This window comes from Staurois parvus, unplaced genomic scaffold (assembly GCF_062004578.1).
Source record: "Staurois parvus isolate SC_StPar_1 unplaced genomic scaffold, SC_StPar_1.0 ptg000243l, whole genome shotgun sequence".
Classification (NCBI taxonomy): Eukaryota; Metazoa; Chordata; class Amphibia; order Anura; family Ranidae; genus Staurois; species Staurois parvus.
The window spans coordinates 16,063,776-16,201,773 of NW_028318039.1; the positions used below are offsets into that span (position 1 = coordinate 16,063,776).

The 137,998-nt window shown below is 41.2% G+C and overlaps 1 protein-coding gene across 1 annotated transcript; it reads right to left on the bottom strand.

The window, feature by feature from the left end:
* Positions 1–11,905: 11,905 nt before the first annotated feature.
* Positions 11,906–99,475, bottom strand: DZIP1 (DAZ interacting zinc finger protein 1). The gene is made up of 17 exons (XM_089680484.1): positions 99,254–99,475; positions 86,041–86,601; positions 80,067–80,151; positions 74,206–74,339; positions 71,417–71,584; positions 68,517–68,660; positions 67,073–67,279; positions 65,707–65,755; positions 61,171–61,239; positions 36,029–36,165; positions 35,477–35,672; positions 32,238–32,379; positions 30,447–30,500; positions 25,037–25,251; positions 19,883–19,998; positions 16,670–16,835; positions 11,906–15,902 (listed from the first exon to the last, which is right to left on the bottom strand). The coding sequence occupies exons 1-17, from the start codon at positions 99,254–99,256 to the stop codon at positions 15,823–15,825; spliced, it is 2,526 nt and encodes an 841-aa protein (XP_089536610.1). The 5' UTR covers positions 99,257–99,475; the 3' UTR covers positions 11,906–15,822.
* Between the last annotated feature and the right edge of the window lie 38,523 nt (positions 99,476–137,998).

The window sequence follows — 137,998 nt, forward strand, 5'->3', positions numbered from 1 at the left end:
AACCTACTTCCACAGAAACCAGAGGTGGTATACAGAAGAGCACCAACCATAAGGGATAAAATAGCCCCAAATGTGGTAGATCCCCCTAAACTAATTACATTCTTTGGGGAATTTAAAGGTTTTTATCCCTGTAATCGTTGCCCTATTTGTGTTCTGAGCGGCAACAGACACCCAAAAATAACATCTTTCAGCTCTAATACCAAAAACAACACTTATCAAATAGAAAAATTTATATCATGCAAAAGCAAATATGTTGTGTACCTACTGGAATGCTCATGCGGCAAACAATATGTGGGTAGGACAACGAAGCATATGAGATTTCACATGAAGGAACATGTCTATACCATCAAAAGGGGCTATAAGGAACATTTCCTGTCTAAACACTTCAGGGAAGTCCACCATAGAAACCCCAGAGAAATTAAATTTGTGGGAATAGACATATTAAACCCACATTGGAGGGGGTGCAATAAAAAACGAGCCATATCCCAACTCAAAACGAAGTGGATCTATGAAATACAATAATTTTCACCCCAAGGGCTCAACATAGAAATAGATATCAATTGTTTTATAGACAAAAGTTAGCTAGCATTGAGTACCTGTTTCCCCACACCCTATAATATATATCCTGAATAAGGTTTAACAATTCTGGGCCTAATTAATGGATAGAATCATTTTAACAACCATGAGTTTTGTTTTTACTAATTTTATATGTGGACATCTCTTAAGATAATTAATTCCAGGATTCATATTATTTTTTACGATTATATACCCAATTATTCTCATAAATTTCTCCTATTTTTTTCACGATTTTATATTTAATATTTATAACAATTTTTATATGGACTTTATATGATGTTGAATTTTACATATTCATAAAATACTTTTTAATAAATTTGTAATAATGTATTACCATGCGTTTATTGTCATACTATAATTTATAATAATTTTTAACTATATATGATATACAGCCATGCAGACCAATTTGATGCAGTGTGCGGCGTATGGTCTGAGTACTGACAGGCTGACCCCCCACCCCTTCAACCTCTGCAGCAATGCTGGCAGCACTCATACGTCTATTTCCCAAAGACAACCTCTGGATATGACACTGAGCATGTGCACTCAACCCCTTTGGTCGACCATGACGAGAACTGTTCTGAGTGGAACCTGTCCTGTTATGGTCTTGGACACCATGCTGCAGCTCAGTTTCAGGGTCTTGCAATCTTCTTATAGCCTAGGCCATTTTTAGTAGAGCAACAATTCTTTTTTCAGATCCTCAGAGAGTTCTTTGCCATGAGGTGCCATGTTGAACTTCCAGTGACCAGTATGAGAGAGTGAGAGCGATAACACCAAATTTAACACACCTACTCCCCATTCACACCTGGGACCTTGTAACACTAACGAGTCACATGACACCGGGGAGGGAAAATGGCTAATTGGACCCAAATTGGACATTTTCACTTAGTGGTGTACTCACTTTTGTTGCCAGCGGGTTACACATTAGTGGCTGTGTGTTGAGTTATTTTGAGGGGACAGCAAATTTACACTGTTATACAAGCTGTACAGTCACTACTTTACAGGGGTGTACTCACTTCTGTGAGATACTGTATCTCTCTCTTCCATTCAGAGACAGAAAATACGGGTGGCAGGCTTCACAGTGACTGAACACTGTGATAGCCAATCGGAGGCCATCACAGCAATCAGGTGACCTGGAATCGGAGTTCCGGGTCCCGATTGTTAGAACGGGACCCGGGGCTCTCAGTGACACACCAGTCTTTGTGCTGGGAGCGCGCCATGCTTACTGACCAGATCACCAGGTGAAAATAATGTAAAATAACTAAAAAAAGAAAACTAATACAGCCACCACATAAAAGAACTGCTAATCTGTAATTTAAACATTTGTTGTTTTTTGGTTTAATACTGCCTTAAGTACTATGTTGTGAAATGCATCAAAGTGCTCCACTATCACAGCTTTTCTTCAATTGAACAGAGTATTAGCTTGACATCAATCTGATTGCCCTGATGTGGGACTCCTATAATTAAAGTGGATTAGGCAAGAAACCAAATCTAGTTCTAATGGACTGTCCAGACACAGATGGGCCCTGTAGTTATTATACTTTAGTTTGGGGATTTCACATTTATGGAGTGGATTTGACATGTCTGCCTTATCACCTCTCTTTACTGATCCTTGAGAATTATCTATTGTGAGAAAATGTGTCCTAATTTGTCTCCTAAATCTGGAAACATTTACCATAAAGCAGATCTGGTGATGGAAAACTTTGTACTTTAACCACTTGCCTACCGAGCACTTATACCCCCTTCTTTACCAGGCCAATTTTCAGCTTTCAGAGCTGTCGCACTTTGATTGACAATTGGGCGGTCATGCAAGATTGTACCCATATGCAATTTTTATAATTTTTTTCTCACAAATAGAGCTTTCTTTTGGTGGTATTTAATCGCCGCTGTGCACTTTACTTTTTGCGCTATAGACAAAAAAAATGCAAAAAATTTGAAAAAAAAAAAAAGTTTCTTTGTTTCTATTATAAAATTTTTCAAACAGGTAATTTTTCTCCTTCACTGATGTGCGTTGATGAGGCAGCACTGATGGGCACTGATAGGTGGCACTGAAGGGCACTGATAGGCTTCACTGATAGGCAGCACTAATGAGGTGGCACGGATAGGCGGCACTGATAGGCAGCACTAATGAGGTGTCATGGATAGGTGGCACTGATAGGCGACACTGATGATGGGTACAGATAGACAGCACTGATAGGTGGCACTGACTGGCATCACTGTTGGGCACTGACTGGCAGCACTGCTGGGCACTGACTGGCACAACCGCTGGGCACTGACTGGCAGCACTGCTGGGCTGCACTGATGGGCACAGGTGGGTGGCACTGGTGGGTGGCACTGGTGGGCACAGGTGGGTGGGCACAGGTAGGTGGCACTGCTGGGCACAGGTAGGTGGTACTTCTGGGCACAGGTGTGTGACACTGCTGGGTGGCACAGGTGGTTGCACTGCTGGGCACAGGTGGGTGCACTGCTGGGCACAGGTGGGCGGAGCTAGTGGGCGCACAGCTGGGCAGAAGTGGGCGGAACAGGTGGGTGGCACTGCTGGGCACTGATCATCAGTGCCCTGATGATCGGTGCCAGTCCCTGCTCTAACAACTGCCGGTTCTCGGCTGCACTTTCCTCACGCTGTCAGATCATGAGGAAAGTACTGCCGAGAACCGGCAATTGCATTTCCCGGTGATCAGCATGTCTTTGGACACGGCTGATCACGTGGTAAAAGGCCGCTGTGATTGGCCTTTTACCACATCACGTGATCACGGAGATCGCCAGGTGCGCGCTCCCGAGCGTGTTCTGGGAGGAAGTCATATGAGGCCCACCCAGAACTGGCCAGCCGCAGTGTAGCCATCATTCGGCTATCTGTGGTCGGCAAGTAGTTAAATGACTAACTACACCAAATAGGCCAAATAAATTTTAACCACTTGCCTACTGGGCTCTTTTACGCTCTTTCTGCCCAGGCCAATTTTCAGCGTTCTGCACTGTCGCACTTTGAATGACAATTCCGCGGTCATTCAGCACTGTACCCATATGACATTTTTTCTCATTTTTATCAAATAGAGCTTTCTTTTGATGGTATTTAATCACCACTGGGTGTTTTTTTATTTTGCACTATAAATGAAAATTTTGGGGAAAAAAAGTTTTTCTTTGTTTCTATTATAAAACATTGCAAACAGGTAATTTTTCTCATTCACTGATGTGCGTTGATGAGGCAGCACTGATGGACACTGATATGCAGCACTGATGGGCACTGATAGGCAGCACTGATGGGCACTGATAAGCTGCACTGATGAGGCACTGATATGCGGAACTGATGGGCATCTATACTGCGGCAATGATGGGCACTGATAGGCAGCACTGATGGGCACTAATAGGCAGCACTGAAGGCACTGATTAGTGTCACTGATAGGCGGCACTGATGGGCAGCACTGTTGAGCAATTTTGGGTCTGCACTGATAATCAGGGCATTGCTAATCAGTGCCCTGAATATCAGTGCAGATGTCTCCTTTGACAGGTGGCAGTTGCCAAGAGTACTTTCCTCATGCTGTGACAACGTGAGGAAAGCACTGTCAATAACTGGCAAGTGTATTTACATGGTGATCAGCTGTGATTGGACACAATAATATAAAAAGCAGGTGCAGCGCTGAGATCAAAATATCAAATGTCAGATAAAGTGCAATAAGCCAAAACGTGCAGAGGTAATTATAAAATGCATATAAACCAGCAAAAATTATTGGTAATAAACATATCACTGTATCAAAGTAGTATGTAAAGTGATATAAGTGCATATAAAGTGACCATAAATCATGACATATATGAGTCCATAAAGTGACAAAGTGATAGTTATATATACTGTCACTCAAGGTGACTATTAGTGCTAAGTATAGGTGACAATGCCCAAAAGGAAAGTGAAGATCCAGTAATATGAGTATGGTGATCGACTTTCTATATCCAATCATATGGTGATGTGCCAGGTAATAGAAGAATTGCGCACTCATCAGATGCGCAATATAATCACACATTATTTATTTATTAATTTTTTTTATTGTTGGAGAGCATTTTAGAATTATTTTCCTGCATGTTATATTATACATTACATTTATAAAAAATGTTTCAGTTTTTTAGCAATTCATTGGTTTTTAATGTAACATAGTTCACATTTATTCACAGTGGTTTTTGTAGTTGGCTCACTTACAGTAATTTCATTGTTTTCATATATTTATGTTGGTCATTCTTCACCAAGAATGGCAATCAAGAAAGGAAATCTTCAGAGTGGCAATCAATATTTAACCTCCCAGACTTTGGCATAATTTCTTGGTGAAAATAGGATCATACTCCATAACATCCTGCCTCACATGTAAAAGCTCATTAGGAAGCCTCAGTCTGATAGCATGTTGCCATCTGCACAAACCGCATGTGTCTGCCTTGTGTCCTGACCTACCCTGGGTCAGCAACAGAAAGATGCTCCCTTTCATCATGTCTCAGGGTTTTACTGCACTTTAAAACTACAATTCCAGCTTAACCACCCACAGAGCTCTATAAGGAGGAAGATAGAGGTACTGCTGTCCACTGATGGTTCAGAGAGGGAACTCCAGACCAGGCTGTGCATACCTTTAAAAGGATTTCGGGCTGACCTATTGAGAGTTTATGTTCTCTAATGCATGATTAGATTGCGCATCTGGTGAGTGCGCAATTCTATTACCTGGCACATCACCATATGATTGGATATAGAAAGTTGATCACCATACTCTGAGATCATATTACTGGTTCTTCACTTTCCTTTTGGACATTGTCACCTATACCTAGCACTATTAGGAGTAATAGTACACATTTAACTACGTAAGTGCTGCGCTAATCGAGATATCACCTCACTTAAATTAAACAAAATGCTATGTGCCAACATAAATATATAAAAACAATTAAAGTATTACAAGTGAATACATTTAACAGATTTAAATATAAAACGTGCAACTTGAAAAAACCTATAAATTAATATTAAACTCAAAGTTTAGGAAATATACAAAGTGCCACATACCAACATAAATATATGAAAACAATGAAATTACTGTAAGTGAGCCAACTACAAAAACCACTGTGAATAAATGTGAACTATGTTACATTAAAAACCAATGAATTGCTAAAAAACTGAAACATTTTTTATAAATGTAATGTATAACATAACATGCAGGAAAATAATTCTAAAATGCTCTCCAACAATAAAAAAATTAAAAATCCTCCACAGATGTCATCCCATGCTTGGGAATATGATAGCTAAAAATGGTGCATAAAATACATTCTTTTCATGTGATCCAAGACCATGCCAGTGCTCCACCACAATACTGCACATGAAGAGGCTTAACGGAACATTATAACCCTCTGTTATAAAGATTTCATATAACACTTGTTAGCCAGATACTGGTAATGGGAATAGATCTACCTCCCTTTCTGATAACTAATCCTCTTGGGCCATCCAATACATATCAAAGAAAATAAAAAAGAGCTACACACTCCACATAGCTTAAAACCACTTTTAAACATTTAATAAAGTAAGGTAAACCACTCACATAATAAAAGAATAACAGTGCTGTACTAGAAAAAGACCTTCTGGGACATGGTAATCCACTTCCTCATATGTGGTGAGGTCATGGTATTCAGCTCCGCTCCACGTGTTTCATCAGTGGGGAAGGTAATTATTTGATCCCCTGTAGATTTTGTAAGTTTTCCCACTTACAAAGAGATGAAGGGTTTATAATTTTTTATCATAGGTGTATTTTAAATGATAGGGACAAATAACCAAAAAATTCAGAAAAAACACAGATAAAAATGTTATAAATTGAGTTGCAGTTTAGTTAGTAAAATAATCATTTGATCCCCTACCAATCAACAATAATTCTGGCTCCCACAGACTTGCTATGTGCTCATGTGGTACACAGATTAGTCCTGTCAATTTAGGAAGGTGCTCCTAATGACAACTCATTATGTGTATAAAAGACACCTGTCCAAATAATCTTTCTTCCATTCAAACCTCACCATCATGGACAAAGAGCTGTCAAAAGACATCAGAGACAAGACTGTAGACCTGCACAATAATGCAAAGGAGACAACTGATTATTTGCAAATGGAAGTACAAAATAACCATCAATCACCCTCGGTCGGGAGCTCCATGCAAGATTTTGCCTCATGGGGTAAGGACGATCTTGAGAAAAGTGGGGGATCAGCCCAGAACTACACAGGAGGAGCTTGTGAATGATCTCAAGGCAGTTGGGACTACAGTCACCAAACAAACCATTGGTAACACAATACGCTGCCATGGATTGAAGTCCTGCAGAACCCGCAAGGTCCCCCTTCTCAAGAAGGCACATTTACAGGTCTGCATGAAGTTTGCCAATGAACATCTAAATGATTCAGAGAAGGATTGGGAGAAAGTACTGCGGTCAGATGGGACTGACATTGAGCTCTTTGGCATTAACTTGACTCACCGCGTTTGGAGGAAGAAAAATGCTGACTATGACCCTAAAAACTCCATCCCTACAGTCAAGCATGCAGGTGGAAACATTATGCTTTAGGGCTGTTTCTCTGCTAAAGGTACAGACCGACTTTGCAGCATTGAGGAGCCAATGGAAGCGGCCACGTATTGTAAAATCTTGGATGAGAACCTACTTCTCTCAACCAGAACACTGAAGATGGATCATGGATGCATCTTTCAGCATGAGAATGACCCAAAACATACCTCCAAGGCAACATAGGAGTGGCTGAAGAAGGAGGACATTTAGGTTATGGAATGGCCTAGCCAGTCTTCAGACCTTAATCCTATAGAAAAATTATGGAGGGAGCTGAAACTTCAAGTTGCCAAGCAACTGCCAAAAAATGAAGAATTTAGAGAAGATCTGTAAAGAAGAGTGGACCAAAATCCCTCCTGAGATGTGTGCAAACCTGGTAACCAACTGCAAGAAACATCTTACCCCTGTGCTTGCCAAAAAGGGTTTCTCCACCAAGTACTAAGTCATGTTTTGCTTGGAGATCAAATACTTATTTTACTCACTGAACTGCAACTCATTTTATAACATTTGTATCGTGTTATTTCTGGATATTTATTTGATATTTTGTCTGTCATTTAAAATACAACTGTGATAATAATTATCTCCAATTCCTGCACCCTTATGGGTGATATCTCCCCAAAACCTTCACACTTATGATTACCTAATTCATGCACTTTCACACCTCAGCCCACACCAGTTACTGCACTTTCACACCCCAGAGCAGCCACAATATCTGCTCCTTCAGACTTCAGATCAGCCCCAATTCCTGCACCTTCTGGCATAAATGGTCCAAACCGTTTTCCCATAAATGCTCCAGAAATGAACGCCAGCCAATGCTCCAGTCAAGACAGCACCGCCTATACCATGCAGTAGAATTGGAGAATTGAGTGTTAGCTCCTGCAGTTCCTAATTGCTTTTTCTAAGGTTGTAGTTACCAATAATGTATCTGTTCTGAAGTTGTAGTTCCCAATAGAAGTTCTAAAGTAGTATTTACCAAACCTTGTTTTACAGCCATAGTTCCTTCTATTTGGATGCCATGGTGAATGGCAGCAGCAGGAATCTGCTGTTTTTGACACCTGTGGTCATCACTGCTGAATGCCCACAAAGTGTGTGTTCAGCAGCCATCGCCATGGGTAATCACTGACAGTGTGAACAGTCAGGAATAGCTGCAGGAATAGCTGCATTCCCCAGTAACTTGTCATTGTAGTGTACTGTATAGGCTTGGAGGCTGCAGCTAACTGCTCAATGGTGTCAAAAACAGCAGACTCTTCATTTCTTTGTAAATGGTCAAACTTACAAAATCTGCTGGGGATCAAATATTTGTTTTCCCCACTGTAACTGACATCATTGGGGGTTAGGATGCCGCACGCCAGCTCCCCATGTATTACATACCATCGTATACTGGAGAATGCGTGAGTAATCAACAAAGAACAATCAACAACTGTAGACCATATTGCAATCTGGTTTATCACACTTTATTGAATGTATCTTAATTATGTGCTACAAAGGTTGTGGATTTCCTTACTTGATTTTGGACCCTGTGTGATGTTACTTAGCTGACTTAAGATTTGTTATTTACTTGTTTCCATTATTTGGATTTTTCTCATTCTGTTTTTTTTTTGTATACCTGTTTTGCTGTAATACCTGCAACATTCTCAATAAATACTGAATGCAAAATAAATAAATATAGAGCTCCCTTCACAACCAAGTTAACAAGCAGACACCTACAGCTCAAATATCCACTAAAGGACAAGAAAAGAGAAAAAAGAAGGAAAAGAGGAGTGGGAAACTGAATATTGTTGATAAATGCATTAAACATCCCACTCCACGTTTAACCAACGTCAGCCAAGCATAGCTAAGCATAGATTGCATTTCATTTTCATTCCACATTGGATGAACATGTCTGGACAGTAATGGCTGGACTGTTGGTGGCTTCACATTCAGCATAGAAAGTAGAATCTGGTTCAGTATTTTTACCTTATAGAAGCATCTATTTACATCTATGGTCAAGGCCCACTCCGATGAGTTTGGAAATGACTGAGATATAGTCTTTGACAGTCACTCTAATCCTAAGACTTAACCCCTAACTAAAGCCCTCTATATATTTCATCTCCCCCACAAACTTAACCAACCCCCGAGAACTGGATGTACACCCTCTAGTCACTGAGCCTAAATGAAACTCAACATAACCACTGAGGTAATCTGACACTAAACTAACCCTCTTATGAAGCCCACACCAATCAAGCCATAGTAACATACTTGATGAGGCTAAAAAAAGACACAGGTCCATCCAAGTTCAATTTTAGTATGTGTGTGTGTTAATTTATGTTGCTATAAATTTCTATACTCCTTGTGATGTTCAGGGGGTATTGTTCAATGGTGTTAAGCCTTCAGTGAGTTCAGGCCAATCAAAAAGAGCATTTCGTTTCAGGGCTTGCTGACCCACTTTTATTGAAAACAAAACAGTCGAATGCCTCACAAGGGTTTCCACCATCACTTCCAACATGAAAGCAAATAACATTCAGCCTCCTGGCTCTCTAGCAGCCACTGCTCTGGCCTCATGATTAGGCCTTTGGTATGGTCCCTTAGACCACTCCACAGCACACCTGTGCTCATGTGCAACCTTTGCACTCTCAGCTTTCTCTCTTGCAAGCTCCCTGCTGCTCTGGTCCTCAGGCCTAGAGCTTCTGTCTGTTCCATCACAAACTTCCCTTGTATTATGCACAGATGCAGCCGTACGGTCTCCTGGGGAGAGCGGAGCCCTGAATTATGGCTAAACCCTTCATTATAATGGATGTGCAGCCTGCTGGTCACTGGCTAGACTGGAGTGTTAAAATCCTTGCAATGTACATACATCATCCAGAGGGAATGTTTTTTTCTCAAAAATGAAGTTACTACAAATGTACTAAATGTACTTCTGTGTCTGACAAAAATCTGGATTCAAAGCAGATGGCTTACACCCATGAGTCTTCAGAGAGCTTAGTTCTGTTATAGTCAAGCCACTATTCCTAATTTCTAAGCCTGTCTTTTTTGTTTGTCTAAACTGAAGAGAAAAATGTATTTGAATTTAATACATCTGCCTTCTCCCTGTCATTTGTGGCCAACTTTCCATGTCCGTTAACTTTTTATTACGACAAAATTTGAATGTTAGAATATACATGTGCAGAGTTTTGACACAGTCTTTCCCTACAGTAGAGCCAGTAACTCATAGAAAAGTCAGCCCAGTTTTCAAGGAACCCAAACCCTCCTTCTTACACAAATCTTTCAGCCACGTATCAGCTCCCTCAGCTCCTACTGCCTTTCTTGTGTGTCTCAAAGCACAATGAGTATTTCTGAAAGACCTTGGATGTCCGTTTCTTTAGCTTTGAACCTAAGTCCTTCAAATATTTTTTAGGATGCTCCATCTTTCCTCTTTGTAATTTTTACCAACGTGTATGGGTGTCCTCCGCAGCCCCTCCCAACAATCTGTCAGCCCAATCCCTAATGCGTAGAACCCATACAGCATGCAAACAGAGGAATGTGCCTTGGTGACAGATAACCCTTGGTGACAGATAACCCTGTCAATCCTTCTAATAATTGAGTCATCTACAACCAGTATCTATCTTTTTTATACGCCTGCTCCCATCCTTACTTATTAGGATGTGCACTGGGTTGCATTACCATACATGGTTGCCTCTAGCTTCATGGCGATACTCAAATTAAATTTTTACAGACCCTGCTCCAATTTACAGTACTGTTGTAGAGTAGATGCGGACCTCAATCCTGGTCTTCTCCTGCTCATTTGGTATACTATGTTACCTATAAACTTATCACCTATATGCACAGCAAACCATCTCACAGGAACTCCCCAAACCAGCCCTCTCACAGAGCTCTCTCACAACTCCCTCCTGTTACCCACAAGTTCTTTACACACCCACTAGACTTCTCTGTGCAGAAACCGTCTCTCCCACAGTGCCCAACAGATATCCAGCAACAGACATGGGATACTCCACTACTCTTCTATGCCTCCAGAGGTCCCCCATTAGACCCTATCATTGCACCAACCTCTATGTGATGCGCTCTCTGCTATCCACCTCCAGAATGCTGAACAATACTGTACCCTTCTGCAGGCACAAAGGATGAAAGATTTGAGATTCTACATATGTTAAAAGGTGAAGCAAGATATCCATAGGGTGCATAGTTATGACAAAGGTCTTGATATTGTCTGTTTCACTCCTTTGCTTTGGTAAGAATGGTAAGAATATTTATTAACTTTTTCACCTACAGCTATTTTTTTTATTTCACGCTTATTATGGTGGAGGTTATTAAGTCAACCTGTTTTTTTACAGCACTTTAAAGCAGGTGGACCTTTCAGTGATTTTTTTTTAATTTAGACACATGTGGAAATAATTTATGACTTTAGCAATTGAATGAATGATCCTATTGACAAACATATATTTAGAGTTCCGCATGGCAGTACTAGGGTCGCTGGTTCGAATCCCAACCACAGCACCACCTGCCTGGAGTTTGAAAGTTTTCCCTGTGTCTGTGTGGGTTTCATCTGGGTACTCCAGTTTCCTCCCACACTCCAAATAAATGCTGGTAGGTTAACTGGATCCTGTCTAAATTGGCCCTAGTATGTGTATGTTTGAATGTGAATTAGGAACATTAGATTGTATGCTCCTTATGGGTTAGGGACTGATGTGAATGTACAATATATGTGTAAAGTGCTGCTTAAATTGACAGCGCTATATAAGTATCTGAAATAAATAATAATAAATAATAGAGTAACACTATCATAAGGAATAATGAATCAACAACCATTCAATGTATGTTAACTTTAATGTAATTTTTGATATAAATAAATGTACTGTATAACACATTGCCATGTTTTCAAAAATACTTTAAAACCAAAAGTTCAGATATGGGTAAGAACCAGGTATAACACTGTTTTTGTGTGCTACATACAACACTGACTTAAGTTCCTGATGGAAAAAAAAATGTGAGACTCAAAATACCAACACATAGTAAGCTTCACAGAGTTTCTTCAATGTTTAAGAACAAAACATGTATTATTTATAGAGATTTTAGTTATTATTTACATTTCTTTTTTACATTTATTCTTAATATTACATTGATTATTTACAAATAAAATCTCTATAAATATGTACTATAAATAGAGCATGGGTTATATGCAAGCTAACTTGGGCACTGGCAAAAACTGTCCATCTCTAGAGCATACTTGGCCCACTTTGTGAGACTCCATTTTTTTAGCAAGCAAAAAGGAGTAATCAAGACACAGAGGGGAGAGACCTGTGTCCTGTGCTCTACACCAAGATAAGGAATGTACAGGCAAGTCAAAATTCCTATTATCTTAATGATACAGTGCAGGACTTTATCTATAGAACATGGGAAGTACCCAGGCAATATATTGGGAGGGCAACAGAACTGCCAACAGGCCCACAATAAATCAAAGCTTAAAGAACCCTTCTTTTCTTGTGGGCCTGTTGGTAGTTCTGTTGCCAACAGAACACTCAGACAACAGCTTGTGGAACCCTGAAGTTAGCATCAGCCGAAGCTTGAACATCCACTTGTTAAAACCCAGTGAACATATGAACAGAGGACAAAAGCAAAAAAGGAACCCTTGCCTTGAGGGCCTGGTCTGTTTGGAAGAGGCCAAGTCTTGACTGCTAGTGAGTATGTCTATGTACCAGGTCCTTCCGGGTGAATCTGGTGCAATAAGGATCACTGGAACCTTTTCTATCTCTATTCATGCATATATCAGTATCAATGGAGTACAATGACTGGAAGCCCTTTTTAAATCTCTGTTCTTTCTTGCAGGCCCTGTAGGGTAACCTGCTGTTGCCACCATGTCCATCTGATAATCTGTGCCTCTCTGGTCGAAAGCCATGTTTTCGGGATCCTTCTGTGTTTCAACATCTGGAGCTCCTACCTCTAGCCCTGCACTTTTGTGTCAACAGCTAGTCAATACAATTTGACAAATATCCAGACAGGGCATTGTTTAATTTCATATGCAAAGGATATTGGTTTGCAAAGCTTCAGTCATGGAAGCATCTCGAGGATGTTTTTCACTGGGGAACGCCTTTTCCATGAATGCTTAATACTTCTATCAAGAAAATAATGAAGGAGAATTGTACCACTTTGCCCTTGCAAAAGAAGGCAAAAACTGAGGCAGCTAAATGCCCACACAAAAAAAAGTTCTTTTTTTTCAGGCATCCAAGGCCAAGCCTGATACCCAGTTCAGCTGTATAACTTGGATCCCCAAAGTCTGGAGGCAAGTCCTCTTCACAATGAGAGGGTGCCTCCAATTGTGAGGATCTTTTGTTCTTACCAGCCATCTGGCCAGTTTGCGCTAGAGGATCCTAGTGGAGACAACATATTTAGGAATCGTTCTCCTATGAAACCTAGAAAGCACAGTAGAAGCAAGTCAGTAGAAAAATGAGAAATATCAGCTGATAACAGCAACTTTATTAACACTGCACCTTAACCTGCATGACAAGTGCAGCCAGTGCAGCAGTTAGCAAAGTAACAAGTTCACTTATTAGCAAGTGTGGCAGTTCTGGGCACTGTTACTGTGAGAATCAAGGTTATATCCCAGGATTCTCAACTAAACAGGTTGAGGGGCTCCAGAGGGTTTATTTTATGCAGCGTTCAGTTTCCTCAGTTGTTTGTAAAGTCCGTTTTGGGATCTGGAGCCCGAAGATTTCAAAGTGAACTGGGAGGGATGAAATATCCAATCCTGGGTCCATGTTTTCTTAACCCCCCCCCTGCACACTAATTGTACAGGTGTGTGAAGGGCTTTAAATAATAACCTGACTAGGGTTCTGGGCTCCACCCCGGCAGACAGGAGGTCGTTTCCCAGGAGTCAGGAGGGCTCCACCTAGGAGAGGTGGGAGCCAGAGCAGCAAGGGGCTGCAAGCTGTATACCTGAGAGAGCCAGGAGGCTGAATCTTTGTTTTATTTTTATTGATGGTGGATACCCCTGCATGGGAAACCTGTATTGTGTGGAACTTTCTTTTAAATAAAATTGGGCAAAAACCAGCCCTTAAAAAGAAGAAAAGCGAGTGGATGTGTGCTTCAAAAGCTCTACCCGTGATGGTAGTTCCCACACAAGTAATTCAGCATTTTGTACAAGCACGCTTTCCCCACCTGCTACAGTCCACAGCATGCCTAGTGCTTGCAGGTATGGCAAAAAACATAACACTCTCCCTTCCTCCTCACATTTAGTGTTTGATGTCTAAATGGTCAGTCACTAACCCTAAGCACTGTCATGAGTAGGTGGTTGAAGCATGCAGTACGTTGCTCAGTACACATGAGATTCTGAAGGTTTGGGCAGCAGATTGGTGAGAAGTAAAGTGCAATGAAGGAAGGTACAGCATGTTTACTGTGAATGCAATTACATGAACCTGCTAATTTACTTACTATGGGCAAAGAAAAGATTCACTTAAAATACTGGGTTTTTTGTTCAAAATAGACTGCATGAAGCAGCTATTCATGAGGCATATTCCTAAACCAGATGAGTGCAAGATGGATTTTAACTGGCTGTTGTTGGCGCTTTACTTCTTTCATATTGATTTGGTAAATAATTATTTTGTAAAAGTTTTTCATGTTCATTTTACTTATTCATTTAGTTTACTCTAAGGACTGTAGTTTTAATTAGTTTACTCTAAGGACTCTGTGTCTAGATGGAGAAATAAGGGCAGCTTCTCACTGCCCTGGTGTGGTCCCACTTTGTGCAGGTTAGCTGCCCTTTCTCATAGACTTCTATGATATCCCACATTTTGGTGCAGTTTCAGAAAGTGCACCAAAGATTCAGCAAGCAGGAGTTTTGGTGTGTTTTCTGAAACCACACCAAAACTGCAGGACCTCATAGAAGTCTATGGGAGAGCGCAGATAACCTGCACAAAAACTGTGGGTTTGCTGAGCTTTAGAAAAAGTGCAGTGGGCAGTGTGAAACCGCCCTTAAAGGGTAACTCCACTTTCATGGGAAAAAAATAAAAAATGATATAGCTTATACAGTTGTTACACAAGTCATGGTGTAATTGAATGTTATAAAAAATCCCTTTTTTTCACTCTGCAGTGCTGTAATTTTCTGTAATATGCAGTGCAATATGGCTACCTGGAGACATTCTGTACACAGATGGTGTACAGAATGCCCTCCAGAAATTTCCTGCTTGTGAGATTGGCTGCACTAAGACATAGGTCTGTAGTTAAGGATTGCTACAATAATCATAAACAGTAGAATTAAAACACTAGGTGGATATATTAATTCTGAATGCCTGAAAACTGTAGTTATTATTAACTATACAGCAGAATAAATGTACATGTATTACATAAAAGTATCCATTTTAGAATATCTGCTCTGTGCTGGTACATGTTGTGGTATTTCCCTCACAGGTTTAATGTAAATAACTTGCTAAAGACAAAATAAATTGCAGCTGGAAACAAAATTATTAAGTGCTTGTAGGAATACTTTGTACCGTAGAAAAAAATAATTGTAAACATCATAGAATAAAAATGTCATATAAAAGACATACACATTAGGCAATATCTCCTTCCACTGGTTAGGCCAAATGGTACAAACAGAATCTTGTCAGTATAAAATACCATACAAACATACAAAAAAATACAAATGCAGACCTTGAAGACTTTCGAGGCAGTGCAAACTCTCAAGGCACTTGAAGTATTATAATATATATTGCTGATAAATAAGACATTACTAGATATCAGAGGTGTCACTGATGTCGCTCACAGTCACTAAACTAACAACAGTGCTGGATGTATCAGCTTCACGAGCATCTGGAGAAGAGAAGGAAGTGACAGAAAATAATGTTACTGATCAGACAAAACTAAGCATAATACTGATGCTTTAACATAAATGACTGACAAAAAAAACAGACCCAGATATTACAGAAATGTGCCACAAACAGTAGATATACTGTATGTGGAAGGACTGTTGTTGATCCTATGTTTCCTGACCATCTTATTGTACCATTTGTGCCATTTGCCAGTTCTTCTTTCACTGCACAGTTTTGGGCATAATTCATGCCAAGCGTCTATCACCTGTTATTTTCTGATTCATGTCACTTTAACCCTGTTTAGGGACATGTGTGTTTTTTTGCACTAATGCTTCTTTTTTATATGCATTCACATATGTATTTCTTTTATGTGGGTGTAGACTTTGTATATGACTGCACAATATTGTGATTAATAGATGTATATACATCTCCTAGATTGTAAGCTCCAAGGAGCAGGGCCCTCCTATCCCTTTTGTATTGAACTGTATTGTTGCTGTATTGTCTCCCATTATATTGTAAAGCGCTGAGCAAACTGTTGGCGCTATATAAATCCTGTATTATAATATTAATAATCATCTCATATAGTGGATTATTTAAGAGGATTATTTATTTATTTAATAATTTCTGAGTATGTATAATATATAGGTTATTGTGTGGGAGAGCAACACCATTTTCTTTCTTTTTACACACAAAATATAATGCCAATATCTTTATGAGTAAACTACAATATATCTGAGAAAAAGTAAGCTAATTTATTTAAACAAATACCTGCTTTGAAAGGTTTTGTAACACCACTAGTATTCTTAGCAAAAACTGTTTGAACCTCCTTCCTGTGGACTGTGGCCTCCTGGCGTCTTTGTACAGACCGTGGTACTTCATAAGGTTCCTCCTCCAAAGATGAACTGTCTAATTCAGTGTCATCAAAGTCAGTAAGCTAACAAGAAAAGATATTCATTAAAAAAAAAATCATTTTCAGACCTGTCAAAGACAGAAAACAGTGAATGTGACTTTCACCAAACATACACTGCAGGTAATTCTTTCTGGAGCACGTTTTTCAAATGACAATGATTCACCTGAAGTGAATTTTAGGTGAATCACATGAATTGCTTTATAAAATGTAAATATCCCCCATAGAAATCACTCTTACAACCAATACTTTGACTATTATATCTGTGTCAATTGTTGTGCCTCACCACACAAGTATTAAATGTGTTCTTTGCAATATTACTCCACTCCATAATGAAGATTGTAGAATACTGAATGAGAGATTAAAGATAAAACCAAAGCAAAACTGACATTCCTATTTCAGTTACTAGCAGATTTCCTAGATTTTTTATAACTCTCCTGAACATAAAATAATAATCAAGAATATTAGCTTCCCAACTGCCCTATAGTAGAAATACTGCTACAGGGCATCACAGGTGCGCAAAATCATATATATATATATATATATATATATATATATATATATATATATATATATGATTTTGCATTTCCGGGTAGGGCTAGTCGTAGCCGCAGCTGTCAATCACCAGGTCCCAGGCGGTGATTACTGCCCGGTGCCTGCTGAGAATCTCCAATGAGAAGGTGAACTGTTTGTAAACAAACCAGTTCTGCTCCCTGTAAGCTTGTGCACACTGCTTTGAATGGCTGTGTACATTACAGTGAAGCACACGGACACAGCTTATAGTGAAACAGCACACAGTTAACCCTTTGATCGCCCTCATGTTAACCCCTTCCTGCCCAGTGCCATTAGTACAGTGTCAGTGTTTTTTTATCACTGATCACTGTATTGGTGTCACTGGGGATGTCAGTGACACCAAGTCAGTTTCCCCCCAGTGTCAGAATGCCTGCCTCAGTCACGCTATAAGTCGTTGATCGCCGCCATTACTAGTAAAAATTAAAAAATAATCACAGTATATATACCGCCATTTGTAAACGCTATAACTTTCACGTAAATCAATTAACCTCCCTAGCGGTATGATTATTTCAGATTTTTGGTGCTGAAAGCGGTACCATTTTTTTGCATGGAAATATGTATTTTTTTTATTGTAGGCTGTAATTTTTAGGAAAAACTCACTGAAATCTGTCCGAACAAGAGTCTAGTAAACATCCCGGGTATGATAAAATTTGAAACACAAAATCATAAATTATAATTTAATAAATAATCATAAAAATATAAAAATAATAAAAAATTTAATTCAATATTATAATCAAACCAAAAACACTGAAATGTGAAATAGAGCGCCAAGTTCGCACATTGCTGAGCTCAGTCGCAAAATCGTTTTCAGTGTCTGATGACGAATTTCCCCCACGAATCATTATCACTCAATTCTGTAAGTGGTTCTGATTTACTATCGCTGTTCTCTAGCTGATCTAAACCGCTGTTGACCTAAAGGGACACTTTTTGGACGCCATGGACGTTTCTCAGTTTCCAGGCAGAAAGAACAGACAAAATGCAGGCAGGGCGCAGGACAAAGCACTAGGGACAATATGTATGTGAAATAAGTTGAAACAGCAATGTTTTACTGTGTAAAATGAAAAAAAAAAAAAAATGACATTTTTTAAAATTTTTAAATTTCCCGCCGCCGGCGGCGCCCGTACGTCCCGACGTCACAGGGACAGGACACAGAAGCCGGATGCCGGCATCAGCCGTAGGAGATGGCCGGGGACTCTGCAGGGGACACATCGTGGGAGCGCAGGGTAAGGTAAGTGAAGAACACATGCCGGAGCAGCGCCGTATGGTATTCCCGAGTGTAGCTCGGGGTTACCGCTTTTGGTACTGAAATGTTACCCCGAGCTACACTCGGGAATACCGCCAGGGAGGTTAATTTACACGTATTGGGATTTTTTTTTAGCAAAGACATGTAGTAGAATAAATTTTGGCCTAACTTTATGATGAAATTTGATTTTTTTTATTTTTTTACTGGACATGTTTAATAGCAAAAAGTCAAAAATATTGTTTTTTTTCTCAAAATTGTCAGTCTTTTTTTTTTATAGCCCAAAAAATTAAAAGTGCACAGACAATCAAATACTACCGAAAAAAAGCTCAATTCGTGGGGAAAAAAAGGATGTACATTTCATTTGGGTGCAGCGTTGCATGACTGCGCAATTGTCAGTTAAAGTAATGCAGCGATGTAAAGCAAAAAATGGCCTGGTCAAGAAGGAGGGTAAATCCTCTGGAGAGCAAGTGGTTAAGAATTATTTGATCGAATAAACAAAATGTATGCTTGCTAGATAAATGTAATACACACACTCACACACGAAATACCCTGACAGAACAGAGTTAAATTTATATTCCTGCTAAGGCTGCTTTCACACTGATCAGTTTTTCTTTCACTTTTGCGTTGAATAAAGTGGAACAAAAACCTGTGACCATTTAATCCTATGGAACTCTTCACACTGATCCATTGCGGGTCTGCTGCGTTTTTAAAATCCTGCTTGCTGTATTTTTGGTGCACAACCAAAAACAAACATCCCCATTGAAATTAATGAAAAACACACACCTGTTGCATTTTTGGTGCGGTTTGAGTTACATGTCCTGTAAAAAATGCACTGCAAATGTGGTATAAACCTATGTGCATTTTACCACATTTTGCTATGGATCAGTGTACAAGTAGCCTAACCAAAATTAAGCACGTATCTCTTTTTCACTGACTTCTGTCTGGGGGTAGAGCAGTTATCACATGACCAAGAACAAGGCAGACTGGCCATTGCTGCATGATCTAATGACACCATAATTACAGGGCTTATGGGTACACACTTACATGCACTTACACGTCACTAATTCCAAACATATAATGTCTCTTATCAGAGGTATGGATATTTTTTCCAAACATATATCTTGGTAGTCAGTGGTACAAAATATTTTTTATTTCCACAATAAACTACCTCTAAAAACTAATTATATTTGCTTTGTTCTGTCAATAGTCTGTATTTAAAATGAATAGTCAGATGTTTAAATGCTACTTAATTGCCTACCTTTAGTTCCATAACTGGATCTTTTTTCACAAATGCCTGGGGTACATCACAACTACCACGTGGCTTTACATTATTCAAACCTGTTGATTGCTGACCTAGTTCTTTTACTTGTGTTGCTAAAAGATATTAGAATTAGTTTTAGGTTTAAGTGAAGATTAATAAATATATACAAATAAACAAGTAAAGATCTTAACAGCAAAAACTAATTTACTGACAGACATATCAGTTTGGATATCACACTACTTCCTCAAACTCAATCTATCCAAAATTGTCAAGATCAATGGCACAACTATCAGCATGTCCCCGCAAGCCAGGGTACTAAGGGTAACCCTGGACTCTGAACTCTCCTTTTGGCCCCACAGCCAATCACTGTCTTAATCTTGCTGCCTCAACCTCCGCAACATCTTCAAAATACACCCCTTCCCAACCAATGACACAACAAAGCTTCTAATTTACTTCCTGGTTATCTCTTGCCTCGACTATTGCAACTACCTCCTCATTGGATTACCTTTACATCTATCATGGACACTGTTGCCAACACATCCAGGACTTCACCAGAGCCTCTCCATCGTCTAGAACTCCCTACCCCAATCTGTCCTTCTCCCACTCAGTCTACTTTTAGGCGATTCCTGAAAACCCCTCTCTTAGAGAAGCCTATCCTACCTCCACCTAACAACTGTACTTTTATTTTCTCCATCAGCTCATCCCTCACAGTTATTATCTTTTGTATCGCTTGACCCTCCCTTCTAGATTCTAAGCTCTAATGAGTGGGGCCCTCTGATTCCTTGAATTGAATTGTATTGTAACTGTACTGTCTGCCCTCATGTTGTAAAGCACTAAGCAAACTGTTGGTGCTATATACTCTACTGTGCAAAAATTTTAGGTAGGTGTAACAATGCTGTATATTAAGAATGCTTTCATAATTAGAAATGTTAATAGTTTATTTTTATCAATTAACAACATGGAAAGTATATGAATAGAAGAGAAAATCAAATCAACATTTGGTGTGACAACCCTTTACCTTCAAAACAGCATAAATTCTTCTAGATACACTTGCACACAGTTTTTGAAGGAACTCGGCACGAGTTGGAGTAAGCACAGATCTCCTGTGGATGTAGGCTGCCTCAAATTCTTCTGTCTCTTCATGTAATTCCAGACAGACACGATGTTGAGATAAGGCCTCTGTGGGAACCAAACCATTATTTCCAGGACTCCTTGTTCTTCTTTACGCTGAAGATAGTTCTTAATGACAATGGCTGTATGTTTGGGGTTGTTGTCCTGCTGCAGAATAGATCTGGGGCCAAGCACACACCTCCCTAACAGTATGGCATCATGGATAAGTATCTGCGTGTACTTCTCAGAATTGAGGACACCAATGATTCTGACCAAATTTCCAACTCTATTTGTGTCATTGTTGCCTGCAGACACTCACTATTGTACCACTCTCCAGCCCTTCTGCGAACAAATATTTCACATTTTGACAAATCAGTTCAGAGCACTTGCTGCCATTTTTATGCACCCCAGTTCCTATGTTTTTGTGCATAGTTGAGTCCCTGAGCCTTGTTTCCAAGTTGGAGGTATGGCTTTTTAGCCGAAATTCTTCCATAAAGAACACTTCTAGCCAGACTTCTCTGGAAAGTAGATGAGTGTACCTGAGTACCACTAGTTTCCACCTGTTCTCTTCTGATGGCACTGCTGGACATCTTCTGATGTCAAAGGGAAGTAAACAGGATGTGTCTTTCATCTGCTGTATTAGGTTTCCTTGGCTGACCACTGCGTCTACTGTCCTCAACATTGCCCATTTCTTTATGCTTCTTCAAAAGAGCTCAAACAGCACATCTTGAAAACCGCAGTATGCTTTGAAATCTTTGCCTGGGAGAGACCTTGCTAAAGCAGTATAACTACCTTGTCTTGTTGCTATACTTAGCCTTGCCATGGTGTATGTCCTGTGACATGAAGCCTCACCTTAGTAGCAGAGTTTGGCTGTTCCTCATCCAGTTTTAAGCCTTCTCTAGAGCGGTTTCCATTTCAGTTAATGACTGTTTCAACCTACATATGGAATTGATGATCATTTGCATCTGCTTGATATATTTGGTTAAATATACACCTATCTTTAATCCTACAAAATTCCTGACTCTGTGCAAGTGTACAAAGTGTGCAAGTGTAAGAACTGATGCTGGTTTGAAGCCAAATGGTAGTCACACCAAATATTGATTTGATTTAGCTTTTTCTTCTGTTCGCTGACTTTGCATTTTGTAAATTGATAAAATAAAACAATTAAAATATATCTTTTTGAAAGCATTCTTACGTTACAGCATTTTTTCACACCTGCCTAAAACATTTGTACAGTACTGTAAATCCTGCATAGTAATATTCATAAAAGTACTTATTGTATTGTTATTAAAAATAACAAAAATTAACTGTTAAAAGATTATGGCGCCCAAAATAAAAATTAACTGCTGAGTGCTCTTGGCATTAATGAAGGTTAAAGGATTTTAAACATTTAACCCATTTTAAATACCACTGGGAATGTGTGTGTGTTACAAATTGATTGTCGTCTTTCCCCTGGAAGAGAGGAAAGCACCAAAATCGAACACCCTCTCCAGCACGATTTCGCTGCCATTTATCCATGGCTCCTCTAAGGGCCTGAGACCAGCATGGTGAGTATGGCTGGCTATGGAAGAGGGAGCTCAGTGAACATCGGGTCTCTGATCCTCCCTATGGTGAATGAACCAAGAAGCAACCTGTATTATGTCACTAGGGAGCTTAGAGGCATTAGAACTGTCTTTCCGAACTGTGCATGTGGGGTTAGCAGCTAAAGAAGAATGATTTGTGATCTTTCAAGGAAAATAACACTTATAAAACATAGTAGCTTCATCAAAATATCTACAAAAATGAAACAAGCTTACAAATAGCACATTTTCTCTATCTTCTGGGAGCAGGGGAGCAGTCATCTTGGGTTACCAAATCAACATTACTTTCGCTTTAACATCAAAGCATACCTTGAGATTTACTTTTTTCTATAAATATCCCTGTATATGTGCATACTTCTCAAATTTTGTTCGCAATTTAATGGCAGAGATCACCAGTGGTGAGCTAAAAGTGTCTCTGGTAATGACAGCAGATTACAGCTTGCTTTCTTTTTTTGCTCTCTGTACATTTTAAGGCACAGAATGAAATGCATGTACTGTACAGTCATTATTATTATAATTGAGTACTGTCCATGATACTTTTTTTATTTGCAATAGCATCCAAATTTTCAGGAAAAACGTTTGGAGTTTACCCCATTCTTCTACATCCAAGCAATACTAATACACAGCTGTAACAGGATGTTAATAAGACAAACTCTCAGGCAGGGGCGGACTGACCATTTGGAAACTCAGGCACTGCCCGAGGGCCCAGGGTCAGGAGGGGGCCCCATGAGATGCCCCTGGTACCTTTTTCATAGGCTTTTTTGAGCTTGGGCAAGGACACAGGGGCCCCATGATCCCCTATTGCTCGGGGGCCCCATGAGTGTTCAGTTCGCCCCTGCTCTCAGGGACAAAACACACAAACATACACAGCAATGGCAATTCAACTTGAATAGTTAGAGAGACAGGGCAGAGTGCTTTGGGGTGGGAAGGGAGAAGTCACTATCCAACATTTCTATGACCACTCTCACCTCTCTGACTCTTCTCCTCTCTTCTTCCATAGCCCTCTCCTGCTCTCACTAACTATTCAAGTTTAATTACCATTACTCTGTATGTTTGTGTTTTTTATTTCCCTCAGAGATTGTCATTTTAACATTCTGCTAAAACTTTATGTTTTATGCACTGCTTGGACTTTGAAGAAGTGTGTACACCCTGAAAGCTTGTCCTGAAAATTAAGATATTAGTGCAAATAAAAAAGTATCATGAACAGTACTCAGTTTTTTTTTGTTACAAGTGCACTAATATGGCTACAATCACCTCAAGCTTCATTGTATCAACACATCTGTTCTCTGGTGCTGGCAGTTTTTATCAAAGGGCTCCTAGCGACAAAAATAAGTGGCAAAAACTGCAGCTACCTAAACTGTAACCATAAATGTTCCCTCTAACGCTTTACTGTACACTCCATGAATATTTAAAGTGGTTCTAAAGTATACAAGTTTTTTTTTACCTTAATATATTCTATGTGTGTGTCTATAGTCGCACACAGCCTGACTTGGGAGCACGCCTGTACAGGTGCCCCCTCAGCACAGGGCTTGCAGAGGCACCACCATCAGGAAAAGAAGAGGAGACAGCACTGACAGGGGACTCAAGAAGAGAAGGTATGGGACTGGTCGCTGGTAGGTATAGCATCTTTTTTATTTTATTTAAAAAACATTTTTGCCTTTACAAATACTTTAACATTTGTCCCAACTCATTAAGCAGGCCTTTTACATTTAGGCCCCCTCAACACAACACACCTTTAGCCTGTCCCTGAACAATGAGCACCCCCAGCCTTTCATTTAACCCCTAGAGTAAATACTTGACAATTAACCTCTCCATCAACACTTAACTTATAAAACTCTAAATACTGAGCCTAACCTAATCCTTCAGCTATGTTCTAATTCAGATTAACCTCCATTGCTGCTCCATTTCCCATCTTATGGGAAATGGCAACGACAGCCTCTGACTTGAAAAGCATTAGATCCTATGCAGAAAGCATGCAGCAACGATATCCATGTGCCTGGATAAACTGATTTGTCATTTTTACGCTCTTAGTACTTAATCAACCATACAAGAGTAACACAACACCAGAAAGATACTGTTATTTTTTAACAGTGGTTTTAAATGTTCCACAACTATAAATACAATGGCACCATGAAAATAAAGTAGATGCTGCCCAAAGAAGAGTAAGGTCCCCATAGACAACGTGCCATTTTATACTGATTTACATGGTATCTTTTAGAAGCTTTGAAAGGAAAAATGGTCATAAGCTCTGCTAAAATAACAATCCAACAAGTTATTATTAAGACCATACAAGTGCAATACTGTGAATGAAAAAAGCCTAAAGTTATGATGATATGTGTTTCATCATCTAATGTCCATGACTTTTAATAACAATTCAAGGTATTTATTAACGATGTACATCCAGTGCGGAATTTACAGTGTCAGCTGGATAACCTGCCACTATTGGTACTGTATTTCTTACCTCTAGCTGGTTTTGGTGGAGCTTGGGATAGGCCATTGCTTCTACAGGCTGGCTTAGGTTTAACTTCTTCCAATAAACTCCCATCTGATTCACTTTCATTGGCCACAAACTCAATATTACTTTTACTATTAGTTCTCAAAGAGTCCAGATTTTTGTAAGATGGCAAAGGTATGTCGTTAGATTCAGACTCATCATCAGAACTGAATGGAGATGTTCTGAAATTACATATTATATGATAATGTTAAAATAGAAGCATGTGCTAGACTAAGGGAAAGTAATAATGTTATTTCAAAATCTTGCCCAATTGAACTTTCAGTTTAAATCAGCTAAATATATTGTAGATGCATCAAAACAAAATAGGATTTTTGTACTCACCATAAATTGATTATCTGGAAGTTTTCACCTTCAGATTATGCTGCCGCCTAAAAAAGGTTGATTGGACACTGGCAAAAAAAAAGTCTGTAGGCTATCTCAGGACAAACCCTCCTATTACCAGCATGCCTAGATTTTGTAGCAAGCAGTACTGAAAAAATAAACACAGATGAATAGGACCTGTTTCCCTCAATGGACTCCAAGAAAATAATTTTAAGGTGAGTACAAAAATCCAATTTTCTTTTTTATACATTGAGGGACACAGAAAGTCTTTACCTTTGGGGGCTTCCAAAAGCAGTCCAACTGCAGGGCGAGCAACACAGCAAACAAAAAAAACTAACAGACCCACTAGAAACAGAACAAAGCCACCTGAAGGATCTTATACTTAAAGCTGGTATCATAAGAGGCCTGAATATCCACCTGGTAGATACTGGAAAACGTGAACAAAAAAAAAAAAAAACAATTGGCAGCCATGTAAACATGGGAAACAGTGGTCCAAGGCCAAAGAGCCCACGCTAGTAGGAGAGGGGAGGGAAAACTTCTTCCTTAAGATCACAGGCTTGAATAATGGTCCGGTACTCAGAATTGGTGGAACAAGAAGCCAGTCTTTCTGAAAAAATCAGCGATTGAGAGATAAACTTTCACAACCTGAACTACATCCAGTCAATGGAGACATATCTCCTTTTGATGAATTGCAGCTGACAGAAGGAGAGCAATGTCCTAGTTGAGGTGAAAGGCCAAACTATCTTAGACATGAAGTAAGTTCCTTGCCTCAGCACCTTTAGGTATTAAGCATTTTAACAGGATAAGGCTGCCAGCTCAGACACTACCCTTGCAAAGGTGATGGCTACAAGAAGCATCATCTTATGTAAAGAGTGGTGATCAAAATATCTCTAATAGGGTCAAAGGACAGCTTTTTACAAAAAAAAACAAACAAAAACAAATGCAAGTCCAATGGAGTCACAGGACAGCCAACAGGTGAAACCACATGGGAGACACCCAGAACACAGTTGTTGATCAAGGAATGGAATGCTAATGGTGTTTGGAGTGGGAAGGAATCAGAAGATACTGGGCTCTTGAAGTGATGAGGGACAAAAGCTGGTCCAAGCCCAATTGCAGAAAGGCAGGAATCTGTCCCATTGAAAATTTCATCGGTTGAAATCCTTGTGCCTCACACCAAGTTAAATATGCCTTTTCATGTACAGTGATAGATCTTTTGAGAAGCAGACTTCCTAGCTTTTAGTATCTGAGGAATAGCTGATTCAGAGATGCTCATCTCTCAAAACTAGGGCTTCCTCAATGATGTCGTTAAAACCAGGGTCTGAGAATCAAGATTGTAAATTGGTCTTTGAAACAAAATGTCCGAATAAGCTGAAAGAGCTCCACAGGAGTCTGATCAGGTTGGTGTATCACATCTGCCTAGGCCATTCCAGAGCATTAAGGATCACGAAAAAGTCAACCATCTTGATTTTAAGAAGAAGACAAGGAATATATTTTAGGGGAGGAAAGGCATAGATCAGGGTGTACTGATCTCATGGAGTCACCAGAATATCCACTGCTGTCGCAAGAGGATCCCAGTACCTGGAGACAAATTTGTCAAGTTTTGTCCTCCTGGAAGCAAGGAGATCCACTTCTGGTTTCCCCCACCTGCGATACAACTTCTAGAATACCTCTGGGTATAGGGATGCCTCCCCCAGATCCAGATTCTGCCAGCTGAGGAAGTTTGCCTGCCAATTGTCCATGTCTGGGATGTAAACAATGGGAAAGGCTGGAATGTGAGGTTCTGCCCAAGACAAAATTCCAGGTTTCCCCACGTCCAGATGAACTGATAGTTGCTGCATGCCCCTACTGTGGTATTGTCCAAATGAATCCAGATTGGATGACCCTCCAGCTGGATGGTTCACCACTGCTGTAGGGATGGCCAAACTGCCTGAAGTTCCAGAATGTTGATCGGGAAATGGTATTGCTATGACGATCAAGTAACCTGAATCAACAGGGTGCCCAGGACTCCACCCTACCCTAACAGACTGCCATCTAGTGTGAGGATTTCTTAAAAATATTTGTCTGTCCTGGACTCCTCCCCAGCCTAATAGACAGGGGAAATCCACCTTGAGGATTTCCCCTGAGTCACCAAGCCAGAAACAACCTGGTACTTGGTGCCAGATGGTGTGTCCAGGTACTGGACTGACTTGTCCCACATTGACAGAATTTTGCTTTGTTGAAACTGTGCAAATAGGTCTGCCTCAAAGTACAGCACTGGAGTGGAGAGTTGGGCGACTCTTGGACCGAACAGTATGACTAGATCCAGAAATTCCAACTGATATGTTAGTTCCAGAGTTGATTTCTGAAGGTTCTGAATACACACGGACCTCTGCAAGATCTGGACAGTCAGGTCTATATTGTCCTCCAGAAACTGTATGCCTAGGTTGGCCTTAGTTTGGTGGTAAATGTTAAAGTATATTTACACTAACAATAGATTTATCTTATTTTCTCCCTTTTGATCAGTTAAATATACCATTGAAAACGTTTTACATATGTTTGACAAGTGAAAATAAAATATAGCTGTTCATCTAGCTAGAAATAGTTTCAACTAATAACATACTTTGCTCTGTGTGTTTGTATTGCTATCAGTTAGCATTGTTGCCTGCTATCTCAGAGGACTATAAAACACCTCCTCCTGTAATGAAGAAGAAATGGGGTTGTTTTGTAGTACTAACACACTCTTCTTGTCCTAGGGTAACAATGCTGCTCAGTCCAGTTGTCACCCCAGGACAGGAAGTGTATTAATGGCAGGATTATCAGGTTAAAATACATGAAAAAGGAGTGAAAAAAAACACATCTAAGAGCTGGTAAACTGCAATACTATCAATTTATGTTCTTGGGTTTAGATATGCTTTAATAGATATCTCCTGAGTTGTTTTTTTCATCAAAGGAAACCTGCCCAAAATAGTAAAAAGAAAAAAAGATTTTTAATTTACTTGTAAAAATCTTTTTTTTCTGAAATACATCACAGGATGCAGAGGACTTCATAAGAATACTTGAATTATGCTACCACCTTCAAGCGAAAGGACACTGGCCAAAAATCACGCCCAGACATAACCCCTCCCAGCTAAGCCTCACTTTTGCAACAAGCAATGTGGAACAGACAAGAGGAGGCCTACAGCACCTTCAAGAACTTAACTCCCCTTCCTAGGGATCACCACTCTGGATCTGTAAAGCAACCTGCCAGCAAGGTCACTGGATATCCTGTAACCCTGGGATAGCTGCCCGCAGGATCCAGTGGTGACTGGACATTACAGGCCATCTCCGCTCTTGCATGCAGGGTCTAGGTACAGTCCCTTTTGGCCAAACTGTAGTAACCAATCTGTACAAAGCCCACCTCTAACCCAATCAGGAGTGTTAAAAACAGGCCAGAGATAATCATCAGAGTTAATAAAACTGCATATCATCACAACTACTTCCTGAATTCAGGTGAAATATACCTTGTTTTTTTTTTCAGGACAATTTGTTTGGTACATGGTAATGGATATCTTTAGATTTTTTGTTATCAGAAGAAAACTGCTACAAATTAGTAAAAAAAAACTAATGTTTTAACATGTAGCTATATATTTCTTTCCATTACCATAACCTACCCCCAAAGAACAACACAAAATAAGTTATTCTGCTCCTGACGATTGCAGCTATACCACATATGTGTAACCTTGATCCTAACTCTAACCCTGAAATATCTTCCTTCCTTTCCATTTTTCTCCTCTAGCAAGGACAATAAGATACAATGTATCTTTTTATCCATTCAAGAGAAGAAAACAACACAGGTGGACTGTTCTGTGACTGATCACAATCAAAGCCAGAAGCTATTACATCGATCAAGTGAACTGGGCTTGTAAGCAGGATCTTTAGACGCACACTGACTGAACATGCTTTTTGTCAGTAAATAGGCTATTTGCAAATCCAACAACTCTCACCATTATTTATATATACCGCAGTATGACAGTTTAACCGCTTCCCCTCCGCCCTATAGCAGAAATACTGCTACAGGGCAACAGGGGTGCGCATTTCTGGGTAGGGGGCATGTGTGCACCCTACCTACACCGCCATTCGCGGCCTCGGTTGTCAATCACCGGCTTCCAGCCAGTGATTCCTCGCCGGCACCCGGTGATCACCGAGTATCTCCAACAGGGGAGAGACCTGTGTATAAACAAGACAGATCTCTCCCCTGTCAACTCCTTCACACTGCTTTGTATGGCTCTGCATAGCGGAGCCATACAAGGCAGTAAGTTTACAGTGAAACACAGACACAGCCCACATAGTAAAATAGCACACAGCACACAGTTAACCCTTTGATCATCCCACATGTTAACCCCTCCCTGCCCAGTGCCATTAGTACATTGTCAATGCTTTTTATTAGCACTGATCACTGTATTGGTGTAACTGGGGATGTCAGTTCCCTCCGTGTCAGAATGCCCACCGCAGGCCCTCAATAAGTCGTTGATTGCCGCCATTACTAGCAAAAAAAAAACCAAAACATTTCAGTATATATACCGCCATTTGAAAATGCTATAACTTTCACATAAACCAATTAATTTACATGCATTTGGATTTTTTTTAGCAAAGAAATGTAGCAGAATACATTTTGGCCTAAATTTGTGGCAAAAGTTGATTTTTTTAATTGTTTTACTGGACATTTTTAATAGCAAAAAGTCAAAAAACATTGTTTTTTTCTGAAAATTGTCAGTCCTTTTTTGTTTATAGCGCAACACATAAAAAACGCACAGGCAATGAAATACCAATGAAAGAAAGCTCTATTTGTGGGAAAAAAAAGGATGTAAATTTCATTTGGGTGCAGCTTTGCATGAATGCGCAATTGTCAGTTAAAGCTACGTAGCGCTGTATCACAAAAAATGGCCTGGTCAAGAAAGGGGGTAAATCCTCTGGAGGGCAAGTGGTTAATTCACATTCGGTTGCATGCTTTTCTCTAGGCCCAGTATTACACGGTAAAAAAAACACAAATACAGAAATAGACAAAATGGTTCCTTACGTAATGCTTGATGGTTTGGTAACAGATATGTCTTTTGAGGATACCAACTTAAACCTAAAGGAACAAAAAGTAAAAAAGATTCAAACAATGAACCAATACACCAACGAACTGTGTCCATTTCAGGCAGCCACATTAAAAGTCTCAATATAACTTTACAGACTGCTGGTTCCACATAATACATAGTCATTTAATAAGTTCCATTTACTCCTTTTCATTCCTATACATACTTCCATTCATATACAGTATGGGGGAGATTTACTAAAAATGGTGCACTCAGAATCTGATGCAGCTGTCCATGGCAATCAGCTTTCAACTTCTGCTTGTTCAATTAAGCTTTGATAATAAAACCTGGAAGGATTGGTTTCTATACAGAGCTGTACCAGATTTTGCACTCTCCAGTTTTAGTAAATAACCCCTATATGTCTTTTGCGAAAAAAATTATGATGGCAAAATTACAAAAATAAAAAGTGTAGAATGATCTTTGTTAATAGCACTGACACTGCGGTTTTTGTTTTTCTAAATTCCCTATGTAACAGTTTTATTATTTGTTGATTCTGCCAGTAGATTCTCAAATTCTTCACTTTAACATGGTGACAACACGGTGAAATTCCACAGCAGTGTTGTCACCATGTGGACAGAATAAACGTAGATGGACGTGCAGTAAGCCACAAATTAAAGCCCAACTCCATCTAACGCTTTTTAATAAGATATATCAAGATTTAAAAAAAAACATAGGAATATGTTGACAGTTGAAAGCACCCCTGTCAGTGTTATATGGTTTTCCCCAACCCCTGTATCCACTTTTTCTGGACAACTATAGAGATAATACAAAGAAATGCATATTGTAACATACTAAAAAATATCCTTACAGGTATTAACCAGATGTATTATTCAGAATACTATAAATATAATATATATATATATATATATATAATATTTTTTTTTTCTGCCAAAGTGGGCCCTTAATGTACACTGCAGCTGCTGGCTGGCATGACCCAGAAAAACCCAACAGCAGATTTTTGATTTAAAGTACACTTGTCAAGAGAGAAATATGTTCACCTTTTGGACAAAAATAATAACTACATATTTGTTTGCAGGTAAAAAAATGTGCAGTTATTATTTTTGTCCAAAGGAGCCTGTAAAGCATTGCATCAGCGATCCGTAGACCGCTGATGTCATGCAGGTCTCCTGCAAACCTGTCACAATATCTGCTAGCCGTACGGGATGTACGGCCAAGCAGATATTCTGAAAGGATGCTTGAATGAAATACCACGGCACTCCACATCGTACAGAAATAATTAATTCTGACACTTTTCTGTCACTAAAGCAATGCAAACTTGTTCTGGGTCCAGGCAGTCAGCCAACTAGCATTGTTAGAACAAGTGTCTAAAAGTTAAGACTTTTCTTCGTATGCACATTTTATACTAATAAAGTACCGTTTATCATGTTCCAGTTGTGTCACAATTAGTTGTGACCTTCAGTTTGTTATGCTGTGCTAAAGCTGGGGTGTTTCCAGGTGCCCTACCAAAAGACAACATGATATCACTACATAGTCCCATTGACAGAATACCTGGTAACATCCAATTGGTTATAACACTCACAGTGGAAAATCAAAGACATTACATCTGTCATATGTCCAATGACTATGTCAGAAATAAGGATGGCTAGCATGATCTCCATTCATCCTACACAGGACTAATGTTAATAAATCTTTCCCATTGCTTCAGAAACTTTTGCTGTAGTCTGTTGTTTCTAAACCATCCCGTTTTTCCTTCAAACAATGTATCTTACTTTGGGGTAGAACTAGTTTTAGGCACCAGATATCTTGGTTCAGCTTTTGATTCTTCTTCAGAAGATTTTACTGTTGATGTTTTTGGTTTCCTCTGTCTAGGTGGTGAAAAAGATGATGTGCTTCCCCAAGTTAAAGATTTCGCTGTTAAGACAAGAAATCCTTCAATACAAGTTTTTAGGTTAAACATTTCAATTTGTATTATATGATTGGAAAGTTTGTGGTGTGCGAATTAAAAACCTACAATTCTCCTTAAAGTTATAAGCCCTTTGATGACCAGAGGTTATTGAGGTGCTGGTATCCAGATCAAATTTAACAGTGCCAGAATGATTCTCTTAAAAGTGAAGTATAGGTTTCACAAAAAAAACAATTGTACTCACCTAGGTGGATGCAGCATCTATCCCCCACTGGCTCTAAGACCAATAACTGAGCGATTAAACACTGCTGATCACTCAGTTCTAGGTCTTCAGGCTGTAGAGAGCTTGTGAGTTTCAGTCACTGGCTCTCTGGTCTGCCCATCCAACAGTCAATGGGCTGCAGAAAGGGCAGGAGCAGTTGACTTAGGCCAGGGGTGTCCAAACTTTTTTCAAAGAGGGCCAGATTGGATGAAGTGAACATGGTGGAGGGCCGAACATTTTTCCGAACATTCTTTGAACCATTAAAATTAAATGCAAATAAATTATTTTATGCAAAGTTAATTGCAAACGACATACTTTTCATTTCATAACATTAAGATCAACTGACAGCTGAGTTTTCACAATGTATTGAAAATACATTTCAAAAAAAACTTACCTGCACTAATGTGAAGGGTGAAAAAGGTAGCTGGAGCTGAAGTCTCTGCTCGGCAGCCGGGGGGGGGAAGAGAAACACACTTCACGCTGGAAGCCCGGCCCTGACGTCACCGCCCTCTGTCGTCCCAGCACGGCGCAGTCACGCATGCGCACTGCTCTCAAGCAGAAGACTGTCTGCCACAAAAAGGAGGGCCGTGCGACAGCCACATTTACACAGACCAGGGAGAACGCGCTGCAGTCAGGCATGCGCACTGCCCTCTGCTCTCAAGCAGAAGACTGTCTGCCATAGAAGGGAGGGCCGTGGGAGGGCCACATTACACAGAGCAGGGAGGGCTGTTGGAGGGCCGTATTAATCCGACCCCCGGGCCGTAAATGGCCCGCGGGCCGGACTTTGGACATGCCTGACTTAGGCTCTAAGAGGCCTCCTGACAGGCTGAGCCAACTGCCAGTCCAGCATCTGGGTGGATCTTGACCATATGGTCAGGATCTTTTCAGAGCCTGGACCAGCTCCGTGACGTCAGCAGACAATGAAAACAGGTCACAGCAATGCAGAATGAACTGCTATCCTGTGATCCACAGGAGAAGTACAGCCAAAAGAGATTTGGCTATACTTCTCCTTTAACTTGACTATAGCTCAATATATATTTTACCTACCTAAATTATTTTTACAATTTTTAAGGACATATACAACTTTTATTTTGTACAAAGTTTACCAAATACCTTCCTCAGATTTTCCCATTATCCAGGGTTTAAATTTTAATGAAAATAGTTCTGTGCAGAGCGCTTACATTAACTGCTTCCTATCCGCACTACAGCATAAATACTGCTACAGGGCGGCACAGGTGTGCAAAATCACATGTGTATATACGTGATTTTGCATTTCCGGGTTGGGGGTATGCGCCCTACCCGTGCTGCCATTCGCGGCTGTCAATCACTGGGTCCCAGCCGTTAATTTCTCGCCAGCGCTCGGTGATTTACGAAGATCTTCGATGGGGAGGAGGACTGTTTTGTTTACTAACAGTTCTCCTCCCTGTCAGCTTGGGCACACTGCTCTGGATGACAGTGCACAGCACACCCATCCACAGCAGTGTGATTCCAGTGAAGCACACTGACACCGCCCCCTAAGTAGCATTCCCTGCACACAGTTAACCCTTTGATTTGTCCCTCATGTTAACCCCTTCCTGCCCAGTGCCATTAGTACAGTGTCAGTGCTATTTTTTTTAGCAATGATCACTGTATTGGTGTCACTGGGGATGTAACAGAATACATTTTGGTGTAAATTTATGACGAAATTTGAGTTTTAAAATTTCTTTACTGGACATTTTAATAGCAAAAGTCAAAAATATTTTTTTTTCTCAAAATTGTCTGTCTTTTTTTTTTTTAATAGCGCAAAGAATAAAAACTGCACAGGCAATCATTTACCACTTAAAGAAAGAACAATTTGTGGAGAAAAAAGGACGTAAATTTAATTTGGGTGTAGCATTGTATGACCACGAAATTGTCAATTATAGTTATGCAGCGCCGTAACGCAAAAAAAGCCCTGGTCAGGAGGACAAGTGGGTAAGAAATACAGCTACAGTCTTCAAATTTTGTGTACTAACAAACTTCACACTTTGTCATAGCTGACAAAGATGATTTGTTTCTGACCATTAGTGGAAACTGGAAGCGGTCAGTGATTGTGTGGCATCAGAGGAGCATGCACAACTACTTTCCTAGCTGTGAAAGGGAATGTAGATTAACCATCTCCTGGTATAGGCATCGTGCTGAGCAACATTAACCTACAGATTGTGGTCAAAAACTGGTAACAAAAATGATGCCCTTAAAATTAAGCCACCCCTAAAATGTAACCTCATCTACCTGAACATGTAACACTTCACCTAACCCCAAGATTAGCGCCCTAACTTTTAAATTTCCCCAACAATGAACCTGTAACCCGTCCTTAAACATTTAACCTCACCATAAATATTTTTTATAGCACCTATCACACTTTCATTATCTATGAGCATAATAAATGCCGTGAATAAGGTTTACTTTTGCACTGAAATTGGAGTAAAATATAGAAATATCTGAAAATTTTACATGAGATCCACTTTTCATTTGTTGTTGAATCCTGTACTGAATTTTCTCCGCAGACCGCCTAGTGATTCCATAACTTCTTATTGTAATATATTAAAGTGACCCTGTCAGTACTTCCCAGTGTGTGGATGCACATCATGTGGCAGGTGGAACACACATGCAGCAGCCATGCAGCAGCAAAGCAGCTGTTAAATGTGTTCACGCTTTTAGCAGGTATGCTTTAATATAAAAATGATCCTGTGCTGACATGGTCATCTTACGCTTTCTCTGATGTATTATTTTCAAATAATTTTGTTAATAAACTGCATTAACACAGAGCATACATCAATGGTTTCACACCACCATGTTGAGATAAAATAAGCTCCTTATCGTACCATCAGTAAAAAGCTGATTTGTTGAAATGCATTTGAAAGATGTTGATAATTGCTCCTCTGCTTTTTGAGTTACGTGCTTTGCGAGCTTTTCATAAATTTTCTGGATCCCCGGAAATGTTTTCTCCCTCATGTGTCTGTTATTTTGCCTTACATCCATTAATTTTTGGAACTTGTCACTGGGGATCCCATGGACACCCTGCCAAGAACAAAATGTGTTATTCATCTCTACAACAATACAAATATGAACAGCAGTAAAGTGAACTTGTCACATGCAAAAAGGCTCTTGGACATGCAGCAGTCTGCTCATTACATGAAGTAACATTTCCACCGAGTCTGTCAATGTCATCTTTTTACATACATGATAGCTTTTTCTACTGTTGATTATTCAGCAATGACAGCATGCATTAAAATAGTAAATAATAATCTGCATTATAACACCAGGATTCTATCTTGCCTGTCAAAAATTCATTTTTAATGCTGATAACCAAACTCTGTGTTATACTAGCTAGGTGTAGAAATTGTCAATTTAATAATTCTGTGATGCAAGCTTACAGCTTTAAATCCTAGGACTTCCAACCTCTCTTCTAGATCTTGTTCAATGACATTCCTAATTGTCTTCCTTAACAAATGATCATTCTTCACCTCATGTCTCACATGGTACTTGATGGTGCCGTCTTCATTGTCCCAGTCTGTAATCATTTGAGAAAATAAAATCTTTTTATACTGTACTAAACCGGTAAAAGTCAAACTACAATCACGTAATGCTGCATCTGTGCACTCTGCACTACAGTAAAGTATAGCTATGGGTAAAATAAAGATGACACATATGATGCAGTCTGTCACTAGAATTAACACAACAGTTTTTGTTTTTATGAGTTCTCCCATAATACAGTTTTATTACTTGTTGGTCAGTAGAAGTTTCCCCTTCTTGTCACATAGGGGGTTATTTACTACAACTGGAGAGTGCAAAATCTGGTACAACTCTGCACGGTAACCAATTATCTTCCAGGTTTTATTGCCAAAGCTTAGCTGAACAAGCTGAAGTTAGAAGCTGATTGGCTACCATGCACAGCTGCACCAGATTTTGGGAGCACCAGTTTTAGTGCTCAATAAGCCCAATGGTTATAAATTCTTGTGCTTCCACTGATAAACAGTGCTCCACACCAAAATTGAATTCAGTGTCCTTCCACCTGAAAAAGGATGGCTACTCACCTCAAGTTGTGGACCTATATATGCCAGTTTTAGTAAATCTCTCCATAGTGACAATGCTGTGCATGCTGCAGTGAAATCATACAGCAGCATTTTTACCCAGAGGGAAAGAGTATTCTTAGATGGACAAGATGGCAAGGGATCAGCTCACAGAACGGAATCTGTGTGAAAGGGGACTAACTCAGGCAAATATAGAGACAAGTTAATGAATCATTAATGTATCATTGAAATTGATTTTATTTTTTTTTAAATGCAAGCAGAGTAAGTATCTACATGAGAGATGACAGACAGATGAGTGCATACAGTCATGGCCAAAAATATTGGCACCCCTGCACTTCTGTCAAATAATGCACCACTTCGAGCCCAGAATATTGTTGCAATTACAAATGTTTAGGCATTCTCATGTTTATTTTTGTTTTTATTGGTATGACACAAAAAAAGTGAAGAAACAAAAAGCCAAATCTGACACATTCCATACAAAACTCCAAAAATGGACAGGATAAAATTATTGGCACCCTCAATTTAATATTTGGTAGCACACCCTTTGGAAAAAATAACTGAAATCAATTGCTTCCTGTAACCATCAATGAGTTTCTTACAACTCTGTAATGGAATTTTGGACCATGCTTCTTTCACCAACTGCTTCAGGTCTCTCAGACTGGAAGGGTTCCTTTTCTCAATGGTTGTTTTGAGATCTCTCTACGGGTGCTCTATGGGATTAAGATTTGGTCTCATTACTGGCCAGTTCAGTACACTTCAGTGCTTTGTCTGAAACAATTTCTGGGTGCTTTTTGACGTGTGCTTTTGGTCATTGTCCTGCTGGAAGACCAATGACCTCTGACGGAGACCCAACTTTCTGACATTGGGCCCTACATTGCATCCCAGAATTCTTTGGTAGTCTTCAGATTTCATAATGCAATGCACACAGTCAAGACATCAAGTGCCTGAAGCAGCAAAGTAACCTCAAAACATCAGTGAACTTCCACCATGCTTGACTGTAGGGACTGTATTCTTTTCTTTAAAGGCCTCATTGCTTTTTCTGAAAACAGTAGAAAGATGGGCTTTACCAAAAAGCTGTTATTTTGTTTTGTCTGCACATTCTTCCAATAGGATTTTGGCTTCCTCAGGTAAGCTTAGCAAACTCCAGCCTTGCTTTTTTGTTTCTGTGTCAGCAGTGGGGTCCTCCTGGGTCTCCTACAATAGCGTCCCTTTTCATTCAGATTGTTACGTATAGTGCGAGCTGACACAGTTGTACCCTGCCTGTACCTGAAGGTCAGCTTAAATTTGTCTGGAAGTTGATAGAGGTTCTTTAGCCACCATTTGAACAATCCTTCATTGCAATCTTTGATCAAATGTTTCTCTTTCGTCCACATCCAGGGAGATTAGCTACAGCGCCATGGGCTGTAAACTTCTTGACAATGTTGCACACAGTGGACACAGGAACATTAAGATCTCTGAAGATGGACATGTAAACTTGAGATTGTCCATGCTTTTCCACAATTTCTGTTCTCAAATCCTCAGACAATTATTTGCTGCTCTTTCTCTTCTCCGTGTTCCTTGTGGAACACAGAGACACACAACAGAAAGGTTGAGTAAATTTTTCACCATTTTAAGTAGTTGCCGGTGGGATTTCTATATTGTCAGCACCTGTTAATTGATATAGGGGCGTTTGACTACAAATTACAGGAGCATCAAAAACTTGAAATTAAATTGTTTTTTTTACAATTTTGAGAAGGTGCCAACAATTTTGTCCAGTCCACGTTTGGGGATTACATGGAATTTGTTAGATATGGCTTTTTGTTTCTCCACTTTTTTTGTGTCATACCAATAAAGACAAAAATAAATAAACATGAGAATGCCTAAGCATTTGTAATTTTAACAATTTCTTTCATTGTTCAGGCACAGGATAAAAATGGTGGGGACCTGTAAGTAAAAAGGATCTGCAGCAGAGAAAAAACAGCTGTCTCCATGCATATATCATCTGAGTACTTACCTGTTTGCTTAGAGTTCAACTTAAGTAAGGGACAAACAAATTAAAGCCCCAACTCCAGCTAACATTTTTTAGCAGTAACAGCAACTGGTTTTGTTTTTTTGGGAAAAAAGATTTAAACTATATGAATAAAGGCTGAACCTTGTAAGCACCCATTATTGTAAATGGTTTGTTCTAACTTCTTTGATCAACAGGTAATAAATACAATGTTTTGGGAGGACTCAAATATACAAAAATGCTGTGGTAATTCTGCTTACAGAATTCTATTTGTCATTTTTTATTTTTAATAGTTACACTTTCAGTTTAGTAGAAACTAAAACCAACCATTATACTGCGTTTATTTTCAGTCTGAATAATATCACAATATCAACATCACCTGGTGAAAACTGAATGACCAAAGAATACACAACAGAGCACCTTAAATATACTGAATGCATGCATATAACAACACAGTAAAACAGATCATGCTTCTACTCGTGCAGTTCAAAGTTTACCTAATACTGTACCAAAGTATTTCATCCTACTTGTGTGTAATTAGATAAAATCTAGACCGGATCTCTGAAATCATGGTGCCTACTCTGTCTCAGGACCTGTACTCATCTGGCTTTAACCCACTACCTGTACAGATTCCCCAAAACTATGAAACTACTAATCTGTCTTGACAGAAAGTCAGAAGGAATCAGATTAGTCCTTCTAAGTATGAACCCATTGATGACAGCATAAATCAAGAGGTAACAGCATGAAGGTTCTAAAGAAAAACCAAAATGCTAAAAGTGAATGCTACTTGACATACAGTATGTAGTTGTCAAAATTCATATAAATACGAAATTAAAAAAAATTAATACTGTTACTTGACTATATACAGTTGTGTTCAAAATAATAGCAGTGTGTTGAAAAACGTGAATAAAGCTCAAAATCCTTCTAATAGCTTTTATCTCCATACACACAAATGCATTGGGAATACTACACATTCTATTCCAAATCAAAACATGAAGAAAAATATATCAAATTTGTGTTGTTCCTCTAAAAAAATTTAAGAAAAGTGAATATTAGACTGTTCAAAAAAATAGCAGTGTTTGTATTCTTCTTTACAAACTCAAACATTCACTATATAAACTGAAAAATGTTTGAAGATTTTGCTTTCCTTTGAATCACTTAATGAATATTTAGTTGTATAAGCACTGTTTCTGAGAACTGCTGTACATCTGTGTTGTATGGAGTCAACCAACTTCTGGCACCTGTGAACAGGTATTCCAGCCCAGGATGATTGGACTACATTCCACAGTTCTTCTCTATTTCTTGGTTTTGCCTCAGAAACTGCATTTTTGATGTCACACCACAAGTTTTCTATGGATTAAGATCCGGGGATTGGGCTGGCCACTCCATAGCGTCAATCTTGTTGGTCTGGAACCAAGATGTTGCACGTTTACTGGTGTGTTTGGGGTCGTTGTCTTGTTGGAACACCCATTTCAAGGGCATTTCCTCTTCAGCATAAGGCAGCATGACCTCTTGCGCCATTTCTCTTTAGGCCAGTCAATGTGCTCTTTGGCAAATTGTAACCTCTTCAGCACATGTCTTTTTTTCAACAGTGGGACTTTGCGGGGGCTTCTTGCAGATAGCTTGGCTTCACATAGGCGTCTTCTAATTGTAACAGTACTCACAGGTAACTTTACACCTTCTTTGATCTTCCTGGAGCTGATTGTTGGCTGACTCCTTGCCATTTTGGCTATTCTTCTATCCATTCGAATGGTAGTTTTTCGCTTTCTTCCACGTCTTTCAGGTTTTGGTTACCATTTTAAAGCATTTGCGATCATTTTAGCTGAGCAGCCTATCATTTTCTGCACTTCTTTATATGTTTTCCCCTCTCCAATCAACTTTTTAATCAATGTACGCTGTTCTTCTGAACAATGTCTGGAACGACCCATTTTCCTCAGAATTTCAGAGAGAAATGCACTGTAACCAGCATGTACAACATTTGCTGCCTTCCTTCCTTAAATAAGGGCAATAATTGCCACCTGTTTTTCAAAGAATAAATGACCTCACTAATAGAACTCCAAACTGCTATTATTTTGAACATGCCCCTTTCAATGAGTGATTCAATTACACAGAATCATGCATGTCATGACTGTTGGGTCTGTTGAATTTCTATTACTCTGCTACACCTGCTAGTAAATTATTTGCCATGTAGAAATATCATTTCTACCAAAAACAGTGATTGATCAGGTTAGTGATGTCTGACTGCTATTATTTTGAACACAACTGTATATAAGCCCCCCCCCCCCCAAAAAAAAAAAAAATGTTTAATATACAATACAAAATCAAACCACTTACATGAAATATTTAAATAAAGTCACTTCAACTATATGGTGAAATAAGAATATATTTTTATTGGTATGGGACAATACAAGCTGTCTATTGTAACCAAAACACTGTGCACCATAGAGCACACTAAATTAGGCAATCCATTTGAAATGAATGGTCTGTAATTTACCACAATACATGAGAAAAAGGGACTGCTTAACTTTTTTTTCCAGGTGTGTGTTGGGGTGCCATGCAATGCATGCTCAGTGTGCTTAGTGAGAGGACCCAAACAGTTGTTTCAAACACTTTCATAAAGGAGTCCAATGACTTGGACCATGCTGTTTACATTCTCCGTATAGTAAGGTTGATTAAAGAAGTAGACGCTGCTCACATGTGAATGTTCACCAAGATTGGTTAATAAGGAGAAGCTATATAAACTGAAATCATCCATTCATGCAAAAGAAAAAATCCTATTTTTAAATTTCCTTGCAGATGACTACTTGACAGTCAAAGTGAACACAGCTTGACCTTATTTACCAAGTTCAATGAAGAGACACTAAGTTAATGTTTACTATTTTATTATTATTATGCAGGATTTATATAGCGCCAGCAGTTTATGCAACGCTTTACAACATAATGGCAGACAGTAAATTACAATACAAATTAATACATGAGGGATCACTATGCAAAGTGAATAGCCACTACTCTTTTAGTAAATCAACCCCAAACTGTGCAACAATTTTTTTACATTAATGTGAATGCAGCTGACAAAACAAAATTTTAAAAAAACAGGCATTACAGCTCTTGCCCTATAAATGTTTATGAAACAAATGTAAACTCTCATAAACACTGCTAAAGCAATCTGGAGCATCAGTGTTGTTAGGCTTCAGAGATGGAATGATATGTACAATGCTTTGATTGTGCTGCCATCTACAGGTCAAACAAAGCAACAATCGGGCAAGGAGCCTGATATATCTACAGTGAGGAACAGAAGTATTTGAACACCCTGCGAGATCTTGCATGGAGCCCCAGTCCGAGGGAAACTGACAGTCGTCTTTAGCCTCATCCATTTTCTAACAATTGCTGCAACAGTTGATCTATTTTCACCAAGCTGCTTGGCAATTGCCCCATAGCCCTTTCCAGCCTTTTGGAGGTTCAAAAATATTGTCTCTGGTCTCTTGACAGCTCTTTGACATGGTCTTGCCCATGGTAGTAATTGGCGTCTGACTGACTGTGGGGTGGACAGGTGTCTTTAAAGATCTCAGACAGGTGCTACTAAATTAGATTAATGAGTGGAGTAGAGGTGGACTTTAAAGGCACAGTAACAGGTCTTTGAGAGACAGAATTCTTGCTGTTTCTTAGGTGTTCAAATACTTATGTTCAGCAGTGCAAGACAAATACATTTTTTAAAAATCATACAATGTGATTTCCTGAATTTTTTTTTAAATTCTGTCTCTCAGAGTGGGAATGCACCTACAATGTGAATTTCAGACCCCTCCATGATTTCTAAGTGGGAGAACTTGCAAAATCGCAGGGTGTTCAAATACTTCTGTTCCTCACTGTATATATATATATATATATATACATACATACATACATACATACACACACACACACACACACACACACACACACACACATATATACATATATATACTGGAGACAATATTGTCACTGTGTATGGTCCACTAAACTGCAAAACTGTGAAGTAGAATATACTGAAAACAACACTGAACACTCCAACCTAAACTCAGCTTATTTAAAAAGCTAAAAGCTGCCTTTAGATAAATATTTTTTCATTAAGGCCTCACATTTTTGATAAATAACGAGTTAGTAACTCATAACAGATCAGCATCATTTTTTCCTGGACGCTGTAAAAAGAGGGAAAACTAAAAATGATTATTGCTATGTAACACTGCCTTATGCACATCAACAATACTCTTGGTCTTAATAAACAGGTTTATCTAAAGGCGGTATGTTTTACAAAGAGTGACATGCACAATTTAAGCCACAGATTTTGCAGACATCAGGCTCCTTAACCCCACTCCCCCTTTTTGGTAGATTTCTCTAAAGCAGCCTTTTTCAAATGGGGTGCCACCAGAGGTCGCCAGAGGTGCTGTCACATGAGACCGCACTCCCTGATCCCCAGCTGGACTGTAAATCGCAACTGGGAGAGCTTGGTCAGACTGTAGTTACGCCTAGGAAAGTGAAAGCAAGAGAGAGCTGTCTTGCAAGTGTGAGCTCTGCTCTCTGCCTCCAACAGTGCAGTACCTGGCAGAAAGAAAAAAAGGTACATAACTGCTGATTTTAAAAGGATATTTCTGTGTGTGGTGTGTGTTTATATGTGTATGTGGTGTGTATGTACTGTATGTGTGTGTTTATAGATACATGTGTGTGTGTGTATGTACTGTGTGTGTGTGTGTGTATACAGTATACTGTATGTGTTTATATGTGTATGTGGTGTGTATGTACTGTATGTGTGTGTTTATAGATACATGTGTGTGTGTGTATGTACTGTGTGTGTATACAGTATACTGTATGTGTTTATATGTGTATGTGGTGTGTATGTACTGTATGTGTGTGTTTATATATACATGTGTGTGCGTATATACTGTGTGTATATCCTGTGTGTGTGTTTATATGTGTATGTGGTGTGTATGTACGTGTTTATATATACATGTGTGTGTATATACTGTGTGTATATACTGTATGTGTGTGTTTATATGTGTATGTGGTGTGTGTATATATATATAACTTGTGTGTGTATGTACTGTGTGCGTGTATTACTGTATGTGTGTGTATTGTATGTGAGTGTGTTTATATATGTGTGTGTATTTACTGTACGTGTGTGTTTCTATGTGTGTGTGTATGTACTGTATGTGTGTGCTTATTTATGTGTAGGTACTGTGTGTGTGCGCGTGTATGCACTGTATGTGTATGCACTCTATATGTGTGTGTTTTATGTGTGTGTATGTACTGTATGTGTGTGTTTATCTCCACATATGTGTGTTTATCTCCACTCCACACATCACCATGCCAAAGCCACATGCAATGCACACAGTTGCAGAGTGGTTGCAGCGCAGCCCCATTCACCTGGGGGTATACTACCAGTCGCAGCCACAGCATGTGTACACTCCTAGCTGCTGCCTCTACAAAGCGGGAGAACTTGGGGATGGTAAAAATGCATCTGAAGCGTGTGGTTTTACCACTCTCCAATCTCACATGTGAACAAGCCCTTGGTTCACATCTGTGTGGCTGTGTGTAGGGCAGCTCATTCATATCAATGGGCTGCCCTGCAGAAACACAGGGAAATAATTCCCTGACCCTTTCTATTTAAATCATGCTGCAAACCAGGGACGGACTGACCATTTGAGCACACGGGCACTGCCCAAGGGCCCGAGGTCAGTAGGGGGCCCCATGAGATGTCCCTGGTACCTTTCATTGGCTTTTTCATAGGCTTTTTTGGGTGTGGGCAAGGACACAGGGGCCCCATGATTCCCTATTGCCGGGGGCCCCATGAGTTGTCAGTCCTCCCCTGCTGCAAACTCAACACATTTGCCAATAAATGGGGGTACCATTAAGAATTAATGATATCCTTGCATGTCTGCTAAAGAGCAATAGGTTTGTCTATGTGTCAGAAACGTGCATGCTTTTTTGTGCATTCTGCAGTTCGCAGTGATGTGAAGCAAGCCTTAGACTGGGGTTCCTCAGGACTGAAAATATACTGCTCAAAAAAATTAAAGGAACACTTTTTAAAATCAGAGTATAATATCAAGTCAGTTAAACTCCTGGCATAATAATCTGGACAGTTAAGTAGCAGAGGGGGTTGTTAATCGGTTTCTGCTGCTTTGGTGTTAATGAAATTAACAACAGATGCACTAGATAGGAAACAATGAGATGACCCCCAAAACAGGAATGATTTTACAGGTGGAGGCCACCAACATTTTTTTCCCCACTCCTCTTTTCTGACTGTTTTTCACTAGTTTTGCTTTTGGCTAGGGTCAGTGTCACTAACGGTAGCATGAGGCGATACCTGGAACCTACAGAGGTTGCACAGGCAGTCCCACTCCTCCAGGATGGCACATCAATATGTGCCATTGCCAGAAAGTTTGTTGTGTCTCCGAGCATAGTCTCAAGAGCATGGAGGAGATTCCTGGAGACAGGCAGTTACTCTAGGAGAGCTGGACAGGGCCGTAGAAGGTCCTTAACCCATCAGCACGACCGGTATCTGCTCCTTTTTTGCAAGAAGGAACAGGATGAGAACTACCAGAGCCCTACAAAATGACCTCCAGCAGGCCACTGGTGTGAATGTCTCTGACCAAACAATTAGAAACAGACTTCATGAGGGTGGCCTGAGGGCCCAGCGTCCTCTAGTGTGCCCTGTTCTCATTGCCTAGCACCATAGAGCTTGATTGCCATTTGCCATTGAATACCAGAATTGGCAGGTCCGCCACTGGTGCCCTGTGCTTTTTACAGATGAGTGCAGGTTCACACTGAGCACGTGACAGACTTGACAGGGTCTGGAGAAGCCGTGGAGAACGTTATGCTGCCTGTAACATTGTTCAGCATGACCGTTTTGGTGTTGGGTCAGTGAAAGTCTGGGGAGGCATATCCATGGAGGGACACACAGACCTCTACAGGCTAGACAATGGCACCCTGACTGCCATTAGGTATCGGAATGAAATCGTTAGACCCATTGTCAGACCCTACGCTGGTGCAGTGAGTCCTGGGTGTCTCCTGGTGCACGGCAATGCCCGGCCTCATGTGGCGAGAGTATGCACGCAGTTTCTTGAGGATGAAGGAATTGATAATATTGAATGTTTCGGTCCATCCAACACCGCCAGGTTGTACCTCAGACTGTCCAGGAGCTCAGCTGTGCCCTGGTCCAGATCTGGGAGGAAATACCCCAGGACACCATCCGTCGTCTCCTTAGGAGCATGCCTCGACATTGTCAGGTACGCATACAAGGACGTGGGGGCCATACAAACTACTGAGTACCATTTTGAGTTGCTGCAATGAAATTTCAGCAAAATGGACTAGCTTGCTGCATCATTTTTTCACTTTGATTTTCGGGGTGTCTTTGAATTCAGTCCTCTGTAGGTTGATAATTTTAATTTCCATCAAACGATGGGACATCCTTATGTTCCTAATACACTACCCAGTCCATATCAGTATAGATATCCAACATGATATTTGTCTCCATTGAGATCAGATGTGTCTTCAAATTGTTCCTTTAATTTTTTTGAGCAGTGTACTTTTCAAGGGCTTCCTGACTGGAAAAAGGTTGAAAAACACTGCTCTAAAGGATACTTTACTGAGAAATTATGAAAACTGCCATTGCTTTCCTCTCCTTCAGAAAATGCTGGTTATCTGGATGCCATGCTGATCCAGAATAATCCAGATCTGAATGCTTGTCTGAGTCAGTGGCTTAGACAGCACCGAAGCCAGAGACAGTCAGGCATCTGGTTTTCTCAGAAGGTCAGCAATGGCGGCCCCTGCATTTCTCTCAGTTATAATCATCTTCAAAGCCTTAATTTAACAGATTTCTGCAAAACAGCTATGCAAAAAAAAAACCTAGCTAGTATGCAAATCAAAAAGAAGTATGACAGTACAGCACATAATCAGTGAAAGATGAGGTACATTATCATGGGTCATGTGTTTACCTTTATCTTCTGCAAGCTCCTGAATAGTCTCCAATACATGTGCCTGCTCTGACACTGATCACAAGGGAACATTAACAGCCAGAGAACAGTGTTTCAAAAGGGAGAGCTTTAGAGTAGCAAGCATTATAATTTTGTTCTTAAAACAACCTGCAGTCCTTAGCATTATCTTTAATACACTAGTCTGAATCATACCTAGCAATCCTTTAAAATACTGAAAAGATAAAGAAAATATTCTTAAAGCCTTCAAAGGCATTTAGCAGGTTTTATGCAGAAGCTTAGCAAACGTTAAAACTTTCAAAATACCTGCTAAATATTGGTTTAATGCTACAGCCAGCATTCCCATTAGGACCTTTATACAGACTATATCTAAGGTTGGAGCTGAAGGGTGCTAAAAAAATCCATAATCATCCTAATATGGGAATTGTTGTTGCTTACTTCTTACTTTTCTCCACTACTAAGCGAGTTATTGACCTGAAACAAGTGTGTACAGAGCTAGGGGAGGGGGTGGAGCCTGACCATGGAGGCGCGGGAGAGCGGAGATTAGACGCTCTCCGATCACCTTCCCCTCCTAACCTCCCTAATGTGTCCGTAACCGCTGAGCTACCGAAGACTCACCGAGAAAGGTGAGGGATCCTGGCGGCGGTGCGGTGGCTTGTCGGGGAGTAGGAAGCCGAGGCGACTATTCGCTGGAGGATTGCCTGAGGTGATCCCGGAGAGAGAGTGGGGTTGCCAGGAGACGGGGAGAGCGGAGTAATCACGTGGGCTGCCGCGGGGGACTGCTGGGAGAAGAGGAAGCCGGCTGGCGTCCTAAGAGACTGGGGGAAAAAAAACGTTGCCTGTGTCCTGCCACCAAGCAGACCCCAGGAGAGGCTGTACGACACACGGAGAAAAGCAAAAAAGGGACCCACTAGGAACCCCCACCAAGAACATGGCCGCAGGAGATTAAACAACCCAGAACGGCAAACTCTGAAGCAGCTTCATTGAAGTGGGTGAGTGAGAACTGTTAATCTGCCTAAATGATTACTATTTGGCTACTGCTATAGCCCATTTGATAAGCACCTTGAGAAGTAAGGAGGGGGTTCCCAGAGAGGGTCTGAAGATTAGAGAAGAAGAAGAAGAGAAAGAAGTAATAGCTTAAATATAGACTAAAGAGCCTTAAAAAACCTTTAAAAACTTTACAGGTGACATGAAAGGGAAAAATAGCAAAGGAAATATGCCCAAGAATTCCCAAATTCAAACTGCAACGATAAAAAAATATACATCGCAGGGGAAATTGACTCCTATAAGATCCCAGGAAATAAGTGAAAGGAGTGACCTGGAAACAAGCTTAGATAATAGCTCAAGATCCTCCCTGGGAGCAGCTAACAATAGTCAACAAATAATTGAAGGGATAGAGCTGGGAGAAACTTAAAAAGACTTGCAAATACCGAATAAAAAGGAAATGGCGGAGATGTTTAAAAACCTGGAAAAATCTATAAAGCAAGAGATGGGGATAATGCGGAAAGAAATGGGACAACTGCTAATTAGGGTGGAAGAAACCGAGGAGACAGTCAAATACCATACTCAAATTATCCCAAAAATAGAGAAATTGATAGTGGATACCCGGAAGGAACAAAAAAGACTGCTTTATATGATGGAGGACCAAGAAAATAGAGAAAGGAGAAAAAACATTAGAATAAGAGGAGGCCCAGAGTTGCTACAGGGGGAAGATTTAAAGGAGACCACATGCAAAATTTTGAACTCCATAATGGATAGACCTGGTGCGGAGACGTATAAATTGGATGGAGCTTATAGGATAGGAAAATTCCAACAAGAAAAAGGCCCAGAAAAATCAAGAGATATAATTGTCCAATTTCATAATTATGGAGATAAGGATGAGATATGGAAGAAGATTAAGGGAAGATCGAATATTAAATATGGAGGAAAAAATATTCAAATTTTTGAAGATATAGCACCTGGGACATTGAGAAGAAAAAGATCACTGAAACCATTGTTGGAACTGTTGAAAAGACATAATGTGCAGTATAGATGGGGTCGATCAGCATGTTTAATCGGCTGGAGAGATGGAGTCACTGCATTATTGAGAACCCCTGAAGATATGAAAGAATTTTGTAACAAATTTGAACTGCAGAGAATAGAGATCCCGGAATGGGAAGAGGAGGAGGGAGAATCATATATGTTGGGAAAAGAGGAATGGCAGCTAATTAGGAGAGAAAACAGAGCTTTTTGTTCGCGGGGCGGGGCCTGAACATGGCGGCAGGAGAGAGCTCAATGTAGGAGCTCGTGGACGGAGCTCCGCTGTCTGACCTCCCCAAGCCTCCAAGCCTAGCCCCTGAGACATGTTAGAGCCCAGCGGTGTGGGACTTACCCGGCCTGGCGCCTCCCGTTGGAGGAGAGTTTGACGCGGGCGAGGGGAGTGAGAGGAGCGTCTGGAGACTGACAGAGAGAGAGTCCCTGGACGCTGGGAGACGAAGGGGGCCGGTGCGATCACGTGACCGGCCGCAAAGCATTACTGGGAGATCGGGAAGCCGGCCGGCCGGCGTTTTGCAGTGAGAGAGCAACGCCGACCTCTTTGCCGCTGACAGATTCATTCTCCCCCTATCCCACTAGTACCCCTTGAGCCCAAAAGAAATTATAAGAAGATCTACAGAGAACTGGACAAGCAGGCCGAAGAGACCCTGGGGAGTCCCCCCCCCATGAATGGACCCTCAGAGGAACTGAGCGAGAAGGCACTCACTGGAAGAGGATACAGGAGGAGGGTGAGTGATTATGAATGAACTGTGATTTGCTTTGGAGGAACTAGTGTGTTGATCTCCAAGAAACAGAGTGTAAGTGAAAGGGGGGACCCCTGGAGAATGTTCAAAAGGTGGAAGACGCCCCCAGAGAGAAGAAGAGAGGCTTAAGGGGAAGGAGGGGGTGAGAGGAGAAGGAAGAAGAGGAAAAAAAAGGAGAAAAAGGAAAACCAGCAAGGGGACAGGGCAGAAACTTGAAAAGTTTAAAGAACTATTTCCCCTCCTCACCCACGAATTTATACAGGACTATAAGAAGGAAAAGCGCCATAGAGAAAAATGAAAAATAAAAACGTAAAAGGAAGTGGGCTTAAAGGGTCCCAGGCTGCTACAATTAAAAAATATACATTCCAAGGAAACGTAACCCCAGAAAGACCCCAGAGCAGGACTGAAAGAGGAGAAGCAGACCTCAGTTCGGAAAGCAGTCCTAGAGTATCATTAGGCCTTGATACTAGTAATCAGCAAATACCAGGCAATACAGCGATGGAAAAAGATCTACAAATACCTAATAAAAAAGAAATGGCAGAAATGTTTAAAGAACTGGAGAAAACAATAAAACAAGAAATGGTAAATATTCGTAGTGATCTGGGACACCTGTTGGAGAGAGTTGAGGAAACGGAGGAGAAAGTTAAAGGTCAGGCCCAGGCTATCTCTGAACTGGAAAAAAAACTAACCAATATAGGGAGAGCCCAAGAGAAACTGCTGTATAAGGTTGAGTTACAAGAAAATAAAGATAGGAAGAGGAACATCTTGATACGTGGGGTCCCAGAAAACTCAAAGGGAGAAAATCTGCAAGAGGTGGTTTGTAAAATATTTAACACTATAACAGACAGCTCAGAAATGGAAGGGTCTAAAATAGAAGGAACCTTTAGAAAAGGAAAATCTCTGAGAAACCTGGGGGAAGAAAGGCCGAGAGATATAATAGCTAAATTCTATGAACTTCGGGATAAAGAAAAAATCTGGAAGAAGTCCAAGGGAAAATCAGTAATTAAGTATGAAGGAGGAGATATACAGATATATGCGGATCTGGCTCCAGAGACTCTGTGGAGAAGGAGAATTTTGAGACCCCTATTGGAAAGGTTGAAAGAACAAAATGTGCAATATAGATGGGGGACTCCCGAGTGCCTAATAGGATGGAAAAATGGGACTACAGCATACCTCAGGTTTCCAGAAGATTTGAAAAATTTCTGTGATAGTTTAAAAATCCAAAGAATGGAAATCCCTGGTTGGGAAGAAGAACAATGGGAAAATAGAATGAAGAGAAAAGAGGACTGGCAATATGTGGGTGGGAGGAGATGGAGGGCAGGGGATAGGGGGAGAGGGATGGAGGAAGAGAAATAGGTTTCCATTATCTTTTTCTGTTCCCCCCCTATCACCCTCGTTATTCTTTTCGGTGCCTATGATAAATATGGGAGGGGCTTGGGGGGTAATGGGGAGGTTAGATAAGGGGAAAGTCGTCCATGGACGGAGTCTTAGCCCAAGGAATAAATCAAAAGTGGACTTTGTAATCCATAAATGATTAGTAGGCAAATGTTAGGCCTAAAAAGAGGGGGGGGGGAGGGGGTTGGAGGGGGGGAGGGAGGGGGGTGGGTTGGGAGAAAAGGAGGGTGGGGGGAGGGGATGGGAGTTGGCTGGGGGAGGGAGGGGTGGAGGTATTGGGTTAACACTCTGCATGACAGATGGGATAAAGAGGAAGAGGCAATCTGGAAGAGAGATGGCGTTAATTGGGAAAGATGGAAGATATACAGTTTATAACCTATAATGTGAATGGGCTGAGTTGTCCAGGGAAGAGATTTAGGTTGTTTAATGAGTTACATCATAGGGCTGCGTCAGTGGTGTTTTTGCAGGAGACGCATTTTGAGATAGAGGCAAATGTGAAATTGAAATCCAAATATTTTCCAACATGGTATTATGCAGATTCTCCAATTAAAAGAGCAAAAGGGGTTGCAATAGGCTTAGCAAAGAATATGAGATTTGAGCTGGAGGATAGAAGAACCGACCCGGAGGGGAGGTTTTTATTCTTAAAAGGTAGACTTCAGGGGATTGAGTGTACTTTAGCCAATATATACTGCCCTAATAAAAACCCGGAGACGTATATGAAGGGTCTGTTGAGAAAATTAATGGAGTTTAAAAAGGGGCGCTTGATAGTAGCAGGAGATCTAAATTTCTGTATGGACCCACAAAAGGATAATACCTCTTCCGTGCAAAGAGAGGGGAGTAGGTCTCTGAGAGCCTTGAAAAAAGTGATGCATGAATATCAACTGGTGGACATCTGGAGAATAATGCATATGAAAGACAGAGACTATACCTTCTTCTCTAATGCACATGAGATATACTCGAGATTGGATTACATCTTAATAGACCATCAACTTATAGACCACCTGGTTAAAATTGACATAGAGACGAGGACGTTCTCGGATCATGCCCCGGTCGTAATGAAAATGGGATGGGGAAGCAGGTGGACTGGAGGATTGGGATGGAGGTTGAATGAGGCTCTTCTTCTGGATGAGGATTTAGCTCAGAAAATCGAGAAAGAGATTAAGGTATACTTTAGGGAGAACGAGACAGAGGAAGTGTCGATCGCTACAATCTGGGAAAGCCACAAGGTATTTATAAGAGGAATCTTGATTGCGGCAGGAGCAAGGAAAAAAAAGGAAAGAAGAGAGAGGGTCAGTGGGCTTTTAAAAGAAATATTGGACTTGGAGCAGGTCCATAAGAAGAAAATAACAAAAGATACGAGACAGAAGTTATTGGACAAGAAAAATGAGCTTGAGAGGTTGATGGATGAGGAGAAGAGAAGAGTATACAACAGGGTTTTGAACGAGAGATATAGATGGGGAGACAGGCCAGGAAGATATCTAATGAGAGCTTTGAATAAAAAGAAAAATAGGAACTATATAGAAAAGATAAAAAGTTCAAAGGGGGAGTTGGTCCACTCAACTAAAGAGATTATTAAAGTGTTTACGGAGTATTACCAAAAGTTATATAATATTAGTCCCCATGCTCCGATAAAAGAAGCTCAAGAGGGAAGTAATGAAAAAAAGATGATATACTTAAAAAATGCGGGATTACCAAAACTAAGTGAAGTACAGTTGAACTCCTTAGACGCAGAAATTTCCCAGGAAGAAATTAAAACAGCGTTAAGAAGCACAGGGGGGGGAAAAAGCCCAGGCCCGGATGGCTATACAGTTAGGTACTATAAGAAATTTAGTGAAGTACTGCTACCCAAGTTGGAGAAATATATGAATGCTCTGGGAGGTGGGATGGAGGTGAGGAGAGAATCCCTACAGGCCCATGTGGTACTTATTCACAAGGAGGGAAAAGATCCATCTCAGTGCTCCAGCTATAGACCTATCTCATTATTGAACACAGATACTAAACTGTATGCAAAGGTGTTAGCAAACAGGTTGAAAGATCTAATGCCTGAATGGATCCATGGAGACCAGGTGGGCTTTGTTCCAGGGAGAGAAGGTAGAGATAACGGCTTGAGAACCCTGATGCTTATTCAGAAAAGTAGAAAAGGGAAAGCCCCGGTGGTGCTCTTGTCAATTGATGCAGAGAAGGCATTTGATAGAGTGGACTGGGGCTTTATGATGGACAACTTAAAAGTGCTGGGGATAGGTGATAGAATGCGTGAATGGATAAGTAAACTTTATAGAGAGCCCACTGCAATTATCACGGTAAATGGGGAGAGATCAGAACCCATTGGAATGACTAATGGTACAAGACAGGGCTGCCCACTGTCCCCTTTACTATATGTGTTGTCACTCGAACCTCTGTTGTCAACAATAAGGAACAGTGGATCAGTGAAGGGAATTCAGATAGAAACCATAGAACATAGAGTAGCGGCCTTTGCGGACGACTTATTGTTCTATGTGGGGAATCCCCGAATAACTCTCCCAAATATAATGAAGATCCTGAAGGAGTACGGTGAACTATCAAATCTAAAAATTAATCCAACGAAAACAGAGAACCTGAATATTAATATATCAAAGAATGAAAAAGAAAAATTACAAAAAGAATTCCCCTTTATATGGAGAGAAAAGGAGATAAAATACCTAGGAATAAAACTCACTGCCTCATATAAGCATCTGTATAGATTAAACTATATCTCTTTGATAAACGAGATCAGGGAAGATTTAAAAAGACTAGAAGGAGGAAACCCATCCTGGATAGGACGTATAAACCTAGTTAAAATGGTAATTATGCCTAAAATACTGTATAGATTTCAAATGGTACCAATTAAAATTCCAGAGGCCTTCTTTAAGATAATGAAAAAAATGTTAACAAGATACATATGGAAGAATAAAAAACCTAGAATTGCATATGAAACATTGAGTAGGACTAAAGAGAAAGGGGGATTGGCTCTACCAGATGTCAAGAGATACTACAAGGCAGTGGTTTTAGCAAGAATATATGACTGGACATTTAACCATAAGGGGAAAAGTTGGGCAACAATAGAAAATGATCTTAGTGGCATCAGATTGAGTCAGGTGATATGGGTTCCACCACAGTTTAGAGGAATTAAAGAAAGCACAAGTATCTACACTTTAAATGTTTTAAGGATATGGGACAATTTACACAAAAATATGAAATGGGAATTTAACTCTATATTAATGCCTCTCACAAACACTGAGTTCTTTCCCCCGGGAAAGAATAAGATATCAGGGAGATGGTTTAGAAAGGAGGATACCCAACTGAGAGACGTTTTGGTGGAGGGGGAATTGAGATCACTTAAAGATTTAATAGAGAAGAAGGGAGACATTTTTATTAGAATAGATGAGTGGAAATATCATCAATTGAAATGTTTTATTGGAAATCTACCGAAACCCCTGAGATTAAAACAGGAGTGGAACATGTTTGAAAGGTTGTTGGAGACACGAAGGGATGGGAAGCACGGTATATCAAAAGTGTACAGAATACTCACAGAATTAGACACAAACACAAAGTTAATTTTTATAACTAAATGGGAAAGGGATATGGGAGTTGGGTTTGATGAGGATAAACAGAGAAAAATGTTTAGATTGATACACGATAATGTTAGTATGAGAGAGGTTGAGATTAATTATAAGTGTGTGACACGATGGCACATTACTCCGAGTGTAGAGCACAAGATGAATGGGGAAAACTCAAATATGTGTTGGAGAGGATGTGGAGAGATAGGCACGGTGTTCCACATATGGTGGGAATGTCCAAGAATTCAGATTTTTTGGAAGAGAATAGTCAAATTGATTGAAGAAATAACTGAAATCGACATAGGGCTAGACCCAACGACGTGCCTCCTACACAATGTGGAGACATCGGTAAATAAATATAAAGACTCAGGTATATGGTATTTCTTGAATGCGGCGAAAGGGCTGATACCCAAGTTTTGGCGGAAATCTGAGGTTCCGAGGGAGGAGGACTGGATAAAAAGAGTGAACCAGATAGGTAGAATGGAAAGATCATACCATATGCAGGAAGATAGGATGAGAGTCTACTACAGGAGATGGGAAAAGTGGGAAAGAGCAGGATTGAAAGAGAAATATAGGGAAATATAAACTAGGATGTTAGCAAAAAATCATTAAGCCTCGAGAGACTAGAATGGGCCAGAGTCTGCAGAGGGGGGGGAGGGGGACGGGGGGTGGGATGGGGGGGTGGTGGGATGGGAAAGAAAAGAGTTTTTAGCGGGGGAAAGGGAGAAATGTTATAAATGTTTATCTATATGAGAAGTATTTCCCCTTTTTGGGTATTTGTATTGCTATGAAAAATTTAATAAATATTTAAATTAAAAAAAAAAAAAAAAGGAGAGAAAACAGAGAGCAGATAAATAGAGGGACACCGGGGAGGAGGGGGGGAAGGTGAGCGCCACATGGACAGAGCCGAACTCCCAGGTAGGAATCAAAAGTGGGACCTTTTCCACAAATGATTCATAGGCAAATAAAAAGCCTAATGGGGGGGGGGGAGAGGAGGGAGGAGTATCTGAGGGAGGAGGGGTAAGGGGAGGGAGGAGGGGGGGATTGAGGGGGGGGAGAGAGGTGGGGATGGGGTGGGGGGGAGGGGGGGGGTGGAGGGGGGGAGGTTGGAGGGGAGGGAGAGAATTAGGGAGGGACAGGGATTTTTAAAACTGACATCTTGTATGAAAGGAGAGGTCTTGGGAGGAGGAAGAGGAGGGGAAAGGGTAAAAAAAAAAAAAAGGAAGAAGACAAATAAAATATGGAGGAAATACGCTTGGTAACCCATAATGTAAATGGATTAAATTGCCCAGGTAAAAGATTTAGACTATACAGGGAACTACAACATAGAGAGGCCTCAGTTGTCTTTTTGCAGGAAACACACCTAGAGTTAAAAAAAAATATTAAGCTAAGCTCTAGACAACACCCGACATGGTATTATGCAGATTCCCCAGTTAAGAGAGCTAAAGGGGTAGCTATAGGATTTGCAAAAAACATTAGGTTTGAACTAGAAGATAGAAAGACGGACCCAGAGGGGAGGTTTCTGTTCTTGAAAGGTAAACTACAGGACATAGAATGTACGCTTGTAAACATATATTGCCCTAATAGAAAGCCAGAGAAGTTTTTGAAAGAAGTTATGAGAAGATTGATGGACTTTGGAAAAAGATATCTAATAGTGGCGGGAGACTTTAACATTTGTATGGATCCACAAATAGATACAACATCCAGAGTACAGAGAGGGGAAAACAGGTCCATGGGATTATTGAAAAGGGTGATGAAAGAGTGTCAATTGGTGGATAGTTGGAGAGTTGTTAACATGAGAGATAGAGATTACACCTTTTTCTCTAGTGTACATAGGACATACTCTAGATTGGACTATATTATGGTAGACCATCGACTCGTTGAGGATTTGGTTAAAGTTAAAATAGAAGCAATAACTTTCTCGGACCATGCACCTGTAGTATCGGAATTAAGATGGGGAGGGAAGGTATCAGGAGGCTTATCATGGAGATTGAATGAGACACTCCTCATGGATCCAGATACTGACCGGAAGATCAGAGAGGAAATAGAGAGGTTCTTTGAGGAAAATGAAACAGGGGATGTATCACTAGCTACAGTTTGGGAGGCACATAAAGTATATATAAGAGGTATCCTTATTGCGACTGGGGCAAAGAAAAAAAGGGAAAGACGAGAGAAGATCAGTGGGCTATTGAAGGAAATAGCTGAGATGGAACGCCTACATAAAAATAATATAAGGAAAGAGATAGAGCAAAGAGTGATAAAAAAGAGGGAAGAACTAGAGAAAGTAATGGAGGAAGAAAAAATGAGAACTTTTAATAAGATCAGTGGAGAAAGATATAGATGGGGAGATAGATCAGGAAAATACTTGATGAGAGCCTTGAGGAGAAAGAAGAATAGGAACTACATAGATAAAATAAAAAACTCCAAAGGAGAGTTAGTCCATTCAACCAAAGACATTGCAAAGGTATTTAAAGATTACTATAGTAAATTATACAATATTGCCCCCAAGGATGATATAAATAAAGATAAAGTAATAAATATTGAAAAAAGAAGAGATTATTTAAGGAAGGCAGGATTACCAAAATTAAATGCAGAGTTATTAAACTCCTTAGAATCTGATATCACACAAGAAGAACTACAAATAGCATTAAAAAGCTTTAAGACGGGAAAAAGCCCAGGTCCAGACGGGTATACAGTGAGGTATTATAAAAAATATGCTGATATACTGATACCTAAGTTAAAGAGATATATGGAGGCGTTGGGGGGAGAGATGGAGATAAGACAGGAATCCCTTCTGGCACAGGTGGTTTTGATACATAAGGAAGGTAAAGACATTACCAACTGTTCAAGTTATAGACCGATATCATTATTAAACGTAGATACGAAGTTGTATGCAAAAGTATTGGCGAATAGGTTAGGAGATCTGATGCCAGATTGGATACATGGAGATCAGGTGGGTTTTGTTAGAGGAAGAGAGGGTCGAGATAATGGGTTGAGGTCCCTGATGCTTATACAGAAAAGTAAATTGGAAAAAAAACCAGTAGTGCTGCTCTCGATTGATGCGGAGAAGGCGTTCGACAGGGTTAACTGGAGTTTTATGATAGACACACTGGAGATCTTGGGACTGGGTAGTAGGATGAGAAAGTGGATTGGAAAGTTGTATGAAGGACCGTCCGCGATGGTAATGGTAAACGGAGAGAGATCAGAGACCTTTTCTATGTCAAATGGAACCAGACAGGGATGCCCACTTTCCCCACTGTTGTTTGTTCTATCATTAGAACCCCTGTTATCAACAATTAGGAAAAATATAGATATAAGGGGAATAAATGTTGGAAAGACAGAACATAAGATAGCTGCTTTTGCGGATAATTTATTATTCTATGTTGGAAACCCGAGAATAACACTTCCTAACCTAATGAAAACACTGAAAGAATATGGGGAAATGTCAAATCTAAAAATCAACCCGAGCAAAACAGAGATATTAAATATAAATCTTCCAAAGAGTGAAAAAGAAAGTATACAGAGAGAGTTTCCCTTTATATGGAAAGATAGAGAAATAAAGTACCTGGGAGTAAAACTTACTTCCTCACAGAAAAATCTTTACAAAGCTAATTATATCCCAATGTTAAACGAAATCAGAGAGGAATTGAGGAAAATGGGTAGTGGGAATCCTTCCTGGCTGGGTCGTATTAACCTGATAAAAATGGTAATTCTCCCGAAAATACTGTATAAATTCCAGATGATTCCCATTAATCTCCCAGAGTTGTATTTTAAGACAATTAAGCGAATGGTAACTAAATATATATGGAAAAATAAAAAACCTAGGATATCATATGATGTGTTAAGCAGAAATAAAGAAAAAGGGGGGCTGGGATTACCGGACTTTAAAAGATACCATAGGGCAGTCATTCTAGCAAGAATTTTTGACTGGACACATAACTCAAAGAGTAAACATTGGGTCACGATTGAAAACACACTTAGTAGAAAGGATCTGGGTAGGAGTGTATGGGTGTCACCACAGTTTAGAGAATTAGAGGAGAGCACGAGTATATACACGAGGATTGTAATAAGGGAGTGGGATAAAATGCACAAACAGAGGAAATGGGACTTCAATTCACTGCTGATGTCACTAAGAAATTCAGAGTTTTTCCCCCCAGGTAAAAAGGAGATTTCAGGTAGATGGATTATGAAGGAAGACACTCAGCTGAGAGATGTAATGAAAGGGGTACACTTAAGAACACTGGAGGATTTGAAAAGGGAAGAGGGAAGGATTTTCACTAGGTTAGATATATGGAGATACAATCAATTGAAACAATTTGTGGAGAAATTGACGAAGCCCCTCAGAACTAGGAAAGAGTGGAATGAATTTGAGAAATACTTAGAAGATAGAGGTGATGGGAAACACAGCAGTGCTAAAGCATATAAAGCTCTCACAGACTTAGATAGTAAGTTTAAATTAAAATATATAGAAAAATGGGAAAAGGATCTAGGAGTGGAGTGGGAAGAGCACACACAGAGGAAAATATTTAGAATGGTACACGAAAATATTAGCATGCGTGAGGTAGAAATGAATTTTAAATGCTTGACAAGGTGGTATCTAACACCGGTGATAGAGCACAAGATGAGTGAGGAGAAGCAACCTTGGTGTTGGCGAGGGTGTGGAGGGTTGGGCACGATGTATCACATATGGTGGGAATGCTCAAAAATACAAGTATATTGGGAAAAAATTATAAATCAAATCACGAATATCACTGGAATGGAGATAGGACTGGATCCTGAAACCTGTCTTTTTCATAACTCAAAATTACCTGGAAATAAATATAGAGAACTGAGTATATTGTGCTACTTAAATGCAGCAAAAAGTCTGATTCCTAAGTTCTGGGGTAAAGTTGAAGCACCGAGGGAAGAGGACTGGATAAATAGAGTGGACCAGATTGCTAGACTGGAAAAACTTTATTATATACAGGAAGATAGGATGGTGACATATCATATGAAATGGGAGAAATGGGAGGAGTTCAAAGGGAAGGTAAAGGAAGGTACTGAGTAAGTAAGCATAAAGAAAAGGGAAAGAGAGGACAAGAAGAAAGGAAGGAAAAAGAGGAAGTGATAGGGAGAGAGAGAAAATATAGGAATTGGCCTTCCTTTCTTTCCTTTTCCTTTTTCCAGGCCTCGGTCTCCAGAGGATATGAGATACAAGTAGATCAGATAGATGTCAGGGGTATGTTGAAGCGGGGTGGGAGGTGGGAGGGAAAAAAGGAAGGGTGTCATGGGGAGAAAATGATTTGAAATTAGTGTTTTATGAGATTTTGTAATGTTATATTTTACACTATGGAAATGTGTATTGTCTTATTTGAAAAATGAATAAATATTTAAATTAAAAAAAAAAAGAAACAAGTGTGTACATATCAAACTCAAGCATGTCTCGGGTCATTGGTGAAGAAAACAAAATGATCACTGCCCTGAAACAAGCCATTGGTCACCAGTCAAAAAGAATCTTTAAAATGTAATTAATCACCCTCTGTCTGGGAAGAAGACAATACTCCCTCACAACTGTAATCTGCTAGAACAGCCTTTCTCAACCTTTTTCATCCAGGGGGAATCTTTGAATGTTCTTAGGTGTCGGAGAACCCTTCTTAAGAATACATAGATCGACAGCTCGTAGTAGCATAATCAGTAAGTTGTAGATATTATCATTAAGGGCTCGTTCACACTAGGCTGTTTTGCCAACGCTTGCCAAACGCCCCTATAGCGTTTGGCAAGCGTTGGTCCGGCGTTTGCAGAGCGTTATTAACGCTCGGCAAACGCTCCGTAAACGCCGCATGCGCGGTTTAGCGGCGGTTGCTAGGCGTTTGCCGAGCGTTAATAACGCCCCACAAACGCCTATAATGCAGTTTGAGTGGTGTTACCACTCCGCAAACGCCCCGCAACCGCGTCACAACCGCACCGCAAACGCCGGCCGGGCGTTTGCGGAGCGGCACCATAGACAAGAATAGGAGGCTTCAAAGCCTCCTGACTCGTCCAGAGGCGTCCGTTTTGCCGCGACGCAACGCGACGCAAACGCTCCCGTTAGAACAGCACCATGTGCTGTAATGTGCAGAATTGGCAGAGGCGTTTGGGAAGCGGTAAAAACGCTTTCCAAACGCCTCTCTGCCGCCTGCACACAAGGCTAGTGTGAACGTAGCCTAAAGATTGAATAATGCATTTGCTGTACTTAGCATAGTTGGTGTGGATCAAATTTGACACCCCTATGTTCTTTATAATTGTGCATTTATATTAACACAGCACAAATTATTCAATGTAAGGAATGTACAGATGTTGCCCCTTACATTGGTGGTCAGTAGAAAACGGTCTTCTGTACTGATGGACAAATGAGAAAAGGGTTTTATACATGTATGGACAGTGGAACAAGTACCCACTTAAATTGTTGGATAGTTGGAGGAAGAATGTCCTGTTGTTACATTTGTGGTTAGTCAAGGAACCCCTAGAAACCTCCAGAGAAAGCCTAGCATGCCACAGAAACCTGACTGAGAAAGGATTTGCTAGATAATCAATTAGGCAGAGTGGTAAATCCAACAGCACAATTACCCCATCTGCATTCAGCATAAATGCTGAACAGTTCCACGCTATAAAGATCTGTCTACCTGGCCAAATCGACAAATGTGTGACCAACATTGGGTTGTGTTGGGCTACAATGCACAGCCACTTATTTTGTCACAGTAAGATGAATATGTATCTGCACAAGGCAAAGCTTGTTAATGCAATGTCACACAAATAAGTAATCTCATACCTCTAGTGGAGAAGGCAGTTGCAGAATGTTTTCTTTCAACATTGTGTAATGATTGCACAGTTGTTGGATCTACAGAATAATAGAAAAAAAAACAAATATTTGTTTTTTAAAATTTTTTTTTTAACAAAAATATGTTTGAAACAGAAAGTGACTGGGAAATGAGACAGGCAGGAACATCCCTAACATGCATGGGGAAGCTGGGTTGCCAAGTGCTTACTAGTCTTACAACACCAATATCATGGGTTCAAATACTACTACATGTAAGAGCATGTTAAGCTAAGAAAGTACACCTTTGCACTGTGCCAGTGAATATGTACAGTATATGTTTAATAATGCAAAAGAGGGGTGATATATATATAAATGCTTCCTATAATTTCATGGGCGCTTTGAGTAAAAACAGTTCAGCTAACTTAAAACCTATAATCTAAGTTCCAGTTATCAAACTTACATGCCTAAAAGATTATTTTACTGGTAAATTAAACTAAACTAAGCTAAATAACTAACTAACAGCACTGGCTTGTGCTTTTGACTCCTTCTTCTATTGAGAGCAAGCGTTGCAGTTTCAAAGCCCATCTGCAGTGCCACCTCCAGGTGCAGAACAGTCAGTTATGAGAATGTAGTCTACAGGTCTAGTAATAAGTGGCACATCAAAGTCCACAAAACAAATGTATGCGCCAACAAGATAAATGTCTATCTGTTCCTTATGAGGATTGTGGATGAATAGGGATTACTCCTTCTATAAAACATACTGCTGCATAATGGCCCAGATGGAAAAAAAATGGCCGAGTGGGAGCTATGGGTCCAGTGTTCTGATGGTCACATTAGAGGTAAGCCCTCGAAGGACCAGACCACTATAAGGATGTTTATTTCAGGAGTGCAGAATTGGACCAATGCTTTTAAAAAGGATATTGTCACAGGTCTAAGTGCCTACATACACTAGTACCTACATAAACTGAAAAATAGGATTTTTTACTTACCTGTAAAATCCCTTTCCTGGAGTATATTGTAGGACACTGGATCTTTAATGGATACAGCTACATTCAGCTGACTGGACACTGGCAAACAAAACTGTAAGGATAGCCCTAACACATACCCTCCCGCTCCGGGCAAACCTAAGTTTAGTAGCAAGCACTGGAAAGTTAATCATAGGAAGAGAGAGGAGGTATTTGTGTCCTGTAATGTACTCTAAGAGAGAATCTTACAGGTAAATAAAAAAATCTATTTTCTTACTCATACATTACAGAGCACATGATCTTAAACATATGGCAACAAAGAAAACAAATGCCAGCAGGTTCAACAACAAATGGGCAAAACACGGGGCTTTAAAACTCAAAGAACTAGACCACCTTGTACCTGAAACTGGCATCAGAGGAGGCCTAAACATCCACCTGGTAAAACTTAAAAATGTGCAAACAGAAGACAGTGGTTGTCTTGTAAATATGGGAAAGAGATGCGGGATGCTGAAAAGTCCATGAAGCACTGACTGATCTGGTAGAATTTGCTTTAACCGAAAATGGAGAAACAATGGATGTCCCCTATGGGGACCCTCAAGAATGACAAAGAGTAAATCAAACTAAAGAAAAATGTAGCTGAGAGTTAGGCTCACACATCGCATACCACATCCAGAAAGTGCAGAGAAGACTCCTTTTGAAGCAAGACATTAGGACAGAAGCACAATGTCCTGGTTAAGGCGGTAGGAGGAAACCACCTTGGGAAGAAAAGAGGCCTCAGGTCGCAAGACAATCTTACCCCCATGTAATATTAAAAAAGCTAGCTGCAAGGTAAGGCTGCTAACTCAGAGACATGGCTTGCAGCGTTGATAGCAACAAGGAAAACAGCCTTAAGAGTAACTGTAGCCTGTGGAATATCCTTGACGGGTTCAAAGAGCAGCTGCCAAAAAACAAACCAAACCAGGCTGCAATCCCACAGTGTAACTGGTGCGCAAACAGAGGAGATAATGTGAGTAACATTCTGCACAAAGGCTTTCACTATGGAGTGAGAGGCAAGTGGACATTAGAAAAAGGATATGTAAGGGCTGAGATCTGACCCTTGATGGTACTCAAGACCAATATCCAGACTTGAATGGACAAGACAGGATTCATCCCTAGCCTCGCACTACAACAGATAGGCCTCCCAGGTGCGATGTTAAGTCTTTGCAAGAAGTCAACTTCCTAGCTTTCAAAAGCACAGGGATGAGTGAATCCACTAGGCTTCTGTTTTTCACTACCTGTGTTTCAAAAGTCAAGCCACTAAAGCCAGCAACTGAAAATCGGGATGGTGAACGGATCCCTGGAAGGGGCCACAGAGACTGCCAGAAATCTGAGCATATCTAAGTACCACAACGTCCAGTGCAACTGACCCAGTGCAATTAGTATCACCAGAGTGCACTCCATCTCATGGAGCAGACAAGGAAGGAGCTTCAGAGGGGGAAAGGCATAGATCAGGTTGAACTTATCCGAACAGTTACCAGAACATCCCCTGAGAAGGTTTGAGAATCCCTGGTCCTGGCTACAAACCTGTCCAGTTTATTTAAAACTGGATTCTATAGGACATCCATGTCTGGAATCCCCCTCCTGTGACAGAGCTCAAAACACCCCCTGCTAAAGAGAACAATCTTTGGGATCCAGATGTTTGTGACAGAGAAAGTCTGTATAGTCAGTTTTCATGCCTGGAATGTTCACAGTGCTCAGAAGCGGGACGTGCAGTTCTGCCCAAGGCAGAATCAGGTCTGCTCCTTTTTGAACTCTGCCACTACTGGTGCCTCCCTATATTTGATGTAGCCCACTGCCACAACACTGTCCAACTGAGTAATGGTAGTGTAACCCTGCAGTCAAGAGGTTCATTGTCCAAATTAATTCTGGTGACCCTGCAAAAAGGAGATCCAGTGAAGGAGGAACAACCTGATTGTCCTGAGTTCGACAAGTCACAAAATAATCGGAAGCTGAGCTCTCTCTTACAACCAAGTTCCATATACCCAGACAGTATCCAGGGCTCCAACCCAGCCAAACAGGCTGGCATGCATAGTGAGTACCTTCCAGGTCAACAGGAAAAAGGATCTTCTCAGTTCCAGTGCTGGATCAAAAATCCACCATGCTGGGGCAAGCCTGGTTTTGCCTGTCAGGTCCATGAAGTGATTCAATAGACTGGGTCTGTTTTTCCCATGCTGCCAGAATGTTGAGTAGCAACAGTTTGGAGAAAATTTGGACATACATTACCATCTCTACGGAGGCCACCATTAGCCACAGAAACTTCATGCAAAAGCAAATGATTGGGTTGCTCCTGGATCTCAGGGTCCACACATAGGAACAGAGAGTTAGGAGCTTTTCTGGAGGGAGGAAGACCCTGGACAGGGCTGTATCCAAGATCAGGTCCAGATACTACAAATGATGAGTCAGACCCAGCTCTGATTTCTAAGATTTTAGATCAAACCATATGTCTGCAGGGTCTGCACTGTCAATTACCAGGAGATCATCTGGATAACCCACAACTGAATACCCTAAAAGCAAAGCTAGGACAGGTGCTAACACTTTGGAGAAAATATAACGTGCTGCAGACAGAATAAAAGCAAGGGTAGGTGATTGATAAAGTTGTACATCCACAGTCAAACTCAGGTAGCACTGATGTGGTGGGAAAATAGGGATATCCTTGGAGATCAAATGATCCCCTAGCTGAATAGAAGCAATGCCTGATCTGGAAAATTCATGCTGGAATTTGCACATGACGGAACCTGTTGAGAATTTTTAGATCCAAAATTGGGTAAATGCCTCAATTTGCCTTGGGGTTGGTGAATTGGTTTAGGTAGAAACCCTGGAACCTATCTCTTTTGGAACAGGAACTATTACCCCTTGAGAGAGGACCTTTGTGGAAAGGCTGGCAAATTCAACAGTGTGAAGTGGGGTGGAGGCAGAAACCGAAACTCGAGTTTTAAGCCTCTGAACACAATGTTTTAGACCCAGGTGTTTGAAATGTCCTGGGACCAGGTGGCTGTGAAGGCTGATAGGTGTCCCCCCAACTCTGACAATTGGGAGTGCCCACTCATAATGGGAAGAGCTTGCTCTTCGACATAGACAAATTTTGTCTCTGCCCCCTCATGTGGTTTTCTGCAGGTAGCCTGTAGTGGATGGAGCTTGCTGGATCACTCCCAAAGATCTGCTCTCTGCAAAGGTCATGATGATGTCACTTCTAATTTTAAAATGTAGCATTTGGGTTTGTAAAAACATTTGGTGAGGAAAATAATTAAAGGACCGTTTTTGTGCCTGGCGTTCAGCTTTAAATGTCCAAAATGCCAAAAATATATATATAGTCATATAGGAAACAAAAAAGTGACAGGGTTTTAACCATTTGCCATGCTATTCAAGAAAAAAAAACCTTTTGGATAAAGATATACTTTAAATATTAGGAATATGATGTTGTTTGAGAAGATACAAATATACTGGTTTAACAGGAGTATCCTGTAACATTTTCATGAACCTGATGACATTAATAAGTATCATATCACTATCAACACTTACAAACAGGCTGACAAACACATCTTACCAGAATTTTTTTTAACAGCTGGGGGTGGTTTGGTCAATAATTCTTTAATCTGAAGGAAGATAAGCAACAATTAGGTACTTATGGCAAATCAGCACTTAGAGCTGTACTGCGTTCACTGAATATTTTTTAAAGGGTTCCTGTACACAGGTGCCCTGATTGACTTCATTTTTATATACAGTACATCCTAATCTAACACCCTGGTCACACTGGGTGTGACATGGCATGCGATTTGCATGCCGTGCGATTTGCAAATCGTATGCCATATTGCACCCTATTGTCCGCAATTACAGTGGTCAAATCAGTGTGGTTCCGACTTGGTTGGAGCCACACGAATTTCTAAAGTAGTACATGTACTACATTTGGTGCAATTTGCATAGACATCAGTGTCAGATCTCTTACAAATTGCACCTGAAATCGGCATGTCCCCCAGTGTAAGTCACACGATTTCAAAGTCGGGCTTGATGTGACTGGTGTGTTAAACACTAAAAGAAAGTGCCAGTAGTATTGAAATTTGTGCTTCCCACACAGCAACTGTGTATATTTATGGAGCAGTAAATACAGCAGTAAACACAAATAAGTTGAACATTGGTGCATTACCTGCCTGTGTGGTTATGAATAATAAGTTCTCCACCTAAACTTAAGGAGGGAAACTCAGTGATACAAGTTAAGCTGGCCAAACATGAATTGAAATTCGGAAGGTTCAGCAGGGATCGACTGAATTTCAATCCATGTATGGGCTACCAGCCCATTGGGTTTTTCCTGAACGATCAGTGCCGTCAGCTATAGGCGGCAACACTAATCATTGTATTCTGCTGGCGGGGAAGGCTTTCCCGCCAGCAGAACACAATAGTGCTTCGGGAAGGATTCCCCCATCTCCACCGAGTGTGTTGATGGGGGAATCTGCACAATTTTTTCCATTCAACACACTGGTTATGTATTATATGGGGCCTGCCTTCTTTCTCTTCTATATACAGCTAGGATAAACATAAACTAAATAAACTTGGAGAGATAAAATAACATCTGCCAATCAGTTGTTGTATTTTTAGACTGTATTCAGTCCTTTTTGAAGCGTTGTGTTGTGTTACCACATGCATCTTAGTGTGCGATAATTTCAAACATTAACACACATGCAACATTTGCAGGACAATGCACAGATGGTACATGTCTATGTGTTGGAGGATTAAAAAATACATTATGCTAAAAAGGTATTAGCTATTTGAAAAGGATAAAAGATATTTTAAAAAACGGTCCTATCCCAATGGTCTCAACCCAAAACATTTGAATGTAGCTCTCATTTAAATAAAAACAGAAAAATGCCCAACTTGCTCTCATCACAATTATGCTCTTGATGAAGCTGAAGTATGACCTGGTTCTTCTCACTCTTTTCCCTATCACGCTCTTGCTGAAGATGATGTACAATTTGGTTCTTTTCCCGATCAAAATCTTGCCGAAGCAACTGTATAACTTGGTTCTTTTCCAGATCATGTTCCTGTCGAAGTAGCTGGATGCTACGGTTCTTATCCCGGTCATATTCTTGTTTAAGTTCTTCAATGTGATTTCTCCACTTTTCTTCCTTTAGAGAAATGAACGGGTTAAGATATTTTATACCGTTCATCAGCTCATTTTACATGAGTTGAACAATTTACTCTGTAAAATGTAGTGCATTGAACCTCCAAAGGCCAATCTATCCAAAACATACTTCACTGTCCTATAGCTGTGGTACAGTATCCCTCAGTTGTCTAATCTCTGACCCCTGCACTATGCATTACATACTACTGACCACCCATGCACATTACTTACTCCTGACCCCTGCACTTTGTGTTACATACTACTGACCTCTGAACTACTTACTCCTGACCGAAAGCTCAGCACAGCCTGCTAGGACAGAATTCAAAACAAATAGCCAGTCAGCCAAAACAAATAAAGGTGAAACCGACTGGACTACTGCATCAGCCTTGGGGTGAAGAATTACTCTCCAGACATGAAAAAAATTGTCAATGAAAATGAATACCAGGTTTTTCAGTGAAGCTGAAAAGGGAGGATATGTTTGTATTTTTACAGTCATTTTTGTGTTAGTATATTTTTCATCTATATGTTTGCTTTACATTGTCCTTACATTTTTATTGCGGCCTTGCTAGGTTGTCTAAGAAAAGGTTGCCTACCCCTGAGGTATGGTGGTCATACAAGCATAAACAAAAGATCAATTTCCTTTTTGAATTATCCATCCAATAGGAATATTCTACCTTTAGTCGATAACCTATTTAAACAATGTGTCACACATGGGAAAGTGGGTTTTGTAAGTTATTGACCACATCTCTGTTTCCACCAGGTAATGTGAAAATGCTGATTGATACAAACCGCTCAATAGCATTCCGCAATGGCTGATCGACTTTGTGTGATTGATGTTTAGTGTAAATTTCTTATAAAGGAAGCTACAGCTATTCGATTGTTTGAGGATTCAATTGTTTTGATTGAATCACACACTGATTGGATAACAAACCTTTTGTCTGAAAGCCCTCCAGACCCCAGCAGATATCTGTTCATTATATACTGTATACCTGTGCTCAGATGTATGTGCAAACATGTACATCTCCATAAATGTGTATCTTTAGACTTAGCCTTCATAAATAAATTATTGTGTTGAGGCTAGATCGTGTGATATGTATGAGATTACTCTGTATGTGAATAATATCTTTATGAATTCCTCTGACAGCAAACTGAAAATCCAAAATATATTTCCTGTCAATCGTTTGAAAACATACCAAAAATAAACATAAATTACAACTGTTAAAGTGCATTAATAACTATACCTGCTTTTTTAAAAGTTCCTTAATATTTTCAGTGTCACAGCGATATTTTGACTTTCCCTGTCCTGGGTCAGTCTGAAGTCCTTCTTCTAGAATTCCTAATCCAGACATCCTTTGCTGGCTCTGTCTCTTCACTTCAGTCAGTTCCTGCAGATAACAAACACCATAATAAGAACACAAAATATAGTGCAGTGCTATCCCCCCTTCAAAACTAAATAAATATTTGTCATTTAAACCAAACCTATGCAACTAATGATATAAGTTTATAGCACAGATAGCGAAAACATAGTACATAGCAGAAATAGATTATTTTAAAGGATAAGTTCACCTTTGGGAACATGTTTTATAGGTGGAACATGTGACATGTTCCCACTCCTGGAGCTTCCACCCACTCTGATGCATTTAGTGGCAGCTATCGGGGTATCTTTTCCCCTCATTAACTGGCACTATTTTTGAAAAAATGCGGCTGCACGGGGCTCCACTCATCCGGCCGCGTCATTTATTCACAGGATTCTGTGAATGGAAAACTACAAGTACTGACAGCCTTTGCGGCACTGTTGTAGTTCATTAATTCTTCCTGTTAGTGTGCATCTGCTTGCCTGTACGCGGTACAAGCAAACGGATACACCGACAGGCCTGCAGGAGTCCTGCATGGCACCTGCGATCTGATGATCGCAGTAACCATTCTTTCCAGGCTACTGGTAAAAAAATAAAAAAAATGCACTTTTTTTTTTTAATCTGCAAAAGATGTGCATTTTTTTTAAAAGGTGAACTTATCCTTTAGAGTAAAAACTGTTTTTATAAAGTGTTACAATTGAAAATGTATACAGGGTGCTTCATGTGCTTCACCCAACTGTACAAATAAAGTCACTCTGCAAAAAAGACTCTTTTTTGGATTGCAAATCTTAGTAGCATTCAAAGTGCAACAGTGCTCCAGTATATTGCTGCACTATATTTTTTGTTTTTTTTTTATTTTTGAAAATACCTTTGTAATAGGTGCTGGCAGCTTAGTGTGGAATAAAATTAAAGAGCATAATAATATAATAGTAATATTATTATTATTAATGATAATAATATACAGTATTTAATTCATCATAACTGACATAAAAATCACAATTAGCCTGCATTAACACATACTTGTTACTCTACCATAGCAATATTTATACAAGCAGCACACAAGAAAAATACAATCAGGTCTATCCCCATAGGGCAGTTTACTAAAACAGATTTTTACCTGCAGAGCCTACCGTGTTCCTGGCTTTGTTTCTTTGAATAAGAAAAAGTTTGTTCTTTGAGAAAATCAATGTATTAGACCAGGTTATGTATCTATTTTTAGACTATTCCTACTACATAACTATTGCTAATCTTGCTTTGCAGTGGATTTGAGGTTAGCCCAACAGCCACAGATTTTAAATAAATCAAATTTTCTTTTTATTTAAATGGATGGGTAAAACAGTTATTTGCTTTGACTAAATTAAACATTTTGTCTACAATTCTACATCATTCTGAATATATTCAAAATGACAAGAGTCCTGTAGTGACATATTTGCCAGCGGGAGGAGCCACCACATTCATTGAGGGAGCACATAATCTGCATATCCAAAAGTGTAGAATAAATGCAGGGGCTGGGGAGCAGCAAATCTGCGTCTTTTTAACACACTGGCCACACTGGTATAGTAACTATATCCCCTCTTCTTTTATAGATTGCCTTGTGTGGCTGGGTTACTTTAAGGTTGACCCAACTAGCTGGAGTGTACCACCCCGTATCACCTGCTCACCCACAGACATTATGGAAGATCTATAAAATAGTCACGCTATAGCTGTACCAGTTATAAACCCGTCACCATCAACCTTCTAAAATATTTAGCTAAGAAAAGCTCAATTGTAAATTGTATCAATCAATGTATATGTGCAACAATGAGAAACTGTCTTAGAGAGTAAAGCAGCAGGCACAATGAAAATCAGAACATACCTTTTAGTTATTAAGACTCTGACTCTATAATAATAATAAAAACAGAAAAGCAGCTACAAGTTCAAGCACCTACAGTTACATGCACATCACTGCAGCAGTTTCAAAAACCCTGCATAAATGGCTGAATGCTGGGCCATTTTGAGGCAACGGTCTGACGCTTTCTTAATGGTCAGGAGCTTGCCAACCCTTTTATGCCTTCACCATATTTTAGTGCCCAGCAAGCCAATTCATCATAACGATGAACTAATAGAAACTGAAGAGCCTACCTGCAAGCTCTGGTATTTTCCAAATGCGACAAAGTTCTGCCTGTCAGAATGGCACAGCATTCAGCCTTATCTGCAGGGCTTTTGAAACCTTAGGTGCCTTCACTTTATACTTGCAGCAGCTATTCTATTTTTCTCTTTAAAAAACGTGCACTGAGAGAAAAGCTGAAGCTGCCACAGATGATCTCCTTCTGAAAAGAAGTCACTGATCTAGAGCAAGTATGCAGATCAGAAAAAGTGAAGTCTATACTGTATATTTCCATACTGCATATTTCTTAAGTATTATTTTCATATAAAGACTTTATTATTGACAGTTTCTATACCTCCTTAGTACACATTTTTTTATTCTACCATAGTATTTTCAAAGCCTCTGATGCCAGGGTGCTTAACATGTAATAGATTCAAAGCTAAAACACCTTCTGCCCTTGCATCTAAGTAATATGCTGAGCCTCTCAAATTTAAACTGAAATATGCAATACATTATGATGCAGCTCTGACTTTGGAGCTTTAAGCTGAGGTTTGCATGCAGTATACCCTAAATACCAAGTTACACTATGATAACAAAATGTATGTGCAGGCACCTCTGGGTATTTGCTTTTTATGTCCTTGAACCATTTGTTTTTGTAAAAAAACACTTTAAAAAATATTATATTACAGTTGTCACTTACATTCTCCAAAGAGGAGTTCTTATCAGTCACGTCTTTAAGCTCCTTCATAAACATTTCCTTCACTTTTCTCATTTCATCTTCAAAGTTTTCTTTTTCTTCCGCTTTCCATTTGTCAAACTTTTTTAAAACTTCCAGCTCCATTGTTTTCCTATGCTCACTTTCCTGTAGCTGTATAAAATATAATGATATGCAAGATGGCCAAAAATATTTCACCATTTCAAGATCTATTTGTTTACTTCAGGTAGGGAGACATCAGCGAGGGATTCTCAACGCAGACAGATACATCTCTGAAGACCTTTTTACAGCCTATGTATCAGTCTACATGCCCCACTAGTATACGCACACTACACTGCTACCTCTGTTACCAGAAAACCCACATACAGTATATTCTTAAAGACATGCTACCAATCTTATCTCATTATCTCTCTCTTTCTCTATAATATATATACACTGCTCAAAAAAATTAAAGGAAAACAAAAGCCTACATCTTTGATGGTATGGGGGTGTATGAGTGCATACGGAATGGGCAGTTTGCACATCTTTAAAGGCCTCATCGATGCTGAGAGACACACTGCTCCAAAAAATTAAAGGAACACTTTTTAATCAGAGCATAGCATCAAGTCAATTAAACTCCCAGGATATTGATCTGGTCAGTTAAGTAGCAGAGGGGGTTGTTAATTAGTTTCAGCAGCTCTGGTGTTAATGAAATTAACAACAGGTGCACTAGATGGGCAACAATAAGATGAACGCCAAAACAGGAATGGTTTTACAGGTGAAAGCCACTGACATTTTTTTCCCTACTCCTCTTTTCTGACTGTTTTTCACTAGTTTTGCATTTGGCTAGGGTCAGTGTCATGTAGCATGAGGCGATACCTGGACCCTACAGAGGTTGCACAGGCAGTCCAACTCCTCCAGGATGGCATATCAAAACGTGCCATTGCCAGAAGGTTTGCTGTGTCTCCCAGCACAGTCTCAAGAGCATGGAGGAGATTCCAGGAGACAGGCAGTTACTTCAGGAAAGCTGGACAGGTCCGTAGAAGGTCCTTAACCCATCAGCAGGACCTGTATCTGCTCTTTTTGTGCAAGGAGGAACAGGATGAGCACTGCTAGAGCCCTACAAAATGACTTCCAGCAGGCCACTGGTGTGAATGTCTCTGACTAAACAATAAGAGACAGATTTTATGAGGGTGGCCAGAGAGCCCAACGTTCTCTAGTGGGCCCTGTGCTCACTGCCCAGCACCATTGAGCTCGATTGGCATTTGCTACTGAACACCAGAATTGGCGCCCTGTGCTTTTTCACAGATGAGAGAAGGTTTATCCTGAGCACATGACAGACGTGAAAGGGTCTGGAGAAGCCATGGAGAACGTTATGCTGCCTGTAACATTGTTCAGCATGACCGTTTTGGTGGTGGGACAGTGATGGTCTGGGGAGGCATATCCATGCAGAGACATACAGACCTCTACAGGCCATTAGGTATCAGAATGAAATCCTTGGACCCATTGTCAGACCCTACGCTGGTGCAGTGGGTCCTGGGTTCCTCCTGGTGCACAACAATGCCCGGCCTCATGTGGAAGGAGTATGCAGGCAGTTCCTGGAGGATGAAGGAATTGATACCATTGAATGGCCCCCACGCTCGCCTGATCTAAATCCAATAGAACACCTCTGAGCTATCATGTTTTGGTCCATCTGCCGGTGTCAGGTTGTACCTCAGACTGTCCAGGTGCACAGTGATGACCTGGCACAGATCTGGGAGGAAATACCCCAGGACTTTGATTTTTGGGGTGTCTTTGAATTCAGTCCTCTGTAGGTTGATAATTTTCATTTCCATCAAACGACGGGGCATCCTTACATTCCTAACACAATACCCAGTCCATATCAATATAGATATCCAGCATGATATTTTCCCTATTTAGATCTGATGTGTTTTCAAAGTGTTTCTTTAATTTGAGTAGTGTATATTTATATATACACATATAAACATACACATACATTTAAACAGTGTCTTTAACGTTTACATTTTAATTCATCTTGTACAGGTCTGAATTCAGTAAACCAAATTCTAATTGGCTCTGGTCTTAATGTGAAACTGACCTGGTTAACTCTTTGTGAAGGTAAAAACTGTGCAGAAGTTCAGACACTTTAAATACCTGTGTTATTCAAATCGATGCACATACAAGAAATAAAGTGCAAAGTAGAACGTTCTGACAGCTGAATGACAATGAACAGTTTTTCACTGTTCTGTCCCTGCTAGGGAGAATCTCTATTTGTCCTAGGGACCATTAATACTGAGAAAGAAAAATGTATAAATCTAAAATTTTACAGCTGTCAACAGAACAGGAGCTGAGGGGAAATTTTCTATTAAAGACAACTGTTCCAATGACAAAATTTCTTCTCGCTATATAGAAATTTCCTCTCGCTTTCTGTTGGGACTCTGGGACAGGAAATTAAATGAAATATCTTGGAAAGGAAACAGGCAGCACAAAAATAAACTGGCAGGGTTTTTAATAGTCCTGATTTGCCAAACCTAAAAACAAAAATGTTGATAGAGATAAACTTTAATCTTGGCAGTTTAGTGTCTCTCGACCTTCTGAAGGAATATAGACAGACAAGTGCAAAGGTTACTGTTGTGTTACAGTTGTCCTAAAAATCTACAAAACAGCAACAAGTTAGTTTTCTTCCAGGTTAATAATTTAATTCATATAACACTATGAGAAAAGAATGCAATTTCCAAAAGAAAGCAAAATAAAGTAACTTATTATGCAGAATTGACTGTCTACAGTCATCTCACCTGAGAGAGTTTCTCCAGATGAGCTACTTTCTCGGTCTCCAACTGCTTTTTGGTAGACTGAAGTTCTTCTTTAAGACATTTTATTTCATAGTACAGGTTATCATATTGCTGTGAACTCTGCCTTTGTTTTCCACCTTAAAGAAGAAAAAAAGGCAAAGACAAAATAATTGTGGGGAGTATTAATTGCTTGAAATACCAATAAGAACAGCTAACTTCAATGCTTATTTATTTCCTTTCATTTTTCTAAATAATTCGGATGCAGTTTATAGGAAGCACCAAGCCATTCATCTTAGTACATATCCATTCAGAATCTTACAATCTAATGTCCCCTCCCCAATCATATTCACTCACAGACTACTTCCATTTTTCAAGAAGAGCTCAATAACCTATGAGTATGCCTCATAAGAAAGTCAAAATACATTGTGAGACCATTCAAACTTCATGCAGACAGAGCCCCAGATTAAACAAGTGGTTCCCATACTGCTGGACTTCTAACAATTAAGGAGAAAGCATAAAGATCCCCACATATGAAAACATTTTAACTAATAAGACTTAACCAAAGTTGTAAACCTGCCACATTTACATAGAAGTATTTATCTCAGTCTGTATAACAAATTCTATGATTAAGCAATTTACAGTGTGAAACTCAATGAGAAAGACATCATACCATCCTGATGCACACTGATGGATTTAACTAAAACCTTTGATCGGCATATAGCAGCATATACCCATTTGTGCCCTTATCTGTTCATTCATCCATCATCCAGTTTGTGACAAGTATCAGTGGTAATGAGCTGAAGTAGCATCTGAGTTAGCTGCAGTGGGTATGTGGAAAAACCTGCAGTGGCAACCATTTTGTGAAAGCACAATATGAAACAGATAATATACAATATTTCAAAGAGTATGATCCAGAAGAAACAGTGTAAACAGAAATTCAAAGATAAAGGTTTCCTTTAGAAAACACTCTGTGCCTGTGTCATAATAAAGGATATTTAGAGGATGATGAGTTTTCTATGCTCTCTGCTACCTGTACAGCCAAATCTACCTAATCGTAGCACATTTTTCATGTCTTCTGTGCTACCAAATTGCATAATGACCTTTCAACCAAAAATGTTCTGCTTCATCAACAAGGGCATTCAGGTCTGATATGAGGCGGAGGGCCAACAGAGCAGAACTCTTCCTGAAATTACCAAACTGCAGTACTGAGCACTTGCCATACTTCCTTTTCAATGAAACATTCTTTGCTTCATTTGACTGACAGTACCTTGTTTGTGCAAAGGACAACACATTTAAAATATCTAGTTTTAGAGAAAATCCAGCACTATAGACAGACATTCTGTACACCCTTTACCAACATATTTATGTAATAACATATTATGATTACTATATTATTATCAAAATGTGTTGTAATTGTAACAGGTAAGAGAAAAACCCAGACTGTTCTTCCATTACATACTGTACTTATACTATGACATTTTGTGTGACCTGGGCAAATATTCCTAGACTTCAGATTACTAATTCACCTGGAACTAATGCTATTACTGTTGTATAAGGCAGGCAGAGTAGTTTAAATGTGCCCCATACCTTATACATTGCTGGGTAGAAGTGATTTGTGATGCTGTTTTGTTTAAATAGCACTTTATAAGACCTGCATGTGTCAGCTTTGTCAAAATTAGGTGCAAGGTTCTCCTAATAGGTGGAGTTGTGGCACTTAGGGGCCTATTAACATCTCTGCATTTCAGATGCCATATAAAGAAAACTGGTCAACAACTGCCATTTGTAGTAACCTTCAGAAGCGAATTGTTTTAACAGTGTAGTATTTTCTCCTAGACATTCCTAAAGAAGAATTCCAGGTATGGATATTTTATACTTAGTTACACTGGTCCAGCACATACCATAATGCAAAAAAACTTTTCAGAAGCATGTGTCACATGTGCTCTTTAAAATAAACATGCAACACAGTGAATGGTGTATATAGTCCTGTACCAACGTTAACATGCGTGATAGTCGGTACTATTTCTTTAAATCACATTGGCATACAACAGACTTGATTGGTGAACCTTGACAGTGATCAAAGTGAAGCACAACATTCCTTTTATGATAGTTCATATACAAACAATCGTGCTCAACTTGAATGAAAAAACATGCATGTGGCAATAATGCATGTGAAATCCAGTGATGGTGTCAGCACACTCCTCCTGAGGCTAGATTGCCCCCTCACCTTAATTTTGCAACCCAATGGGCCCTCACGCCTTTAAGATCACTATAGGATCTTTCTCCCATGGTGGATGCCTCAGCCACGCTCCTATGGACCCCTCTGTGATGCGTAGGTATTCAGGACACTCTAAGCACTGCTTACAACTGGGAAGGTTACTCATCATAACCATGATGAGTGAGAAACAAAACTTCCATAGTGCAGTAATTCTTGTAAAAATTCGATATTAAATGTAAATAGGTAATGCTCACAACAGATGATATTCCACTTCAATAGGATGAAGACCTGATGTCTGGATACACTGCATGGGTTCTGGCTTGTTTGGGTGTATAAAGATGGCCGCCGCACCGGATGTGCGCCACCGCGGGCCAAACCGGAAGCTGCGTCACGGCGTATCTACGTGTTATGTCACTGTGACTCGTGACGCGTCACAGTCACGAGTTACAGTGACGTAACGCGTAGATACGCCGTGACGCAGCTTCCGGTGACGCGTCACAGTCACGGGTCACAGTGAGTCACTCGTGACGCGTCACAGTGACGTAACGCATAGATACGCCGTGACGCAGCTTCCGGTTTGGCCTGCGGTGACGCACATCCGGTGCGGCTGCCATCTTTATACACCCAAACAAGCCAGAACCCAAGCAGTGTATCCAGGCATGAGGTCTTTATCCTATTGAAGCTCCACTTCCTTAAATTGAACCTCTCCAAAACAGAGTTTCTTGTCTTCTCCCCAGCCCGGACCCCACCCCCCATTGACTTCTCCATGATGTCCAACAACACCACCATCAAACCCGCCCCGCAGGCCAGAGTACTTGGTGTCATTCTGGACTCCAACCTATCCTTCCAGCCCAAAGTCCAATCTTTAACAAACTCGTGCAGACTCCAACTTCGCAACATCGCCAAAATCCGCACGTTCCTAACCCCAGAAACCACTAAACAGCTCATCCACTCCCTCATCATATCACGACTCGATTACTGCAACTCCCTCCTTACTGGCCTGCCTTGCCGCTGGCTATCCCCTCTTCAGTCCATCCTGAATACGGCTGCCAGACTCATTCACCTTTCTAACCGCTCCGTTTCCGCCACACCCCTCTGCCAATCCCTCCACTAGCGTCCGATTGCACAACGGATCAAATTCAAAATCCTAACACCGACGTACAAAGCCGTCCACCACACTGCCCCGAACTACATCACTGACCTAATATCCAAGTACCACCGAGCACGCACACTCTTCTCCTCACAAGACCTCCTTCTCTCTAGTTCCCTGGTCTCCTCCTCCCATGCCCGTCTCCAGGACTTCTCCAGAGTGTCACCCATCCTCTGGAACTCCCTGCCCCAACCCATCAGATTATCACCTACTCTCCTCTCCTTTAGGCGCACCCTGAAAACCACCTCTTCAGGGAAGCCTACCCCACCCCCTGGTAACTTGCCGACGACCTCCACTCTTCCTACCACTCCATCCCCCACAGCTTTCTCCTCCTGTGCCACCATCCCCTCCCTCCTAGATTGTAAGCTCGAAAGAGCAGGGCCCTCGATCCCCCCATGTTTTGCATTGTATTGTTATTGTTCTGTCACATGTTCTGTCCCCCTTTGTAATGTACAGCAGTGAGCGAACTATTGGCGCTTTATAAATACTGTATAATAATAATAATAATATCATCTATTGTGAGTGAGCATTACCTATTTACATTAAATATCAACTTTTTACAAGAATTACTGCACTATGGAAGTTTTGTTTCTCACTCATCATGGTTATGATGAGTGACCTTCCCAGTTGTAAGCAGTGCTTAGAGTGTCCTGAATACCTACGCATCACAGAGGGGTCCATAGGAGCGTGGCTGAGGCATCCACCCTGGGAGAAAGATCCTATAGTGATCTTAAAGGCGTGAGGGCCCATTGGGTCGCAGAATTAAGGTGAGGGGGCAATCTAGCCACAGGAGGAGTGTGCTGACACCATCACTGGATTTCACATGCGTTATTGCCACATGCATGTTTTTTCATTCAAGTTGAGCACAATTGTTTGTATATGAACTATCATAAAAGGAATGTTGTGCTTCACTTTGATCACTGTCGAGGTTCACCAATCAAGTCTGTTGTATGTCAATGTGATTTAAAGAAAATAGTACCGACTATCACGCATGTTAAAGTAAAGTTGGTACAGGACTATATACACCATTCACTCTGTTGCAAGTTTATTTTAAAGCGCACGTGTGACGTATGCTTTTGAAAGGTTTTTTGCATTTTTGTATTATTGTGGTACCTTAAATAGCGCTGCACCATATGATCTAATTCTTCTAGTTGCTGTTAAGGTTTCAGTATTGGGTGTCAGCTGCTTATCTATATAGGAACTTCATAAAGCGCAAGAGGAATTTCTAAATAATTTTTATGCACATACCATACCTGACCGATGCCGCTGGAAGCTGGAAATACTGAAGTAGATAACGCTACTCCAGTGATCTCTACTTGCTTCCAGGTCTCATACTTAGTTGCTGGCCTGCTACATTCTGAACACAGGCAATCGACCATTCAGAGAATGCTTTCATTTTATGAATGAATGCAAAGTGTTCTCTGATTAGACAAGGTGGAGTGATGTCATGCTCCCCACCTTGGTCGATCAGAGAAAGCTTTGCATTCATTCAAGAGATATAAAGCATTCTCTGAATGGTGTCCATGCCAAACAATCAACCTCCTGTGTCCAGAATACAGGGGGACTGAGAAAAAAAGAACAAAACAATAAAAGCACTGTAAGGCTGAGTTTGCACAGGCGTTGAATTTTAAAGCAACCTTTAACGCGCATTAATGCATCTATAACGTTAATGTGTGTTTCAAACACTTTGCACGGGCATTCAAGTCGCATCAAGTGAGCTCCTCAAACAACCTGTGAAATTTTAACTTTTTTTACATTGTTAGAACCACTTCACATGATTGCAAAGTGGAAGTAAAACTGGCCAGTTGATTTTAGTTTCAATTGCCCACTGACCACCACCTAAATGCCGACATAGCAGACAGACAGTGTCGTACACATGCCGTCCCCATGCTTCCCCTTGGAATGTAAAAAAAAAAACAAAAAAACAGGCATTCAGGAGGTGGCAGGATTGCTTTTGGAATGCCTGATAGCCCCTGCTCTACCCCCCTCTGAAAAGCGATCCATTGCGGTTTGTTTTTAAGAGAATGGTAGAGATGGTCACCCATGTGAAAGAACACTTTTAACATTTTGCAACCGTGCCTTCTGCTGTAACACTCTGTAAACACCACAAACACGCTTACGGAGCATTTTAGCAGAAGTGAATAGAGGCCACTGCAACGTATCAATGCCTGCCGAACTCGACACGCAGTGTTATCTTTGGCTTGCTGCAACACAAAGCAATGCTAATGCTGTCGTGTGTACACCTCCATCTACTCCCTATTTTAACAAGTTTGAGTGGCATTGATAGTCGGTTCGGCAGAGGTAAAAACATGACCCAACTGCCTACTTTCAATGCTTGTGTGGTGAACAAGGCCTGACACTTGGAAAAAAAAGATCTTCAAAATTTTAAGTGCAGAAGTGTGAATAGTCCCTAAAATATTGGACATTACTGGCTACAATGAAAGTCAGAACACAGTATATTGGCCTACAATATACTGTTCTTACAAGGTTATTAATTACCAAAAGAAGCTTCTTCAGTATGCCTCCTCTTTATGTGACTTTCTAAATACGAAGAGTTTACAAAAGACTTCTCACAATGTTGGCACTGAAAAGAAAAAAAAACATGTATACATACATATGTTTGTGTTTATGACAAGTCTAATATCAAGTATCACAATTACTACTGTATATACAGTACATTTAACACTAACATTGTGTTGAAGTAAAAAATAATGTTTTGGGTTTTTCTTAAAAGGGTACCTCATTCATTAATTCATTGAAAATCATAAACCTGCTGTGTGTTAAAGTGACTGCAGACCTGAAAAATATGAACCTAAAGTGTCTGTATGTTAACAGGGATTTTTGATTCCTATCGCCCGATGCCCGGGATATGTAGTTCTGGGCGTCGGACAGGTAGTCTTTTTCTACTTTTAGCCCTGCTATGGGCAAGCAGCAGGCTCACCTGTCAGGTGGAAGCATTCGGGCGGCAGCGCTGTCGCCGATTGCTTCCACACAGTGTCAGCCTACCCCCCCGTGAGGTCTCCCAGGCTCCGCTTGCCCACCTGCGAGCCCGGGCCCGGCTGATCGCTGTCCACTAAGCCGTCAATGTGTCCGCTCTCCTCCCTCCCCTACTTGTCCTGACCCGGAAGTGACGTTATGATGTCACTTCCGGGTCCCCGGGGAGAGATTCCTGGCCATGGAAGCCGGGAAAGAATGTAATGCGGTGCAATATGCATTACATTCAGTGGAGCACAGGGGAGACATGCAGGGTGTTTTAGACCCTGGATGCCTCAATAAAGAGAACCTATCACCAAAAAATTATCACATAGGGGATTTTTAAGAAAAGACCACATAGATGAGTTCTTGCTGGAAAAAAATATTTTAAGCAACAGACAGCATGGATTCATGAAAGACAGAAGTTGTCAATCAAATCTGATTTCTTTTTATGGGGAGGTGAGCAAAACCTTGGACAGAGGGGTGGTGGTGGACGTGGTATACTTGGATTTTGCAAAAGTGTTTGACACAGTTCCCCACATATGGCTAATGTGTAAGGACAGTCTACAGGCTTGGATTAATCCGTATGTAAATGGATAGAAAACTGGCTAAAAGATCGTATTCATAGAGTAGTGGTTAATGATTCATACTCTGAATGGTCTAGGGTCATCAGTGGTGTACCCCAAGGTTCAGTGTTGGGACCCTTACTTTTTAATATATTTATAAACAATATAGGGTCTGGGATTAAAAATCCCATTTCAGTCTTTGCAGATGACACCAAGCTGTGCAGTGGAATAACATCCTTACAGGATGTCTCCAATTTACAAGCCGACCTCAATGCACTGTTTAATTGGTCAACTATGTGGCAAATGAGGTTTAATGTAGATAAATGTAAGGTTATGCACTTGTGGGCTAAGAATATGCATGCATCATACATACTAGGGGGAGAACAACTGGGGGAATCAATGGTGGAGAAGGATCTGGGAGTTCTGGTAGATCACAAGCTTAATAATGGCATGCAATGCCAAGCTGCGGTTTGTAAATTGAGCAAAATCCTCTCTTGTATTAAAAGAGGTATAGACTCCAGAGAGAGAGATATCATATTACCCCTGTACAAATCATTAGTAACACCTCATCTGGAATATGCAGTTCAGTTTTAGGCACCAATTCACAAAAAGAACATTGGGGAACTGGAGAAAGTACAGAGAAGGGCAACAAAACTGATACGAGGCATGGAGGAGCTCAGCTATGAGGAAAGATTAGAGGAACTGATTATATTCTCTCTTGAGAAGATGAAGGGGGGATATGATCAACATGTATAAATACATCAGTGGATCATATAGTGAACTCGGTGTAGAGCTATTCACCATGAGGTCATCACAGAGGACAAGGGGGCACTCTTTATGTCTGGAGGAAAAGAAATGTAATCGCCAAACACGGAAAGGTTTCTCCACAGTAAGAGCTGTGAAAATGTGAAATAGACTCCCTCAAGAGTTCCGGCCAGCTGAGTGGATGGCTTTAAAAATGGCCTGGATTATTTCTTAGATGCACAGAATATAACTGGATAGAAACATTTATAGGTAAACTTGATCCAGGGAATATCCTATTGCTTCTCAGGGGATCAGGAAGGAATTTTTTTTCTCTGCAGGAGCAAATTGGATCATGCTTTGTTGGGTTTTTTTGCCTTCCTCTGGATCAACTGTGGGTGTAGGATTATAACATATTTTTTAAAAGGTTGAACTGGGTGGACTTTTGTCTTTTTTCAGCCAGACTAACTATGTAACTATGTGCTGAAAACAAAAAAAGTAAAAAAAAGGGGGGGGGGGTTTAATTGTAAAAAATAAAAGTTACACCCAAGCACATACCATCCCCCCCCAAAAAAAATTAGACCCCCCCCACCCCCTCATATATGCACGTACAAACGTAAAAGCACACACTGGGGCGCCTATGCATGAAAACATCCTTTGCGATGCACATGTCACATATCGCTGCACATGCCAGAATGAGAGCAGTCATTCCAGCACCAGACCTCCTCTGTACCACTAAACTGATGACCTATATGGAGCTTTAAAAGTGTCGACCTATAGAAAATATAGAGTACTAAAGTTCGTCGCCACTTCACGAGTGCACTCAAATTTAAGGTTTGACAAGTTGGATATCTATTTACTAGCTGCAACCTCATCTTGTATATTTTGCAATAAAATAAAGTAATTTATTGCTTTTTTGTGCCCTAAAATTAACTTACTTGTATTTTTTACTGAAATATTACGATAATATCATGCAACATAAAAAATTGGAACTACCACTATTTTATTCTCTAGGGTCTCTGCTTTCAGAAAATATATAATGTTAAGGAGTTTTCTGTAATTTTCAGGCCTAAAATGCTTTTTTAAACTTGTGCAAAAAACGCAAAAATGGCTCTGGCAGCAAAAGGGATAACGGATAAGCCCTGACCCACCCTTTCCTGAGGAGCAGCCAATCGTTCTCATTACACTGCAAGGGCTCTCTCCTCCCTGCTAGTCCCCAGGTGTGGTGCTGGAGACAGGCAGAGAGGGGAGGAGAAGATAAACAGCACAATGTTAAAAATATTACACTTTTAAGTCGCCATAAAGCCCCTTTCGTTTTTAAAAGCCCCAGACATTCCTAATATTACCTCCGATTTAAATACAGTTTTGGTTAAAATTTATTTAATGTTTTTATCTGGACAAGTAGATTGTCATGAGGGTCAAGTATATTGGGGCACCAATTTAGTCCCTGGACAAGTAGTTTTTTTCAAAAATTTCCAGATCCCTGATGTACTTTCAATATATATAGATAAAGGTGATTTTTCAAAACTGAATCAAAGAAAATTAGCACAAAATGTAAGTAATTGTCCATAGTAACCCATCAGAATTCTTGTTTAACCCCTTCACGCCAGCACTTCCCAGCCCTTTTACCACTTTCTGTCCGGCTGCTGTATATACACGGCCAGACGGTGGCAGTCCAGGGGCGGGTTGCCGTTCATAAACGGTGCCCGCCATTTTGAACTGTGTGCGCTCCCTGTGAGTGTGCAGCACCGTGATCCAGTGCCCGCTGTGTCCTTCGGACACAGTGGAACACCGATCGTCATACGGGACCTCAGTGCGAGGTCTTGATCATGTGATCACTGATTGGCCAATCAGTGATCACAGGCAGAGTAGTAAGCAAGATGTCACTTCTGACATGGTTTACTATGTGTGAAATCTGTGAATGATCACAGAGGTCACATGGTACAAGGCTATTCACAACAGCCTTGTACCATGTGACAAGCTGTGACCAATCACAGTTCACACAATAGTTCTCGATGGCAGCAAGAATGCAGCCAGAGAGAAGGAGAAATGATTGCTTTTACAGCCTTTATGGGTGTAAAAGCAATCAGCGTAAAAAAAAATAAATAAATAAATCTTCATCACCCCCCACAAGTAGTACAGTGTCACCATGGTGACACTGTACTGCTAGGGTGACAGTATGTAAAAAAAATAAAATATAACTAAAAAAAATAAAAATGTAAAAAAAAAATATAAAAAAATTATGATTTTTGGTTATAAACTAATTTGGGTTATTTATTTTTTTTACTAAAAAGATAACTGAATAAATTTTGGGCAAGATTTATGATGAAATATTATTTATTTGCAAAATTTTATAAGAAAGACACCTTTTTTTCTAAATTTTTGGACTTTTTCATTTATATAGCAAAAAAAATAAAAATCCCAGTGGTGAATAAAGACCACCAAAATAAAGCTTTATCTGTCTCAAAAAAATGCTAAAAAATTCATATGGGTACAGTGATGCATGACCGCGCAATTGTCATTCAAAGTGTGATAGCGCTGAAAGCTGAAAATTGGCCTGGACAGGAAGGGGGTAAAAGTGTCCGGACTTGAAGTGGTTAAGGGGTTTCTGACACTGGGAGGCGGGGCAGGGTTTAGGGTCATCTGACCGCTGTCAAGGCCCATATTTGCATATGGTCCGCATGAAGAGATTAATGTGTCTATAATATGAAAAACGATTAGCTAATAGCTGCTATGGCTTTTGAGCTCCGTTTCATGAATCACTGCAATAGACTTAAGCCTCGTACACACATGCCAAATACTGGCCGATTCAACAGAAACCAGCTGACATTCGGACCATGTGTGCACAAACCTCTCTGACAAAAGCCGGCTGAACAAGCTCGTCATTTTTTTTTTTGCTCGGCCTTCTGGGTTGAACAAAGAAAAAACTGATAGTGTGTACCAGGCATTAAGCTGGCCACAGATGACTTTGTTTTTTTTTTGTATCAGCCAGAGGGCTGATAGAAAAAAAATGCTGATTCCTGCATTCACACAAGAGCGGGAATTCTTCCATCTGTGCTATTGTATTCTGACAGTGGGGACCCTTCTGCACTGTGGTCAAGCAAAAATTTACCAACAGTCCCATTCAAGAGGAGTTGATCATTAGACCAGTGTTTCTCAACTCCAGTCCTCATGGACCCCCAACAGGTCATGTTTTCAGGATTCAGATGAAACAGCTGTGGTAATTACTAAGGCAGTGAAACTGATCAAATCACCTGTGCAAAATAATGGAAATCCTGAAAACATGACCTGTTGGGGGTCCATGAGGACTGGAGTTGAGAAACACTGCATTAGACTGATTCCTCTCGGACTGGAGTGAAGTTCGGCTGGTCCCCGCTAAACAAGTAAAATTTCAATCCATCTAGGGCCAGCTTAAAACTATGATGTTTATCATTAGTCATGACAAATACCGTTTTTAGTTAATGCTAATTCAGAATGACTACAGAGTAAGTGATCCTTAACTCACTACCCTCAGCACTATGTGCAGTCATACAGCTGCATCCTAATATATATGTAATTCTTAACTCCAGTATAAAACTAAAATATTATCTAAATACAAAAGGCATATATATATATATATATATATTTATTTTTAATGTTAGTGAGCTTTTGTGTTATCCTTTCAGATTTATGATGTAATCCAGCATGAAATGTTTTCCCTGTACAGGAGCTTCCTGTAATAAAGACCAGTCACTGCTGCCATTCTTTGTGAAGGGTAACTGGTCTGGTATCTGCCTCCTCTGCACAAAATCTGTAGTGCATGAAGATGCTGGGTCCCTCCCACAGCTTTGCTCTTTGTACTGGCTATGTGCAGCACTGTGATGATGTCACTGCTACTTTTACCATATAATAATTGGGTTTGCAAAGGAATATACTTCACACAAAGTGGATTTTTCTCCTTCGTGGCTACTGAAGAATATATAAATAAATGTTTTTATGCCTGGAGTTAAACTTGAATTACTTAAAAGAAAGCTTTCTGACACTGACAGCTATGCACAAATCATGTGACTGGATTTTGAAGACAGACTATGGCCAGTGGATTTGCAGGAGATATAGGTTTACACCTATGTGCAAGCATGTGTACATTAAACTGAAAATAATGCACTGGATTACCTTTCACATACTTATTCCCTGTAATTTTCTTCTCAATTTACCTTGTGGTAAGGTCCAGTGGCAGCACTGATCATCATTTGCTGTGCAGCAATCATCTTCTTCCTCAGCCTGCACTCATCTTTGAGTGACTTTGTTTCTGCAGACTGCTTGGTTATCTTTACCTGTAGCTGTTCAGACTCTTTCATGGTGGCACGAGCCTTTTCCTCCAATGTTTGTAGGTTAGAAGTTAGGTACTCCTGGGAATGCAGCAAATACTCAACGGAAAACTGAGCAAGTCTAATCAGTTTGATCAATACAGGATCCAGATTGTTGTGACAGTGTGGGCACTTCTCATTTTCTACACTGCAAAAAGTAACACCCATAATATTGTCTTGAAGAGTTTGAAAATCCAGCTCATTTGCTACTCTGTCCACATCAATACTTCCAATTCTTCTCCAGTCCACACTTTCATGGCGTGTTCGGAACTTAAAAAGTGTACCATGAGTAGAGGAAGGCATCCTGCCAGAAGAAAGGAAAGGATTGGGCATCCAAGGTGCATCTAACATAGTACAGGCTTGAGCCTCATCCTTCTCAAATGGGTAGTAAATATTGTCATGAAAAGGCTAAAACAAAAACATAAGAAATTGTTAAAAATAAAACCATGAATTTTTAAATAAATCAAACATACATAAAACATAATCAACTATGGTGATTTATGCAAATATTGATCTTAGCTTTTATTGGATAATACCTTCCTGAAAAATTGTTGAAGGTGACGATTAGTTCCCAACAAATGGCTAAGTACACAGTTCAATTTCAACACCAGAATATTTTAATTACATGCCCTGTGTCAATAATATTAATTTAAAAAAAGCAGCTCTCACTGTGAGTCTCAGTGCTCTGCGATCTTCCAGGTTAAACAACAATCATTAGGGTTCATTTGCACCATTGTTGTAATGCTCGTTAACCACAACGCATGTTGTATGCATCAGCATGTTGCAGTATCATTTATTTTTTGGTACCAAAATGAATTTTAATAATTAAATGAAGAAAGCATTACATTAAAAGTCAACACAGTGGGGTTAATTTACTAAAGCTGAAGACTGCTAAATCAGGCTCACTTCTGCATAGAAACCAATCAACTTCTAACCTCAGCTTGTTCAATTAGGCTTTGGCAATAAAATCTGGAAGCTGATTGGTCTAATGCAGAAGTGAATCTGATTTTGCACTCTCCAGCTTTAGTAAATAAACCCCACTGTGTGGATATACAGTGCAATATATCCAAATGTAAAACTGTTGCTCATACAGGAGCTAAATGTGATTAAAAAAAAAAAATACACAGTGTCAGTATTAGTGTATAAAAAAATCCATTGCAAATTAGTATGATGGTACAAGTAAATGAGCAAAAGAAAAAAGCCATTCAACCTTGTTTCTATTAGTTGCATGAATCTGTCCATTAGCTGATGTGAATTACCAGACCTGTATAGGGAAGAACAGAGCACGATAGAGAAAAGGAAACATTTGCCCCCCTTTAAGCTGTGAGGGATCCATCATGTAAAATATATAGTTGAGAAACAGACACAAAAAAAGAAATAAAAAGAAGAGAGAAAAAAAGAGAAGAAGAAAGAATATAAAAAAGGGAGGGAGCTTCAGGGGGAGAGGGCAAAACAAGAAAAGAACCAGGGAGGCTGCTCAAAAGAGACCAAAAATATGATACATTAAAGGATGGGAGCCCTCCTTTATATCAAACCTGTATGAGCCGTGCAGTCTATCAAGATGTTGGGAAGTAGCATAACCAGGGCTGACATATTGAAACAAATTTCCTGCAGGACAGAAGTCAATTTTTCACTCATAATCCTGGATTTAACCTCTTCAACATTTAGGGAAGCAGATTTCCAAGTGTGGGCTATGGTTTGTTTAGTGGCTATGAAGATGTATGTAATCAGAGTATGGCTACGTCTAGGGATATTGCTTACTAACTTGTAGAGAAGGGCCTCCCAAGGGTCCTTGTAGATCTTAACCTTTAATACCAAGCTGATCAGGGTGTCAGAGTGTAAACTGTAGCCCAGGGGTGCTCAACCTTTTGAAGAGCAAAGGCCATTTAAATGATCTGGTAACCAGTCACTGGCCACAATGAAATGAAATGGTTCAGAATTTTAAATAGCTTAATGAACATTTTCCTCCTGCAACCGCTGAATGGCGGTGGGAGGAAGAGGAGGAGAAGTCGGCTTTCAGTGGTTGCAGGAGATAAATGCAGAGAATTGGTTCCTGTATATCTCGTTCCTCCTGTCCATGTATAAAACAGAATGTGACAGAGGCCGTGTGGTCCTTGGAGCATGGGACAGGGTCACCATTGCAACCCCTCATGCTACACCAGTGGTTGGGGTGGTGTGGTAAAACACGTCTCAACTATGGGGTTTTACTGCAACCGCAAATGTAAACGAGTCCTTACTGTCCTAAGCCTCTTATAAGGCTGCTTTTACACTGATGTGCTGCGGTTTACCAGCACCGTGGGTGCAGTGCAGTGCACCTGCCGCTTTCCTTCTCTTTGCCATAGACTTCTAATATAACTTGCAGGTGTGGTGCACTCTATAAAAGCACACCAAAACTCCTGCATTCAGGAGCTTTGCAGCACTTTCAGAAAGCACACCAAACACACAGGATTTAATAGAAGTTTATAGTTCAGTGCAGCTAACCCACAGGAAAGCCGTCTGTGCACTGCACTGTACACGCAAATCAGTGAGAAAGTGGCCTAAAAGTTAACCCTTTTATAGGTGCTAATATTCCCATTGCAAAAGTGCGGTGTATGTGTTGTTTCCTTTTCCAGCTTCTGCTGCCATCTTTCTCCAGGCTGCTAGAAAAGTCCCAGGCACAGAGCACTTGGTATCACTATGCCTAGGACAGGAGCAAGCGCTTACAGAACATTGGCTTATGTTTTCCTGCTCCCTGCATGGCTCCCTGCTTTCTCCACTGCCAGCACTGGCTCAGTGAATGCACTCTGATATTCTGGAATGGCAGGTTGGCAAACCTAGATTGCAATCAATGGGTTGCTGACCTGGGCATAAGCTTCCCTGGTGGGGACACAGGTTGGGCACCCCTGCTCTAGTCTATATTTGTCAAGCCTTTGGTCAAGACCACCATATATGGAGCATATCACCCTTTTCCCGATATCCCCTTAAACACGATAAGAATACATTGAGATATATTTCGCTATTCTTGGTGTGGTAAAATACAGTGCCATTTATTTTAAATGAAACCCCAACACACTAAAGGGACACACGTGCACTGCAGTGTCCTCCAACACTCTTCTGTGTACTGTGAATGGCACCCTGATGCACCTTCAAAATGCACATACACTGCAAAGAACCACAGCACAACACATGGTGTCATAAGCATTGTGCTGAAATAAAATGCAGATATCACCTATTTACAGTAGCATCACACAGACCAAAGATAGCAGGAAAATAGTTATTAAATAGTATTAAGCTATGAAAAAGTTCAGGACTGCCCCAAGGTTGCATGGTTTTAATGAATACATAACTGCATTAACTGTTTTTTTATGTTGGGTGAAATGAGTGAAATGTTGGGTAGGAAGTGGGTGGTGAATTGCTGTAGTCTAACAAAAAAAAAAAAACACAGGCTAGTTGTACCGAAATCGATCAATAGAACAACTTCAGCAAACCAGCCTGCTTATAGATGGATCGGGTTCTGCTCTTACCCATCACTAAGGTCCTAAGGAATGGCAACCAACCCAGTCCTTATGCACAAAGTGAATTTTAGCCAGTTCCTGATTAACTGGATGAAATCTTAGCCATGGGTGGCCCTGTTCCACCGGGAAAATTGTTTGGAAGAGTGTATGGATAGCCTAAGATCTAATGCATATGGACAGTGAGAGGCTGCAAATAAGTCCAGCATAAAGTACAAGCAGGGCCATCTTTAATATTGATTGGGCCCTGGGCAAACACTTTATTGGCCCCCCCATGCAATTTTGCTCTGCACCCCAACATCCCAAAAAACAAAAATACACATAGACCTCCCACATACTACCCCCATCTTTACACAGGACCCCCTCCTCCATGCTACCCTCATGATTACACAGGACCCCCTCCCCCATACTACCCTCATCATTACACAGGACCCCTCCCCCATACTATCCCATCATTACACAGGACACCCTCCCCCATGCCACCCCCATCATTACACAGGACCCCCTCCCCCATGCCACCCCCATCATTACACAGGACCCCCTCCCCCATACTACCCCCATCATTACACAGGACCCCACTGTGAATGGATGGATTACAAATCCTGTCTTCCACTGCAGCAGACGTCTTGCAGTTCTCAATGAACTGTGGGGGTGCTGACACTTCCTACAGCTTTCAAACAGAACATCTGTACAGAGCTATGGGTAGAAAGCTGTGGCAGTGTCTGCAGGAGCCTGCTGAATGGTGGCATTAGAAGTAGGGAGAATTAGGTATTCCTGCCCTGTAAGGGAGGTCTGGGCATTGTAGCAGAGCTGTGTAAATCCCAAAACTGGATAGGCAGACAAATCCTTTGGCAGGTAAAACAACTACCTGATCTGAATTTCACCTCTGTATCTAGCATTTTGGCTTGAGTTCAACTTTATTGTGATGTAATGCAGACCCAAAAAAATGATGCGCAGCAGCATTTAACCCACATTTAGTGAAGTCAGGGCACCTGCAGGGAGGGGGGGGGGGTGTAATTTCCCTGGCCACAGTTTGCAGTACCACTGCACAAAATGGCTCTCATATGTCGCTACCTCAACCCAGAATATAGGACCACCCAATAGGAGGACAGAAGAGAGCAATACTGCTCATTACCTGACCAGCCACAAAGCAGATTGGAAAAAAGGCAGGTCTACTACAAATGTGCTGCTGATGAGACTTTTGTGAGGGAGAAATTGAGTTTTTAACAGAGAAGATGGGGAGGAGAAAATCTATAATGGGAACTATGTTCCTCAGGCAGGCTCTCTTGTTATGCTCACAGGCCACCCACCTCCTATTCCAGGCACTAAGAGACATGGAGAAATGGGAACATACTCCTACTATACTCGTACCCAGCTAGAATGCACTACAATTCCTGTAATTCCACAAAAAAAAAAGCAATGCAGAAAGAACATACACTAGAAGCCCACCAAAGTCCTATTTTATATATATATATATATATATATATATATATATATATATATATATATATATATACACACACACACACACACACACACATACAGTATCTCACAGAAGTGAGTACGCCCCTCACATTTTTGTAAATATTGAATTATATCTTTTCATGTGACAACACTGAAGAAATGACACTTTGCTACAATGTAAAGTAGTGAGTGTACAGCTTGTATAACAGTGTAAATTTGCTGTCCCCTCAAAATAACTCAACACATAGCCAATAATGTCTAAGCCGCTGGCAACAAAAGTGAGTACACCCCTAAGTTAAAATGTCCACATTTGGTCCAAGGTGTCAGTATTTTGTGTGGCCACCATTATTTTCCAGCACTGTCTTAACCCTCTTGGGCATGGAGTTCACCAGAACTTCACAGGTTGCCACTGGAGTTCTCTTCCACTCCTCCATGACGACATCATGGAGCTGGTGGATGTTAGAGACCTTGCGCTCCTCCACCTTCCGTTTGATGATGCCCCACAGATGCTCAACAGGTTTTGGGTCTGGAGACATGCTTGGCCAGTCCATCACCTTTACCCTCAGCTTCTTTAGCAAGGCATTGGTCGTCTTGGAGGTGTGTTTGGGGTCATTATGTTGGAATATTGCCCTGTGGGCTCATTCTCCAAAGGGAGGGGATCATGCTTTCCTTCAGTATGTCACAGTACATGTTGGCATTCATGGTTCCCTCAGTGAACTGTAGCTCTCCAGTGCCGGCAGCACTCGTGCAGCCCCAGACCATGACACTCCAACCACCATGCTTGATTGTAGGCAAGACACACTTGTCTTTGTAATCCTCACCTGGTTGCTGCCACATGCTTGACACCATCTGAACCAAATCAGTTTATCTTGGTTTCATCAGACCACAGGACATGGTTCCAGTAATCCATGTCCTTATTTTGCTTGTCTTCATCAAAATGTTTGCGGGCTTCCTTGTGCATCATCTTTAGAAGAGGCTTCCTTCTGGTACGACAGCCATGCAGACCAATTTGATGCAGTGTGCGGCGTATGGTCTGAGCACTGGCAGGCTGACCCCCCTCACCCCTTCAACCTCTGCAGCAATCATACGTCTATTTCCCAAAGACAACCTCTGGATATGACGCTGATCACGTGCACTCAACTTCTTTGGTCAACCATGGCGAGGCCTGTTCTGAGTGGAACCTGTCCTGTTAAACCACTGTATGGTCTTGGCCACCATGCTGCAGCTCAGTTTCAGGGTCTTGGCAATCTTCTTATAGCCTAGGCCATCATTATGTAGAGGAACAATTCTTTTTTTCAGATCCTCAGAGTTCTTTGCCATGAGGTGCCATGTTGAACTTCCAGTGATCAGTATGAGAGAGTGAGAGTGATAACACCAAATTTAACACACCTTCTCCCCATTCACATCTGTGACCTTGTAACACTAACGAGTCACAGACACTGGGGAGGAAAAATGGCTAATTGGGCCCAAGTTGGACATTTTCACTTAGGGGTGTACTCACTTTTGTTGCCAGCAGTTTAGACATTAATGGCTGGGTGTTGAGTTATTTTAGGGGACAGCAAATTTACACTGTTATACAAGCTGTACACTCACTACTTTACATTGTAGCAAAGTGTCATTTCTTCAGTGTTGTCACATGAAAAGATAGAATAAAATATTTACACAAATACACAAATGTGAGGGGTGTACTCACTTCTGTGAGATACTGTGTGTATGTATGTATATATATATATATATATATATATATATATATATATATATATATATATTAAAGTCAGTAATGGTCGTATCCACAGTGAGTAATTACATTAGACCCACATAGACTATCAAATGAAACCTGTCAGGCATGATCTGCAGCCAATCCATCCATCAGATGGATAACCTGTGTAAAGGCTCTACCCCAGCTTGCAGGATGTCAGTGACAGATGGAGTACATTGGTTAAAAGTATCTTTTATTGTAGAACACTGTATCCTTAGAAAAACAAACAACCTCACTGTATCTTTCCAAGAAACAAACGGCCAGCCATCTGAAACTGAGTGAGAAAGTCCTGGATGGTTAAAAGTCACACAGCTGTCTCTTGGTCAGAGAGGTGAAGGGGAGCTAGGGCTGACAGACAGATGAATGTTCTCTTGTAGTGAGCCACACATACCCTCAAGGGAGCCACTGGGAATACCTGCTTACCCACTGCTGGAACTGAGGGAAAGTCCAGGTGACAGATGGATGAGAAACCCACCAAGGAAGCTGAAAACAACCCACTCCACTCCTCCTGTCTGGAACCAGCCACTTGGGCAGAGGCAGAAATTGTCGCTGGAGCCCGGTGAAGTCCCAGAATTCCCTGCACCTGTTTGCTACTACACTCTGGATGTCTGGAGCCCCACCACTACCACCAATACTGAGCACCAGAAACACTGCCCTGCTACGCTCCCCTCCGCTCACCCATGTACCGCAGCAACCTGTGACCACACCTCTCCACTGTGCCTGTCTGTGTCTTTATCTGCTAGTAGCAGGGGCTGAAGGGGCAACTACTTTGGGCCCCACAACAATGACTGGGTGTGGGGCAGCTGCCCCTTTTTCCCTGCATTAAAAATTGCCCAGAATGCAAGGCATTCTCCCACGTGTGGGTAGCCGCATGTGCTGTGTCCAGCCTGCCAAACTAGTGAATCACTGTAAACAGATGTACTCATGTAAATGCCAAAGCTTTTGTGCAGGGGTCTCCAAACTTTATAAACAATTTACTGTCCTTCAGACTTTAGGGGGGCCAGACTGTGGCCATTCTGAGTAGAAAATGTCCTGGCATTAATGGGAGTAAACTATCACTGATATCAATGGAAGGAATAATGCCCCATCATTGGTGTCAGTGGGATAGTTTTCCCATCATTGGTGTCAGTGGGAGGATTCATTGTTTGTATCAGTGACAGGAATAGTGCCCCATCCTTGGGTGTCAAAGGGATGAATTTTGCCCCCTGTTGGTATCAGTGGAAGGAATGGTGCCTCATTGTTGGTGTCAATAGGAGGAACCAATGACCAGATGAATGCAAGCAAAGAGCAGCATCCTGCCCACTGGCCACAGTTTGGAGACCACTACTTTTCTGCAATGGCTTTTACCAGCATGTGCTTCTCACCGCCTGTGTGCATGAGGCCGTGGAGTAACTCTGAGGCTGCAGAAAGAATGGAAGCCGTCACCAGGGTCCCCAGCCTAGACAAACAGCCCATCATTGTACACTCTCAAGTAGCCTCTGTTGAGGTGTGAGACCAAATCCATGCCACAATGCCTGAGTTCCCCAAAACACAGCTGTCAAAGCGGAATAGTGAGATGGTGATTTCCTATACAGCCACATATAGCTATGTGCGCACAGATGACACAACATTCTTTAGTTCTCTGTGCCATAACAAAAAGCCTGAGAGAGTCCACACTGACAGCCAGGGACAAGCTGCAGCCTGAGAAGATGTGTGTGATCCTGAGACAAGTTCCCACAAGCTGCACACTCCTCCTCTGCCAGCCAGGCTCCTATATATGAGGAATAGGAGTCCCAGCCCTGTGTGTCCCCTATGTGAGTAAAAAGCTCAGGCCTTGTGGGGCCCCTAATTGAGGAATAATTCCTGTGTGACCCCTCTGTGAGGAACAGGGGCGGACTGACCATTTGGAAACTCGGGCACTGCCCGAGGGCCCGGGGTCAGTAGGGAGCCCCATAAGATGCCCCTGGTACCTTTTTCATAGGCTTTTTTGAGTTTGGGCAAGGACACAGGGGCCCCATGATCCCCTATTGCCCGGGGGCCCCATGAGTTGTCGGTCCGCCCCTGGTGAGGAATAAGAGTCCCAGCCCTGCATGGCCCCTAGGGGTGCATCATTTAGGAGATATTCGCTATTTCTGCAGCCGGTGACATCACTGACGCATGTACAGTTGTGTTCAAAATAATAGCAGTCAGACATCACTAACCTGATCAATCACTGTTTTTGTTAGAAATGATATTTTTACATGGCAAATAATTTACTAGCATGTGTAGTAGAGTAATAGAAATCCAGCAGACCCAACAGTCATGACATGCATGCTGCTGATTCTGTGTAATTGAATCACTAATTGAAAGGGGCATGTTAAAAATAATAGCAGTGTGGAGTTCTATTAGTGAGGTCGTCATTCATTCTTTGAAAAACAGGTGGCAATTATTGCCCTTATTTAAGGAAGGAAGGCAGCAAATGTTCTACATGCTGGTTACAGTGCATTTCTCTCTGAAATTCTGAGGAAAATGGGTCGTTCCAGACATTGTTCAGAAGAACAGCATACCTTGATTAAAAAGTTGATTGGAGAGGGGAAAACATATAAAGAAGTGCAGAAAATGATAGGCTGCTCAGCTAAAATGATCGCAAATGTTTTAAAATGGCAACCAAAACCTGAAAGACGTGGAAGAAAGCGAAAAACTACCATTCGAATGGATAGAAGAATAGCCAAAATGGCAAGGACTCAGCCAACAATCAGCTCCAGGAAGATCAAAGAAGGTCTAAAGTTACCTGTGAGTACTGTTACAATTAGAAGACGCCTATGTGAAGCCAAGCTATCTGCAAGAAGCCCCCGCAAAGTCCCACTGTTGAAAAAAAGACGTGCTGAAGAGGTTACAATTTGCCAAAGAGCACATTGACTGGCCTAAAGAGAAATGGCGCAACATTTTGTGGACTGATGAAAGTAAGATTGTTCTTTTTGGGTCTAGTGGCCGGAGACAGTTTGTCAGACGACCCCCAAACACTGAATTCAAGCCACAGTACACTGTGAAGACAGTGAAGCATGGTTGCGCAAGCATCATGATATGGGGATGTTTCTCATACTACGGTGGTGGGCCTATTTATCACATACCAGGGATCATGGATCAGTTTGAATACATCAGCAGAATACTTGAAGAGGTCATGCTGCCTTATGCTGAAGAAGAAATGCCCTTGAAATGGGTGTTCCAACAAGACAACAACCCCAAACACACCAGTAAATGTGAAACATCTTGGTTCCAGACCAACAAGATTGATGATATGGAGTGGCCAGCCCAATCGCCAGATCTTAATCCAATAGAAAACTTGTGGGGTGACATCAAAAATGCAGTTTCTGAGGCAAAACCAAGAAATAGAGAAGAACTGTGGAATGTAGTCCAATCATCCTGGGCTGGAATACCTGTTCACAGGTGCCAGAAGTTGGTTGACTCCATGCAACACAGATGTACAGCAGTTCTCAGAAAACTGAGGAGGAAGCTGCAGCTTTGTGTGACCCTTATGTGAGGAATAAGCTCTATGTGGCCCCTATGTGAGGAAAAAGCTACAGCTTTGTGTGACCCCTATGTGAGGAATAAGTCCCTTGTAGCCCCTATGTGAGGAAGAAGCTGCAGCTTTGTGTGACCCCTATGTGAGGAACAAGCCCTACGTGGCCCCTATGTGAGGAAGAAGCTGCAGCTTTGTGTGACCCCTATGTGAGGAAAAAGCCTTACGTGGCCCCTATGTGAGGAATAAGTCCCTTGTAGCCCCTATGTGAGGAAGAAGCTGCAGCTTTGTGTGACCCCCTATATGAGGAATAAGTCCCATGTAGCCCCTATGTGAGGAAGAAGCTGCAGCTTAGTGTGACCCCTATGTGAGGAATAAGCCCTATGTGGCCCGTATATGAGGAATAAGTCCCATGTAGCCCCTATGTGAGGAAGAAGCTGCAGATTTGTGTGACCCTTATGTGATTAATAAGCTCTATGTGGCTCCTCTGTGAGGAAGAAGCTACATCCCTGCGTGGCCCCTATGTGAGGAAGAAGCTACATCCCTGTGTGACCCCTATGAGGAAGAAGCTACAGCCCTGTGTGGCCCCTATGTGAGGAAGAAGCTACAGCCCTGTGTGACCCCTATGTAAGGAAGAAGAGGCACTCCCAGTCCTGTGTGTCCCCTATGTGAGGAGTATGTCCAAGTCGGAACATGTCCAAGCCTTGTGTGGCCCCTATGTGAGGAATATGTCCAAGCCCTGTGTGGCCCCTATGTGAGGAATACGTCCAAGCCCTGTGTGGCCCCTATGTGAGGAATAGGTCCCTTGTGGCCCCTATGTGAGCAATAAGCCTTTTGTGGCCTCTATGTGAGGAACAGGTAACTTGTGTCCCCTATGTGAGAAATAAGCCATAGGGTCCACATAGGGCTTATTCCTCACATAGGGGTCACACTAAGCTGCAGCTTCTTCCTCGCATAGGGGCTACAAGGGACTTATTCCTCACATAGGGGCCACATAGGGCTTATTCCTCACATAGGGGTCACACTAAGCTGCAGCTTCTTCCTCACACAGGGGCTACAAGGGACTTATTCCTCACATAGGGGCCACGTAGGGCTTGTTCCTCACATAGGGGTCACACACAGCTGTAGCTTCTTCCTCACATGTGAGGAAAAAGTCCCTTGTGGCCCCTTATGTGAGGCATAGGTCCCTTGTGGACCCTATGTGAAGAACAGGTCCCTTGTGGACCCTATGTGAGGAACAGGTCCCTTGTGGACCCTATGTGAGGAATGAGTACTGTGTGGCCCCTATGTGAGGAATGAGTACTGTGTGGCCCATATGTGAGGAATGAGTACTGTGTGGCTCCTATGTGAGGAATAAACCACTTCTGGCCCTTATGTGAAGAATATACCCAAGCCCCGTGTGAGCCCTATATGAGGGATAGGTCCCTTGTGGCCCCTATGTGAGGAATAAGAGTCCCAGCTCTGTGCGTGGCCCCTATGTGAGGAAGAAGCTACAGCCCTGTGTGTCCCCTGTGAGGAAGAAGTTACAGCCCTGTGTGGCCCCTATGTGAGGAAGAAGATACACGCCTGTGTGTCCCCTATGTGAAGAAGCTACAGCCCTGTGTGTCCCCAATGTGAGGAAGAAGCTACATGCCTGTGTGGCCCCTATGTGAAGAAGAGGCTACAGCCTTGTGTGGCCCCTATGTGAAGAAGAAGCTACATCCCTGTGTGGCCCCTATGTGAGGAAGAAGTCCCTCCCAGCCCTGTGTGTCCCCTACGAGGAAGAAGCTACATCCCTGTGTATCCCCTATGTGAAGAAGAAGATACAGCCCTGTGTGTCCCCTATGTGAGGAAGAAGTTACAGCCCTGTGTGGCCCCTATGTGAGGAAGAAGCTACATGCCTGTGTGGCCCCTATGTGAAGAAGAGGCTACAGCCTTGTGTGGCCCCTATGTGAGGAAGAAGCTACATCCCTGTGTGGCCCCTATGTGAGGAAGAAGTCCCTCCCAGCCCTGTGTGTCCCCTACGAGGAAGAAGCTACATCCCTGTGTATCCCCTATGTGAAGAAGAAGATACATCCCTGTGTGTCCCCTATGGGAGGAAGAAGCTACAGCCCTGTGTGGCCCCTATGTGAGGAAGAAGATACATCCCTGTGTGTCCCCTATGGGAGGAAGAAGCTACAGCCCTGTGTGGCCCCTATGTGAGGAAGAAGATACATCCCTGTGTGGCCCCTATGTGTGGAAGAAGATACATCCCTGCGTGGCCCCTATGTGAGGAAGAAAATACATCCCTGCGTGGCCCCTATGTGAGGAAGAAGCTACATCCCTGCGTGGCCCCTATGTGAGGAAGAAGCTACATCCCTGTGTGGCCCCTATGGGAGGAAGAAGCTACAGCCCTGTGTGGCCCCTATGTGAGGAAGAGGTTCCTCCCAGATCTGTGTGGCCCCTATGTGAGGAAGAAGTCCCTCCCAGCCCTGTGTGGCCCCTATGTTAGGAAGAAGTCCCTCCCACCCGTGTGGCCCCTATGTGAGGAAGAAGTCCCTCCCAGCCCTGTGTGGCCCCTATGTTAGGAAGAAGTCCCTCCCACCCGTGTGGCCCCTATGTGAGGAAGAAGTCCCTCGCAGCCCTGTGTGTCCCCTATGTGAAGAAAAGGGCCCTTGTCTCCTCTGTGTGAAGAATAAAGAGTCCCTCCCTGCCCTGTCTCCCCAGTCCGGGAGGAATCCGTGCCCCCGGGTCACACACAATACACCAGTACAACACAGTTCTCCCACTATGAAGTACATTCGGCGAGCAGGACTACACCCAGAGCCCCCGGGGCATACATAACTTCGTATCCCCCCAGTAACAGAACAGTGCACCCCTCAACTCCTCCGCCAGCCCCCATGTACTCACCATGTCCCCTCCTCCAATTCTTCATCCGGGGACTCGCACATCGCTAGGGATCAGGCTGAGGGGGGGGGGGGAGACACGGGTGGGCTGCACGGTTACCATGACAACAGGGAATCTCCGCCCCCAATCTCCGCTCAACACCCTGCACGGATTGAGATGCAGATGGCGGCCCCGCCCCCTGCTGCGTTCCTGTGTGGTAGGAGCTCGGCGGGATGGTTAGTGGGGGAGACTGAAGACGAGGAGCTAACGTGGCAGAGTTGAGGAGAGCCGGGGAGCTGGAGCCGTCTCCTCGTCTGCATGGAGCCCATGGTACCCGGTGTACAGAGGACTGTCCCTGGGTCACCTCGTTTTCTGCATGTTCCTTTGTGTTCTTTCCATTTATTCTATGAGGAGATGTTTAATGAAACAGAAACCGTACAGTGGGATCAATTCACTAAAGGTTACCGCATGCCATAACACTGTCACGTGACTCATTTGCATAAATTATCGCATGCGCTAACAAAACGTCCAATTCACATAAAAAAACCCAAAAAACTATTCTACGGTATGTAACGCAAAATCAAAAATGTGTCTGTAAATGCAAAAAAACAAGCTGTTAAAGCGGAGTTCCACCCAAAAGGGGAAGTTCCGCTTTAAGTCTTTGTCCCCGCTCCCCATTAAGGATTGGCATCCTTGGAGGGGGAGCGGGTACCCAAATTTGATAGGTGCAATCGCCTGGTGATCGGAATCGGACGTCCACTCCCCATTCCTCCCCATAGTCTTCTGGGACACATGACAGGTCACAGAAGACTACGGGGCCATTCACAAAGCGCAGCGCTTCATGCACAGTGGGCACCTGGCTGTGAAGCTGCAAGCTGTCACAGCCGGGTGTCCACATTGAAGATGCCAACGCCATGGAGTGAAGACGGCTGGTGAAACCAGAAATGGTGAGGACACTGCTGGACCGAAGGACAAGTAAGTGGCTGCATTTTAACCACTTCCCGACCGGCCGTTGTATATAAACGGCCGGACGGTGGCAGTGCAGGGTCGGGTGGCCGTTTATAAACGGCCGCCCGCATCCGAGGTTCGTGCGCGGCTCCTAGAGCGCGCACCCGCGAGCCCGGTGATCGCCGTGTCCCTCGGATACCGGCGATCACCTGACGTGGTACAGGACCGTCCTGTACCATGTGACCGACTGTGTCCAATAAGGACACAGTCTTAATGTAAATAGAAGCCGCATGGTGCGGCTTCCGCCCCCTTGACCACGCACGCGCGTGCCCAGAGATCGCCGGGTCCCTCAGATACTGGGGATCAGGTAACATGGTACAGGACCAATGAAATCGTCCTGTACCATGTGACCAACTGTGTCCAATAAGGACACAGTCTAAATGTAAACAGAAGCCGCATGGTGCGGCTTCCGGCTCCTTCTCCTCACACGGAGTTCTGTCTGTGAGAGAAGGAGCCGGATAGCCTGAGCAAGAGCAAGCCTGATCGCAAGTGTCCCTAATTGTTCCTGATCACAGTGTCCCTGATCACGTGTCCCTGACTGTCTGTCCCTGATCACAAGTGTCCCTGACTGTCCCTGACCACAAGTGTCCCTGACTGTCTGTCCCTGATCACAAGTGTCCTTGACTGTCCCTGACCACAAGTGTCCCTGATCGCCAGTGTCTCTGATCGCCAGTGTCCCTGATCGCCAGTGTCCCTGATCACAAGCGTCCCTGATCACAAGCGTTCCTGATCGTCAGTGTCTCTGATCACAAGCGTCCCTGATCACAAGCGTCCCTGATCACAAGCGTCCCTGATCGTCAGTGTCCCTGATCGTCAGTGTCCCTGATCGTCACACAGCGGCCCAGCTGTGTCCCTAATCACTGCATAGCGTCCCAGTGTCCCTGATCTCCATACCAGCAGGTCTTGATCACCTCCACACTACCAGGTCCTGATCATCATACCACCAAGTCTTGATCACCGCCACACCTGCAGGTCCCAATCACAGCTATACCAGCGGGTCCTGATCGCCGCCACACTAGCAGATCCTGATCACAGCCATACCAGCAGGTCCTGATCACCACCCCAGCAGATCCTGATCACCACCAAACTAGTGGGTCCTGATCCCCGCCATACCAGCGGGTTCTGATCGCCGCCACAACATTGGATCCTGATCGCTGCCAAACCCACGGGTCCTGATCACCACCATACCAGTCCTGATCACCTGAGAGCCATTACAGCAAACTGTGAGTATTTTTAGTCTTTGCACACAGTTTACACACACACACTCACAAAACATTGCCTGCCAGCTCACGGTATCTCTGATCACACATTTGGTATCGCCATATTCAGGAAGAGTTATAGAATGTGTTTTGGGGTGTAATTTTAAGTATGCCTATGTTGTATAATAGAAATATCTCATAGATTGACAACTTTGCGTAAAAAAAAAAACATTTTCATTTTCTTTTCACATTTTCCAAAAACTTTTGGCAAAAAATGCAGTCTTCAGAAGACTCCACATGACTCTTAAAATATATCTTGGAGTGTTTGCTTTCCAAAATGGGGTCATTTTGTGGGTAATTCCATTGTCCTGGTGCTCCAGGACCTCCAAAACGGCATTAGGTAGTCAAGAAATTAGATGTGTCATTTTTTCCCCTAGAACTCCAAAAGGTGCTTATTGGATGTGGAGCCCCCCTATGTGGCCAGACTGTGAAAAAGTCTCACACATTTGGTTTCGCCATATTCAGAAAGAGTTATAGAATGTGTTTTGGGGTGTAATTTTAAGTATGCCTATGTTGTGTAATAGATATATCTCATAGACTGGCAACTTTGCATAGAAAAAAATACATTTTCATCTTCTTTTCACATTTTCCAAAAACGTTTGGCAAAAAATGCAGTCTTCAGAAGACTCCACATGACTCTTAAAACATACCTTGGGGTGTTTACTTTCCAAAATGGGTTCATTTTGTGGGTAATTCCTTTGTCCTGGTGCTCCAGGACCTCCAAAACTGTGATAGACAGTCAAGAAATTAGATGTGTAATTTTTGCCCCTAGAACGCCTAAGGGTGCTTATTGGATGTGGGGCCCTTCTATGTGGCTAGGCTGTGAAAAAGTTTCACACATTTGGTATCACCATACTCAGGAAGAGTAGCAGAATGTGTTTTGGGGTGTAACTGCAAGTATGCCTATGCTGTGTGAGAGAAAGAACTTGTTAAAATGACAACTTTGTGAAAAAAAAATTAAAATTATTTACTTTCATCATTTCCCCTTAAAAAATTTGCAAAAAATTACAACTTCAAAAAACTCTCCTTGCCATTCATTAAATACCTCAGACTGTCTACTTTCCAAAAAGGGGTCATTTGGGGGGTATTTGTATTGTCCTGGCATTTTAGGGCCCTGAGAAACTATATAGGTAGTCAGTACATCAGGATTGATACATTTTCAAATATATCAAATATATATACCGTGGTCTGTGGACTCTATAACTTTAATACAGACTAAATAATACAAACTGATTTGGGTTATTTCTACCAAACAAAGGTAGCACAATGGATTTTGGCCTAAATTAATGAAGAAAGTATATTTATTTGCAAAATCTAGTAACAAAAACGAAGAAAAACATGTTTATTTTCAAAATTTTCAGTCTTTTTCCACTTTTCTAGAAAAAAATAAAACCCCCAGTGGTGATTAAATACCACCAAATGAAAGCTCTATTTGTGTGAAAAAAATGATAAAAATTTCATTTGGATACAGTGTCGTATGCCTGAGTAACTGGCATTCACAATGTGAGAGCGCTGAAAGCTGAAAATTAGCCTGGTCAGGAAGGGGGTAAAAGTGTCCGGTCTGGAAGTGGTTAAAAATCAGTAGCTACAGTTTTTGTAGCTGCTGACTTTTTTTTTCAGCTGGAACTCTGCTTTAGGTCCAATTCACAAACAGAACAGAAACTAAAAAAGGTGTGATATTTATCACCAGGGTTTTGCTGGCGGTATCCCACGCGGTATTTTTTCAGATGCAGCAAGGGTCCCTCCCCCAACCCCTAGAGGTCTGGTATGGATATTAAGGGGAACCTCACACCGAAATTTAAAGAAAAATGGCATTTTTTTCCCAAAAGATTTGCGTTTGAAAAATCTCTGCGCAAATACTGTGTGACGTAAAAGATTTAAACACCCACTGTTTTATTTTCTAGGGCCTCTGCTTTAAAAAATATATAATGTTTGGGGGTTCAAAGTAATTTTCTAGCAAAAAAAACTTTTTTCATGTGAACAAAAAGTGTCAGAAAAGGCTTGGTCTTCAAGAGTGGGTGATGTGTGGCATAAGCTTCTAATGTTAGCCTCTAATGTTGAAATGCCAGGATAGTAGAAGCAACCCCTCCAAATGACCCCTTTTTGGACAGTAGACACTCCAAGGCAGGGGCGTACTGACCATTTGAGCACTCAGGCACTGCCCGAGGGCCCAGGGTCAATAGGGGGCCCCATGAAATGCCCCTGGTACCTTTTTATAGGCTTTTTTGAGTGTGGGCAAGGACACAGGAGCCCCATGATCCCCTATTGCCTGGGGGCCTCATGAGTTGTCAGTCCGCCCCTGCTCCAAGGTATTTGCTAAGAGGCATGGTGAGTGTTTTGTAGATCTCATCTGTTGCCACGTTTTTGGAAAACGAAGAAAGAAAACATGTATTTTTTATTTTCTTTTTCAAAACCTATATGCCATCTATAAAATATTCACCATGCCTCTTAGCAAATTCCTTGGGGTGTCTACTTTCCAAAAAGGGGTCATTTGGGGGGGGGGGTGTTTGTACTATCCTGGCATTTTAGAGCCTCCGAAACTGTGATAGGTGGTGGGGAAGTGGTATGAGGAAATATGCCCTTTGAAAGCCTGGAGGTGGTCATTGGATTTTGGGGGCCTGTATGTAGACAGGCTGCCAAAAAGTCTCTCACATGTGTTATCTCCTTACTCAGGAGAAGTAGAAGAATGTGTTTTGGGGTGTTTTTCCACATATACCCATGGCATTCATGAGCAATATATCATTAAAGTGACAACTTTGTGTAAGAAAAATTTTTTTTGTAATTTTTGAAAAATTTGTAGCAAAAAATAAACAGTTCCAGGGATTCAGCATGCCTCTCTGCAAAATCAATGGGGTGTCTACTTTCCAAAAGGGGTAATTTGGGCAGGGAGGTGGGTTTGTACTATCCTGGTTGTGACGATCCCATGATCGCTGCCACCAATATGTGACGAACGCAGCGTCAGACCCCAGACCTTCTCACCAAACTCGTGACCGAAGGACTAGCCAATCTAAAACCGCGATGTCACGTATGTAACAATGCCACACCCAGCTGCACCCTGCACAATGATTTTCCAGCAAATTGGACTACAATCTATGTACCGGCAGCCTGAATGTGATTGTTACTGGGTCAGGTTAATTACACAATCAACCCTTCACACTGCCACCACCTCCTTTTTGTACAGAGAAAGAGGAAACTTGGTGATATCAGCTATAACACTATAATGGTTGAGATAATCGTCTGTATAAAACACGGTCACCGCAGGCTGGTTATACAGAGGGTTAAAACACACACTGTAGCGCTCTTTTAGAGGCAGGAATTTGTAAATTGCAATAAAGAGCTATAGAAACAGTTCAACACTTTCAGAAGGAAAGATTTATTACTAAAAAGGTCAAAGGGGTGCAATAAAAATATTTACAGAAAAAAAAGATGTAACCAATATATATATATAAATATACAGCGCGCAACAGCACAGCAAAGAGATAACAGAAAGAAGTTAGAGGGTTAAAGTACTTGCCAAAGTCCTGGGTTAGCCGATCAAGTTTCAGAGCAAAAGGACGGTCTCCCAAGTTGGTTCTGATATTAAACGGGAGAATTCTTCAACTTAACTCTCTTAGACCTGACAACCCATTTTGTATTTCCCCAGCAGGGGGTGTCTCTGAAGTCAAGGACCAATACCCTGTTTAGGGAGGGATTGTCTGGGCGTAGGCCTACACTAGAGCCAAAATCTCTTGTAGTTCATATTTTGGCTCATAACTTTCCATATGCACAAGTGACATTCCACCCGCGGGTAGATTATTATGCAGACACATCTGAGGACTGATTAGATATGAAATTATACACTGAACGGTTCACGAGATCTACTTTTCTGCTTTCCTATGTATTCCAGCCAAGGAGAGTGACCTATCAAACTGTTTGTCTCCTCGTGGCCAATTTGAAGATATGCCTGGTTTTTATGTAAGTCTCTCATATTCCAAGATATGAGACATAGGGGAAAAATGGATTTTAAAAGTGCTATCTGGGTTGTGCTTTGTTGGAATGTCTTTGAACGCCTGGGAAGGCTTGTGTTAGCTTTTAGGAGATGCTATATTGCACAGCTCTCTTAGACAACCAGGCACCTCGGGGCTTCCTGCTGTGCTTTGGCCTGCCTGCAACACTTCCAACACCCACACCAACCAGATGTCACTGTGGCTCTCAGGGAGGGGGAGAAATGAGGGACAACATGGAGATTTCTTAACAAAATGGAGGACTGCGTCAGTCTCTGGGTGTACGATTGCGACACTGGTATTTTAGCACCTCAAGAAATGTGATAGGCAGTCAGAAAGTAAAAGCTGTGGAAATTCCAATATACAGTCAGGTCCATAAATATTGGGAAATCAACACAATTCTAACATATTTGGCTCTATAGACCATGACAATGGATTTGAAATGAAACAAACAAGACGAGCTTAAACTGCAGACTGTCAGCTTTAATTTGAGGGTATTTACATCCAAATCAGGTGAATGGTGTAGGAATTACAACAGTTTGCATATGTGCCTCACACTTGTTAAGGGACCAAAAGTAATGGGACAATTGGCTTCTCAGCTGTTCCATGGCCAGGTGTGTGTTATTCCCTCATTATCCCAATTACAATGAGCAGATAAAAGGTCCAGAGTTAATTTCAAGTGTCCTATTTGCATTTGGAATCTGTTGCTGTCAACTCTCAAGATCAGATCCAAAGAGCTGTCACTATCAGTGAAGCAAGCCATCATTAGGCTGAAAAAACAAAACAAACCCATCAGAGAGATAGCAAAAACATTAGGCGTGGCCAAAACAACTGTTTGGAACATTCTTAAAAAGAAGGAACGCACCGGTGAGCTCAGCAACACCAAAAGAGCCGGAAGACCACGGAAAACAACTGTGGTGGATGACCGAAGAATTCTTTCCCTGGTGAAGAAAACACCTTTCACAACAGTTGGCCAGATCAAGAACACTCTCCAGGAGGTAGGTGTATGTGTGTCAAAGTCAACAATCAAGAGAAAATTTCACCAGAATGAATACAGAGGGTTCACCACAAGATGTAAATCACTGGTGAGCCAATTGGTGGGCATTGAAACGTGGATGGGTGTTCCAGCATGACAATGACCCAAAAACACATGGCCAAGGCAACAAAAGAGTGGCTCAAGAAGAAGCACATTAAGGTCCTGGAGTGGCCTAGCCAGTCTCCAGACCTTAATCTGAAAATCTGTGGAGGGAGCTGAAAGTTCGAGTAGCCAAACATCAGCCACCAAACCTTAATGACTTAGAGAGGATCTGCCAAGAGGAGTGGACCAAAATCCCTTCTGAGATGTGAGCAAACCTGGTGGCCAACTACAGGAAACGTCTGACCTCTGTGATTGCTAACAAGGGATTTGCCACCAAGTACTAAGTCATGTTTTCTGAAGGGGATCAAATCCTTATTTCCCTCATGAACATGCAAATCAGTGCATACTTTGTTAGACATGCATTTTGAATTTTTTGTTGCTATTCTGTCTCTCAGTGTTACAATACACTTACCATTCAATTTTTAGACTGATCATTTCTTTGTGAGTGGGCAAACATTCACAATCAGGAGGGGCTCAAATACTTATTTCCTTCACTGTACACCCATATTATGTAACCCTCGATCCCTCATCTGTCCAGCTAATGTATTCTGAAGCATGCAAAACTTTGTCCTTCCTGAATATGGTGATGGTCCAAAGATAATGGAAGGAAGGTAACTTTCTTGACATGTTTCTCAGAACAAGTCTGCTTCTTCAAGAGTTTGGAAATATCTACAAGGAGACATGATACATCATATTAAAAAAATTACATTGAACGTGGAATCCCACCATTGTACAAAACTTACATATCAAACATATAAATATATGTACATTAAATTAAAAAAAATGACTTACACAAAACTACAACGTAACACATAGTACAGTGTAATACAGTGCCTGTGCAATTTATGCTTTCTGGAAGACTGCAGGGAGTAAAAACATACTGTACACTACCAAACCTCAGCACCATCAACAGCAGGTTAAGAGTTAACAAGTCCTATCTAGAATCCCTGCTTATCATTGTTCTATACAGCTACAGTATTACTATCATACAGTATTTTACCTTACTGCTCACATAATGGTATACTCTCTATATGTTGCTATACATCAGGGGTCTCCAAACTTACTAAACAAAGGACCATTTTACTGTCCTTTCAAACATTAGGAAGGCTAGACTGTAGCCCTTTGTTTGTTTAGTTGCAGTAATGTGCACTGCTCTGTGCACACTGAAAATCCTGTAGTCCATAGTCCCTAGTGCATCCTGGGAGCAAACATGTGAGGGGGACTACGATCTTACATACAATGGGACCATGGAGAACGAACATAGCCACCCTCTAACAGGAAGTTGGTTCATAGCAGCAAAAATTAATTTGGATGAAACAATAAAAGGTACTACAGTATATTTGAATTAGGAATGCATACTTGCATAGAATGTGTTTTTTAAACCATGTGTCACTTTAAGTCATCAAGCTTAAAAGTGTAATTAAAGGGATAGATCACCTTCACCAAATAACTGCATATGCAGGTAAGGGGCATCTGAGAATAAAAACAGTGTGTCTCTAACTAAAGTTGAATAATGCCCTTGCTATAGGTGTAGGCCATTTATGTGCCTAATGAAGCCTGACTGGAATACTCCCAGTACATTGCCAAGACTTCCAGGATGTTACTAAGTAAGACTTAGTCATTACTGCTCACCCCCACCATACAGAAGTAAGCTTTTTCTCTAGTTCTGACCCCCTCACATACTCTCGCCTGATGTAGTAGCTCTGAGCTCAGTCCAACATAAGAGTGCGCTAAACAAAACATGTATAAAAGTCCATAAATCAAATATGTGAAAGTCCAATATAAAACTCGTGTGACAAATATATAACACCGTGAGCAATCCACCGCCAAATCAATTGAATGCACTCACCAGAGCTAAGTGCTGATCAAATTATACACCAGCCTTTTGCTCTGGGAGAGAAGAAAACAGCAGCTTCCAGACTTTAGATGTAATATTCTGCAGTATTACATTCCAGCTGATAGACACCCTTCTATAGTATAGGCAGGAAATGAGGAGGAATACTCTGCAGCCACTCTTCCATGAGTGGGCAATCACCACAGCTCCATGTATATCAGGACCACATTCAAAAATAAAGGAGAATATAATGGTGCAGCATGTCTTTACAACATCTATTTATTAAAAGGTTTAAAATCCACTCACAAATAAGGTGTCTAGCTGACACCAGCATCAATCGCATAGGCAGGGAAAAGAACCGCAGCTCCGTACACTCAGCTGTCTCCCGACAATAGGGAGTGTCCTGGCGTCAGCATCCGACAAACCACCCCCTACGCATTTTGTCACGACGTCCTCACAGGGCGGTACGGATGCAAACGTCAGACCATTCAATATATACTGCATGCACTCTGCATTGCGGTGACATCTCAATCAATGTCAGCGGCATCAATTTACAACCACCGCTCCAATACTACATCCTACTTTGTTACCATCGTATGTAGCGGACATATCATCCAACCTAAACACCATGGTAATCATACATAAATATATGCATCAATAAACACAAAATTATCTAACCCTATGGACAATCAAGTCCGTTTAAAGGGCCATACTCCCCCATTAAAGCATTACTCTACACAAAACATATACAAGAAAAGAAAATAAAAAATAAAAACTATAAATTACACAATTAATATAAGAAAGTTGAAAATAATCATCGCCAAGCACTTATGAACACAAAAATATATTTATAATAATCATTATTAAAAAAAAAATATGTAAAAAAATGAAAAATATTAAAAATTAAATAAAAAAAATATATAAAAAACCATCAATAATCTTTATAATGAATAAATTCATCTACCCATTTTTCAATAAATCCAGTATCAAATTGGACGCACTCTTATGTTTGATTTGATTTTTCCATACTTGTGGAGTTAGAGTTGCTGCTGTATAATTGGAGGGTGTGGCGCTTTTCTAAATACCAATTTTTTTAATTTTCTGAGCTCAGTGTCTGAGAGCTCAATCCTGTGATGGAGCAGGTGAGCAGTAATGACTAGGCCTCACATAGGAACATTCTGGAAGTACTTAGCAATGTCCTGGGAGTATTCCAGTCAAGCTTTGTGAGGTAAGTAAATGGCTTACACCTATAGCAAAGGTATTATTCAACTTTAGTAAAGTAAAGGTGAAGCATTCCTTTAAAAGGCAAAACTTTTTTTCTCCATTTTGGATAGAGAGGGTTATAACCTCCACTAGGTATATAGCCTGGTATTCATATGTATTTATATGATGACTGCTTCTTTTTATTTCCCCTTCCAATGAGATTTGCCACCTGTACATTTAAATACAGTATATGGGTGGGAATTAGCTCAATATATAAATGAAGCCTGTGAACTAGGCGACTTATTGGTCCTGACGAAACTGAGTAAGATACGCCCATCAGCGAAACGCGTTGACGTCACACATCAGTGATGTCCCTACCGGTCAGACGCATTGGCGCCATACACGTAGTACTGCAGGGGATGCGGTTACACACGCCTGTGCTGGGCGTCCATCAGGCTGCACATGTACTGGGATGGTAGTGGAGCCCGTCTATCCATAGTCCCGACGTTGGCGGCTGCCTCAGGGACTTCGGGCGTGACTACATCTATGAGACAGACTATGCATTGTCAATTTTTCTCGGCACGGGTGGTCAGTGGAATACTGAAAACATAAGGAAGGAAGCACAGCTGATTGCCATTATTGTTTTGATATTCTTAGTGACAACCATATTGACTCTCTTTACGTCACCTATTTACTACAGGATGGGGACATCATATTTCCTGAAAAGTGCACAGCACCCTACTTCTACTATACGGCATGGACACCCCTACATTCTGTACTACATAATAAGGGAGCTATATAGTCCGCATGCTGGCGGTGAAAAATCCCTATATTTCATTGGCAGGGCCCTGCCACTTCAACTACAAATGGCGGCTGTTATATGAAGATATTACCACGGTCACTAAGTTTATTTCCTAATATAACCTCTTCAATACCGGACACTGTTACCCCCTTCCTGCCCAGGCCATTTTTCAGGTTTCAGCGCTCTCACACTTTGAATGACAATTGCGCAGTCATACAACATTGTACCCAAACTAAAATTTTATCATTTTCTTCACACAACTAGAGCTTTCTTTTGGTGCTATTTAATCACCACTAGGGTTTTTATTTTTTGCTAAATTAACAAAAAAAGACCGAAAATGTTGAAAAAACCCACGTTTTTCTTTGTTTCTGTTATAAAAGTTTGCAAATAAATAATTGTTCTTCATAAATTTAGGCCAAGATGTATTCAGCTACATGTCTTTGGTGAAAATAACCCAAATTAGGATGTATTTTTTAGTTTGTAGGAAAGTTATAGAGTTCACAAACTATGGGATATATCTGAATATTGATCAATCCTGAAGTACTGACAGCCAATCTAATTTCTTGAGATCCAAGAATGTCAGAACAGTACAGATATCCTCCAAATGACCCCTTTTTGCAAAGTAGACAGTCCGATGTACTTCATAAGAAGCATGGCAAGTTTTTTGAAGTTGTATTGTTTTTGTCATAATTTTTCGAAAAATAAAAAAAATTATTCTATTTTTTTTTTTACATACTGTCACCAGTGCAGTACAGCATCATCATATAACTGGCATGGCGGTGACCAGGGACACTGACTGGTAACAGTCTGAAAAAAAATAATTTTTTTTTTTAAATTTTTTTTTCATATTTCACTATGACCAAAGTAGTACAATGTTACCATAATAACATTGTACTACTTTGGGGAAGTGATGAGTATTTTTTTTTTTTTTACACAATTTGCTTATAGCAAAGAGGTTAAAGCATTTACCTGAATGACATCGATTCATTCAGGCTTTTTTTTTTTGTGCTTAGCTGTGATTTGGCCATGGCTAATCACATGACACAGCTGGGCTGTGATTGGTCCAGCTTGTGCATGTGATCGCTGTGACCATTCACAGCTAGACACACTAGTATACAATGGATGGCATGAATGAAGCCATCCATTGTATACAACTGTCAAGTGACCTGCTGTGATTGGGCACATGGTGCCGGCAACGGGGCCAATACTCAGATCTGTCATCGGCCGTGTCCGAGGTACATGGCCGGTGAAAGACTGCACCGCTGCGCGGCTCTGCAGGCATGCAAACTGCGCATGCCTGAAAGGACACCATATGGTGTCCACCCGGAAAGGTGAGGGTTTTTGCCGGCCGCCATTTGGCCATAGGCCGGGAGGGAAATGGATAATTATGGACATGACTGTCTCTATATAGGATTCTACCACCTATCGTACCTAATAGTGCTCCTTTTTTGAATCAACAATAATAATTTTTTCTGAGTGTTATATAGCACAGCCATAGGCCATTAACCCTGCATTAGTAGGTTCAATTTCACTGCATATGTCTCTCATTAGTTATTGCCCCAATTGAATGTTTATGTATAACATCAGGTTCCTTCTCCATCCCTAAATGGTACCTATGTATATTTTACTGCATGTCTGATATATCGCCTATTATGGTACAATTTTTTTAATACATCCCCTACATGGTGGTGTTACCCATGTGTCAGTGCTGCAAACATATTAGACCAAGTGTCATTACATTTGTAGCACTATATATTCATGACTGGTCATGATGTCTGTTTTTAATTATTTTTTTATTTTAGGTCATACTTTTCTGCATGGTCTCATTTTGTGGTGATGGCTAACTGAGGCATTTACCTAATTGCCTATATATGCAAATTTTGAAATAAAGCATAATTTTGGGAAATTTTTCGGTATTGCTTTCTGTTCATGATGTAACCGCTTTTCTTGTGAATCCCTTTTCACATCCCCCCTTCTTTTGATACTTGGTTTTTGGTTACTTGGCAGATGATACACGTTCAGCGATACATTAAACTTATTGTGCCTCTTGCTCTTTTGCTATTTGCAGAGGGTTATAACCCCCTTTTTTTGTTCCCATCTGTGTTCCATTGGGGAGATTTCTCTTCACTTCCTGTCCCATATTCAAAAAGGAAATCTCTCCAAAGTGAGAGAAACCCTGATGTAAATGTTCACTATATGTAAAAGTGCTGCGTAAATTGACAGCGCTATATACAGCGAGTAAGAGAAGTACTAAACACGTCACCATTTTTCTTGGTAAATATATCTCTAAAGGTGCTATTGACATGAAATTTTCACCACATGGCAGTAACAACCCATGCAATCCACACATACAAAGAAACCAAAACAAGTTCAGAAATTAAGTTATGTGTAATAAAATAAAATTACACAGGGAAAAAGCATTGAAAACACTAAATGAAATGAATTCAATTCAATACTCCCTACAAAATCCTTTGTGTTGGCTTTGTGTTTGGAATCATTGTCCTACTGAAATGTCCACTCGTTTCATCTTCATCATCCTGGTAGATGGCAGCAGGTTTTTATCAAGAATGTTTTGGTACATTTTTCTATTCATCTTTCCTTCAATGATATGAAGTTTACCAGTACCATATGCTGAAAAACAGCCCCACACCATGATGTTCTCACCTCCAAACGTCACTGTTGGTATGGGGTTTTGTGGTGATGTGGAGTGCCATTTGATCTCCAAACATGCTGTGTTTTATGGCACAGAAATAGTTAAATTTTGGTCTCATCTGACCAGACTATATTCTCCCAGTATTTCACAGGCTTGGCTAAATGTTGTGTAGCAAACATTAACCCCTTCACGGCTAAGGGTAAAACAAATCTTACTGCCTAAGCACAATTTTGCAACTTTGACAGGCATTAGTAAAACCGTACATATCATCACAACTACTTTGGACATCCATGTGAATTATACCTTGATTTTTTCAGGAGAAATTGGGCTTTGGTAAATGGTAATGAATATCTCCTGATTTTTTTTTATTATGAAAGATAAACGAGCCCAAAAATTTTTTTTACATTTAGCTGTGTGTGTTTCTTGTTACTACCATAACCTACCACCAAAGACCAACACAAAAATAAATTTTCCAGCTCTTTACGACCGCAGTGATACCATATATGTGTATGTTATTTGTTGTTGCGCTTCCAGCACATAGACAGGTACACAAATATGCGGCCCCATGTAAAAAGCCCAGTTCTGTGAGGCCGCATATATGTGTGATGACAGCGTCAAGGGGCTTAATGAGCGTCGACATGCTTTTTCTTCAGCAATGGAGTCTTGCGTGGTGAGCGTGCATACAGGCCATGATGAGGGAGTGCATTACTTAATGTTTTACTTTGAAGCGACTGTACCTGCTAATTCCAGGTCTTTCTGAAACTCTCCACAAGTAGTCCTTGGCTCTTGGACAACTCTTCTGATAATTATTTTCACTCCTCTTGCGAGGAGCACTTGGTCATGGCCGGTTTATGGTGAAATAATGTTCTTTCCACTTCCAGATTATAGCCCCAACAGTGCTCACTGGAACATTCAGCAGTTTAACCAATGCCATCAGTATGTTTTGCAACAATAAGGTTGCAAATGTCTTGAGAGCTCTTTGCTTTTACCCATCATGAGATGTTTTTTATGTGACACCTTGGTAACGAGACACCTTTTTATAGGCCATATTTGCACTGACAAGGGGCAGGATTGCTTTCTAATTACTGATAGATTTCAGCTGGTGTCATGGATTTCCTCTTTTTTTTTTTTTAAATATTTATTGATTTTCAAATAGATAAATTATACAAACATACTCTTTTAAAAACATTGACATATTTTTCAATACATTTATCGTATCATCTTTTCTACCCCCCCTACCGCTCCCCCCCACCCTACCATCTGCATCCCCCCCCCCACTCTGTATTTTCCTATTCCTTTCTGGAGATCCACATCCTCCATAGAGGAGAGAAAAGTATAACCATATTGTTTTATATATTATCCACCATACTTTCTATATTTAACTGACTTTTTAATTTTTTTAAATCCTCCCATTTGTTCCATCTTAAATAATAACTCTCCATCTTATCCTTGTTCATATGGTATATTTCCTGCATCTTACATATTTGATCCACCCTATCAATCCAATCCTCTATTTTCGGCACCTCCTGTCTCCGCCAAAACTTGGGTATCAAGCCCTTTGCTGCATTCAAATAATACAATACACCAGATTTCTTATACTTTTTGAGTGAGAGCTTGGTACTATGGAAAAGGCAAGTCTCTGGATCTAATCTTAAATCAACCTCAGAAATTTTCTGAATCAAATTCACTATTTTCTCCCAGTACTCCTGTATTCTAGGACACTCCCACTATATGTGATACATAGTGCCTCTACCTCCACATCCACACCAACACAAGGGTAAATTATCTCCACCAAATCTGTGTGCCACACTTGGTGTGATATCTCATCTTGCCATACATTTATAGTTCATTTCTACCTTCCGCATATTTATATTTTCGTGAATTAATCTATACATTTTCCTCTGTTTTTCTACATCCATTATAACACCAATATCCTGTTCCTATTTTTCTATATATGGTGGCCTTATATCTGTGTTTATTTCAGTGAGAATCTTATATATTTTAGAAGTTCCGTGTTTCCCATCCACCCGTGTATCTAATAACAGCTCAAAAGGGTTCCAGTCCTTTCTTGTTCTTAAGGGTTTTGGAAGTGTTTCAACTGAAAATAACGCCAGTCATCCATTCTCGTAAAAACTTCTCCCTTTTTCTTTTCCAAATCCTTAAATTAACCCATTTCCTCCCCCACCATTATATCCCTCAATTGTGCATCCTCCTTCTTAATCCACTTCCCTGTGATGCCTTCTTTACCCGGGAGAAAAAACTCTGTGGACCCTAAGGGCATTAACAGTGAATTAAATTGCCATCCCTTCTGTCTGTGCAATATATTCCAAACTCCTAAAACATTTAATGTGAACCAACTTGTGCTCTCTGCTAATCCTCGATATTGTGTGGGCACCCATATGATCCTACTTAAATTAGTTTTACTTAATACGTTTTCAATTTTAACCCAGCTTTTCCCTTTTGCGTTATACGTCCAGTCAAAAATGCTCGCCAATATTACCGAGTTATAGTATCTTTTAAAATCTGGTACTCCCAGTCCACCTTTCTCTTTATTTCTACTTAAAATTTCATAACCTATTCTTGTATTTTTATTCCTCCAGATATATCTTATAATTTTTTTAATTATTTTAAAAAATGCCTCTGGGAGTTTAATTGGTATCATTTGAAATTTATATAAGATTTTTGGAACAATCACCATTTTTATCAGATTTATACGACCTAGCCATGACGGGGTTCCCCCTCCTAGTTTCCTTAGTTCATCCTTAATCTCATTTAACAATGGAATATAGTTTGATTTACATAAGTTTTTGGAGGAGGCAGTTAATTTTATTCCTAGATATTTTAATTCTTTTTCTCTCCAAACGAAGGGAAAATTCCTCTTGTATCTAATTTGCCTCTCTATTTGGAAGGTTTATATTTAAGATCTCTGTTTTTGTTGCATTAATTTTTAAGTTTGATATCTCCCCGTACTCTTTCAGTGATTTCATTAAATTTGGTAAAGTTATCCTAGGGTTCCCCACATAGAAGATATCATCCGCATAAGCTGCCACCTTATGCTTTGTGTCTCCTATCCATATTCCCTTTATATCCACATTATTCCTTATTGTAGACAATAGAGATTCTAATGACAAAACATATAATAGTGGAGACAAAGGACATCCCTGTCTTGTTCCATTTGCATCCTGAAATATTCTGATAGATCTCCATTGACCATAATTGCTGCAGAGGGTATATTGTATAACTTCCTTATCCATTCTCTCATTCTAACTCCCATCCCCAGTACTTCCAGTGTATCCATCATATATCCCCAATCTACCCTATCAAATGCCTTTTCGGAATCAATTGACAGCGCCACTGCAGGGATTTTCTCTTTTCTACTTTTATGGATGAGGAACAAGGATATCAAAAACGGTTATCTCTACCCTCTCTCTGGAACAAAGCCCACCTGATCTACCTGTATCCATTCAGGCATTAGGTCTTTCAACCTATTTGCCTGAACTTTTGCATATCATTTAGTATCTGTGTTCAGTAAAGAAATCGGTCTATAACTTGAGCATTGAGTAACATCCTTTCCTTCTTTATGAATGAGAACTACATGTGCTTGTAGGGACTCCCACCTCATTTCCATCTCTCCCCCCAATGCATTCATATATATCTTTAATTTAGGTACTAAAAGTTCTTTATATTTTTTATAATACCTCACCGTATATCCATCTGGCCCTGGGCTTTTCCAAACCATGGTACCTTTTAATGCTAGTTGTATTTCTTCCTGCGTTATTTCTGATTCTAGGGAATTCAATTGTACCTCGCTTATTTTCGGTAATCCTGCGTTTTTTAAATATGTCATTTTTTCCGCTTTTGCTATTCCATCCTTATTTGTAGAATTACGACGGGATAATATTATACAAATTACTATAATATTCTTTAAACACCCTGGCAATGTCTTTGGTTGAATGTACCAATTCTCCTTTGAGGTCTCTTATTTTTTCTATATAGTTCCTAGATTTTTTTTTTCCTGATCCCTCATTAAATATTTTCCTGGCCTTTCTCCCCATCTATACCTCTCACTTATCATTTTATCAAATACTCTTCTCTTTTCTTCTTCCAGAAAATTATTTGGTTCTTTTTTATTTATTACCCTCTGCATTATCTCTTTTGTTACTCAACTTTTATGCGTCTGTTCAAGTTCAGAAAGTTGCGTGAGGAGCCCAATAATTTTTTTCTCTTCTTTCCCTTTTCTTCTTTGCGCTGATCGCAATAAGGATTCCTCTAATATAAGCCTTATGAGCCTCCCACACTGTTGCTACAGACATCTCCTGTATCATTTTCCTCAGAAAATTGTTCTATTTCTTTTTAATTCTTTGATCAGTCTCTTGATCCAGGAGAAGGGTCTCATTTAATCTCCATACTTTTCCCCCCTTCAACTCCTTTCCCCATATTAATTTCATTGTAACAGGAGCGTAGTCCAATATTGACGTTACTTCTTTACTTTAACCAGAGACTCTATAAATCGATGTTCCAACAATATATAATCCAATCTTGAATACATCTTGTGTGCATGTTAGAAAAACGTATAGTCTCTGTCCTTCATATGCTTAATTCTCCATATATCCACGAGTTGACCCTGAAATATCATCTTCTTCAAGGATCGCAGAGACTCACTCTCCTCCCTCTGCACAGGAGACGTCATATCCATCTGCAGGTCCATGCACAGATTAAAATCTCCCGCCACAATCAAACAACCTTTTTTAAAATCCATTAATTTTTTCAAGAATATCTCCGGTTTCTTATTTGGACAATAAATATTTGCTAATGTACAATTTCCTGCAAACTACCCTTTAAAAACAGAAATCTCACTTCAGGATCTACCAATCTGTCCTCCAACCACACGCATAGAACCACACTGGATAGTATCTAGATTTAATTTCACGTTTGTTTCTCTCCCCAAATGTGTCTACATTCTGTGCTGAAGCTCCTTAAGTAACCTAAATCTATTCCCGGGGCTATTTAATCCATTAACATTATAAGTTACAAACTGTATCTCTTCCATTCTTTTCTTACTCTCCTCTCCTCTCTTTTCCATATCTTCTCCAGACTAATGCATCACAGAGTCTTTTTCTACAGACTAATATATCTCCTACTATATCGCAGAGTCTTAAACTACCTACCCACTCCCAATTCCCCCCCTCCCATCCCCCCACCCCTCCCCAATTCCCCCTCAGCCCACCCCCACCCCCTTTAGGCCTATGAATCATTTGTGGTCCTTTTTTGTGGGGAAAAAAAAAACCCCAGACATCTCTCCTTCTCCTCCACCCCCCCCCATCATTATTTCTGCTATTTGTTCCCCCTAGAAGCTACCTGCCACCTCTCTTTTTCTATACCCCCCCATCTCCCTCTCCTCCTCCCCCCGCCCAGGAATGACTATTTTCTGCAACTCGAGTCTTTCACAAAAATCTCTCAAGTCCTCTGGGACTCTCATTCTTGCCGAACGACCGTTTTTCCAACCGATAAAACATGCTGGGAATCCCCAGCTATATCTAACGTTCTGCTTTCTCATTTGTTCAAGTAATGGTTTCAATATTCTTCTTCTTGTTAAAGTTTACACTGCTAGGTCAGCAAAGATCTGCAAATTTACATCTCCATATTTTATTGCTGCCCTTCCTTTTATCTTCTTCCAGAGCTCCTCTTTATCCTGGTAATAATGAAATTGTACAATCACATCTCTTGAAGTTTCTCTTCTTCCTTCTTGCCATAATCTTCAGATTCTATATACGTTATCAATTTTAAGTGGCTCTGTCCATTACTATTACAAGCATTTTTCCTATTGTTGAATTAAATTTTCTCCTTGGGAAATCCCGGGGAAACCTCGAATCCTTAAATTGCATCTTCTATCCGTTCTCCTGATTTTCCAGTTTATATAGCAGATTCCTCTGTTCTTTTCTCATTTCCGTCATCTGTCTCTCTAAATTTATTATGGCTTGGGCATGTTTATCCAATTTTTCCTCCGTCTCTTCTACCCTCTTCAATACCTGCCCCAACTCTTTGTGCAGTTTTGCCATCTCCTGTTTTATTGACTTTTCTAACCCTTTAAACATTTCTGCAATTTCTGTTTTAGTGGGTAATTGAGAGTTCTTTTTTTGTTCTTCTATGTTTCCCAAATCCGCTGTTTTTCCTATATCTCCTTCCTCTATATCTTGACTAACATTTTTCATGTCCAGGGATAATCTAGAGCATTCTCCAGTGCTGTTTTCCATCTCTGTTCTTCCACTTATTCCTTGCTGTCTCTCGGGGGTCTGCTTCTCTTGTTGGGGTATATATTTTTTGATTGAGCTCATCTGGGAGGCCTTTGGCCCTCCTCCCTTTATTTTTCATACTGTTGAAACTTGTCCTCTTTTTTTCTCTCCTTTCTTCCTTCTTCCCTCCTCCTTCTTCCTTTTCTCTTCTCTCTGCCCCTCCTATAGACCTCTGTTAGTATCCAGTCCCCTTTTAGGTCCAATAGATTTTATTTCGTACTCCTTCCCCTTCTTTTGATAGGATCCCCTGGGTTCTGTCCCCTAGGTGCCTCCCCCCGCCCCCGCAGATTTACTTCACAGTTCCAATCAATTATAACAAGTTATTTAATTAAAAATTTTCCTTTTCATTTCATCTCACTCACCATCCTTGTCTCTTCTTCCTCCACACCAGGTGATGACTCAGTCTTCAGATGTATCTTCTCCTGAGTTAGTGAGATGTCTGCTTCCCTGGCTGTTGGTACAGCTTTCAAGGGGGGGCTCCCTCGGCGCCCCTACAGGGGACCCGACAGCTCCAGCCTGATGGTATCCAGGAGCGGGGGTGGTAAGGAGAGGGGAGAGAGGTCCACCGCTTCCTACACTCCTTCACACCAGGCGGCTTCTCTCGACTCCCAGGACTCCTTTGCGGCGAGTCAGGTGACCGCTCAGCGTCCACGCTGGGTCTCTGCTCTCCTCCTCCAGCCTCAGCCGCACTCTCACTCTCCGTCGCCGGCCAGCCAGCCCGACCTGGAAGGGTCCGCATGCCTTGCTCTCCTCCACAGGGGATCTCTCCCACTCCCAGGTAGGTCACGGCTGCTGCTCCTAGGGGATTCCTCCTGAGCTCTAGCGTGGTGCCGGGAAATCTCACATTGATCTCCTGCTTGGCGCCATGTTCAGGCTCCTCCCTCTACCGTGTCTTGCATTTCCATGCCTTTTTGTACCTCCTTTTTTTCATGTGTTCAATACTTTTTCCCTGATTCATTCCATTTTATCACATATAACTTAAATTCTGAACTTCGTTTTGGTTTCTTTGTATGTATAGATTGCATAGGTTGTTACCGACATGTGGTGAAAATTTCATGTCAATAGCACCTTTAGAGATATATTTACTGAGAAATATGGTGACGTTTAATACTTATTTTACCCTTTGTAAGTACCTGTAATAAACAAATAAAATAAATCAATCCCAAGTGGTCACCAGAACTAATGTCCCCATTAGAAGATTTCCCCTCTATTAGTGTTGTCAGGGACATGCTGGGCGTAGCGCAACTGAGGCTCAGAGGCGCACATGAATGCACAGGTGCTGGCCTGCAGGTACTATTGTGTGCTGGTGTGCGCATATGCGCACACATATATGCGGGTGTGCACACACGAGAGTATGCTTTGCCTAATTCTGGTGCCTAGTGGCCTTTATAAGTGCAGCAGCTGCACTAGTGTATTTCTGTCCGATCTGCAGATATTCCCGAGTTCCTGTGCTTCTATGTTGGATTCCTGTGATTAACCCAGCTTTGCTCTGCCTCCTGCTCATCTGCTCGATTCTACGTTTCTGACCTCTGCTTGTATCCTGACCACTCTTCCTGCCATCTAAGCCTGCATCTAACTGCTGCTGACCTAGCTCACTTGACCTTACATCCAGTTATCCACCTGTCCTGCTCTGCATGCTACCTAGTGCTGGTTTGTCCTTACCTGCTGAGTGCTGTCACTCCTTCTGCACCTGCTACCTGCCAAGCACCTGCTGTCTGCCCAGTCCTGGGTGTGCTGTCTACCCTGCCATCTCCTGTTCCAGAGATCTGACCTGTCTCTGGCTATGCACCTGCTACCTACTGTCACGGCTGGCGAGACTTCTTACAGGCACTCATACCTCGCTGTGCTCTCGTGGTCACTGCTGTAACATCAGTGGTCCTGGAACCGGGACTGTAAGAGAGGCCTTCCTCTGCACATCAGACTCTGCCACAAGGTATGAGACAAGTGTTCAAATATCAACTAAAAATTTGGGATTTTCCTTTACTTTCACTTTCAATGAGTATGGTGAATGGGACAAATTCTCTAAAAGAGGCAAAGACAGCAATAAAACCCTGACAGGTGTTCTAATCCATTTCCACTGTATCTCAAATAAAAAAAAAAGTTTTGCCTTTAGTTATACTTTAATAAGGATCAGGTTGTCCAAACAGATATGCACTCATAGCTTAATATGCTGATCTATATTAACACTTTCAAGGAGATGAAAGCAATTCTTTCTAACATTGATGTATTGACTAGGCGCCATCTAGTGGTCAATAATGCCTCTGTCAGTCTACAAACCAAAGTATTTATTTCAGCTACTTATATAGCGCTGTCAATTTACGCAGCGCTTTATATAAAGTATTGCATATTATATTAATCAGATCAGTGTATTGATAAATATTCCAGGTTTCCCCCATGGAGAAAGAATGTATATCATATTTTACCATTGGGAGTAGTATATGGATTTGGAGTTGTGGCCTGGTCATGAAGAGGGTGGTCAAGGTGGTTAAGGTAGGTCAAGCTAAATAAAATGTTCAAAAATTCTCCCAGTCACACTTACAGTACATATCAATAACCTTTTTCAGTATATATCAATGTTCTCTCTCTTACCTCTGTTTTTTTCAGGGTAAAATTTTGTGTTGAGAGCATTTGGGAAGGGCTTAACACGGCCTAATAGAGACATTGGAAACTTCGCTCACTAATATCCTGCTTAGGCAGGCGGGGGACCGAGGTAATGAGAAATCTGCATTAAGGCGGTACCCCAACTTAGAAGCCAGCATGGCTTCTTGGTACAATGAACTCATTGTGCACAGTACGTTTCACTTGTCAGCTGTACTTAGGTTTCCTTACATGATGCAGCACTTCTGAGGGGATACCGGGGAACCTGTATCCCACTCCTCCAGCCCAGCTTCGATGCCACCTCACTCCTAATAACATACTTGAGACTTATCATGAGTGTTAAACACAGGTTTCTGATATTCTGTAATACTGAGGATCCTCTTTCACACTCTTCCCCATGACATACAGACTAAATACATAGTGGTTCTGTGCCGTGATGTTGGTCTTGGGTTTGGGGTATCAGTCGCTAGGGGGTTACTCTTCAAAACCCCCTCGCTACCAGAGCACACCATCATCCTTGCAAAGTCACAATGTTCACTCACCAGCTGGCAGAATTAGCATCAAACACTCCTCTGGTTACTCATGGTAATGGCAAGGTAGGTCTCCCAGTCTGCAGCAGTCACCACTTGTTAACCCTAGGTCATGCTCATCCTGATGTAAGCCCTGTTCTTTTGTATGCCTTAAATGCAACCCTTTGGTAGTAATTTCTGACCAAGCATTTTGTATCATTTACTTTAACTTCTAGCAGGCACAAAAAGAATATGACATATTCTCTTACAGATTCCTCCATATACAGTTGTAACTCATCCTAGCTCTTAGATAGGAAGACTCCCTTCAGTAAGGTCCATGATCTGACTTCCTGTAGCCCAACTGGGAGACTACATTCTCACTGGACTACATTCTGCACCATTTCTTCTTGTCTGATCCCATGAGAAAAGGCTCACAGCGAGAACCCCGATTTTGATAGGCTGCCTCTACCTGTATTTATAGCCTACAACAAGGGAACAGAGTTATGAACACCTGGGAGTTAGCAGTCTTAACCCTTTCCTAACTCCCTAGGCAGCCTGAAATACAAGAACTCACTAGCACATCATAATCACAATGTAAACAGTAATATTGAGTAGAGTGTACCCCACAAGTAGGCACCTGCTTACAAATCAGCATAAAAAATTATAAAAGGAATACAGAAATAAATGAAGTGCTTTAAAGCTTAAATCTGGGCAGACAGGTAAATACACAGATGAAATGCATGTATGAGGAGTTATATTACCTGCAGAAAGATTTGTACATCTATCTAGTTCTGAGATATACATAGCTCCACCACACTGCATAGTCCTGTCTGGTAGAGCAGGAGACCTGTTCTTTCTCTGTTGCAGTTACAGTATTTAACACTTGCAGGTCTTGTTCCTGACACAGATTGACCACCTGAGTATTCACAATTGTTTTGGCTTCTGTCCTGGCACAGATGAGAACCACAGGTGTTTCAGTAACTGCCTATCTCAATGATCTGATCAAGGCAACATTGGCTCGAGAACTGTAGGCTAGTCTACGGATACATCTTTGCTCACCCAAAAAAATTCAGTTGCTTGATGAATCTCTAAAAATCCTCTCTGACTCCAACACAATGCCTGGCATACGTGGGCATGATCCTACATACCAGACTAACAAGAGTCATCCTGCTCCAGGAAAGCAAACAGCTCTGGGGCTTCAGGAGTATTATGGTGCATATAGGATTTCTCCGAGCAGGTGCATGTAGGTTCAGGGGCTCATGGTTTCAACCTATAAGGTTGTCCCATTTACTCAGTGCCATTTCAGGATCCTACAGACTGACGTACTGTCAAGGTGGGACAGATCTTCCTTCTCTATGGACAAGATGATTTGTCTTCTGCCACAGGTCAAATTGTTCTTGATATTGTGGCTTCAGTTGGCAATAGTGGCTCAGGGCAGATCTTCTCTGCCAGAAGGTTTTCTCCATTGATACTAGTCTCTCAATTTAGGGGAAGCTAGGTTAGTACACGGTCTCTGGAAACTGGCAGAATCCATGCTGTCAATCAACCTGCTGGAGATCGGGGTGATTTGTCTATCATTTCTGGCTTGGATGCAGCAGTTAGAGGACCACCCAATGAGGATCCAGTCTGAAGACACTATGGAAATGACATATATGAATCATCAAGGCAACATAAGCCTAGATGCAGCTCTAAAAGATGGAACACATTATTTACTGGGTGTAAAGTAGGGTCTTCTCAATGGTACACATACCAGGATTGTAGAACTAGCAGGTGGACTTTTTGAGTCATTAGCATCTTGTTTTAGGATAGTGTCGTCCACTAGAAAGTATTTAAATCAGATCTGTCAACAGCGGTGAGTGTCAAACATGGATCTGATGGTTTTCAGTCGCAATCACAAGGAGAGCAAGTTCATCACCAAAACAAGCAAGCACAGTGGAAACTCTGGCCACTCCTTGGATGCAATACTCTGATTTACAGTATGGTTTTCCACTACTGAACCTTCTCCCTCGTCCAGGCAAACATGGCCACAGGAGCATTCTAGGATTTTTAGACAAATCCTAAAAAGAAAGAGTACGTATCTGTGTTCTCTTTTTGCTTTTAATCATGTAATGGAGACCTGACAGCTGACTAGCAGATCATTTACAATGTAAAGGAAGAGTAGTTTGCAGGTAACACTGCATACATGCTCAATTCCTGACGAGAGGAGTAGACTCTTTAGGTTTTATTTTGGAAGCTCATATTGTAGACCTAGGGTACCCAGAGGAAGATAAGGGGCATGTTTCATTAATGTTTGGGTCTAGCAATACCAACATGTACATAATGTTCCAAAATGAAACACAGATAAAATAAAATTGGGCAGTAACAGAATGAAGTGCCCTTATTAATGATCCATGATATACTTCTGTTTTGCAGTAAATATTTTTTGTATGGTTGTACCGCAATACTATGGCCAAAGTTTTCATATGTGGCATTATAGCAGCTAACAAAAAACCCTTTTATTAAATAATAATAACCTTTCGAAACATTTTTTCAGCAGAATTTTCATAACAGCAAGCAAGTATGAGCACTGGCAAAATCAGAAAATGTCAGCAACTTCAGTCATCAGTCTATGAACACTATTTCTACAAAGAAGTAAATGTCATAGATATCAGTCTGCTATTCATATGCATTTAAATGGAAACCTTTTAACATGTCCATAAAGCTGATGATTGTTTTGTGTGGCAGTCAGTGGTAGTGTTACTACTGTCAACATTTTCTGGACCTTGTAATTGATGAATTGCACTAACTGGCCCCAAAGAAGTCTATGGGACATTCTGCTACAATTTAAAAAATGCAGATGTGAGCTGCAGAACTGGAAGCAGTGGAAGCATTATTACTTATTACTGTGGGACTGTGGGACTGTGTGGCAGTGGAGAGGGAGAGGCAAAAGGAGGGAGTCAGTGAGCCTTCACAATGGCAAATATCTGCCATACAAATGTGCCAGACCACACCTGCCGAGCACATTGGTGGGCCTACAGTGGACTTACCCTTCCTCAAACAACCATGTGCCCTATTCCACTCTCAGTTCAAGAACAGTATTTGGGTATTACAATTTAGCTAAGGTTTGCAAATGGAAAGAATTTCAGCTATCGCTTATTAAGAGAACCTGTTTAAAAATTATTTTTCACCCACAAATTTTATACATGTCAACTCTTCACTTATTTCCTTTCTATGGGGTTCAGCGACCCCCGCAGATCTCATTTGTGACCTTGCAATTACCTATTGATTAAAATGAGGTTGGAGGCCTGACATCCAGTTATATTATTTTGCCTCTCAGCTGAAATATTTCAACTAAATACAATAATGGCAGTTGAAGCAGCCATTGCTACATTGTATGAATCACTTATAAATTTGTTATGCAGAGGAGTAATTCCTTCAGATAGAGGGTCAGAGATGGGAAAAATATATAATCATTGTTTAAAATGGACTTCAGATTTTTCCCTTAACACATCTAATACCCCACTATGGTAAAACGGAACTTGTGAGACTTTTTTAAATTGGAAGGTAGGTACAGATGGGCCCATTATGTCATTTATACCCATAATCTCTTTCAATCCACTGGCAGAAGAGTGATTATTCTTTCTAGCACTAAATTAGAATCCCATACAGGCATACCTCAGTTTACAAATTTAATTTGTTCTGCGGGAATTTTCGTATAGCAAAAAATTTGTAAACCAAAACGCCGTTTCCCATAGGAATGCATTGAAAACTAATTAATCTGTTCCAGAGGTCAGAAAAAAGTAAACACTACTAAAATACCAAATGAGTTTTCTTTATCAAGTCATGCGGTATTTTAGTAGTGACAACCATGTGTTAATGTTTCAGCTGTCAGCGGGGTACCCCACTGACAGCTAAATGTAAAAGAAAGAATTGCCGGCAATTAAAAAAAAACAAAGAAACAACGTGGAGGAAAGACTACTTATACCAGGTTTACAGTGTACTGTATATTCCGGCGGTGCACCCCGATGTTATTGTTGCAATTTGGCAGAAGACAGTGCTGTCATTGTCATCTTCACATCATCACTTATTATGGCCATGCTATGACGTCGCTTTTGTACTTATTTTATGTCGCGCAGACAAAGTTGTCTGGGGGGAGGTGATGGTTATCCTGCAGTCAGTTTTTCACTGTATTTGCATACTTTGTATATTTTGATAATAAAGCATACACTTTTATGTGTTGATTTACCGCATTGTCCTTTTCTGTAACCGCTTTTTTGTGAACACCTTGCTTACACATTTAAGTTTCATGGTTTCTTGGTTACTGGACAACACTAATGTTGTGTAGCGAAACCCATTAACAATTGTTCCTCCTTTTTTGTTTTTTCAATTAGCTGTCAGACTTAGGTCCCGTTCACACTTATGCGCTTTTTTCACACTTTTCCAGGGCAACAAAAGAACATTAAAAATATTCCTTATTAAATCCTATAGATTGTTCACACTGCAGGTGCACTGCACTTTGAAAAGTCCTGCATGCTAAGTCTTTGGTTCAGTTTTTCAGAAGTGTACCAAAACTGCACCTTCCATTGTAAGTCAATGGGAATTCATCAAAAGCGTATCAGAGTGAAAGGGCCATTAAGCTCAAAAGCGCATCAGTGTGAATGAACCCAAAGTCAACTACCCCAGGATATGCAATTGGAAGTTGTAGGAATTTCCTTTGAGATTAATAAAAACAGTTCAGAAGGTTTCTTTTGTTTTTTAGGGTTTATTTCTGGGTTTACCAGTGGGTTGAACAAAAAAACAAACAAACCTCACAGATCAATGCAACAACACAAAACGCTGTGTATGCAACAATCTCTCCTGCTGAGTTATTGTATTCTGACAGCAGGGATTCCCACCATCCACTAAAATACACAGATCAGCGCTGCAGCTATTGGCTGAAAGCGCAGATTGAATGCTAGTTTTCCAACAGAAGCCAGTCAAACAGAAGCCAGTCAAACAGAAGCCAGTCGTTAGAACACCTGTTCTACCTGTTCTTCTGCTTCAGTAGTATAGGGTGAATCCTAAGGACCTATTCACACTTGCCTGTTTTCCTGCAAAAAAGCCACTAAAAAAAACTTACTATATGAAAAGCCATTGCTAGTAAAAATCCAATTTTTTCCTATGTGGTTGGTAAACAAAAAGTAAATTTTTTTTCTGGGCCGATTCACACCTATGCTCTTACATTATGATACAGGCACAGCTGTGAATGTGGATCCAAAGCCCTCTTTAACAATTGACTTCTAGGGGTAAATGGAATTCAGCTGATTCACTTCGAGTATGTGCATGATTAGGAACATCTAAAAATCTCCAAATGCTTGTTCCACATGCTGGATTTGTTTCAATTTGTTTTTAGATTTTTATTGAAAATATTTCGGTAAAACCTGTAAACACAAAGAAAATCAGAGGTATAAAGCTCTACGCAGAATACAAAAAAGATCCATCCTTAGGACAATCATAATTTGAGATCCACAACAGGCAAACTCCTCCATCTACACCAGTTATAAGAGAGAAGAGTAAGACTATTCATAAAAAGGGCAAGAGAAAAAAAAAAAAAAAAAAAGGAGGAAAAAAAGGAGGGGGAAGAAGGAGAGTGGAGGGGCGGGACAGGGTTGGGGCAAGTGAAGGAAAGGGGCAAGATCAGTTAGAGCACCACCACACTCAGGACCATTTTGGCTCTTTTGGCTGTACTTCTCCTCTGGATCACAGGAGCGCAGTGCGTTCTGCACACCTGTGATCTGTTTTCAGCTGACAGCGGACTGAAGTCCAATGTCAGCTGATGTCACTCATCTGGTCCAGGCTGGGGAAAGACCCCGACTTCAAAGTCAGGATCCACGCCAGATTCTGAAGTGGCTGTGAAGAGCTGTGAGCTTGAGCCAGCTGCTCTTTCCCCCTCCAAAGCTAAGGGGCTGAGAAGAGAGCGGTGACTGACAGTCCCATTCTCTGCTCAGATCAGCTGTGAGAACTCAACGAACAGCAGCCATGTGATCGCTGAGTTTTCACCCTTAGAACCAACAGGGGACAGATGCAGCATTGGACGGATGCTGCATCCATCTAGATAAGTCTTACCAGGGGGGGTAAAAAAGCCCTACTTCACTTTTAGGAATCATCAAAATTCTTAGCCTTGTCAAGTAGTACAGCTGTTAGATAATTCACTAAAACAGCATGCCATTTTATATTTGACCATTGGGGTGCCATGAAAACAAAGGATGCGATTCTAAATCAATTACCAGTACACCCCGTTGCTTTGAGGTTCAACAGGGCTTCATTTATAGGAGGGGAGAGATATGGCACACCAAGAAAAGGAAGGTCCAACTAATGCCAAAAAGGCCCTATTCCTAGCATCCAAAAGAGACTAGTCCAACACTGGGGCTCGGTGGCTATTTGTTCCAAGAGCTAGAAGCAACTCTGCACATGGGTGTACAAAAAGGGAGAAGGAAGCAGCACCATCTGAGTGTAGTATTGGACACAAACTGTTTTAACACATGATTGGCAACTCGCATAAAGCTTGTTAAAAGCGCTCAAGCATGACAAAACACAGCTGTCATTGCCCAGTCTTGGTCCCACTGTTCACATGTACTGTAATCCACTGTCCCAGTTAAGCTGGTGACTCCCAGAACTTCTTGATAGGCATGGACACACAGCGCAAGCGGGTGTGACGTCACTTCCTAGAAGTCAAAGTGGTAAGCGTGGCTGCGCATTTGGACCAGGCATGCTCCTTCATAAGGCCATATGGGAAGCCATATGGTCGAAGTATTTATGGGCAGCAGAGCTGGTGGACAATTATGCCCAGCCCTCCTTGCGGTCCAAAAACAAACAGCAGTGTTAAATGTCAATGCCTTCCTACATATACAGAAACACAATGTAAAAGACAAAAAAACATATAAACACAATGGAAAAATAAATGGAAAAATTATGTACTTACAGAGTGGTATGTCACGAAGATATTTCATATTAGAAAGACCAAAAGGGTCCTCTGTAAATTAAATAAAACAAATTAAGAAACAAAATACAATCGTTACTTACTGGTAACTATATTTTTGCAAACCTTCCAGGACGGCAAACCTGAGAGATGAGAGGCTCCTCCCTACAGGAAACAATCAATTGACAGCTGTTAAAAGTCCCCACCCTTCCCTTTGACCCTCAGTTTGCAATAAAGTAACTCCTGAAACCGGTTTTTCTTCCCCCTTAATAGGGTGGAAAGTAGGTCTGCAGTCCTGGAAGGTTCGCAGAAATACCGTTATCGGTAAGTAACGGTTGTATTTCTCCTCTCACCTTCTAGGACGGCACACCTGAGAGGATTATCAAGTATCCGCAGGCCTACCTTAGCGTGGGACCACTGCCTGCAGGACCTTCCTGCCAAACACCAGGTCCTGCTTTAAGTGCACCTTCACTATATAAACATCCGATTAAGGTATCTTGGCTGGATCTTATGGCTGATCTGCTTCACTGATGTCCTGCCTTCTCCTCCCGGATGCCATATCAGTAGAGTGCGCTCTTACTTTTAAAGAGGATACAGTTTTCAGGCCCGGGGAATGCCTCTGGTATGCCTGAATGTAAGGAACTGGCCTCTGAAGTCTCCGCAGCCAGAATTCTTTGGCCCCTGCACCGGAAAAAAATTAGAGTGCTATATGTATAATTAATATCACAATATAGGTCATAGACTGTACGTTTCTGATGCATAGCACAAGACAATAGATTTACATTGAAAGGACACAAGCAGCAACTCCAGTGTTGTGAATTTCTAGTGTGCCGCATGAGACCATTGACAGAAAGAACCCACAAACTCCCACGTGGTGCATTCTGACATGCTGCATGTACTTATGATGTGCGGCTAGCCAGGCAATCTAACTAGCATAAAACAGAAAATACACATGATAAACCTCATTGTTGTGCACTTTTAACTGCCTCCCGCCATATAAGGAAATGAAGGGAGGGCGGTGGTGTTCTCGTTCTGGGAAGATGTCATATGACGTCCTCCCACTCTAACTGCGCAGGGGCACATGGTGATCGGCGGTGCTCTGTGTCCCTGGGACACAGCGGATCACCGATCACTGTAAAGAGCCGATGACATTGGCTCTGTCATGTGATCAGCGGTGTCTAATCACAATTGATCACATGTAAATAGGAAATGCCGGTTATCGGCAGTCCTCTCCTCCCGCTGACAGCTCGTGAGGACAGGAAAACCGGTAATCGGCATTACTCAGAGCGGGCATCTACACTGATCATCAGGGCACTGATGATCAGTGCCCTGATAATCAGTGTAGCCCTATCAGTGTCACCTGCCTGTGCCCATCAATGCCACATACCAGTGAACATCAATGCCACATCAGTGCCTACCAGTGCACAATGATGCCTACCAGTGCTGCCCAAAAGTTCCAATCAGTGTCGCCTAACAGTTCCAATCAGTGCCCCCTAACAGTTCCAATCAGTGCCCCCTAACAGTGCCATATATGAGTGCTGCCTTTCAGTGCCCATCAGTGATGCCTGTCAATGCCCACAAGTAATGCCTGTCCATGCCCATCAGTGCCACCTACCAGTGCCGCCCATCAGTGCCCAGTTTAGTTTGCTTAGCAAAAAAATAAAAACCCCAGTGGTGATTAAATACCACCAAAAGAAAGCTCGGTCTCAAAACAATGATAAAAATTTTGTTTTGGTGCAGTGTTGCATGACCGCGCAATTGTCATTCAAAGTGCAAAAGCGCTGAAAATTGGCCTGGGCAGGAAGGGGGCAAAAGTGCTCAGTAGGCACATGGTTAATGTGCAGATATCAATTACAGATCGAAAAGACAAGAGCATAACATCCCATGCTGTGCATTTCTGCTGTGCCTTAAGATACCATGATGGATAAACAGAAAACACACAAGTATAAGCCTTGGCATTGTTTATTTCTGAAGTTCAGCTAGATAAATTAATCAAATATCAAACATAAAAGACACCTGTTGTGCGTCTCTGAAGTGCTGTCAGCTAAGGTATAACAACAAAATATAAACAGAAAGGACATCTCAATGTTGTGTATTTCTGATGTGTAGCAAGGAAAGGCAATATAAACAATATACTCAGCAAGGACACCAACAATCTTAAACTGTTGTGTAATTCTGCTGTGCGGCTAAAGCAATAAAATATAAACAGAAAAGACACAATTTAGCCTTCACTGTTGTGTACATTGATATGCCGCAAAATGAGACAATGTATCAGTATGGAACAGAAAGACATAGACCTCAATGTTGTGCATTTCTGAGAGCTGTATGCATTTCTGACATGCAGCTAGAGTAATACAACACATATAAACACAAGAGACACAGACAAACTTCAGTGTTGTGCATTTCTGATGCACCACCCGCCAAGATAATGCAACAGAAATAAAGAGAAAGGGCACAAACAGACATCCATATTGTGTATTTCTGATGTGCAGCATATTAAAGGGATATAACACCTATAAACAGAAAGGACAAAAACTTAATGCAATGTTGTGTATTTCTGATGCACCACCAGCTAAACTAATATAACACATATAACCAGACAGGACACAAACCTCAATGTGTATTTCTGAAGTGCAACTGGTAAACAGGGACAAATGCTGCCGAAGCATAAAGTCACAGTCATAGTGTATTTGTCTAAGAAATGCGTCACAAACAGCACTACCTATCATAGGTATGGCCTCGATACTCATCTTTTATCCATCCAGTGGAGGGTCCTGGATGATGGAAATCGAAGGTGAATGCACCACCATTGTAGTAGGTGTTGGTAACCAGCGATAGATTATAGTTTTCACTACTAGGCTCGAACAGTACCAAAGGATTTGGTTTGGAATAGGTGCAAACTAGGAGTCATCTTAATGCTGCATATTTAGTCATGCTTCTCAGCAAAATTCCCCATCCACTGACATAAGTATGAGTAGGTTTAGCGAGTCCATACACAGGTGGGAGCAAGTCCAAGCCTTCCTGTGGTAAATTAAGGCTGCTGCTGTCCAAGAAGAGGCAAACACTCTATTAGTTTAGAAGGTGTGACTAGCAGGCTTTAACATGCAATCATTAGGTACGGGTTTATGTAGTTAACTCCTGCATGGTGTTTTGCACCAGGAACCCAACCATTAAAGGCTGAAGTAGAAACTATTATGCTTCGAGTTCACGGTAGGCTATAGCCCAAAAACAAACATCACCTATCCTTAAACCCACAAATTATAACAGCAGTGTAAGAAAGATCTAATAGGTTTGAGCTTGCACATCTTTGAGCTGCTCTACAGCCTGGGAGATGTTACCCACAGCAAACAACCCTAGAAAGAGGACATGCTCTTAGGGGCACACAATACTGTGCTTCCCCTCCATATGGAAGAAAGATCTCTAGCAACCCATGTTGGAGAAATATTGCCAGATCCATAGCAGCTGGCATAGTAGAAGATAGGGGATCTTGGAAGTCACCCTCCTGGAGGGAGCTATAGATAGTAGAGATAATGACATTAGCTGAGGAGCATAAGGTTGTGCAACTGTTATAGACAGCCATATAAGGTGACCAAAACTGATTGATATTAGACGATTGTTTATTGCAGTAGTCTCCCTGCGGCCCACAGACCGAATGCAGCCCAACACTATTCCTCCTACTGATACGAGGCATTATTCCTCCTACTATATTCCTCCTACTAACATCAACAATGAGGCACCATTCTTTCCACTGACACCAACACTGGGACATAACTCCTTCCACTGACACCCAATGATGGAACATTCTTTCCACTAATGTAAATGATGGAACACTCTTCCTCCCACTGACACCAATGATGTGGCACAATTCCCTCCGCTGATACCAACGGTGGGAAACTATTCCTTCCACTGACACTAATAATGGGGCACAATTAATTTTTTTTTACTCTCACTGTCCATCAAGCCTTAAGCATTGTTTACTCTCACTGACGCTAAGGCATTTTCTACTCTCTCTGGTGTCAGTCAGTTCGGCCCCCCCTATAATCTGAAGGACAATAAACTGGCTCTTCAGATAAAAACTTTGGAGACCTCTGATTTATGGCATTATATTCTGTGACAGTTTTGTTAATGTCTTGGACAATAATGAAACCCATACCATTTCTTTTGTTTTTCATGACCAGAATACTTATGTTCTTCTGATTGAAAAGTGTCTTAGGCCACTCTGTTTGCATTTGCGGGTCCCCAAGATGTTCAGTTTATCTTGATTCAAACTCCGCAAGATTCTATAATAAGTCTGTTTTTTTTACAAACTTGGATTTTCTTTTCTTTTTTACATTTCCCTGTTCTATGTTCCATATATACATATATTGGCTATACATGCACTTTACCCTCTTCCTGTTGGCATACAATACATATGCTTCAAATACAAATGAATCAAAAAGTGCTGCGCTAGCATGGTGGATGGGCCTTAATTCTGGTTATTTTCATATATACATCAGCCTCCAAGCTTAAATGCTAGATAGCCGCATTTTTCAGCATTAGAGCGTTTTTACAGCTGAAAAACTCCTCTTCAGATGCAGTAGTTCTGGGGTTTTTCACCAGCCTGAAAATGCCCGTCAAAAAATGTCTAGGAATTGAAGATCTGATTGGTTAGTGCGGACTGAGCATTTATGCTGTACAATTGGATCCTTGATTTTTGAGTAGTTTCCCCCATGTACAGTATGACTGATTGCAGGGACATATTACAGTATACGGACACATTGGAAGATTGGCATGTATGGCAACCTCTTGAGGTTGTCTTCTTTGTTTAAATTGTATGCAGTGTAGTATGATGTCAAAAGGCAAAAAATGTATGCATCCCGGGACCAAGGAGGAATTTAAAGAGGTTACCATACGTGCCAATCTTCCTATGTGATATGTGACTGCCTGCAAAAAGGAACAGGTGGACCTGAACGGAGCGATCGTGTGAAAGGGGCCTCATAGAGATGAAAGAAGTTGTAAAACTGCTGGATACTGATTTAGAAAACTGAGGTACACACACACACCTGTTCTTTATATTGTTGTGTCAAATAGAATGATCTAAAAGTTCTCCTTTCCTGAGTAGTTTTGAAGCTCCCTTTAGGAACTAAAACATTCATGTCTTCCATAGTGTGGTCTAGTTGTGAAAAATGATGTCCCACCGGTTGTTTGCATATAGCTGTACCTCCAGTAATGTTGTGTACCTCGTCCAATTCAAAAAATTCAACCAAAGTTCTTAGGCTGGTGAAACAGGTGGACAATGATAAATAATAATGATTTTACACAGACACACCATTAAAGAACATAAGGAAGATGATTTCTGCACACCTGTGGGACATCAGTACATGCCGTGATGCTTCCTAACATATAGCAATTGGTGGGTAGCAAATGGGAAGGCGATACATTCAGGTAAAAGGGGAAGCGCCGAAAAAACATGAAATCCTACAACTCCATGCAATAGATTTGGTTGTGGTGGGTTTGTCAGCAAAAAATCAGGTTAAAATAGGCAGTGAGGAGTCATCTCATTACCCCCTCAGTACCTGTCATTTTCCTCTGAAGCATGATCTGAACGCATTGACATCTAAATCTAGCCTAAACACACACAGGGCACACGGTACATGTCACCTCTACACACGTAGCACACTGTACATTTCACATTTACACACACAGCACATGTCACATTTACACACACAGCACATGTCAAATTTATACACACAGCACACTGTACATGCCACATTTACACACACAGCATGTCACATTTACACACACAGCACACTGTACATGTCACATTTACACACACGGTACAGCGCACATGTCACATTTACACACACATCACACAGTACATGTCACATTTACACACACAGAACACATCGCATCTACACACACAGCACACTGTACATGTCACATTTACACACATGGTACAGTGTACATGTCACATTTACATACATAGCACACCATACATGTCACATTTACACACAGAGCACGGCGTAAAGGTCACAATTACACTCATGGGCCACGCCGTACAGGTCACAATTACACATAGAGCACACTGTACATGCCTCATGAACACATAGAGCACACTGTACATGTCACATGAACATAGAGCACACAGTACATGTCACAGGAACACAGAGCACACTGTACATGTCACAGGAACATATAGAGCACACTGTACATGTCACAGGAACACACAGTACATGTCACATGAACATAGAGCACACTGTACATGTCACATGAACACATAGAACACACAGTACATGTCACAGGAACACATAGAGCACACTGTACGTCACATGAACATAGAGCACATTGTACATGTCACAGGAACACATACAGCACACTGTACATGTCACAGGAACACACAGTACATGTCACATGAACATAGAGCACACTGTACATGTCACAGAAACACATAGAGCACACAGTACATGTCACAGGAACACATAGAGCACACTGTACGTCACATGAACATAGAGCACATTGTACATGTCACATGAACACATACAGCACACTGTACATGTCACAGGAACACACAGTACATGTCACATGAACATAGAGCACACAGTACATGTCACAGGAACACATAGAGCACACAGTACATGTCACAGAAACACATAGAGCACACTGTACATGTCACAGGAACACAGAGAGCACACTGTACATGTCACAAACACACAGTACATGTCACATGAACATAGAGCACACTGTACATGTCACAGAAACACATAGAGCACACAGTACATGTCACAGGAACACATAGAGCACACTGTACATGTCACAGGAACACACAGTACATGTCACATGAACATAGAGCACACAGTACATGTCACAGGAACACATAGAGCACACTGTACATGTCACAGGAACACACAGTACATGTCACATGAACATAGAGCACACAGTACATGTCACAGGAACACATAGAGCACACAGTACATGTCACAGGAACACATAGAGCACACTGTACATGTCACAGAAACACATAGAGCACACAGTACATGTCACAGGAACACATACAGCACACTGTACATGTCACAGGAACACACAGTACATGACACATGAACATAGAGCACACAGTACATGTCACAGGAACACATAGAGCACACTGTACATGTCACAGGAACACAGAGAGCACACTGTACATGTCACAGGAACACACAGTACATGTCACATGAACATAGAGCACACTGTACATGTCACAGGAACACATAGAGCACACTGTACATGTCACAGAAACACACAGTACATGTCACATGACCATAGAGCACACTGTACATGTCACAGAAACACATAGAGCACACAGTACATGTCACAGGAACACATATAGCACACTGTACATGTCACAGGAACACACAGTACATGTCACATGAACATAGAGCACACTGTACATGTCACAGGAACACATAGAGCACACTGTACATGTCACAGAAACACACAGTACATGTCACATGAACATAGAGCACACTGTACATGTCACAGAAACACATAGAGCACACAGTACATGTCACAGGAACACATAGAGCACACTGTACATGTCACAGGAACACACAGTACATGTCACATGAACATAGAGCACACAGTACATGTCACAGGAACACATAGAGCACACTGTACATGTCACAGGAACACACAGTACATGTCACATGAACATAGAGCACACAGTACATGTCACAGGAACACATAGAGCACACAGTACATGTCACAGAAACACATAGAGCACACAGTACATGTCACAGGAACACATACAGCACACTGTACATGTCACAGGAACACACAGTACATGACACATGAACATAGAGCACACTGTACATGTCACAGAAACACATAGAGCACACTGTACATGTCACAGAAACACATAGAGTACACTGTACATGTCACAGAGAGCACACAGTACATGTCACAGGAACACATAGAGCACACAGTACATGTCACAGGAACACATAGAGCACACTGTACATGTCACAGAAACACATAGAGCACACAGTACATGTCACAGGAACACATACAGCACACTGTACATGTCACAGGAACACACAGTACATGACACATGAACATAGAGCACACAGTACATGTCACAGGAACACATAGAGCACACAGTACATGTCACAGAAACGCACACTGTACATGTCACAGGAACACAGAGAGCACACTGTACATGTCACAGAAACACACAGTACATGTCACATGAACATAGAGCACACTGTACATGTCACAGAAACACATAGAGCACACAGTACATGTCACAGGAACACATATAGCACACTGTACATGTCACAGAAACACACAGTACATGTCACATGAACATAGAGCACACTGTACATGTCACAGAAACACATAGAGCACACAGTACATGTCACAGGAACACATATAGCACACTGTACATGTCACAGAAACACATAGAGCACACAGTACATGTCACAGGAACACATAGAGCACACTGTACATGTCACAGGAACACACAGTACATGTCACATGAACATAGAGCACACTGTACATGTCACAGGAACACATAGAGCACACTGTACATGTCACAGGAA

Excerpts from the sequence above, each read along its gene's own strand:
- DZIP1 (XM_089680484.1), bottom strand. Across the intron at positions 74,340-80,066 it reads TACTGAAGAAGCTTCTTTTG|GTGGAAAACAAAGGCAGAGT; the intron begins GTAATTAATAAC and ends TTCTTCTTTAAG. Across the intron at positions 32,380-35,476 it reads AAATCAGCTTTTTACTGATG|CGAAATCTTTAACTTGGGGA; the intron begins GTACGATAAGGA and ends TTGTCTTAACAG.